At 32.6% G+C, this 124,991-nt stretch overlaps 1 protein-coding gene and 1 long non-coding RNA gene across 35 annotated transcripts; one reads left to right on the top strand and one right to left on the bottom strand.

Annotated features, from left to right (window-relative positions):
* The first annotated feature begins 24,042 nt into the window (after positions 1–24,042).
* On the top strand, positions 24,043–69,407 carry LOC143234129 (uncharacterized). 26 transcript variants are annotated; one of them, XR_013018829.1, is made up of 6 exons: positions 24,044–24,378; positions 38,577–38,776; positions 44,188–44,429; positions 55,186–58,279; positions 61,083–61,485; positions 62,289–63,880. XR_013018829.1 is itself a non-coding variant. In XM_076471828.1 (6 exons), exons 4-5 carry the CDS (start codon positions 60,767–60,769, stop codon positions 61,272–61,274), a joined length of 279 nt encoding a protein of 92 aa, XP_076327943.1. In that variant the 5' UTR covers positions 24,045–24,378; positions 38,577–38,776; positions 44,188–44,429; positions 55,186–60,766; the 3' UTR covers positions 61,275–61,314; positions 62,289–63,880. The 26 variants fall into 26 exon arrangements, 9 of the variants coding, with proteins under 9 accessions (XP_076327943.1, XP_076327456.1, XP_076327821.1 ...); XM_076471828.1 differs by having other exon boundaries at positions 24,045–24,378; positions 55,186–60,853; positions 61,083–61,314; XR_013018647.1 differs by having other exon boundaries at positions 24,048–24,378; positions 55,186–60,853.
* A 19,752-nt stretch (positions 69,408–89,159) lies between these two features.
* On the bottom strand, positions 89,160–124,643 carry LOC143233799 (uncharacterized). Of its 9 annotated transcripts, none has more exons than XR_013018365.1 (7): positions 124,042–124,643; positions 121,608–121,752; positions 103,564–103,808; positions 101,576–101,867; positions 100,841–101,123; positions 97,173–97,399; positions 89,160–90,907 (listed from the first exon to the last, which is right to left on the bottom strand). It is a non-coding gene; the product is annotated as an uncharacterized LOC143233799 (long non-coding RNA). The 9 variants fall into 9 exon arrangements; XR_013018384.1 differs by lacking the exon at positions 89,160–90,907 and adding an exon at positions 122,532–122,776 and having other exon boundaries at positions 96,080–97,399; positions 124,042–124,638; XR_013018470.1 differs by lacking the exon at positions 89,160–90,907 and adding an exon at positions 119,254–119,421 and having other exon boundaries at positions 96,080–97,399; positions 121,563–121,752; positions 124,042–124,638.
* Between the last annotated feature and the right edge of the window lie 348 nt (positions 124,644–124,991).

Raw genomic sequence — 124,991 nt, 5'->3', positions numbered from 1 at the left:
GTGTACATCACGCCATAATTGTGTTTTATTTGTTTTAAATGTAACCAATATTTCAACATTGTCACATGTGTACCTTCTACAGTGAATAAATGATTTATTGCTTCTAGTTTTACAATGTATAGAAGAATTGAATTAATAATCTTTATATACTTGTGTTTTTCACAAAATATCAATTATATCTAACGTGTTTCAGAATGTTAAAATAATCTCGTTTGATTATCCACAACACTTTGTTCTTTCATCTAAATAAACATGCCATAATTACTATTCGACAAAAAATATGTCCCGATAATACTTATGAAATAAAGTTAACAGAATATAGCATAAATCAATAAAATAAACTGCGTGTTTTATTTCTTATAGAAATATTAATGTTGGTGTCTGGATCCCAAAGTGTGCTTTCTGTGTATGTTAATATTGGTTACCAAGAAACTGGTATATTGTTCATCATTCTGAACCCCCTATTTACGTGAAGTAGTAATTGTTTATATGAAAAATGAAACTTTCATGAGTTGCTCCATGTGGATCCTTAGAACCTTCGATTTAAAACACTAACAATGTGATTTAAAACTAAAGATAGAACTTTAGTATTTCACACGAACCATTTGATGAAATTCCACTTTTTCTATGTAGAATTAGTGTACGTTATGTAGTGTGATAACCGACAGAATAAGTGTTTAGATAAAGGCAATGCAAGTGGTAGTTTAATTTCTTGTGCAGAATTTATTAACTTTGTCTGTTCTCTTTTGACGCCCCCTGATAGTACAGCGGTAAGTTTCCGGATTTACAACTCTATAATCAGTGGTTCAATTCCCCTCGCTGGGCTCAGCAGGCAGTCCGATGTGGCTTTGCTATAAGAAAACATACGTAAATCTTTCGATGTGTTTGTTTTCGTGTCTAGAACACTTATTACACATAAGATAAATTTGATAAGATTTCGATACTAACTCTAAGTGTTTCTTTATCACTCTTAAGAAATGTCTCTGTCAAATGGATTGAATATACGTGTAGAGTGCTTATTATTCAGATTGTTACACTTGAAGCAAGTGAGATACTATAAGAATACGTCAGATTACCATATTTTGTGTGAGTACCATTATCGTTCAAGAAGTATTCTACAGAATGTAGTATGAATAGTAATCTAACAACACTGTCATCATTGTACCAGCATTGTTCCTACTGTTGTGTTATACCTACTAATACAGTGACCTTTGTCACATCGTCTGTGTACATTACATGTTTAAACTGTCCTTATTTAACCCTTTAAGCAAAATCCAGTTCACAAAATATCAGAGAGAATAGATAGTGTTTAGGATTGTGAATCTATGTCCCAATAAAATGTAAAATACACTCGGATTATAAGAGATACGGTCAGATCCCAACAGTTCATTAGACATGTATTTTGTATTAACTAGATGCATTCACTCACCAATATTTGCTGTTCACTAGCTCTATTCACTCTAATATATACTTTATATTTACGAGCTAAATTCACTCCAATCTATATTTTCTATTGACTAGCTCCATTTACTCTAATCTATATTTTCTATTGACTAGCTGCTTTCACTCTAAGCTATATTTTCTATTGACTAGCTGCTTTCACTCTAAGCTATTTTTCTGTATATTTCCACACAGTTCATCTTCTACTTGTCACTCAAAGTCCAATCTGCTATCCTATATAAGAATACACGTTAGAAGTATTTTTATTGTAACTAGATTTGAACCTCCTGATTTGAAACATTTTTTTCATTTGTTATTTCGATACACACATTTTAACATCATTTGATTTCATCATAATGAAGTTATTACAGAAATTTCCTTTGCTTATTAATTTTACTGTTTTCTCATATGATTTCTTTTACATTATTGTATCCTGAAATGTGTTTACCAACTCATAATATTAAAATTACATAAACACCTCCTGCCATCTAGGTTGTTAAATTTATATTAAATGTCAAATATCTAGTGACAGAAGAATATTTACTTTTGCCAGTGATTGACTCGTCTTACTAGGATTTTTAATAGTTCATTATCTTATAAAAGTACTAACCCTATCACGTGTTCTTAAAAGTTTAACCTTGAGTTACTTACAAACATATGGTTTTTATTCCCAAAATAACATCATCCTTTTTATCCTAGTTTTATCTCTAACTATAAATTCACACGAATATCAGAACATAACGTATGATATTTATGAAGTACTGAAACACGTACGTGGAATGAATGGTCATTATTATATGAATTATTAAATAACGCTTCTTCATAAGAACTACAACTTAATGTATTCATCTTTCAGTAAAACTCTGATTTCACTCGGTACTCTCACAATAAATACTCCAATTAAGTTTACTACTGAAAATACGCTTTAGTAACACAAAATGTCTGATCATTATATTTTAATGAGTAGCAAAACGATTGAGGATTTCGAAGTGATTTACTGGATCAATCAAATGTGTAATAAATCTATTACCATATTTTTACAGATAGTCAGGTACTAATATTGAATTAATAACCTTGACTTTAATCGTTCATTAATGACCCAGGCGTTTGATTGAAACGGTCGAAAGAAACCAAATCACGTTAAAAAATCCTAAACATTGAAACTGGAGAATAGATCTGTAGTTACATCACCTAGAGCTACTGGTTGGAATTTTATGGACCAACAGAATTAAGTTCATATTATTATTTCTATTAAACTTTTCAACATTCAGAAATAATTAAATTTAATGTTTTAAACTTTAACCAGAAATTCGAAAAATCTTAAGTTCCTATGGTATTGTATTTTACGGTTTAACAAAATATTTATTAATTTTCTTTTCTCCCTGGAGGAACAATGGAGTCTCGTGACCAAATTAAACACGACAATAATTCCTGCAGTATTACATGTAAATATTATTCGTGAATACATGGTTTCTCCAACCAACTCAGCTAGTTCTCCGTTCAGTTTTCACGAATTTACTAACAAATTGGACAAAATATACAAGTAAAGATATAAACAAACATGCAGGAAAGTTATTATTGACACTTTGAACCTTGTTCCATCCTGTCAATAACGATAGTTGCGCTAGATTCCTCTTCAAAGTAGGCCTACAAACCCTCACTAAAGTCCCGTAGATGAGTCGAAATTGATTTTAGTGACTATACCTAAAATTTATGATCTGTAACTAGTAAATGTGTAATATACTAACTTGTATTGTATTCCATATTAAATTATCCTGTCTTGTAAGACCATTTTCTTCGTAACCCTTTTCCAAGTATTTTTCATAAATAAGCCTTGTATTTTACGACTATCCGTCATGACAAGCCACATTTTCGCTCGCTGGGTCCTTCCAATAAAGGCCTGTGTCATTGTTTTCAGACTACTCGATGTTCCAAATATTTACAAGCTAAGGATGTTATAAAGATCTATCCAATGTAATTATGACAAGGTGATTTCTATATATAAGTAATATCAAATAGATATAAAATAGTAACTACGTAGCCTGTGGTATGACAATGACTTCCAAACCTTGTCTGTGTTGTTCGACTCTGTACCTTGTAACTCTACATATTGGCAACTAACTGTTATTTAAATATTTGATCCCAAATTCCAATAACTATATATAATTCCCTCCGGTACAACCAAAATGGCGTTTTTTGTTTTTTTTCCTCTTGACGGTGTTAAATGTGTGGCGTCATGCACATAACATTTTTAGGATCCAGAAACTCGCTTAAAACACAGCTGCAACTCGTGCAAGGCCTAACTATGAACATTAGAACTAATTCTTTTTATTTTTGGACAAATAAGCAATGGGGAGAAAGATGAGCCAGTCATATCGTCGTATTTCATTTTATAATTATTCAAGGGGCATACATAATAAGCTATTCTGGGCTTTGGTAAGTCATAACGTATGTATGCGCGTGAACTCGTTGGTATGGTTTTTGTAAATTGGAAAGTAGTCACTTCTATTCCATGGCCCTAAGTGATTATTGTTAAAGAATAATGATGACAACCTGTGTGTGTGGGTGTTTTCTTATAGTATAGCCACATCAGCCTATCTGCTAGGCCCACCGAGGAGAATCGAACCCCTGATTTCAGCTTTGTGAGTCCGTAGTCTTACCGCTGTAGTAACGGGCAGCTTGATGGTAACGTATAATCTAAGAATGACATTAATATACTAGGCCTATTAATCTGTCGGTTGATTGTTGTTGTTTTTTTATGTGACAATCTCTTGGACAGAAAATAAGGTAGGCCTTGTTTCTGTAGACGTTTTTCTTTTCTTTGTATACCAATAAGTATAAAGGAGTGTTGATTACGGACTTGCAATATGGGAGCATTTGTAAGAAAAAAATACGTAAAACATTTTTATTTATGAGCTGCTCGATGAATGTTGAAACATGGTTAAAAACCCAAGTATTGGTGAGTTACGCGTAATTAAAAGTAAGACAGTGGAGCTACCTTGGAAAATAATGGGGTGTATTTTATTGGAAAATCGCGTTTCTCGTAAGAGTGGGTTAAGGTCTTTAGATATGGGGTATAGTGTACAATTTCGCGTAATAATTATGTTTCAAAATGATTTCGCGCATATCAGTGTTGTATGAGTTCAAGGACCTGCATTTTAAAAGAAATATTTACTTTCCCAAGCTAGAATGTGCTGAGATGATCATATTGCATGAAAAATATATGAAATACTCACACAATTTGGGACTATCGGACAGAAGCCCAAAACCATACCAACCAGATAGTGCGCGTACTGTTTGTAAGTTACCAGCTGCCGACGCTCCATTTAGCGTATTATTTCACTTAAATAATCATGAGATGAAATATGCAAATATTAGTGAAAAATATATGAAATACTCATACAATTTGGGACTATCGGACAGAAGCCCAAACCCATACCAACCAGATAGCGCGCGTATGTTTGTAAGTTACCAGCTGCCGACGCTCTATTTAGCTTATTATTTTACTTGAATAATAGTGAGATGAAATATGCAAATATTAGTGGCTTATTTTTCTCACCATTGCATATTTGTCCTGACAAACAAAAACACCAAAAATAAAGGAAAAAAAAAACTAGTCAGCACAGGAGATTGGCGTTCATCTTTCAGTACTCCTACAGGTCAACAAATAGAGATCCACCATCTCCTTCTTCCACACATCACCAATTTAATATTGCATGAATATTTCGTCTTATTCTTTATGTTATAACCGGGGTTTCAATACCCGTGGTGAGCACAGCCAAGATAGTTCATTGCATAGCTTTGTTGTTAATTCCAAACAAACAAGTCATCAGTAAGGTTTGGTTTTATGAGGGTGAGAAGTATTACCACCAGAAAGTTATCACAGGCCTTGATACGTGACATCTTCACCACCAGAAAGTTATCACAGGCCTTGATACGTGACATCTTCACCACCAGAAAGTTATCACAGGCCTTGATACGTGACATCTTCACCACCAGAAAGTTATCACAGGCCTTGATACGTGACATCTTCACCACCAGAAAGTTATCACAGGCCTTGATACGTGACATCTTCACCACCAGAAAGTTATCACAGGCCTTGATACGTGACATCTTCACCACCAGAAAGTTATCACAGGCCTTGATACGTGACATCTTCACCACCAGAAAGTTATCACAGGCCTTGATACGTGACATCTTCACCACCAGAAAGTTATCAGAGGCCTTGATACGTGACATCTTCACCACCAGAAAGATATCACAGGCCTTGATACGTGACATCTTCACTCTCTGTTATTTGTCAGTTTATTCTTTACAGTTAGTGTTCAGGTGTACTTACATTTTACAAAAAAAACAACACTTACATTGAATCTAGTTTTTAAAAAATGGCCTTCGCTCCGACAACATAAACGGGGGATGTTAAATTTGAGAGGGTTTAAAACTGGTTATTAAAACAAATTAATAATGTAGTAGTATCTACAAAAGTTTCATTATCTTTTACGGTAGTGTACAACGCGCAGCTCAAAAATATTGTGTTATCAATATGTCTAAATGAATAGAATTTTCTCTGAGGAGACCTGGCACCTCGTAGGCTGAACTTCTTATCCAGATGAAGATATAAAGTTTTATATCTCAAACCAGATCATTTTAACATTATTTTCTATAAAGGATATGAGATATAATATATATTTTTCTTTATAACAAATACATAGATGATATAACTTCAATTTTACTCACATTGTAAATCAAGAAGTAACACATTATTTTTTCGCTGGAGGGTAACGCACGTGTTGACAATATTTTGGTATTATATGATATAGTATATACACAGTGTAACCGATAAAGTGCTAATAGATTATTTATTAGAAATTTTTATGGAAGATTCTCAATAAATATTTCACGTCTTAAATCTGGATTTTACAGAAATGTTTTCGCTTCAGGGTTTACGATGAATCTTTCTAATATAAAAGTTTCGTGTCTGATGCTTTTACCTTTTACAGAAACTATATATCAGTCCTAAAGATTACTTCTGATATATGTGTTTCAACGTCTCAAAATAAATTGTAACTTTCATATGTACGATTAGCTTTCATATGCGAGTTATAATTATTCATTTATTTTATTAAATTGTAAACTAACTTCGTTTCAATATACTGAGAGGCTCTGATTACTCCATTGGATTTTTTAAAAATTCTGATATAAAATTTGTTTTTATTCTTACAACGCATATTTTTAGTCATACTGTGTGAACGACAGAATTATGAAATGTGGACTGATAAAGAATTGGGAGTATATCCGTCAGTTTATGTGCACAGTATTGTATATATTATATTTATTATCGTTGTCGAGATGCGTCGATAGGAAAAACTGACATTCAGATTTGGACCACATAAAGATGTTAACATATGTTTGTTTATGTTTTTGTTGCAAGTTGTTTTTCACATTAATACGTCCGTAATGGATATGTCTTTTTACGAAGATCAGATTGAAAAATATTTATTGTGAGAAAATAATAAGATATCAAAACGAAATATTTTGTGAACTACTCTATTTTCATGTTAAACCAATAATAGTTTAATATAATTAAACATAGATGTTTATTAAATGTTGAGACAATGTGTTCACCATACTCTGGCTACACTAACACTATCTTCAATAACATCGTCTGTAGGTCCTCTGGTATCGAACCATGATGTCTCCCCTCCCTCCCCAAGATAGTTGCTCCCCATGGTGACACTATGACATCATCGTCTCTAGCACATTAATAACGTTGTCACCCCTAAGGCAGCCAGTTAGTGTGTGTTGTTTGGTCTAACTACTAGTGTTATAAGACTTCGGGTTGACCGAAAGCCAGCCGTGAGATATTGTGGAACCTTACAAAGCACTGACGAAACATGCATGGGGTTAATACTTTGTTGTGCATACATGTGCCTTATACAAGAGAAGAACGTGGTATAAATGAGCTTTCCAACTGTGGTGTCAGAATTTCAATCCGTTTATGGCATAGAAACCAAATACCATATTCTGGTATAGATTGAGGACAGCTCAATCGTGTTCTACGAGGTTCGTGTTCACTGACTGACCAGGTCATGAACTTCATAAAGCAGTTTTAGTTTATTATACGGAAGACATCTAGAAATATTCGTGAACTGATTGAAGCTGGTAACAAATTGATACTCAATCTATTCAGCTTCAGGGTAGTAAAGGAAGGAGTTAGTACACTTCTAACTCTCTTCTAGTTAGTTCCACGCAGGAAAGATACGACTAGGTTAATATCCAAGTTTTCTTTAATGGTTCTAATTCAATGCTTAGTTACGTCACTACTGAATACATTGTTGGTTGTTAACACATACCACGTGGAACTGATAGAGTTGTTACTGAAATATTTAACATCACGAGCTTCATGAATGGATCTATACTCAAACTGTTGCTTCTCTGTTCTTAATAGAACAATTTATTAAATTTTGGTAAACGAACTTAGATGAAGGATGTATATTATATTTTAAAATAGTGTTGTTTTAAACGTGATTTGTTGAAACTTCATAATGTAAAATAACCATATATTTTGAAACAACGATAGATTTCGATTGAAAAACAAAAGTATTGTGGCAGTATTTCCAAAAATGGTTTCATATTAATTAGTTTTACAGTTTAATTAAATGTAAATACTGTTTATAATTGAATACCTAGTTCTACAAAAAAAGTGAGCATAACCAATTTCTTAGACACGTTTAACGAATGACACGGGGTAGAAAACAATCCTTACTAGTCGATCTACGAAATCCATAACCTGAATTTGTTTTAACAGGTCATGTGTGTGTGTTTCTTTTAGAAAAGCCACATCGATCTATCTGCTATGTCTACCGAGGGGAATCGAATCCCAAATTTTAGCGTTCTAAATCCGTAGACTTACCGCTGTCCCAGTGCGAGATGTTTTAACAAGTCCAGTTCCATTACCACTACAACTGGTTTCATTCCACAAAATTAGCTGGAATACAAAAATCAGCATAAGAACCGTAGCTTGTTCTTTACACAGATAACACCTTTGTTTCATATATATATATTAGAATTAGCATAAGAATATATTGATGTGGTATAATCTTTAACAGATAATGGTCCTGCATCTAATTATTAATATCAGATATGTACAATTGTGATTTGGTCTATTGTGAAAGGCGGTGATTAATGTACTCAACTCCTAATCTGATGGGTTACGGGTTCGAATTCCCCTCACACCAAACATGTTTGCCCTTTCAGTCGTGGGGGCGTTATAATGTGTCAGTTAATCCCACTATTCGTTGGTAAAAGAGTAGCCCAAGAGTTGGCGGTTGGTTATGATGACTAGGTGCCTTTCCTCTAGTCTTATACTGCTAAATTAGGGACAGCTAACGTAGATAGCCCTTGTGTAGCTTTGCGCGAAATTCAAAACACACCAAACCTACAAATGTCAGAAATAAAAACCATATAAATGATGATTAGTTTTCCTTGTCTCTTCACCTACAGACCGAGTTAAAGTCACATCTGTTTGTTTGAATTTTAATATTCAGTGTTAGCTTGTTTGTTAATAAATTTTATGCATAACTTTAGTGACTTTACCGATCCGATAAATGATTAAAATCATGTTTTATGTATGAAAATATATGTAATATACGTCAGCGTAGTCGTACGACCTGACACTAAATAATTAAATACAGACTGATAACACACTAAGTTGAAATATTTTGATAGATATGGTACCTAGTTGCATTATTTATTGTGTTCAACTATTTCTTACAATACTAGTAGGGTAAACTGAGCTAAATATCGCAGCTTTATCTGGATGGCTTGAGTTGTTTTACCAACCAATGAAATACCTATATATACATCTCTTTGCTTGCCTTGGTTCCTTCTCTGTTAATTTGTAGTTTCTATACCTCATGATACCATGAATATAATAAATGATAAAACAAGAATATAATTGTTTTATCCTAGTGATAAACAGATGATTAGTTAAAAAACAAAGCTAATGTAGTCCTCTAGAATTATAAGTTTGTTAAACATGTAGTTAATACAAGGTTAAGCAACAAATGTGTTAATATAACTCAGGTAATTTAGCTAGGTTTAGTGTAACACTATCAAATGCTTAGTTTGGCCAAGTGTTTATTTAACAATACCCTGTTTGCTGGTTAGTTTGATTTATGTAATTGGTTAATATAATTAAATGTTAACAAAGCCCAGTGACTTGGCTAGTTTAACTGAATGTTAAACTCAAGTTATTAGCTTAACTGATATTAACTGATGAAACTCGAAGATTTTGTTAATATACTTATTAACGAGAAGATAGAATAGTAAAAATATTCTAGATCAAGAAACTCAAAGTTAGTTCGTGTTAATTAATGAAATTCGTTGACTTTGTTACTTTTAGATAGTTTTGAAAATATATCTCGTGTGAATTATGAAGTATAATTTAATTTCAAAACAAGATAAAGTAAACAAGTATAAAATGGGAACATTCGTCTAACTATGACAGTAGGTGGCCTAAGCACATATATGTTACTAATCATCTTATAGATCAGCCGTATATATATAATATGTTTAACACTTTTTAATCCCGTACCTAGAAACTGAATACACAGAATCATATCGGTTTTTATTATTTGTGTTTTTATTTTATTTTTACATCTGATAACTAACTAATTTACTGATAACAAGTGTCATAATCGTACAAACTTGTATCGTGTAAGTGTATAAAAATTACGTATCACTTACATAAGAATCATTCTATATTGATCTATCCAATCTTGAATACAAGAAAGAGGTCCCTATATTTATAGACAGAAGATATTAATGGTTACTGTTTCATACTTCAGATGCTTTAGGCGTTTAAACCGTAACTTTCTTGCAAATAAATAAAAATCACTTATTTACAATGTGGTTATTATTACATAAGAAATGAAATTTATGTTTAAAATCCACTATCATAAATTAGTGCACTAAACATCTAAACCAAAATAATTATACACTTATCTAAAGACGTAGATAAGTACACGAATGTAATATTTTCAAGGTTAGAAAATTAAAGTATCTGTTTACACATCTGAATTGTATTTTAAGTAAAGAACAACAAATCGTACCTTCCAGTATAGTTCCCACATGTTACCAAACAACAAATTAGGTTTAGGTCCTGGAATTCCAAGCTTTAAAAATCTGTTGATATGTTTCCTTCTTCTTCTAATGTTTAGAAAATAAATAAAATCATATGTTACGATTCAATATATACTACTTCTGATTAGTGCTAAGTTAGGATAAAAATAGATTTGTAACAAACTGAGAAAACAAACCCTCAATTAAAGCATACATGAGGAATTTAACACAACTTTTTACCCAAAACTTAGAATTCAAAGTAAACAACACCGTTCACACAAATTATATGTGAAAAATTTAATACCATTATTCACCTGAACATGTATATGTAGAAGTTTAGAAGTTAACATCAGCTTTCATCCAAAGTATACCAGAAAAACTTTATAATATCCTTCGTCCAAAACATTCATCTGGAAGTAAAGAACATTCAACTGGAAGTAAAGAACATTCAACTGCTTTCATTCATTTCACATGTAAGGAAAATACAGGAATATGAAAATTTTTGTTTCAGGTATTCGTACAAAACTTATTGAAGACCGGACAAAAGGAGCCATGATGTAAATCAGGTTGATTAATATTCGTCTTGAGTACAAGGCGGAATATTATTGAGTGATGCGTCATCACTGGATGGTGTGGTTATACGAAACTTGAGGTTTCCACGTGAGTTTTCTTTGAAATCTGAACGAAAAGTAAGATTTTAAACAGCTTGCTTCTAATTGTTTACAATGAATCTGAATCATGGTTAAAATGTTCAACAAGGTTGGTTCTGAAACATATGTATTATTTGGTTAATAGATAAATAACTCATACATATGTATTATTTGGTTAATAGATCAATAACTCATACATATGTATTATCTGGTTAATAGATCAATAACTCATACATATGTATTATTTCGTTAATAGATCAATAACTCATACATATGTATTATTTCGTTAATAGATCAATAACTCATACATATGTATTATTTCGTTAATAGATAAATAACTCATACATATGTATTATTTGGTTAATAGATAAATAACTCATACATATGTATTATTTGGTTAATGGATCAATAACTCATACATACGTATTATTTGGTTAATGGATCAATAACTCATACATACGTATTATTTGGTTAATAGATCAATAACTCATACATATGTATTATTTGGTTAATGGATTAATAACTCATATTTATGTATTATTTGGTTAATGGATCAATAACTCGTACATATGTATTATTTGGTTAATGGATCAATAACTCATACATATGTATTATTTGGTTAATGGATCAATAACTCATACATATGTATTATTTGGTTAATAGATAAATAACTCATATTTATGTATTATTTGGTTAATGGATCAATAACTCATACATACGTATTATTTGGTTAATGGATCAATAACTCATACATATCTATTATTTGGTTAATGGATCAATAACTCATACATATGTATTATTTGGTTAATGGATCAATAACTCATACATACGTATTATTTGGTTAATGGATCAATAACTCATACATATGTATTATTTGGTTAATGGATCAATAACTCATACATACGTATTATTTGGTTAATGGATCAATAACTCATACATATGTATTATTTGGTTAATGGATCAATAACTCATACATATGTATTATTTGGTTAATGGATTAATAACTCATACATATGTATTATTTGGTTAATAGATAAATAACTCATACATATGTATTATTTGGTTAATAGATAAATAACTAATACATATGTATTATTTGGTTAATGGATCAATAACTCATACATATGTATTATTTGGTTAATGGATCAATAACTCATACATATGTATTATTTGGTTAATAGATAAATAACTCATATTTATGTATTATTTGGTTAATGGATCAATAACTCATACATACGTATTATTTGGTTAATGGATCAATAACTCATACATATGTATTATTTGGTTAATGGATCAATAACTCATACATATGTATTATTTGGTTAATAGATCAATAACTCATACATGTGTATTATTTGGTTAATGTATCAATGACTCATACATATGTATTATTTGGTTAATGGATCAATAACTCGTACATATGTATTATTTGGTTAATGGATCAATAACTCATACATATGTATTATTTGGTTAATGGATCAATAACTCATACATATGTATTATTTGGTTAATGGATCAATAACTCATACAATTTCTCTATAAAAGTTCATTATCTGTATTCTTTGACAGATTGTTGACTTGAAAACGAAAGGTGGAAGACTTTCAAAACGTTGTCCTCTACACTTGTGTCTCCACAACAGGCAGCTGCCTTCCAATCTACAAAGTTTCATCATCTTTAGTTAGTTCGACAAAATCCGCGAGAGTGGTACCTTTGATTAATTATAGTTGAGCAAGGGAAATCGGGAAAGTAACAACTTGTTCCTTTTGCCCTGTTAGTGGTCCTTTTTGTCTCATCTTTGTTATGATGTAACTGCTTGTGTTCAGCCAATATCTTCAATCATTTTCGATTTCTTTTCTCTTCCATGTTGTTTACCAGCATAAGAAAGAGAGGTTAGATGGGCAGAATGTGGTAAAGACTTATGGAAAGCTGCGATGGTTGTTGTAAGGTTGCCTTTAGAGAATTTGATATTCCGTACCTTTACACTGTGGAAACATTATAAAAGGCACCGAGAAAAAGGTAATATCTTGGTAATTTTCGAAATGTCTTTTAAGAAAAACAAGTAAATAAACGTGAGGACTACATTGTGAAAATGGATTATTGTGTTCATGGTCTCACAGCAGATGATGTAAGATTGATGGTCTACATTGTGAATATAGATTATTGTGTTCATGGTCTCAAAGCAGATGATGTAAGATTGATGGCCTACCAACTAGCTGAACGAAATCAACTGGATAAAAGGAACATTGAAATGTAATCATTCTATCAATATCCATTTTCCTGAATTGACTTAAATGACAAGGGTAACTGGTTTGTGCAAGCCAATAATTGAAAGCCAATAATAAAGCCAATAATTGGTGGTGAATGAGACAGATAATGCTGAAAGTCAAAAGGGATGAATGAAGCTTTGCTTAATCACCTACGATTATTACTGCATTCTTTGCAGTGAACAATCTGTTCAGCTTCCAAGACGACTGGAACCATGTAAAAAATACACACAATAGGCACGTAAACAAAACACTGCCTATGAGGGGATTGGGTAATTCAGCTGTGGCAAAGCTTGTAATTTGTGTTTACATTGATTACTTAAGCGGTAGTGTCCCTCTGCAAAATCATAATTAGAATTTGGTTACTTTCACCCACACAGTGGTTATTTTTGTCCGAATGACCAATTATTTTTCCCGAAGAGTTCTGAAAAGGAAATGTTATAGATACTGTTGTATTTTCTTTAAAACAGCTCGTTGAAGTTTTTGTACTCCTATTTTACAGGAAACTATCACATCTTTTCTTCTGTAGATGATTCTTAATCTCCAACTTTTCGAACTGCAAAATGTATTCAATGTTTTATCAAGTGGTTCCTTTAGTCCAGTTCTTCCCATACACAGGAACTATCTGCACCGGCTTTTTCTAGTTTTGAATTGATAGATCAGAGTGAAGACAGCTAAACAATAACCAGAAGTAATTCTTGGCTAATCTACTCAGATTCACGACTCCAAAGCGCGAAGAGTGATGTTTTTTGTGACAGCAGGATGTGTTCTTTCAGAACCACTGTCCAGAATGCCAACCTTGCAGTTCCCCTATCCAAGGGGGGACAGTATTATGATAACCATGGCAACTAACTTTTATACCGTGGGAGTAAAATGACTTTTTACATAAACGTTGTGATAAGTTAACACAATATGTAAATTTCAAACATTTTTGTTTTCGATAGAATATGTGTGTATATTGTAATAATATCATAACTTTATTAACTTGACAGTCCTGTAGTGGAGAATCACCCAGTATATATGTGTGAGTGTTTTGTTTATTGTTCATCTCGTATTATACATGCTTAAAAACTAAGTCAGTTTAACCAGGTGTTAGTAATATCTAGGTTTCATACTGGTATATTATTGCTTTAGTATCTAAAATGATTTCGTAGCTGTACAAGGACATTGAGATAAACACAGGGCAGAGTTTATGACCTGTTTCCTTTTTAGCGACTCTAGCACAAATATTAATCAATATTGTACGTTGTTTTGATTTTTTGTAATACACATTGAGACTGATGTTGTTCTATCCACGAGAGCTTGTTTTGATTTTCTGCAATACGTATTAAAGCTAATTCTAAACAATCCATTGGTAACTACTTTACGTATTAAAGCTAATTCTAAACAATCCATTGGTAACTACTTTACTGTTTTGTAATAGATGTTGAAATTAACCTAGAACAACACGTAAGAACCTACTTTTCTGTAATGCATGTTGAAATCAGCTAAATAACAATTCAGCTGCAGGGTTTGTTTTTAGGAATATTCCATTGACAAATAGCAACTTTTTGATAGGGGTTTACTTTTAGGATGATTCCATACAGAATCAAAACTTTCTTGATAGTGTTTGCTTTTAAGAAAAAGTTTTCACATAATTTGTTCTTGTAAGATGTATAAATAGTTAACTTTGAATGAAGTATTATGTGTTTTAAGTAAACAAGTTTCATTAAAAGAAGGAAAAAACTACATCAAGTAATATCACTAGCAGCTTTCACACAGAAGCTGTTTCACACTGCCAAACGTTAACAACATACAGAAGCTGTTTCACACTGCCAAACGTTAACAACATACAGAAGCTGTTTCACACTGCCAAACGTTAACAACATACAGAAGCTGTTTCACACTGCCAAACGTTAACAACATACAGAAGCTGTTTCACACTGTCAAACGTTAACAACATATAGAAGCTGTTTCACACTGCCAAACGTTAACAACATACAGAAGCTGTTTCACACTGTCAAACGTTAACAACATACAGAAGCTGTTTCACACTGTCAAACGTTAACAACATACAGAAGCTGTTTCACACTGCCAAACGTTAACAACATACAAAAGCTGTTTCACACTGCCAAACGTTAACAACATACAGAAGCTGTTTCACACTGCCAAACGTTAACAACATACAAAAGCTGTTTCACACTCCCAAACGTTAACAACATACAGAAGCTGTTTCACACTGCCAAACGTTAACAACATATAGAAGCTGTTTCACACTGCCAAACGTTAACAACATATAGAAGCTGTTTCACACTGTCATCAACAACATACAGAAACTGTTTCACACTGCCAAACGTTAACAACATACAGAAGCTGTTTCACACTGCCAAACATTAACAACATACAAAAGCTGTTTCACACTGCCAAACGTTAACAACATACAGAAGCTGTTTCACACTGTCAAACGTTAACAACATATAGAAGCTGTTTCACACTGCCAAACGTTAACAACATACAGAAGCTGTTTCACACTGTCAAACGTTAACAACATACAGAAGCTGTTTCACACTGTCAAACGTTAACAACATACAGAAGCTGTTTCACACTGCCAAACGTTAACAACATACAAAAGCTGTTTCACACTGCCAAACGTTAACAACATACAGAAGCTGTTTCACACTGCCAAACGTTAACAACATACAAAAGCTGTTTCACACTCCCAAACGTTAACAACATACAGAAGCTGTTTCACACTGCCAAACGTTAACAACATATAGAAGCTGTTTCGCACTGCCAAACGTTAACAACATATAGAAGCTGTTTCACACTGTCATCAACAACATACAGAAACTGTTTCACACTGCCAAACGTTAACAACATACAGAAGCTGTTTCACACTGCCAAACATTAACAACATACAAAAGCTGTTTCACACTGCCAAACGTTAACAACATACAGAAGCTGTTTCACACTGCCAAACGTTAACAACATACAAAAGCTGTTTCACACTGCCAAACGTTAACAACATACAAAAGCTGTTTCACATTGCCAAACGTTAACAACATACAGAAGCTGTTTCACACTGCCAAACGTTAACAACATACAGAAGCTGTTTCACACTGCCAAACGTTAACAACATATAGAAGCTGTTTCACACTGCCAAACGTTAACAACATATAGAAGCTGTTTCACACTGTCATCAACAACATACAGAAACTGTTTCACACTGCCATCAACAACATACAGAAGCTGTTTCACACTGCCAAACGTTAACAACATACAAAAGCTGTTTCACACTGCCAAACGTTAACAACATACAGAAGCTGTTTCACACTGCCAAACGTTAACAACATACAAAAGCTGCTTCACACTCCCAAACGTTAACAACATACAGAAGCTGTTTCACACTGCCAAACGTTAACAACATATAGAAGCTGTTTCACACTGCCAAACGTTAACAACATATAGAAGCTGTTTCACACTGTCATCAACAACATATAGAAGCTGTTTCACACTGTCATCAACAACATACAGAAGCTGTTTCACACTGCCAAACGTTAACAACATACAAAAGCTGTTTCACACTGCCAAACGTTAACAACATACAGAAGCTGTTTCACACTGCCAAACGTTAACAACATACAAAAGCTGTTTCACACTCCCAAACGTTAACAACATACAGAAGCTGTTTCACACTGCCAAACGTTAACAACATATAGAAGCTGTTTCACACTGCCAAACGTTAACAACATATAGAAGCTGTTTCACACTGTCATCAACAACATATAGAAGCTGTTTCACACTGTCATCAACAACATACAGAAGCTGTTTCACACTGCCAAACGTTAACAACATACAAAAGCTGTTTCACACTGCCAAACGTTAACAACATACAGAAGCTGTTTCACACTGTCAAACGTTAACAACATACAAAAGCTGTTTCACACTCCCAAACGTTAACAACATACAGAAGCTGTTTCACACTGCCAAACGTTAACAACATACAAAAGCTGTTTCACACTGCCAAACGTTAACAACATATAGAAGCTGTTTCACACTGTCATCAACAACATACAGAAACTGTTTCACACTGCCAAACGTTAACAACATACAGAAGCTGTTTCACACTGCCAAACGTTAACAACATACAAAAGCTGTTTCACACTGCCAAACGTTAACAACATACAGAAGCTGTTTCACACTGCCAAACGTTAACAACATACAAAAGCTGTTTCACACTGCCAAACGTTAACAACATACAAAAGCTGTTTCACACTGCCAAACGTTAACAACATACAGAAGCTGTTTCACACTGCCAAACGTTAACAACATACAGAAGCTGTTTCACACTGCCAAACGTTAACAACATACAGAAGCTGTTTCACACTGCTAAACGTTAACAACATATAGAAGCTGTTTCACACTGCCAAACGTTAACAACATATAGAAGCTGTTTCACACTGTCATCAACAACATACAGAAACTGTTTCACACTGCCAAACGTTAACAACATACAGAAGCTGTTTCACACTGCCAAACGTTAACAACATACAAAAGCTGTTTCACACTGCCAAACGTTAACAACATACAGAAGCTGTTTCACACTGCCAAACGTTAACAACATACAAAAGCTGTTTCACACTGCCAAACGTTAACAACATACAGAAGCTGTTTAACACCGCCAAACGTTAACAACATACAGAAGCTGTTTCACACCGCCAAACGTTAACAACATACAGAAGCTGTTTCACACTGCCAAACGTTAACAACATACAGAAGCTGTTTCACACTGTCAAACGTTAACAACATACAGAAGCTGTTTAACACCGCCAAACGTTAACAACATACAGAAGCTGTTTCACACTGCCAAACGTTAACAACATACAGAAGCTGTTTCACACTGCCAAACGTTAACAACATATAGAAGCTGTTTCACACTGCTAAACGTTAACAACATACAGAAGCTGTTTCACACTGTCAAACGTTAACAACATACAGAAGCTGTTTCACACTGCCAAACGTTAAAAATATTATTATATTCAGTGTGTAAACACTGGATACAAATTAAATAATACGTTAAAAAGGTTTCCATTTTTCTTTCATGTTAATTTAATTATTAAAACAATATACATATTATTAAACGAGTTTAAGACAGATAACTGCTGCTTCACGTCGAATGTATTGAGGATATTCCGCTACATTCCCACTTATTAATTTGTCTTTAACAAAATTAATATTACTATTTTATTCAGTTTCAAGATATAATTCACCAATACAATTTATAGTAAAATATTTTATATGTAATGAGAAACAACACAGAATAATTCGTGATGAGGAGAAACCCATTTGAAGTAACGAAGTATCTCAGGACGACTGGTGTGGGTATTTTACCAAAAGAGAACAACGTTTCGACCTTCTTAGGTCATCATCAGGTTAACGTTAATCCGTATCAGCCGTCCTGAGATACATATTTACAGCACATTATTATTTACAAATAAAACACGTTAAAGTATTTTCCATTAACGAATGGGATCCCATGTACAGATATTTTAATGTTTCTAGGTGTCTGTTTAGCAGATGTCTTTAACATATACAAAAATCTACTTGCACTAGCCAGACAGTGAAGAGTATGGAGAAATGGGTGATCGTTACTGTCCTGAACAACTAAGAACCTAAACAGTGAACTAACAGAAGAACTAAGTTTGTGGAATGACGTAATAATCATGTCTGAAAAGAAAACATGCACTTTAATTTTTATATAATGAACTGTGGCTTCTTTATCTGACTCTCTGAACAACTAATCCATACAATCGTCATTGTTTTCGATAGAAACAGACGAGTCGATCCGAGCGTTTGTTCTCGGTTTGACAAGGATTTTGAGGCCGTCCATTTCACAAAGTCAATCAAAATCTAGGTTTAAAAATAACCAATGAAAAATATTTTAAGAAACGTCAGCGATAATAGGTGCATGCAAGTCCCACAAGGTCGCTTTGATTAAGGACTGTGCGTGTGTTTCCACTTAGCAAAGCCACATTGGACTATCTGTTGAGTCCACCGAGGGAAAATGTGTGTGTATGTTTCAAGGACTGATACAAACCTAATTACTCATTAATTTTTCAATGCTTTTAAGGATTTAACCATTTAGAAGTAAGTTTCAATAAAATATATGCAACGACCTGGTTAAAAGAGACCATGCCCCCCACCACCACCACCACCAGCTGTACAGTTGTATGTCTGCCGCTGATGGGCAGGTCACAGATAGCCCATTGTGTAGCTTTATGCTTAATTTTAAACAAATAAACAAACAAAAATGGCCCTTGAAGGACCACCAGACGCCGTTTGTTTTGTTTTTAGATTATATTCCTATATTTCCCTGAAAACCCAAGATAGGACTTACACATCCATGTGTAGGGCAAAGAAGGATTACAGGATCTCACCCCTGGTTTCTAAAAACAACCTAAATTTCTACCATAATTTTAAGTTTCGTTAAAAAAGGCCAATTTGATCCTGGAGAAGGAAGATCCACCCTAGAGTTATAGGATATTGTATTTTTATGTTATACTAAATTCTTGAACATTTATTCTTATAACATTATAAACACTTACGTCTTGTTGGACATAACAGTAGTTTGTGGTTATGAAAGACTGACCACTCACACTTTCCTATAAATAAATTGATGTGCCAAAAGTAAGTATCTATATATTAATGTTCTATATATTTTGTATTGTGTTAAAACAACTCTGATATACTATTTCGTATAAGCTGGGCACAATCATTGATAGCATTTGCGCGATTGTTAAGAACGGAGGTAAACCGTTCAAATAGTGAAATAAAACAATTATGAAGTTCAAATAAACAAGAAAATAAACATTGAAGAAATTATTGTAGCCGTTATATTAAATAGTTTGATCATTTTACACAAAATTTGCATTCTTATTCATCTATACGTTTGTGAAACCGTTTTATAACTCAAATCGGAAATTACTGTAAATTCATTTCTTTACATTCAGGACAAAAAGTAAAAGATATCTGAAGTCAGATGTTTCCACAGAATCCTTCAAAAACTTAACTGAAACCACAAGAAGAAGTAATCTAACATTATTCAGTAAATGTTATGTCTTTAAGATTTTTTTATGAGTTAATATTGTTTAATTATTTCGTATATTAAAATAAATTGTTTTTTCTGTTGTTTAAGACTGATCACTGACTTCAACATGAGCAATAATTCTGTTGTCTATGGCCGTTCACTGACATACTTACATGGACATTGAACGTTTTTTTTTTGTATTTTTTGTTGCAATAAATATATTTCCATTAACGAATTTCTGATTGTGGTTGTCTTCGGTGTTTAGATCGTTTTGTCAAATTTTAGATATTTTATGCATTATATTTTACCATTAATTAGATACACGCTGTATTTTCGTTTTATCTTATCTAGATTATCTTCAAGATTTCATACGTACAGAATGCACTTTATGGCATTTTAAGTTTTCAGAATGAATTATTAAAAAAGGAACAAAAATCATCCTTTGAAAGTGTTTATTTATACATATAAATATTCCTGTATCCACAAGCAGTATCAATTTTTTCCTTTAAAAATGTTCAGGACTTAGTTTTTGCATTGTTGTCCTTACTGACTTTTAATACGTATATATTTTCTTAACGTATTATACTGAACGTATAAAATGCATTCATACAATCTTTCGTTTTCCATCATCTGACCTAACTTATCTGTTGTTATATTGAACAAAACTGTTATTGGAAATGACTTGTAAGGGACAAAAGATACACTTGAAATTCTTCCTCTCTACACACGTCTGATTTTCAACTTCATTAAGAAAAATGTGAAGAAACACGTTTTGTAATAATCTTTAGACACATTCGTTTTCCAATATATCAATAATTTTGTACGTTTAAACCATAACATTTAAATGTTATTTACACACTGTTGTTGTTGAACCTTATATTTCCTTGCATTTTCTCCGGTTATTAGTTACAGTTCCGTCCGCTAGACAGAAATTCGTGATTAATGAAAAAGTTGCTTACCTTATATTTTTTGTAAAACTAAAACAGCCATAAAAACTACAAAATACAAAATGTGAAACCGCAAACTTGGTGAAGATCCATCAGCACTGGGTAAAACAGTTACATGGTGTTAAGTATTATTTATTTCGGAAGTGTTTCCAATTTATTTTGTTACGCATATTAACGTATTACTATTTCAAATAACCTGATATCTGAATTTAGAAGTTAATTATATATTAATTTGTATAAAATGTATGATATTTGCCAACAAGATTGATACATACAATTTTATTTTTAATGCAAATAAATTTTAATATACAAAGAAAAAACAATATAATTTATAATAATGGTTATTACAAAATCATGGTTTATATGAAAGTTTTTCAAAAGTGCACATTATACTGAGTCTTCTATTTGTCTAGAACTGAACCTTTCATCGATGTTCACGGAGAGCAAATTAATTATTTGTTCATACAACTGTACACTTCTTTTGACGGCCAGCTAGTAAAACGGACTTATAATTTTTTTTCTAAAACTGTCCCACATACATTTATATGCAAAAACAGCTCGTTTGGGTTGAGAAAATATTTTACATAGAAGAGCGAACAACGTTTCGACCTTCTTCGGTCATCGTCAGGTTCATCGTCTTGTCCCACATACAGTTTAAACCCCTTATTCACCGACGACAATATCTAGTGTCCTCGTAGAAATACTAACATCCTAGGTTATTCATTGAAGTTGAATGGTTTGTAATGTTCGAAATCTATAAACGTTCTTAGTCGAATTCTGTAGTTTTCCGATTAATAAGGCGTGCAACTCGTAATCTGAGGGTCACGGGTTCACATCCCCGTCGCGCCAAATATGCTCGCCCTCCCAGTCGTGGGGGCGTTATAATGTGCGGTCAATCCCACTATTCGTTGGTAAAAGAGTCGCCCAAGAGTTGGCGGTGGGTGGTGATGACTAGCTGCCTTCCCTCTAGTCTTACACTGCTAAAATTAGGGACGGCTGGTACAGATAGCCCTCGAGTAGCTTTGTGCGAAATTCAAAACAAACCAAAGCGGTTAATAAGCGTTAATCACAATTGTAGCTTACGAGGCCCATAATACACTGACTGTAGCTGACCAATAATAAATATTCTATTGTCTGTCTACTTTTATATGAATCACAATGTTTTAAAACACGCTAGCGTTTTCGTAAAACAAATGTTGTTGATTTTTACTCTCAAGAATCTTCTACAAATTTCGAGAACAGTTGCGACTTGTGCGGTATATAGCCAACAATATACGTCATAGGCAAAATAGAAAATTATAATGAAATAAAGGTAGGTACTAAAATAAACGTGTAACGGTAAATCCTTTACAGTGTGCGAACAACAGATAATGCTACTATATTTATTTAGATTGTCACTAATATTCAAATCCATCTCAACGCTACAAAAAATCTTGTGCTTTGTCATTTTTACCTTGCAGAAACTTTGCTGGAAATTAACAAACAAAATTTAACTACAATGCGTATAAACTAGCATTTTGAATACAAAAGAGAATATAAAAATATAAAAATTTTGAATATAAAATTTTGTTTGTCACCTTGTTCGGCTCAACAGATGAATTCTGCTACTGAACAAAGGCTTCTCCTGAGCTGCAACATCTAGTGTACAAAAAATTAATTCACACTTGTGGTTTGAAGTCCCAGAAGAAAATTAATGATTTCTTTGTTTCGTAAGCTGAATCATTTATTTACTAACAGAAGCCATAAATCATGTTTTTTGTTACTTGTTCTTTGTTTAAATTGTTACTACATAAGAAACACCGCAAAATAATGCCAAGACGTAACACCAAAAAAGTTATGATAATAGTATTTTTATTGTTTTGGCCCGGCATGGCCAAGTGTGTTACGGCGTTCGACTCGTAATCCGAGGGTCACGGGTTCAAATTCCGGTCGCACCAAACATGCTCGCCCTTTCAGCCGTGGGGGCGTTATAATATAACGGTCAATCCCACTATTCGTTGGTAAAAGAGTAGCCCAAGAGTTGACGGTGGGTGGTGATGACTAGCTGCCTTCCCTCTAGTCCTGCACTGCTAAATTAGGGACGGCTAGCACATATGGCCCTCGAATAGCTTTGCGCGAAATTAAAAAAAAAACACAGACTTATTGTTCTTCTTGTTCTTTGTTGTTTTATTAAATTGATATCACACAAGAAATACTTCACAAAACAATTTGAGGAGGAACCTTCGCTCAAAGAAGAAATAGTAAAGGCTTGTCATAATAAATGAATGAAATATAAGTGGAAACTTTTGATACTTAAATTGTTCAAGCTAAAAAAACTGTAAAACACATTGAATATATCAATTTGAAGTTTACAAAATTATTCTAAGTTATGATACATTTTGGTGTCGGTCGTTTCTTGATTTGTTGAATCAGTTTTTATTATAAATTGTTGTCAATTGAATTTTTTTACACTGTTTTTTAGTAAGAGATATGCCATTACTAATTAAAGACAAGTTTTGTAACATTCTTATTATTGTGTTTTAATTAACAAAGTGATCACCTAGTGATAATTTCTAGCAATTTTTACGTCATATACTAAAAACCGCGTTCTTCTATAAACTCTTTAACCTTAGACTCATGCTTATGCGAATTTTGATAAATACTTAATTTAGGCTTAACAGTAGGATTGAACTGTGCTTTGAAATTTAATTGAAGAGTGAATTGGAGGTTGTTTAAATCCAAATTTTGTGTTGAGGTTAAATTATAAAATTTGTTACTCGTGGAAGATTGTAATGTTATGCAATTCATATATGTTATTTTCAAGTGAAAAATTAATGTAGTATGAGACTAAATACATTTTTTCAAATGATTGTAATTTTCGTTTAAATCTGCGATAACTTGAGTAACTGTAAGTAACTAGTATAATATTATACAGTAGCAGAAGTTTCTGTACTATTCAGTATATTATAAACAATTAAAAGTCGAAATAAAGTTATCATATTACGAGTAACGTGATTTTATGTATGTATTTAACTTATAATAATTAGATACTATGTCACTGTTAGGACTATTAAACTTTCATAGATTTAAGTTGCAACTGAATTTTTCTGAAAAAATTAAAGTTATTGCAGTAGTTTTTAGTCTTGTATTTGAATTTAATTATATAAACTAGTGCTTAGCTAGGTATTTAATTTTAAATATTGTGATAAATCATCTTAAAAGTTGCACTTTATATTGAAAGCCATTCTTACCTTACCTGCTTGGGATATTTTTTATAATTACATTTAACTTGGTAAAGTATATTGTGACTTTTAAAATATCTATGATAGAATGATGCATCAGGATTTGTTGAATTTATGGTATAGGTAAAACGATTAAAACTGGTTTTATTTGCCTTACTAGTAAGAAGCATTTCATATTAATAAAAGGTATTTTTACAGATTGAGAATTTGTGTAATGGGGCCTTGTACTGTTATATGTTGCTTTAGTAATATTGCTTTTGAATGTAAACAGTTTAGAAATTAATACTTTTAGTTAAATAATGGGATGATGTATAGAAGAGCTGATTCCACTGAGAATACTTAGTATGTACAATAGCAATAAGTAGTGTGTGAAAGAAGTTTTAATATTGAAAAGTGCAAATAGTAGTGTTGTGGAAAAAAATTATAATGTTTGTTGTTGTTAACCTGATATGCACAGGTGGAATGTCAGTATGCATGTTGTGACTTTTTTTATGAAGTGACATTCAGCATGATAGATATTTGATTTCAGTTATTCATGTTTACCATACACTGCTGATTCAGAAACAGTTCTTGATAGAGGATAATAAATAACAGATAATGGGACATGGATAAAAATTCTACTAACATTCTGAGGCTCTTAAGGTTATAGTATTGTTTTCCAACTGTACAATGGACAAAAGAATTTTTATTTTTTGTATGAGTATTATATTGCTCTACAGGTCAGACTGACATTTTCAATTCACAAACGAATTTGAAATGCCAATTCTTTAGTTACATTAATTTTATGTGTAGGACAGACTTGTATATTTTTCTGAAACTATCCCATTTATAGTTAAGGTTTGAAACCCCTGGTAACAATGAGGTTCCCAATTGATGATGTAGAATGGGGTAGTCATAAAACTATTTTAAGTTTATCTGTTGTTCATAAGTAAGATTTGTTAGAAGTTATTACATAATTCTGTTTGAGAACTACAAAAGTTATTGTGACTTTATAGAAACTGATCAGGCATAATTTTATTTTCTGCAATTTCTAAATATTGTAAAACGAGTCTCATTGAAATAGAGAAGTTATTCATGACATAATTAATGTATCAAGAAAGACTTGGAATATCTTACACTTTTCTATAAAGGACAAGACAGAAGAATTGTGTTAGCAGTTTAAAATATTCTCATCTTAATGAGCATATATGATACATTTCCAGTTCAAAATTAAAGGGGACCTAGTTAGATGTCAGAAGTTTGTTTGTGGTTTGGACAGTGTCTGAACATTAATATTTTGAGAGCAGTTGGTTTAATAATAGAAAAGCTAGAAACTGAGTTACTGTTGTTTTTTGTGGGTTGATAAGACGTGATGTTTGAGTTATTTAAAAATGTTCGGTGAAAGTGAAGTTAGTGTTTTGCTAGTTTTGTGTACTTGAGTGGCTTTTCTAGATAAAAACTATTCTATTAACTTACTTGTTCTTCTTTAATTGTTAATTAAATTACTTAAAATTTAACAAAATCATCAATACTATTCAGAAGGAAGTTTGAATCTTTATTCTGAAAAAAAACAAAACTGTTGGGAAACTTTTGAGCTACAACTCATTGAGTTGCAGATAGACATGCCAGAAATCTGTGGAACTAATAATACAGTGAATTACTCACCACTTGGTAAGCTTATTTGTTAAATAAAGTTGTACAAAAGGTTATACACATATTATGTATGATTGTTGACACTGTTTGGTCTAACATTTTTCTCGCCATGCATGTGTCGAACTGTCTGTGTAGATTAAAGTTTCAACCCACCAAAAACTAAAATTTAAGTGTTTGTACCATTTAACTTGTGGGTGAAGAACATGAGATGGTTCTTTGATATAGAACTTGTAAAGCATAATAACCATGGTTCTTCTGAGAAAAGTGTTATGATTACCAGGTCACTGTGTATTCCTCTTGAGGTGGATTCCTGTACCTGGTGAGAGGATTTCCCAGAGAAGTTTCTGTAATTTCAGCTTATCTCCTCTAGGATCTGAACATCCATCCATGTGTTTGTTGTGCGTGATGACCCATGAAGGGGAGGAAAGGATCCTGGTGGTTGAGGGGCCCAACCCAAATATGCCACTTTGGCCTTGAATTCCTGTAGGGTAGATGTTTCCCTTTTTTATTCAAAAGGAAGTAGAGGGGCTTCCAAGTCAGTAAGAAACTTGTGCTCTGGAGACATGGAAATATTTTCATCACAACACATTAAACTCCTCAATATGAAGAGCATTGGAGATATATCTATCGAGGTTACTTTCTGTGCTGCCCTGAATTCCTCAAGACGAATTATTGTTCAGAGGGACTTGAAGAACATTTCCAAATTGGACATCCTTGCTGGATTTTCCAACCAAAGCATTTCTGAGGTGTGCTGTTTTTCCACTCACAAAAATGAAATTATGCTGCTTACTAATTTTCTGATTTTGACATTTACATCACCACGTCCACCTGCCACAGTCAAAGCAGGTTATCTGAAGTGTAAGATATGGCCGTACATTCCCAACTCTCGCAGATGTTTCTAGTGTCAGTGGTTCTGTCACTCGAAGACATCATGATGTGGTCTTTGCAACCACCATAATGGTTCACACCCTTCTTACTCTTGATCTTGCTCTAAGTACATGAAGAAAGGTCCAATGTTTGCAAACTGTGAACAGTATCTCACCTGGAGGCTCAGAAATTTTCCCTCACTTCATCTTGGACATAACTGATGCACTCCATTCCATCTTCTTCTCTGGCCCCAAGATACAGAATAACTATTTGTTCACACCATCAATCACTGGAATCTTCATCTACAGACAAAGACCTGCCAACTCGACCCAGGGGAGGATCCATGGAGATTGATAGACATCCTTCCAATAAAGAAAAAATGTGGTCAAAATCAGAATGGTTCTCTACCCAATTCTCCTCCACCTAAATAAAAATGACTACAGTGTAAATGTTGAGGTTTTTGTTTCAATCTAGGTAACATTAAGGATTTGATTGATTCTTATCTTCCTATGTGTCTTACAATAAATGGTTGATGCCACCTACCTACATGCTGTGATAAAAGCTGGACCAGGCCAACTGGCCTTCTTTCATTACCTTCTTGGAACTTGATCCTGCCATCGTTTCTAAGCCATTGATAGATGACTGGATGGCAACAGTGACTGATTGACTATTGTCTTGGCAACTGTTTAATGTATTCCTAAAACCTAGACACATTTTCTATGGTACCCTCATCCATGGTGGAATTCTGCCTGCAATATGGCATGGAAAACTCAGAAACAGACATGAGATACCTATAAAAGGTATCCCACACTTTTAATCTGCTTTGCTTTTCAGTAAGCCTGTGCACATGTTTCACAAGTAAGATATCAAAGCCAGAAGGAATCTTGGATTAGATAAACAACTAGCATCTCTTCTACCACCAGTTCCAAAGTCATATGGGACAAGATTCAGAAGGTCAGTGGGCAGTATACTGCTGTTCCCATATGACCTTGCTCTCCGATCACCAGGAAGTTGCTGATGCTCGGAGCATCACCAATGCACTCTGCACAGACTGTTCTCATGCATCAGGACTTCTTCTTCATTCCCATCTTCTTAGCCATCAAGACTCGGACAGAATAGCCACCTCTTTCCTTTCAGGCTGATCATCTTTATGGCTATAATCACCCACTTATGCTGATGGAACTCAAGCTTGCTCTTCATTGGTCTGACAGCACATCGGTTAGACCTGATGATATTCACTACGAGATGCTGTGCTATCTTTCTCCTGCGTCTGTTGCTATTCTTCTGATTGTTCTTAACCGGACCTAGCAGAAGAATACTTAATATTTGGTGCCAGCTATTGTTCTCTCATTTTCTAATAAGCTTTGGAAGGTTCCCAAGATTCCTTCAAACTACTGTACAGTTGCTTTGATGAGCTGTCTCAGTATGATCATAGAGAGGATAGTTAATGCTCATCTTGTTTGGTACCTTAGAACAAATAACCTGCTCTCACCCACCCAATGTGGATTTTGACGACAGCACTTCACCTGATTCAACTTGAAGTATTAATCAGGGAAGCCTCTCTCAAGCAACAACATCTTGTTTCCATATTTTTTTACCTTGAGAAAGCATACAATATGACAAGGAAGTATGGCATTTTACAAGGCTTCATGTTTATTGTGTGGCCATGTACTCATTTTTATCAAACATATTTTAATGGACTGATGATTTCTAGTATCTATGGGTTTGACACTTTCACATTCTTTCCCACAGGACCTTGGAGTTCCTTCGGGCTGTGTCTTGAATGTCACATTTTTTAGTCTAAAGATTAATGCTATTAGTGAACAACTCCCTCCTACAGTTGCAAATGGACTCTATGTTGACAACTTCGACATATTGTGTCATTCGTTGAGCATGACATTTATTAAGCAGTAGCTATAGACTGTGGTTTTATCTCTTCTTTCTCTAAAATCATTTACATGATCTGCCATTAACAGGACATTCATTCCCATTCTGTTTTGGTGAAATTTTCTGTGGTCCCCAAGGCAAAGTTCTTGTGGTTTATAGTTGATCATAAGCTGACTTTAATTCCACTCATCAAGCACCTACACGTCAACTGTACAAGGGAGCTGAACATTCTCTCTCCTCCCACCTCTTGGGGAGTCTCAGTGTTTTATGCTAAAGGTCTTTTGTGCCCTTGTTTGATTGAAACTTTACTGTGGATCTTTGGTATATGGTTCTTTATAGGGGCTTTTTGCACTTCTCCATTCCACAGTTTGTACACAGTCTCATGAATCTCCCCCACATCTGCCATTTACAACTGTCTTTACTGTATGCTTCAAAACTTTGATCCTTACAACAGCCCCTTGGTATGGATTCCTGTACGTGGTGAAGGGACCTCCTAGGGAAGGTTTTGTTCTTTCAGTTTACCTCCTCTTGGATCTAAATATCCACCCATGTGTTTGCCATGCATGGTGATCCATCAATGGGAGGAAAGGATCCTGGTGGTTGAGGGGTCCAACCTTAACACACCACTTTGGCATTGAATTCCTGTAGACAGGCAGCCTTTGAGTTGACCCCCTTCGGTCAGTCAGCTGGTCCACTTGGGCTAGGGTCACCCAAGTACCAGTGTTGGATGTTTTCAGCAGGTGTTGTGGACATTGTATCTGATGCTGATGTTTGGGTATAATGCTCAAGAAACCCTGGCATTGCTGCAGTGTCCTTGTTTGACATTGTAATGCATCCCCTAGCAGGGCTCCATGGTGGGTGGGATCATTGAGCATCAAAATTTCCCTTTATTATTATGGATCCTCCAAATAAAAACTTAAATGAAATAGTGAAAAAACAGTCCATAGGTAAACAACCACGGCTTGAAGGTTCTAAGCAGCAATCTTCAACATCTGTAACACCTGTTGTACCTCATTTTCTTATCCTACATTCTCATTCAGACAAACCTTTAGGGCAAATGTTTCCTTTTTTCATTCAGAAGAGACCAGAGGGACTTACTACTTTGAATTCATCATGAGGAGTCACTGTTGAGAGGGATTTGAAGAACATACCCGAGTCATAGATTCTCGCTGGTTTCTCCACTCAGGAGTTTCTGCAGTGAGGCGTATCTCCACTCGCACAAATGGAATTACAATGCCGACCAATATCCTCATTCAGGCATTTACATCACCACGTTCACACCTGCCACCATCAAGGCAGGTTACTTAATTGCAGGATACAGCCATACATTCTAAACTCTCTCCGATGTTTCCAGTGTCAGCGGTTCGGTCACTCAAGGACATCATGTCATGGTTCCTTGACGTGTGCTTGTTGTGATAATAAGGACCATGATGACTACGAGTGTGAGAAGGACCCTCATTACATCAATTGCAATGGCTCTCACTTGTCCTAATTTCATTCATGCCGTAAATGGCTGGAAGAAGAGGTGCAGCATTTGAAAACAATTCATAACATTATTTATCCTGAGGCTTGAAAGTTGCTGTCCACCACTTCATTTCGGATGTATGCTGCTGCACTTCATTCCACAACTACAGTGGAAATGCAGACAGATCTCTCTGTGCTTCTCAGTCACTGGAATCCCCTTCCAACAGCAAAGACCTGCCTAATTGACCCAGGGCAGGATCCATGGAGATTGATAGACCTCCCTCAAATAAGGACAGTAAGGAAAAAAAAGGCATGGTCATAAACAGGATTTTCCACCCAGTTCGCCTACATGTAAATAAAAATGGCCACCTTGATACAATGGAACTGTCGAGGTTTATGTTGTAATGTGGATGACACCAAAACTGCTTGCTTCCTACCATCCTGTATATCTGTCTTTACAGGAAACATTTCTGAAACCTGCTGATATAGTCACCTTTTGGCAGTTTTCTGTGTACAGAAGTGACATGCCTTGCACCAGGCTATTGTCCTACCTTTCTTTAAGCCTGGGAGAGATCTCAAGATTTTTTCAAACTACTGTTCAGTTGCTTTGACGAGCTGTCTCTGTAAGACCTTAAAGAGGATGGTTAATGCTCGTCTTGTTTGGTTCCTCAAATCAAACCACCCAGTGTGGGTTCCAATGAGAGCACTCTACCGTGGACTACCTGATTCGACTTCAAACATCAATCAGAGAAGCCTTTCTCAAATGACAACATCTTGTATCAATATTCTTTGACATTGAAAAGGCTTGTGATACAACATTGAGGTATGACATTTTGCAAGACCTTTATATATATATATGGGTTATGTGGCTATTTGCCCATTTTTATTAAAAATTTCTAATTGAGAGGAGATTCCAAGTTCATGTGGGTTTGACACTTTCCCGTTCTTTTCTACAGGAACTTGGAGTTCCTCAAGGCTGTGTTCTGAGTGTCACACTTTTCAGTATAAAGATTAATGCCATTACTGAACAACTCCCTCTTACTGTTGCAAACGGGCTCCATGTCAATGACTTTCACATCTCGTCAGTTGTTGAACATGAGGTATATTGAGTGGCAGGTACAGAAGTGAACCACAGCAAACAGTTTTAACTTTTCTCTCTCTAAAACCATTTGCCTGCACTTTTGCCACCAATGAGGTATTCATCCTGATTCTGAACTCTGTATCAATGAAGTCGTGCTACCTGTGGTCCCTGAGATGAAGTTCTTGGGGCTTATCTTTGACCATAAGCTGACCTTTATACCCCACATTGAGTAGTTACGGGTCAAATGTACAAGAACACTGAATATCCTCCATGTCCTCTTTTTCACCACTTGGGGAGTGGATTGATGTTCTATGCTAAAGATATTACATGCTCTTATTTGATCAAAACTTAGCTATGGCTCTGCTGGGACCTTGGCCTTGAAGCTGCTGGACCCTGTTTATTATCAGGGGCTTTGGCTCTACACTGGAGCCTTCTGCACTTTTCCAGTTCAGAGCTTATACAGAGAGTCTCATAAACCTCCTTTATACCTCTGCCATTTGCAGCTGTCTTTACTGTATGCTTTCAAACTTTGTTCCTTACCAAAGCATCCCACTTGGGTTGTGTTTTCCTTCCTACGGTTGGCCGTGCTTTTTCAGAACAGACCATCTGCCATTGTTCCTTTTGGCCTTTGTGTCCAGGTGCAGTTGGATGAATTGGGTCTGTCCTTGGATGACATTGCTGTATTCACTGGTCAGCCCATCCCACCATAGCTTATTACAGTCCCCAAATGTGGCCTTTCTTTAAGTCGTCTGAGAAAAGCAGATACTCCTGATTGGAAATACTGTCTGTTATTTGCTGAACATCTTTTGAACCATCTTTCCATTCCTATTTATATAGATGGTTCGAAATCAGGTGACTCTGAACTCTGCCATGGTTTGTTGTGGTTCAGTGGTTGCACACAGAATCTCATCTACAGTTTGTGTTCACTGCTGAAATGTACACCATTTATTTTGCCCTGGATCACATAGAAGCTAAGCAGTACTCAAATTGTAGTATTTATACTGACTTGCTTAGTTCTATACTGGTCCTGGAATTTTATGTTCACTCTCACCCTGTTCTCACTGATATTCAAAACCAACTGGCCTATTTCTCTTTAACATCTACTTTTATCCAGTTTTTTTCTGGATACCAGGCTACGTTGGTATTTGAGGGAAAGGGCTCAGCAACACCACAGCTAAATCTCTGTTCTGGCACTATCACTGCTGTGCCTGTTCCATACATGGACTATAGTCCTGTATTCAAGGCCCAGCTCCATGCCAGTTGACAGCCAACTTGGAGTAAGCAAAGTGAAAACGAGCTTTTCCAAATAAAATCTTTTATTGGACTTTAGCCATCTTGCTTCCGTAAGGATCGGAAAGAAGAAGCTGTTCTAACTAGACTAAACATTGGCCTCAGTTTTTTAACTTGTCGTTTTCTTTTTCTGAGACTGACACACCAATGTGTTGTCTGTGTGACACTCAAGTCATAATAGCTCACATTTTACTGTCTTGCCATTATTATGATTCAACAATGGTACTATTTTAAATGTTTTGTCCCAAGATTTATCTGTAACATTAGACTGTTATTGGTGATGGTAACACTGTCCACTTTAGAAATGTTTTTTGTGTTTTATAGGCCATTAATCTTTTTAATGCTATTTTTTAAGTTGTTTTTTTTAATTTATATATTAGACTTTTTTCAATGTTCTTTTAAGAATCAAAGTACATCTATCTAGTTGGATTTGAAATTAGAAAATGGCCGTATCATCAAATGACTCAACCAAGACTGGAAAGGCCAACTTCAGGTGTCTTAGTCTGCTGTTTGAACTACCCGTTAGTCATCCTAGCAAGTTATAATAATTAAAATTTTGCTACAAGCCTTTTAAAACTTGTATTGTTTTACTTTCTAAAAACAGCCGTAATGTTAAGTAAGTTGAAACCAGGACTGGAAAGGCCAACTTCAGGTGTCTAAACGCTGCTGTTTGAACTACCCGTTAGTCATCCTGGCGAGTTATGATAATTACAGTTATGCTACAGAAAGTCCTTTACAACTTGTGTTGCTGTAGTTTTTCTCTTTCCACTGTAGATTAGATATAAAATTGGATTTAATGCTATTTGTTTTTAATTCAAAAATTCAACTTATTTTGTTTTATCTTAATTTCCTCTTATGAATTTTAATAATTTTACTTCAATTTTAACTTTTTACTGGGTGTTTGGCACAGGCAGTCTAGTTGCTTTGCACCATAAAACACCAAACCAACCAACCAACCTGGATCCTACCTCATACAGATAATATTCTGCTTTTAAGGCAATTAAACAAATTGCACCATGCTCGTATGAAGTATTTGGAGAAATGTTCAGTATACCAGTCTTGTTCCTAGATATACGTGTGAGAAATGTTCAGTATACCAGTCTTGTTCCTAGATATACATGTGAGAAATGTTCAGTATACCAGTCTTGTTCCTAGATATACATGTGAGAAATGTTCAGTATACCAGTCTTGTTCCTAGATATACGTGTGAGAAATGTTCAGTATACCAGTCTTGTTCCTAGATATACGTGCGAGAAATGTTCAGTATACCAGTCTTGTTCCTAGATATACATGTGTTCAGAACCAGTCTTGTTCAGTATGTTCAGTATACCAGTCTTGTTCCTAGATATACATGTGAGAAATGTTCAGTATACCAGTCTTGTTCCTAGATATACGTACGAGAAATGTTCAGTATACCAGTCTTGTTCCTAGAGATATACTGGTACACACACAACTAATTAAGTTCCATAGCTAACTAGCACGGACTAGTAAGCTGGCTAGCTAACACTAAGAGGTCCATTGGAGGGTGCACACAAAACACCTATTTATCTATCATTAGATCAGGACTGATGAAAATGCTAAGCTAAGCAATGCTTCTTCTTTCCACACACACATCCCCAAGCTTGTTCTGTTGCCAACAGCTTACCGTATAATGAAGCGCAGTCTCAAGCACTGACAGAGAATGTTGCATATGTCAACTAAGAGTTGAAATCAGTATATTCAGTAAGGATATTAACTGCTAGTTAGCAGTTCATTGTGTCTGTTAGTGCTTAATATTCAAGTGAAAATGCTAGCACAAAAAAACAAAAGTGCACACATTCATAGTTTGTTGAGAGTTATATAAGGTACTATATATATGGCTTCAACTTACACCGAAAACAAAAGTTTCTTTTTTGTTTAATATAAATACTGTAATGATATCAAGCAGCTTTGAAAATGGACCCCTGCAAAACTGATGTGATGGCAATACTCAGTGTCATACGAGCAATGGTCCAATTGATGTGAACTAATATTTAACCAGTTATGAACTAATTGTTATTACACTGTTTAAGTAGTATGAATAACCCTTGTTTTATACCATTTAATTTGATATAGCTTTACTTTTTTTGAACCATGAAGCATAATTTGGCATAAAGACAAAGTGAGCTTGCTAAGCTATCTAGTATATTAGCTGTGGGATATCAGCCTGTATTATTTTGCAACCCTTGAAACATGGACATATGCCAAGAAACTCCCAAACTTCAGTAAGTTCAGAGACTGCAAAGCTGAAATATGAAGCCAGGCATGAAAGAAAATTTTTGACATTTGGAAAAGAGGAGTTTCTTTGTGTCACTCGTATCATGCCCTGTTAGAAAAGTTTGGACAAGTAAGAAACATTACAGAAAAGTGCAATAACTTATAGGTACTATGTAGGATATTAATTCACAATTAATAATTACTGTTATGAATATTACAGAATTTTTTTTATCAATTTAGCAACTGTGCCAAATACTTCAAATATGTACCTATGATAAGCTTAGTCCAACCAAGATGTGTTGAATAATTATTTTTAAAACTAGTCATTTCTGAAATTATCCCCAACATCAAGCATTGCCAATACTTTTGTCCAATTGTTTAGATAATGGTTCCTCAAAAAAAATGTGAAACTTTCTGGATAGTTTTTAACAGCATTTCTAAAGCTGATAGCATTAGTCAAATTGATGTCATATGCAGAATCAACATTGACGTCAGTAATAATGAACCTGTTGGTATTCACATTAATTTGTGCAGAATCAACATTGACTTCAGTAACAATGAACCTGTTGGCATTCACATCACATTGTGCAGGATTAACATCCATGGTATTAATATAAACATTAACAACAAAGAGCAGAGAGGCCAAATTTTTCAGGAGAGTTGGAAAATCCACTTCAGATGTGTTGAATACAGGTGTAATTCAAATGGTATAATTTACCATGTATGTATGTAGGCCATAAAAAATAACCACTTCCATCACAGAATTCCTCAGTCTTCATATTTCCATAGGTAATAAAATGAAATTATTTTTAGAATGGTCTACGGAAGCATGATAGAAGTTGGTTTGGAGAATGCATGACTACACAATCAATATAGAAACACAAGATGCAGTGATAAAGTGTGTTAGTTGCAAAAAAGTTAAAAAAATGGATGGCAAATGTAGAAGAACTTGGTGGATTTTGATAATGCTATATGTTTGTGAAAGTAAGGTTTGGCATACAGGGGTGCCGAGTCTGATAAAACTAACTATGGAATTGTTAAAGCTGATATCAAACCCCCAGTTTCATACATATTTTTCTTCATGTGTCTCATAAATACTGCAGTTGGGTCTCGGGTTGAAGTCATGAAACTAGCTCATAATGTGCTTCTTAATGGTGAGGAAGGTGTTGACAACTTTTGGCATCATTTGTGATGGAGTTTGTGATTACATATTGGGTGCAATTAAGCTTGTGTGTAAAATGTGTCAGTGGTGCTGTTAAAATCTTTATCAAGATGAACTGGTGCTGTTAAAATCTTTATCAAGATGAACTGGTGCTGTTAAAATCTTTATCAAGATGAGCTGGTGCTGTTAAAATCTTTATCAGTATGACTTGGTGCTATGTGAAGTATGAAATTGTCATTGCCAAGAACTTTCTAGATTCATCAACTATTTTTGCAGCTTATTTCTGTCAGCAGTAATTAAGGACATTTGTCTGTCACCCTGCTTACAGTCTGTATGGTGACTACATGCACATCTGAAGAACTGTTTCCTGCCCAAAGGAAACTGAAATGTTACTTGCAACTTACCCTGTCACATTTTTTCATTAATTATTTTTCTTATCTTTCTACCATGAAAAATGATGTAAATGAATTTGATTTGTTAAAGTTATTAACAAATCTGATAGTTGCAGTACAGCTCAACAAAATGTTTTTAATAAAAGCATAATATATTTGCCCTAGTTTAGGCAGCATATAATGTATCTGTGCTTTGGTGGCATGAATCCCTTCCATCATATCGTGTCTGGGGTTCCCAGGTGAGGGGTTGTTTGTACCTGTGTTTTCTGCTTGCATTCCCAAATGTCAGCACATCTATTGTCTGGCAGTTAATTGAAGCTTGTGGGTGGGTCATCACTTTCTACTGGTAAAGGAAAAAGCTTGTGATGTAAAATCAGTTTTTTCTATTGACAACACCAATATTCTGTTGACTATAGTCACCTTATGTGGTGAAAGAATTGTTATAGATTTCAAAATTATGCAAATAACTGGGTTATGTAGGTTTCACCTTTAAATATATACTAGGCAAGAAGGAAAACATGCTTAATCTATGTGTTAGACTCAGTTTTATAATACAGTCATAGCAATGAATTGTATGACTTCAATCATTTCATAGTAGAATATATCAAAACTGTTAAGAAACTTGATTGATCTAAAAGTAGATAATTTCTACTGTATGTAAATAAATGTATTTTTTTCTTCTAAATCAAGTGATTTATTTGTCCAAGGTACATATAATTTTCAACAAGAGAAATAAATCACTGTGTGTGTGTTTGCAGCTGGTACTAAACATGAGGTAGTTTCCTTGTCTGTTTGAGACCCTAGAGGTTCAATTTCCTTTTCAGAATTTACCCATTTAAGTATGATGTAGCTTAGGTTTGTGTGGTGATACCAACAAACTGGAAAATAGTTTATAAACTGAAATTCTACTTTTTCCGCATTATGTGTGTATGAGGTAGAATTTGATATTTAATAATGTTAGTAATTTATTTTAATGGAAATAATGTGTTTTTACATATGGTTATATTTTGTATAGTATTAATTGTTTCACAATATCAGGGTAGGAAATTTGGCTTGAATTATTGAAAGGAAAAGATATTTGTAAACATTGAAATACCTGTTTTATTTGAAACTTTGCAAGGAAATATTTCAACATTTGATTTGTGGACTTCCAGTAAGAGTACAATAATTTCATAATTACTGATAAGTGAATTTCAGAAATTATCAAAATGACTGTTGTCTTCACTTGATGATTGTCGAGATGAGTGCAGAGTTTTGCTGAACCAAGTGTCAGTAGATGGAGCCACATCTCAAGAATAAATATGATCAATTAAAGTTTAATATTTGTGTTTTGAAGGCTCAAAACACTGTCTACCATATTTTGCTCAATGCAATAGTATCTGCATATTTAAACCTCAATTAGGTATAATAAATAGTATATTTGTTCTAATGTTGCATTGTTTTTAAATGTATTGTGCAAAATAATATATGGTAATAAATGTTAACTAGTAGTTCAACATTTATTGAATGTATGTTTTAACTTTTATTACATGTTGTAAAAATAATTACTGCTTTAGCAAAGTTTGGAAAATATATTTGTTGAAATTCATGAAGAGCTAAGTGTAGCTTGTTGATTGGCCAGTAAACAATCCCATGTTTAAATTAGATGTTTGTCATTGCCACAAGGTTAAGTAAAGATAATCTATTTCATTTCTAAATCTTAATGAAGTTATTTTGTTGGCATAGTTCCAAGTTTGTGTGACATGAAGTCTGTTTAAGTAACATAGGCCTAATGTACTATTACCTTCACCTGTGCATTTTATCATTCTTTGAAATATTTTTAAACAAATGTATGTTTGTTGTGTTTTATGGCAGTTCTTACTGACAAGCTTCACCATAGCCACCATGTTCTTCCTCCACAAAGTTTCTATACGAAGCATAACTTGACTTTGAAACTGCTAACTCTGGCAAACCAAGTTCTGTTTGGTAACACATTGGGATAGTCCAAGATGTTTATCTGAGCAAGTAGCCATTAATAAAATATAGTTATTTTCACCATGTTTCTACTGGCTCAGGTAAGATTTATGTAAGAATGGAATTTTTGAATCTAAAAAATAAGTTAGGAGGCAACTTCAAGGTAAATCATTTAATTACATTATTTTTTATGAATGGTGGTTAGGCTACTTACAGAAATAATGAATTGAAAGTTTGAAGTTTATTCTTTGCACTTGACCCTTCTGTACTTATAAAAAAAAATAAAATATAATCAAGTTACTCATATCTGAAATGTATTTTCAATTAATTATATCAAAATTAATAACTGATGCAGTAAATAACTGGTAATTGACAGTTATCTTAATGATATTTGAAAGTATAACTTAAAGTGAAGTATAGCAGAAATTAGAAGTCAGTTTTATACCATTAGTGGTAATTAAAATTAGAAGTAAGAGCAGAATGAACTAATTAAATGTAGTATGTCATAAAACTACATTTATAAAGGTTAGTTAATTCTGTTGAAATCTACAACTAAGATTGCTTCTAACTTGCCCTGATCAAAGTAGTTGTATGTATACTTGATTGAATACTCATCTTTGTACTATGTATCAGTTAAGAATTTTTTCAGGTGTGCTGGGCTTTGTAGAAAAGTTAGCCTCTCAGTTTAGAAACAATCCATACAGGTGTTTGTATTCACTTCACTTTTTAACTTTCATTTTTTCTAATTTGCATGTACTTTAAATAAAGCATATGATAAATATTGAAGTTTATGTGTAGCTGAATAAATATATACTTAAGAGTGAGCTAATGTGGATATTAAAATTGTTATATAACTGTTGTAATGGAAATAGATGTTTTTTGTTTTTTTTCAAGTTATGCATTTGCATAAACAGGTTTTATAAAAGTTTAATTTTTGTGTAGATTAGTCATTAATTTACCTTTTAATCTTCTTTTTCTCAAAAGAAAAATAATTTAAGGGATTGTATTGTATTCCTGGGAAATAAATATTTCATCTTCATAATCTTGGTAGTTTACCTTTGAACCTATCTAATAAGAGAGTATGATCCAAACTATTCTTCAATACAGCTCAAAAGTACTCAAAAGTTTACAGACTTACTGGCTTGTGATTCCAAAACAATTATCACCTTATTTAAAAATAGTAGTAATATAAACAACTCTTCAGTCCTCTGTCAGCCCAGCATGGCCAGGTGGTTAAGGCACTCAACTCGTAATCTGTGGGTTGCAGGTTTGGATTCCTGTCACACCAAACATGCTCGCCCTTTCAGCCATGGGGGCGTTATAATGTGATGGTCAATCCCATTATTTATTGGTAAAAGAGTAGCCCAAGAGTTGGTGGTGGGTGGTGATGACTAGCTACCTTCCCTCTGGTGTTACACTGCTAAATTAGGGATGGCTAGCCAGAGATAGCCCTAGTGTAGCTTTATGTGAAATCAAAAAAAAAATCCTCTGTCACCTGTCCACTCTGTTGATCTACCATTCATGTTATGTCAGCAGTCTAATGGACATGTCATTAAAACTGGATTAGTACAAGACATGTTGAATTAAACAGTTGATTTGGGGTCTGTGGTGCTGCTACCCTGTGATGATGTACATTACAATTTCTACCCTTTAAAATATGATTTACCAATCAAATCATTACCTATTGGTCTTGAGTATACTAGTATAAAAGTTTTATATCTACTCTCATCTAAAAACATCCTACTTGTTTAAATTACTTTTATTTATTATTTCTTAATTATGCTTTTATTTGTAAGCACATAAATGATACTACTCTTTAAATTTGTCTCTGTAAAAACATATTACTGTTGTATTCATTTGTTTAATTATTGGTTTACATCTTTAACCATTTTATGACATTCATTGTTATACACAAGTACAACTTTTGACTTGCTGGGAATGGAAAACTTGTACTTTTTTACTGCTGCATAAATGTCTTAAGTGTTTAGTTTTATTAGGAAAAAAAACAAAAGATAATATTGAGGACTCATGACATTGAGGGCAAATAGTGAAGTTAACTTAAATGGGTGATGCTGTGTACTTATTAGTTTTTCCACTTCAGATTGTTATTTAAAAATGTGCATTTACAAAATTTGAGGACAAATATGAATACCATTTGTTCATTGGAATTTATGACAATATTGTAAGATGTTATATTTAAATATTGGTCAGATTTCTAAAATTGAATATGCTTTCTTTATAGAATACTGGTACAGTAATTTTCAATGTAATTTAGGTATTTTGGAAAGTGTAGCCAAGCTCTGCTGTGCATAAGGTTTATTTTTGGTTATATACAGTGGAACCCATCTAAGAGGTCATTCAGTCACAGTCCCTAATTATGTACAGTGGAACCCCTCTAATCAGGCCAGTGTCTCAGTCCTGAAGGTGGCTGCTTTAGAGGGGTTCCACTGTATATAATTTTAAATGTAACTACTGTCACTGAGGAATAACATTCAGTGAAGTGGCTCTGTGGGTGAATGAAAACGAATAAAACAACAATAATAAACATATGCCTTTTATCACTTTAATTTATGTCACTAATGTATGTTAGTCTGTGTGAAAACCAATAAAACAACAATAATAAACATATGCCTTTTATCACTTTAATTTACGTCACTAATGTATGTTAGTCTGTGTGAAAACCAATAAAACAACAATGATAAACATATGCCTTTTATCACTTTAATTTACTTTAGTCTGTGTTTTATCACTTTAATTTACTTCACTAATGTATGTTAGTAGTCTGTGTGAAAATGAAAAAAAATGTATGTAAATTCAATGAAGAAATTTCCATTGCCCAAAATAGTAATTTTTACAGATTATTTTGGACATTATTAGTTGATGTATTAGCTAAAGACCATTGAGTTGAGTCGGGTATGTCATCCTGCCATGCATTACAATGGATTGAACATCCCATCCTGCTAGAGAAGCATCTGACATTTAAGAGAAGGTTTCAGGTTTGTGTAATTCTCTGATCATATCCTACATAGTGGTTCTGAGGGTGAATACTATACATATTTTGTATATTTCATTACTTATGAAACAAATGCACATGAAACTTTTGTTTTCTTGCATTTGACATCTTATACAACCAAAGCTGCTTTAGGACAAAAAGTGTTGAAAATGTTTTATTTTCTGATAAAAGAAAAAAATGTCCAATAAAAGAAATCTTAACGGGTTCAACACTTCGAGTTTTAAGTTTATGGAATTCAGCAAATAAAATCCATATTATAGCATCATATAAGTTACATGCACCAGTCTTCAGTTGTGATGAAGGGCATATTTTTATTAATGATATAGTTGTATATACGTAATATGAATTACATCCAAACAATCACGTTTTAATTTGTATTAAAATTTCTTCACGTTTTCCCATAAACTTTAATGTGAACTTGCATCAAGACTTATCAGATTTTACTGAGGTTTATTTTATAGTAAGCATCAGTTGTTCGACATCTGTATATAATATTCACCCCTTTTCAAACGTGGTTAATTTTACTTGTGTCTCTTGAGCTGCTAATTTAAAAATGACTAATAAACATTAACATTTTATCTTTACTTACATTCATAAGTAAAACTTGCACTAGATGTTTTTCAAACATTGCCATGATACCTTTGTAAACCACTTTTATAAAGAGCGAGTAATGTCACTGTAGTAGTTCTTTATTATAATGAAAAATCAAGTAAAGGAAAATTGTTTAATTTTTAGTAATTTAAACTTAAACCTTGTTTTTCTGTACGTGAAAGTCATTAAGTAGCTTTTTCATTCAACTTTGTTTTTGTTGTGTTTTTTATTTAAAACAGGAAATCTTCATTATATATAACCAGAAATAACAATTATAAATTCCAGTATAACAACCACATGAACAGCATGTATCTATTAAATCATTATATTAGAACTAAAATGCCTATTAATATACGTAAAGCTTTGCAAAATATAAAGTTGAGGAGTCAAATGGTCTGTTTAACTTGTCTTATGATTTAAAGTTATACTAATCAACTTTATGAGAACTTTTGAAGTCTAATTCGGTTTGATTAGCATCATAGAAATAAATTTTTGTCTTGTATTTTCATAACAGTTATACGTGAGGGTGTTGAACCATTCATATAAATTTATGAATGTTATCTGTTTACAAAATTACATCATAACTAGGTTAAGACATAACTTATCTGATAGTTGTTTTAAATATGTCGATAGCTTTACAAAAGCTGCTGAATTACTGTTACTTAAGGTTATAACAGTAATAGTGTTCATCTTGCAGTATGGTTTCAAACAAAAATGGAGATTGGTAAAGGGATGGCAGCAACAAGACGATACAGTCGTGATTCATATAATACTAAGATATCTTCAGCTACGATACAGTTGTGATTCATATAATACTAAGATATCTTCAGCTACGATACAGTCATGATTCATATAATACTAAGATATCTTCAGCTACGATACAGTCATGATTCATATAATACTAAGATATCTTCAGCTACGATACAGTCGTGATTCATATAATACTAAGATATCTTCAGCTAAAGGAACAGCAAAACTCAAGTTATGAACATTCACATGTATTCAAATGGACCTCCTCCCCATGAAGGAATGCCATATATTTCCTTTAAGTTAGACTTTATTTAGGATTAGGAAATAAAAACAATAAATTCACTGACAGTACATGGTTCATCTGAAATTACTTGCATATGATTTCAGTTTTCACCACGATATAGCCTAGTGGTCTGCGTGTCAAATGGACAATACAAGGGTCTTATGACCTACTTTGGATTCTGAGAATCTCGAAGGTGATTGTTACATTATAGATGAATATAGACACAAGGAAGATCTTAGTAATGAAAACTCTGCAAGAAGATTTCTAAACACACATGTGGAGAAATGTATAAAAGTACAATTTGTAATTAAGTACAAATTTCACCAAAGAAAGCATAAAGCTGTAAGTTACACTATATGTAGATTGCTGTGTGAGTTGTGACTTAACAGCTATGATTTTATATCACAGCTAGTTAATATAAACTGTTCTTATAAAAAATATTGTTGAAATGGATTACTTGAGTTTGTAATATTGTATAATAAGGTTGAAGTAGTTTTTCTGTGCTAAATAAGGTTGAATTTATTGTACTCTTTTGAATTCTTTATACCTTGTGTTTAGATACTCAATATTAGATACTATAAGGTATGACCTTTAATTAAATATGTTATGTAAAATAATTTCAAAATGTTGACTATCTGAAAGCCAAAAAAGTGTTGTGATCTGATTGTGATGTTAAGTTGAGTTTATCCAGGAAGCTTCAGATGTATATTGTGTGAAGAAGTTGATTCCTGTTACAAATTACATGTTTTAAATTATCCAAGTCATAAAGGAATTATATAACTTGGAAAGTATATATTCTCAATTATGAATTTATATATTCAGTTTAGTTGTCACAAATATTTTTTTTCAACTGAATAACTTTTTTTTAAATGCAGAAATGTTTCCAGATTTTGGCATGCAGAGTCATCCTATTGGACCATATGTAAACCCAAACATTACTTCTAGGTTCACATGCGATATCTGTGAAAAAGGTTTTGCACGAAAGGGAGACATGAAGCGTCACAAGATTATCCACTCCAGCATCAGGTTATGCTTCCCCTGCCACATCTGTCCCAAGATTTTCACTTGGAAGATTAGTTTGCAACGACACTTGAAATTTCAACACCAGAATCTTTGAGTTACTGTTTTTTCCATTTTCATTGTGAATAATCATTTTATTCTTGTAATCCACATTTATTTCTCACCAGTGGTATTCATTAGTATACCCTTGTGTAAATTAATTGAAACAAGACGGAAAATAATGTTTTTTCAATTCGTTTTTCGTTTTAATTCTAAGAATCCAAAAATTATTCACAAATTAATACATGATATGGCTGCCTTTGTTTTTTAGAAGATCATTAATCCGCTTTGGTATCGAGTCCACGAGTTGACTGTAATCTTTACTAATTTTTGGATCGCTGTACCACGCCTCAATTAGCTTATCTTTTCTAGTACAGTCTTTTCCCCGAAGCCTTTCTTTACAAATCGCCCAAAGATTTTCAATAGGATTTAAGTCCAGAGAGATTCCAGGCCAGTCCAGCACATTTATTCGCATTGTAGTTATAAAATTCTTCACGAGTTTCCATGTGTGGCACGGAGCCAGATCCATCTGGAAATTTCTTTTTCAATTCTGGAACGACTCTACTCTGCAAAACTTCGATGTACTGTGGTCCTCGCATCATACCTTCTATGATATGTAAGCCTCTGATGCCATAGTAGCTGAAAAAGCCCCAAAACATATTCAAGGGATGTTTTATGAACTGAGTGATGTGAGATTTGTGAACATGCAGACTTCTTTGACCCTGTACGAAGAAACGAGTCTCGTCACTAAATAACACCTTCCTCCATTGTTCTTGCATTCAATTCTTGTATTTCAGAACCCATTGATTCTATTTTTTCTTCATTGAGTTGGTAAGAAGTTTTTGACTGGTCTCCTTGCCCTTCTAATGCAATTTCAAATGACGTAATATTCCTCAAAATATTGTCATATATTCCAAAAATAGATCGACCATGCTGCAAAACACAGCTAATGACACCATCTGTGTGAAAAAATGAATTTTAAAGGAAATCAGTGGGTCCAGCAAGTCTACACCGGCCGCCATGCTGATAATATTGTAAAATGACCACTTGTTTCAATTAATTTGCACAAGGGTGTAAATGTATAAATATTTTAAGAACTAATAGCATCATTACTGCAAAATAATTCATGTCATTCAAACAGTTAAGATCAGTTTTTGTTACTCAAGTTAAAGAAAAAAATTAATCAAAGAATGGACTGAGATTGTTTTTTATTTTCTAAATTTTTCACCAAAACTACATAATTTTGATAATTGAATCACTATCATTTTGTCACTTTAAAAAAAAATTCTTTTTTGAGTAAAAAGTAAAATAATTAATAAGAAACGTATATTTTATAAACTGGAGTATCATTTTTAAAATTTAATTTCATAATTTTGAGCATGAAATAAAGCATTTAAAGTTGTAATTCTTTTACTTGTATATTTATTGTTATTCAACTGTTTGATACAATGATTTTCTTTTTATAAAGAAACTTGTCTTTACTTGATTCTACATATTTAAAAGTACACTGTGGGTAATATTTTGTCAAACTAAATGTTTCAATTAGTTTTAATAAAAATATAAAATATTTGTCTTCATCAATGTCATTCCTCTAGAAATATAGAACTGCATCTTTGAGTTGCATTAGTTTAGTTTGGTAAATTTGAGTAGGAATGGATTTAGGAGCAGAAATGATAGCAAGAATTATTTGAAATGCTTCAAATATCTGATCTCAAGTTGGTGAGCACTAGCAGTGAAAGATCTTTGAAAAATTAGTGACTTTTTTATCCTGAAGAGGCAGTCTGTTTGTGTGTGTGATACTTGACCAGTTTTATGAATTTCATTTATTAATTAAGTGGGACATAAATTGAAGCTGCAGTCATACCTGTTTTAATTTAAATCGAGTTGATCAGTTATTATGTCCTTTGGTACTAGATGATGCATCTTGCTCTTTATTAAAGTGTGTGTGTAGTTAAAAGCAAGAACAAGAACTAGTCAGTGTCTTGAAAAACAAGATAGAACATGCGAAAGAACATGTAGTAATTATAGTGTTAGAATAATGCAGTTTATTAACTCTTTCAAGCCTGTAGTTTTTCGTCCATTGTGCTTTAATTTTTTAGTTTTTCCTAGTTTTATTTATAATAACATTGTTTGGATAACTTTTCAGCCTCAGAGACATAAATGTCGCATGAGTTTTCATCCAGACACTTGTAGCACTTTCTCAGGTTTATGGAGTGAAACTGATTTTATTACTTCCTACCTTGGCACTAAGCAACTATTTCATTGACCAAACAATATTTGTTGTCTTTTGACAAGGACTACTGTCCTTGCTATTATTTTTTCATCTGCACAACAATTTATTCTTCTACTGGATATAAAGCAATTCAGAGTTATAACCACCAGTTTCTTTTATCCAATCTTTAGTACCGCACTTTCTATCTGTTAATAAGTTATAAAAGTCTATAATAATATAATTGTATTTCAGTGCAATTTTCTAGAAAAGTTATCTTGCACCTACAATTTAGTGTTTCAGTGTGCATTGTAGGAATATTCTGTTCTTATACAAGTTTTGTAAAGATTACAGAAATCTGCATCTGAGTGTAAAATAATGGCTTGTGATATTCACAGTTTATATGACAATCATGTGTGAAAAACAAAAGTGCTACTGTAAACATTAGAATTAGCCTAAATTGCAATGTAGATATTGTGTAAGTTGCATTTTATACATGAAAATTATTTTAATGAAAATCTAGTTGCTACATCTAGTACTTTTAACTGTACACTTGATCATAACAAGATGTAAATGAAAAACGTGTTTTGAGAAATGTTCACCTGGCACATCCATGTGTTGGGAACACGTGCTGACAATAAACCGAAATGATGGTGAATTTTTATACTGGACATATTAACAAAAACGTGCAAGTTTCTTCTAACTAGATGTAACTTTAAGACAAAGTTATGAAATGTGAGGTTTTATTAAAATCCTTGTTGATAAATGTAGGGTTAATTTTAATGACTCATTATGCTCTTATGATTGTCTTGCTGTACCATGAAATATGGATTCCAGATATTTCATGATGTTTGTTCAGTGTTTTACTGTATTGGCACAGTAATATGAATATTTCTTATTTTAAGAAGACCGTAATAAGTAATAACTTTTCACATCATTCTTCTGGAGTATCAAATTTAGTTGAGTATACATAGCTGTTTTTAACTGATGTAACCTTATGATAACAAGAACCTCTACAAGAGGTTAGTTTGTACAACATGTGCATTTAAAAATTAGCACACTGAAATAATTCACATGACTTTATAGATTCTAAAGAAGTTAGTGTCTAATAATACTTATGCCGTCACTGTTACTGAAGAAAGTAGCTTACATTAATACACACAATCACAACCTGTAAAACAAAGTAGCCTGTAGTAATGCCTATAACATCACAGTCTGTAAAACAAAGTAGCCTGTAGTAATGCCTATAACATCACAGTCTGTAAAACAAAGTACCCTGTAGTAATGCCTGTAATATCACAGTCTGTAAAACAAAGTACCCTGTAGTAATGCCTATAACATCACAGTCTGTAAAACAAAGTACCTTGTAGTAATGCCTGTAACATCACAGTCTGTAAAACAAAGTAGCCTGTAGTAATGCCTATAACATCACAGTCTGTAAAACAAAGTAGCCTGTAGTAATGCCTATAACATCACAGTCTGTAAAACAAAGTAGCCTGTAGTAATGCCTATAACATCACAGTCTGTAAAACAAAGTAGCGTGTAGTAATGCCTATAACATCACAGTCTGTAAAACAAAGTAGCCTGTAGTAATGCCTGTAACATCACAGTCTGTAAAACAAAGTAGCGTGTAGTAATGAATGTAATATCACAACCTGTAAAGGTTACAAAATAACTTTCTTTGAGATGTAGATATTCATTCACTATGCATCATATTTGGTCTGTTGGTTAGGATAATGGATTTGGAATCTTTGTGATGTCAGATCCCAACCTGTTGGTAAACTTGCTTACCCCATTCTAGCCATTGTATGATCTGAAGAAGAGTACTACCTCATCCTTCTTTAAATAAAAATATAAAAAAACCTGATGATTGTTCAACCTATTGTTTCATTCTGGCATATTGTGACAGTCAATCCCACTGGTTCTGAAAGAGAATTCCATAGAGTTAGAGGATAGTGTTAATGAACTTCCTCTTGTCTTTGTGGTGTATTTCAAAATTGTTTGATATTCAAATGTTAAATTCTTAACTATTGCACTTACTACTCAGTTTTTTTGTTTTTTTTTAAGTGTAAGCATGATCTCAAATTTCTTATTACTTCATTTACTTTATGTTAAGTAATGGCAAATATTACAGTTACCCATGATGGTCTATGTTCTATGAACTCTACAGATCTTTGTTTCATGCTGTATGTGAAATTTTGAAGTGTTAAATGTATGTGATTATTTCTAAAAATTTGCATTTATTGTCATAAATGTTTATGAATTTTAGAATTTAGTGAAACTAATATACGGTAATGAAACATTTTCTAAACTTCTGTGTTGTTTGAAGTTGATAATAAATGCTTTGAACAAACTCATAACTTTGAACTTTTCTTTTTTATAGATACAGAGTTTTTTTCGAAGGATATTTCTTATGAATTGTTTGAAACTTGTGGATATAGAACTGTTAGGTTCACGTGCGACATATGTAACAAAAGCGTTAGTAGAAGACGTGACCTTAAACGTCACAAGAAGATACACTCGGATGTTAGATCGTGTTTCTCGTGTCACATCTGTTCAAAAGTTTTCACCTGGAAGCATGGGTTACAGCAGCATATCAAGTCTTTTCATCAGAACTATTAATTGTTAATTGATTAAACATGAACAGGAAATAACTACTGGGTTAAATATACTGAGAACTTTCCTGGATGCTAATAGTGTTGTGATCACTTAATTACTGTTTTTGTATTAATTCTTGTTTTATTTTGAAATTTCTGAAGCATACTGGAGGGCTTTGAATATTTTGCCAATAGAGTTAGGAAAAATAAAACATTTACTCCATTTAAGAAAAGGTTTTTTGTTTTGTTTTTCTACCTATATTTGCTAAAAACATGTTAAATTTTGTTACCAGGTTAATGAGTAATGTAGGTTTGCTACTATGTATGCAGTAACATAATCAGTGAGAAGGCTGTCACTGTATCATATTCTGTAGATGGTATGCATGAGAAGACTGTCACTGTATGATATACCACAGATGGTATGCATGAGAAGGCTGTCACTGTATGATATACCACAGATGGTATGCAAGAGAAGGCTATCACTGTATGATATACTGTAGATGGTCTGCATGAGAAGACTGTCACTGTATGATATAACACAGATGGTCTGCATGAGAAGACTGTCACTGTATGATATACCACAGATGGTATGCATGAGAAGACTGTCACTATATGATATACCACAGATGGTATGCATGAGAAGACTGTCACTGTATGATATACCACAGATGGTATGCATGAGAAGACTGTCACTGTATGATATACCACAGATGGTATGCATGAGAAGACTGTCACTGTATGATATACCACAGATGGTATGCATGAGGAGACTGTCACTGTTTGATATACCACAGATGGTCTGCATGAGAAGACTGTCACTGTTTGATATACCACAGATGGTCTGCATGAGAAGACTGTCACTGTATAATATACCACAGATGGTATGCATGAGAAGGCTGTCACTGTATGATATACTGCAGATGGTCTGCATGAGAAGACTGTCACTGTATGATATACCACAGATGGTATGCATGAGGAGACTGTCACTATATGATATACCACAGATGGTATGCATGAGAAGACTGTCACTGTATGATATACCACAGATGGTATGCATGAGAAGACTGTCACTGTATGATATACCACAGATGGTATGCATGAGAAGACTGTCACTGTATGATAAACCACAGATGGTATGCATGAGAAGACTGTCACTGTATGATATACTGTAGATGGTCTGCATGAGAAGGCTGTCACTGTATGATATACTGCAGTTGGTCTGCATTTCTCCTGCCTGTCTTTAATTCATATTGGTGCCATGACACAGTAACTAGTCAGTGCCAATACAGGTTCAAAGATTAGTAAGAAAAATTAATTCCACACATCACACAGTGATAGCATTCTCGCTGACTGCTGTGTCTTATGATGATGGTACTGAATGGGTTAAGTACTGATAAGTTCTTGTGCTAGTGTATTTAGTTGATTATATGTGAACTGAAAGGATGTTACATACTTGAAATGTCGAAGAAAATTAAACTGTTAAATTTTTATTTTACATTTCTTGTGAAATATCGAGATTAAAAAACTTCATCCAGTTGAAACATGTTTCACAAATTGTATCTTTATGAACTCTATGTTTTTCCTTATTGTACTTTATTTATCATGGGCCATATGGGAATCAGATGTTAAAAATGAGTGCATTTTTGTGACATTATTACAGTATTAATTGAATTTATATATATATGCATCCAACTATCTGTTAATGATTTAAAGTCTTAAAGGACCTATACAACTAAAGGAATTGCACACATGAAGTGTCATTGCTATTTAAATGTGAATTATTCTTAAAGTTAATGTGTATTTCACAGCAAATATCTTTTAGTTGATGTTTTCCTGTGTACAGGACTTGAAATTAGAAGTGGGTTATTTGGCAGAATACCAGTGTTGTTTTTTTTGTTTGTTTTTTTGATTATCCAATCATGATTGAGTGTTCTAACCAGATGTTAACAACTGTTGGTCTTCAAAAAATACAAAATGGCTGCATGCACATTAGAAAACCACATGAAAATTGATGGTTAACCTTTTCTGGTAGCTTAATGCACTGCACAATCATGCATTTTTCAAGGAACTACTCAAGTTTAAAATTGGATGTAAAAACAGAACACTTGCATATTATTGTTATAATTCTATGTTATGAAGTATAATTATCACACATGTGATATAAAATGTTATTTTATTAAAATATATTAAGCCAAAAATATAACACTTGTTTGAAATTGATCACAGCTGACTAGTTACATTCAGTAAGGGCATGCAACTTTTGTTTGTCAAGTGGCTGATACTTTATAAGTAATGTTTTAAAAAAGTTGCTACTTGCCAGGAAATTTTAGTTTCAAATCCAAGTGTATGTCTTAAAACCAAAAGTACAGAGGAAATTCCAACTAAAAATGAAATTTTTTCTTGTTTTTAATGTGCCACGGTGAGAGGATTTGATTTTATGTTAATTAAGAGACTGAGAATGCTAGCATTTATGTGCAACAACTGTTTTGTAACCAGTTACTTTGTATCTGTTTGGTTTTGAAAAATAAATTTCATCAGACTGTAGTATGTAGTGTTCTGCATGTTAAAAATAATGTTAAAACATGGGTTAAATATCAGTACATTTTTGTTGATTTGCAAAATACATTTAAGCAGAATGGAATTTATGTTTGTTATCATGAAAACTCAAATTTCAAGGATAGTTTATTTTTTCCTGCATATATGAATTATTTCTAACAACACTACTGTATTGTGTGCAAGAAGTTTGACCCTAGTCAGAAACTTTTTGATTTCTACCATTATGATTGTTCACCTACTCATTACCCCTTTTCAAATAATTTTTGTGAGAAGCCAGTCTACTTCGATGCTGTTAAGTGCATCACAGCCAGCAAGTGGAACCAATATTTTCCCCAAATTTCAGCAACTTGCAAGGGAAAAATAAACTTTTGAATTGAATATGATAGATAACTGACTGGACAGTATGTATAGTATATAGACAGAAATAGACCTAGGTAAAGTTAATCTGATACTTGGTATGTTATAGAAACTAGAAGGAAAAGATAAAACTAAGTGTATGGGTTTTCCAATGAACCCATTAAAAAAGTTAAAAACTAACAATAAATACTGATGTCTTTAAAAGTATTAGGACTGAATTTATTAAGTCGCAAAAATATATCATAAATATGTACATTTATTTTTTACATTTATGTTAATTTTTCAAAAGCAGTTGGCAGATTTTCTGTTTAAACCTTAGATAAAATTTTACTTTTTTATCTTGAAATGAAATTTATGATTTAATCTCAGAATAAATAAGGATTGAATTGTTTTCAGACTTGCATGTTTTATCTTTCTTTATCTGTGCAGACTAACAACAATACATAAATTTAACATTTTTAAAGAATTTTATTGGTCATTATAACTTTTTAAATTTGTTCATATAAGATTCAGTGTCTGTGTGTCACTTAACTGCTTCTAAGCCACTAGTTGCACCAACTTCTAAATGATACCAAATGAATAGTCTCAGGTTTGCTGAATATAAAATTTTTCACTTCACTTCTTCAGGGATCAAAACCTTTTATAAGTAGTCCTTCAAAGTGAATCTCAAATTTGGTATTGATTTGCATTACAGTAAGTAGACCTACTAATTACCATTTTTGACTTGGTTAAAACAAAATTAAATTTACATTATGAAGGCAATGATTATTAACTTTTAAGTGTAAAACAGTAACTCCGGCATTTAATTTGCATAACAGCAGCCCTGTAGATTTGGGCTGTTGTCCACAGGTATGCTAGTGATTTCATATATTGCGTTTTTGAAACACAGTTGGTGAATATTAAAGTGTTGGTATGTTTTAACCTGACAGTTGGAAAATAATTTATTAAAAGTTTTTGGTATTTGAAGTCAATGACACTACATCATTTGCTGAAACATCCTGCAATTCCTAATTAGATTGTTGGGATGAACATTGTTTCAAATTGTTATTCCATCTGCAATTGTTAATAGTCTTGAGATGTAAAAATATCAAACTAGTGAGTCCATATGTAAGTGTTGCAGTTTCTAAAATATATTTCAGATTATAGTGAATCTATCTTCAGTTCATCCCATTTGTCAAATGTACAGTATTTTTGTCTATGGTGCATCCATTTACAAGTCTTGCTATTTCTCTTAAAATATATAAAATGTTATCAGATTTGCAATTTTTGATATGTGCTGAAATTGTTTTTTTGTTTTTATACAACCTCTGCTTGTGTTCTCAGGATGGATGGTATTTCAGTCTTCATGAAGATACTGTCTCTAGTGTAGTTGTAATGTTTGTTACTACATATATTAGGAGTAGTTCCTATAAACGTCCAATTGAACAATGTTCACAATTGCCTGTAATTCCAAAAAGCTGATATTTTTATATTAAAAATTCATAATAAAAGAATTGCAGTTTTGGGTTAGGTTATATTTAAAGATAGGCTGCTTAGCAATGTACCTGTCTGGTATTCAACCCATATTTAAGAGTTGCAGGCTGTAAAACCAATGTGCTAAATAAGTGAAGTTGGGTGCAATGTTCTCTAGTAGTGTATTAAAATAAAATACAAAATTATTATTAAACATTGTATTGGTACAATAATAAAAAACATCATTTTTGCTGAATTTACAGTAATGTACGATTAAAAATTGTATGTTTTTCATGTAGCTTTATATTTATAGAAATGTGGATCTGTTTAATTGAATGCCTAAAATAATTTACCAACTTTTATAATACCAGTGAATTTTAAAACTACAAGAAAATTTAAGTGATTTCTGAAAGTTGAAAACTATATTTTTATTTGATTTATACTTATGTACCTATATTTGAAGTTATTGTGTGATTAAATGTGTAAAGCATTTACCAAAGAATATAATGGGCTAACTTGTATTTTAAGTGTTTCAAGCATGAATTGTTTGTGTATGTAAATTCATATATATTTAAATTTCATACACTTTACGCTTATGAAATGCTGCCACTCAGGTACATATTGTAGTAAAATTGTTTGATATGCAAGTGAAACTTTACAGTTGATGCTTGTCAGGAAAGTGTGCACAGCTATTTCACGTAAACTTATTTTGGGCATGGTCTTTAATGCTTGGCAAGCTGTCAGTGGGTCCTGAATTCAAACTCAGTAACAGAACATGCTCACTCTTTCAACCATGAGGTTATTATAATGTGATGGTCAGCCCCACTTTTTGTCAGTAAAGGAATATCCAAAAGTTGTTGGTATTGAGTAGCTGCCTTCCCTCTGGTCTCTGACTTCAAAACAAGGGATGGCTAACACGGATAACCCTTGAATAGCTTTGCATGAAATTGAAACGCATATAAATGAATTTACCCATATACATAGATGTTGTGAGGGCCTCAATGTTAATTTTTTTTCTTATGATGGTGAACATGTTATTAAAAGATGTCATCTGTGACACATTTGTAATCAAGTTAGAAAACAATGGATACCACATGGAGAATCTGTATTACTTCAAATGTCCAGACCAAGAGTTCTTTAATTATCAACTGTTTAATTTCCTGGTGCAGTTACAAGCTTGCCTGATTGTTGTTGTTAGTTTTTCTTCTTACCGTGTTATTGGTTCTTCTGTGCTGTTATAAAATAACTTTTTTTTTCATTAACTGGCCTTTGTGCTGTAGAAACTCCTTTGTTTTTAACTAACTGGCCTCAATCTGATGTCACATTTAGGTCTGGTTTCTCAGTTTTCATTAACTGCTCTGTTTTTTTTGCATTGTAACAGATTGGGCTATTTCTTTGTGCTGCAACATACTATATATTACTGATTGATGGCTTGTTATAATTATGCTAATTGGTTTGTTTCTCATATATTATGGACTTTTCTACTTACTGTGTGTAATCTCTTCACCTACATTTTTTTGAATAATGAAAGCAGCTGGTCTGTGTTGTTAAAATTTAATAAAAAACTAAATACCTTACTGTTTTTTTACTAATTGTACCTCACATAGAAATGTCTAATATGTGACATTTTTCCCTATCTTTAGGGAATATGGGATATCCTTTGACTTATACTACATTCCCAAGGAAAATTGCAGAGGTAAAAAGAGACAAAAAGAAAAAACCAAAATGTCCATTGTGCCAACGTGAGTTTTTCAATAACCAGTCATTAAGAAGACATATGGAGTTGCACAGTGGGAAGACCTATGAATGTGACATCTGCCATGCTGTGTTCACACACATTACAGTGTTGTACAATCATCGGAGAACAAATCATGACACTAGCTTCCGTTGTCAAGTTTGTGACAAAGCTTTCATGCGAGAGAGAGCATGGAGAAAACACATGATAACTCATCATTCATATAAAATTTGAAATGTATTTATTTCTTCTAGAATTTTATATCATATACAATTACAACTAAATCTTTTTAAATGTTTTTGTTTATTAATAAATTCTAATATTTAGCCATTTTTAAGCAATTGCGTTTGTATACATAATTATATGAAATAAATGTATTCTATAGTTGTACGGAGTTATTGTTTATCATGAACCTTGGTAATTAACTACCCACAACTTTCCTTTAGCATTAAAAAAACTTGTTTCTGGAAGAAAACTAGAAGCAGACTTCTGCTAGAATAGAACCTTGTACACCACTTCCTCACCTCACAAGTTAAACCAGTGGAATGTTTTAAAATACAGCATGATATGTAACATGCATTAGTTTTCAAATCTATTACACTATATAACAATATGTTTACTTGTTTCTGAGCAGAAACTTTTATTTCACAATTACTTTTGCCTAAAAGTAAATGGAAAAGACCTATTTTTCTCTTCAAACTGCTTTTGTGACCTGGGAGCATATGACAAAAACATGGTGGGAGACTATATTTAGGGACTGATAAGTGAAATTGATTTACATTACAGTCACAAATCTCGAGAAACTACTCACTTCTAAACATTTTTGTATAACTTTAAATATATGTAAATCTTGATTTATGTGTTGTTTTATTCAGATCTTATGGAAATGAAAATGTGCAAATTTGCCATTTTTACATAGAAAATATGTTAATTTCTAAATTCCATTGTCCAGGTCACAAAAGCAAAGTTTGAAGGGAGTAATGGCCATTTTCTATACTTTTACAACATAAGCAATTAAGAAATAACACATACACTTCAGGAGAAAAAACTTGTTACATAGTGTTATTGCTTGTTTTCAAAACTAAATATTCAAGTTCTTTTGAACTGGCCTGGCATGGCCAAGTGTGTAAGGCGTACGACTCGTAATCCGAGGGTCGCGGGTTTGCGCCCGAGTCTCGCTAAACATGCTCGTCCTCCCAGCCGTGGGGACGTATAATGTGACGGTCAATCCCACTATTCATTGGTAAAAGAGTTGGTGGTGGTTGGTGATGACTAGCTGCCTTCCCTCTAGTCTTACACTGCTAAATTAGGGATGGCTAGCACAGATATCCCTCGAGTAGCTTTGTGCGAAATTCCAATCAAACAAACAAATCTTTTGAACTACATATGAGAATTTGAGTATACTCAACATTGGTTGTTTATGAAAAGGTCTTGTAAGAATAACAGAGGTAAAAATAATTTTGTAATGTTGAGTTTTTAAGACAAAATATTTACAAAGTGAAGTGACACCTATCATAATCATCGTAAAAGTGTACAGTAATGAAATAACAAGTCATGACTATAAATTTTAATGCTAAGTTTTAGAAATATGCTGCATAAAGTAATTTGTTTTTAAATGTCATGTTTTTAAAGGATTGTTTTGACATGTTTACACTTTTGCAGTTTTGATTTTTTGTTGTTTTATCTTTGAAAATAGGTTTAAAATCCAGGAACATAATAGTCTTAATGTTTCAACTATGTATTTTATGCAGTTTTTAATAAACTTAATTTTAAAATGATTCAATGAAAGTTTGATTTTAAAGCTTAAATGTAGTGCATTAGTTTATATTAATTTAATTTAACTAGAGATTCGGACTTTCATTCTGTTATATCTGGTTGTGAAGCTGTTATATTACCCCACACGTTACAATTTGTTTATTTTTGTCCATCTGTCACGATCTTATAGGTAGGATATCTCATGATTGGATGGGTGGATATTTAGCAAACCTATGCAACTGGAAATGTACAAATTTCTCAACTGATTATTATTTGTTGTTTGTGGTCAAAGTGAGAAATGAATATTTTTTAAACCCAACTTTTGCTTGTTTCTTTCTCATTTGTTTTAACTGAACATATAAAGTACTATGTCTGCCTATTGTAAATTTCAGTATTTTATTTACTTGCTTGAGATGGTGTTTTGCTTGCCCAGTACATTCTGAAACATGCACCTAATGCATGAAAAAATAGTTATTTGTTTCAGGTATGGCATATAAAAAACAGCTGATAATAATGAAACTCCAGAGTCTATGGTAAACGAGAAACAAAATAGAGTGGAAATCTAGGAATTATAAAATAGGAAGTGGTAATAGTGTAGAAATTAATCTGTGCTCCCAAGTTCTACTGGTTCACTGTGCCATGAAATGATGGGTTTATAGATATCAAATAAGTATACATATTGAACTGGTTGCTCTGTATAAATTTCTTAAAGTAAGTTTAACTTATGTGAACTGAACTGAGATATTTGTTATTGATCACAGTTTTTATCTTGTGGGAAATATAGAAAAATCAAAATCGTCATAGTTTGTAAGAGATGGTTTAATTCTTAGTGTTGCAATCCTTATTTCTGTGTTGTTTACCACTAAAAACTAATATTGTACCAGAACATTTGAAAAGAGTATTGGATTTTTATAAAATGTTTTATACAGTTGAATACTTTTTAGTGTGCATATTTTTATTAATGATACATTTGTCTAGCAGTATTACTAGAAGGTGGAATAATTATGTATACAATTTTGTTACAGTGATTTAAATTATCTAAGGTAATTATGAATGAAAGCTTTTTAGGCCTAACAGTATCATTAATGCCATCTTTCTGATTGGAGATTTATGTTTTTCCTTCTTTTCTAGGCCCAGCATGGCCAAGTGGTTAAGGTGCTCGACACACAGTCCGAGGATTGTGAATTCAAATCCCCGTCACACCAAACGTGCTTGCCCTTTCAGCTGTGGGGGCATTATAAGTCAAGGTCAATCCCACTATTCGTTGGTAAAAGAGTAGCCCAAGAGTTGGCAGTGGGTGGTGATGACTAGTTGCCTTCCCTCTAGTCTTACACTTCTAAATTAGGACAGCTAGTGCAGATAGCCCTCATGTAACTCTTGTGTGGAATTCAAAACAAACCAAACAAACAAGTCTTGTTTTCTTTTAATCATACCCTCACAGGTTTTGTTGTCAATCTTTCAAAAAAAAAAATTATATTTCAGTTTTTGTTTGCCATAATTCGTCACCCAGCAATCAGTTATAATGCTGAATTAAAGACATTCTGAAAATTAAATTGTTACAGATGAAAAATGGATCATATACATTGTTGGAAGAGAAAAAACTTAAGTACTAATTCATGGCATAAAAAAGATACTTTACCAAGTGTATGGTTTCTGATGTTGAAGAATAGGTCTTCTCAATAGTGATTCATGACAGACAAAATATATAACTTGCCTAGTTCTAATGTTGTATTCACTCGTTGTTGAATCTGTGGACTTACAGTGCTAAACATTGGGTTTTGATAACAGTGGTGGGCACAGCACAAATAGCCCACTGTGTGTAGCTTTCTGCTTAACTACAAACCATTCTTAAAGGAAAGGCCATTTGCTTAGTGATTTCTGGTGGGTAAAGGATGGGTCTTCACAATTTGATAAAGTTTGATGAGGATAAATGGGCATTAGTTTTGGTTTAACAAAAATTTGGAATGGTTATACATACAAAAACATAATGAATTTAATAAATGTAATATGAGAAAAACATCCATTATCAAGCATAATTTTAATCAGTGTTGTTAGGTCTAAAAATAAGTTGTTTTGTTGTATTAGTGCAACAAAAACAGTGAATTTTTTGACAAGTTTTGTAGAATATTCCAAAACCCCAATTCTCCTTATGATCCAATAAAAAAATTATTTTGTTTGGAGAAGATTAGCATTGAATTGCATCCTTATAGAGAATTTTTGTAAGTGCAGTAGAGGTTTTGTTGACAAGCATCTTATTTTAGTATTTGGGCTTAGATAACCTAAGTATGTAATGCAATATTTAATAATATAATTGATTAATATTCTACACATACTCAAGTTAGGTAAAGAAAATAATTGGTTTTTGACCATCAAAGTCAGAAGTTGTCACTGACTCAAAATTCATGCATTTGTTTATCAGTAGCTGATTGAAGCACAATTTGTAGAAAGATTTGTTTGACATTTGGTTTCACACGATATAAATTAGTTATTTATTATTCGAGCAACATATTAAAGAGGTTCATTAAAAAAAATGTTTTCAAAAATTAAGTTCATAGCTTGCGTATTCTTTCACTTGGCCGAAACTAAGGTCGTCTTCAAAATAATGCATTAAATTTCAGTTTCCCCTAAACTGTGTTTTAGGGAACCTATTACTGCAATTTTTTAGCAACAGAATGTTACACACACACATTAAAGACGAAATCTTATCCTGCCCACTATATGTGTAATGAATTCACTAAATTTATTTTGCTTATTTAGGTAAAAATTCAAGCCCTCCTTACAGGTAGAGGAAGTTCACCACCAGAATACAATTGAGTATGTAGTTTTTATTTGTAAAAACTATAATTGGATTTCTTGAAGCCTTTAAGCGAAGTGTTATTTATCGTAGTTGCCCATAGAAACAATAACCCAAAACTAAACAAAATGTGATCGAGTCAGATAAAACATTTGGATACAGAATAACTAAAACATGTAAAACTGTTTTAGCTTGATTATCTGTAGGAATGCTAAAATTTTCTTTCTTTTTTTTTTTTTTGCTTTATTATCTAATTTTATTCTTGTTGACTTGGTTGTTTGTATTGTTTCATAGTCATATTTTATAAATAAAACTTGAAAACACTAATCTTAATTTTTATTTCTTATGATTTAATTTATAAGATTGTACTGTTGTGCATTTGCTATCTGAATACAAGAAATTTATTTTCAATTTGTTTGTTTTTCATTCTTTAAGACAGTTCATACCATGCTCCAGATACAATTTTTGTTCTGTTATAGGTATCATTATTGGAAAGTTTTACCTTCATAGGTCTTTTTTTGCCTTAACTATATAATGTAACATCGTAGAGAAACAGAGTTGATTAAGGCCAAGTCATACCATCAGTAGGTACATAGAAGTATTTTGGATAATGTGCAATGTGTAACTTAATATTCAACATATTCTGGTCTTTTGTCAATTGATTTTAATAATGTCTAAACCATCTTATTGAAAATTAGTGAATTGAAGCTAGTTAACTATATCAAAAACAACTGGAAAAAGGAAAAAATGTATGTCGTTAAGAACTTAACACTCCTACGAAAAGTGGGGCCTAATAGGCCCCAGAGCAACTTGAAAGGTTATTAATATTAGGCTAATAATTTTGTATTTAAATGAAATTGCCATTTAAATCCATTAATGAATGGATTAACGAGATTCCCACTGTCCCTATCTACTATCTAGCGAAACCACAGCCAGGGAAATGAGCTTGGAGAAATCAAGACCAGAAACGTCTTTTCGTAGGAGTGTTAAAGTATTTGTCACCTTGCAGATTAATTACTTGTTGGTTGTAAGTAAGTACATTCTTATAAATGTATTTTATTATTATGTTGTATATATTATGGCAATTTTAATACATTTAGTGCTATTATATTTTGTGTTATTGTTCTTAGAGTTGAAGATAAAAGTATTTTTTCAGCAAAATGTTTCATGTATTTCTCACACTTATAAATTAATCACTATAATTCAACTTAATGTTTTTCAAATCTGTGAATCAGGTGAATGTAATTCTATTTTAGGTGGACGAAGATTTCGCTGGGAAGTTATGGCTGTCTTTACTGAACATGGCAAACGATACATGTGCCCAGATTGCCAGGGCACATTTTGTTCAACACATTCTCTCCGGAACCATCACTTGTATCAGCACCGAGCTGAACGAAAGTTTCAGTGCACCCACTGTGGGAAAGCATACACAAGAAATGCAGATTTGAAAGCACATGAAAAATCATGCTCAAACAAAGATTAAAACAAGTAAACTTAGTGATCAACTTGGCCAGTACTTTATAAAGTGGCAAAAATAAAAGGACACATTGGTGGTGGATGAAGATGACTAGTGTAATTCCAAGTTGAATAAAAGTGGGGCTTAACACCTAATATATCTTAAATTTATATACCCTTTCTTGTTTTCATCACTGAAAACAGGTACATTTTAAACAAAGGTTTATGTAGTGTTCATGTGCTTTGTATTAAAATATTTTATTTAATGGCTACAGAAGTGCATGTTCTTGTTTCTAAACATGTTAAAAACTGTAATGTACTGTGGTTTTTACTTTTATATTTGGATAATAAAAGCATGTCCAGCTTAATTGTTTATTTCATAATGTGACCATCTGTCCCACTGTTCTTTGCTAAAGAGTATTTTAAGAGTTGACATTGGGTGATGTAAACTAATTGCCTCCCCTCTTGTCTGTGTCACTTCAAAATTAGGGTTGGCTAGTGAGATAGCCCTTTAGTATCTGAGTAGAAGTCATCAAAGAATCAACAAACTAAGGATGTGATTAATATTTTAGAGCAATCATCGTGAAAAGTATCAGTTAAATACGAGAGAAATTTATAACTGGTTGCATGATAGAATACCAGTCTAAACTTAATAACTTATTACTTGTATAAGTATCTCCTTCGTAGCTGGAAACAAAAACTTCATAATTATTTTGAAAGGAAGTATTTATTCAGTCTTTAAAAAAGAACTTTCATTCATTGTTGATGATTAATAAGTGGATTATTTATTATTATTTATTCCATTGTTGTTGTTTCAAAGTTTTTTGTGTGTGTTACAGAAAGTAAACATAATATTAAATTTAGTAATTAATGTTATAAAAGTCTAAAGTTATGATTTGTCCTAAACTTTGGGCAGTTTATGTGTGCAGTGCCCTTTTGCTTTGCAAACTGTACTTCAAAGAAAAAGTTTTGTTTTGTGATTTAATAACTGTAAAACTATTTTTCAGGTAATAAACTTATTGACTGGAAATCCTTTGCTATTTCAACTCCAGAAGGTGAACGTTTCCTGTGCCCAATATGCTGCAAAGTGTTCAGGAACAGAGACTCTGCTCGTACACATCATTTCTTCATGCATCGGGATATTAAGCACATTTGTCCACGTTGTGGAAGGGAATTTAAAAGAAAACAGCATCTTAAGGAACATGAAAATTCATGTAAAAGGAAAATGTTAATGTAAAACCAGAATGAACAAATATATTGTTTCATTGCTGATATTCTGACCACCCCTGGTTATTTTTCGTTCAGCATTGATGAACGGAATCATAAATTAACCTAAATACCTATTCAGTATCTACATTCATTTATTAGTTATTAATCATCATTTTTATATGCTTTATGTTGGAATGACTTATGAGATTAATTCATGTTTAATTATAAGAATACAGATGTAAAAAGTTACATTGGTTTGTCAGAATAAAACATTACAAAATTGCATATCATACTCCTGTTAGCTTTGTCAATTTTCTTAAATATGAACAGATATGAAAAAATTCCATTAGTTTTTAGAATAAAATGTCGCAAAATTCATTGCTCTTTTTTGTGTTTTATCTTTCTTTGTATTTCTAGTCACCTATACTAGAAACGTTCTTTAAAACAAAAACCTTTGATATTTGCATTCCAGAGTTTTAATGTTGAATTTATTTCAGAACATTTCTGAAAGCTTAATTTTTCTATTAACTTGAAACTGTTGCAGCTGTTCTGTAACTATTTTTTATTAAAGTGTGGAATGGAGTACAGAAATTGATAACTGTCAAAAACTTTATTAGTTAAACAGGAATTGGTATAACATGATAGTGAACTATTTTGTGGAAAATAATATATGAAAGCTTAAATCATTTTCTAGTAGCAATAGTGTTGTGTAAAAAGGTTTTTTTTCCAGAGTCATCTATTCTCCATCTCCACTCAGTTCTTAAAACTAAAGTTACTTCCATAAATGAATGCATTATTAACTAATTTGTAAACTATGAACAAAATACACATCACCAATATAATAGGCCTAACTGTATTTAATTAGTTTGCTGGCCCACGCTATGCTTGATTGTTCAGCCTTAAATGGTAAAAATTGTAGTAATTCAAGGAATGTGTTAGGCCTCCACTTTACAGATTTTATTTTTAATTTTACTTATTGTAAAAATAAAGTAAATCTGTACATGCCAAAAATTCCACATTATTTCCTGTTTTAGTTCTGTTGAAGAATATTTGCAGTGTTGTTTCTTAAGGACTTTCAGGTTAGGTACAACACATTTTCTTGTAGTAAAAATTGATTCAGCCTCTTTATTTTTTTGCATTTTATTTCATACTTACATATTTTGTAGTTTTTTAAAAGTGATATTGTAGGATATTGTATAAATGTGTTTGATGTTTGTGTATACAGGTTTAAAATGGCTTCAGAGAATGTTGAACATTATGTAAATTGTATAAACAATTGAAGTAATATTTTTTTTTACCTGTGTGTTGGTTAAGGTTTCTTGTTATATTACAGTACAGTTTTGTACATATGTATTTTGTATGAAATAAATTTTGTTATGGGCCAGGAAAAGGGGGACTTAGTTCTTTAAAAAGTGAGACAACCACACAGAAAAAAGTCCTTGTCATGTGGCTTGAAGTTAAATAAAATATCACTTGACCTATAAATACAATAAATTTAAAACTGATTTAATTTGAAAAAGCAAGTAAACTGTCACTATATCATTTTAAGATGAAACGCATGATGGATACCATGATGATCCTAAGTTGCCCAAAACTTTGCAATCTTGTTATGGGAATGATCTAAAATGCTACAGCAGTATACATTGGAGATAAAGAAAATAAATGTTACAGTCTCACATTGGTATTAAAATAATCAGTTGGATCACAGTCTGATTGTGAGGTATACACGTATATAATGTTACACTAAAGTTTGGCATGTAAAAGTATATTAACATTATCATATGACCTTCATCTTCTGAAATGAATTTCAAATTTATTCTCACATTGCTTGATTTATGAAAAAGTGTTTTGTCAATTAAATTCTTGTGGATTTGGAGTTTAAAAATTACTGAAGCATTTTTAAGTGTTTTTGAGGTTTTTTTTAATCAGTGTTAAGAATCAAACACTTAACCCTAACCATTGTAATTTTACAGTTATTCAATTCTGTAAATAATCAGTAATATCTAACATTTAAAGTGTGAATAAGATATTTTTGTTAAGTTTTATAGGGGGAGTAATGATACTACTAAGGTCCAGTTTTAGAAGGAAACAGAAAAAAAACTAGTAATTTACTATTTTTCTTTTTTTGTCTGTTTTTTAGGTGCAATTTTACCACTGAGTGACTTTGATGGTGAAGAAGTAGAAAGGTCATTCTGTTGCAAAATGTGTGGAAAGATTTTCTGGAACAAAAGTGGGCTGGCTACACACACAAGTTATGTTCATAGAGCAGTAAAGAAGTTCCTGTGTGCTTTGTGCCACAAGGGCTTCAAACGAACACATGAGCTAAGACGACATATAATTTCATGCAGACAGAGAGTGTATCATAATAAAAACTTAAAAAATTAAATGTTTAGATCTTCAGTGTGAAATAATTTTAAGGTAAAAAGACACTTGTTTAAAATACCTTTTCTACAGTGAACATCATTGTTATCTTGTTTCATTTACTGTCTTTAAAGTTATGAACATCTTCACTGTTATGTTTTATTTACTGTCTTTAAAGCTATGAACATCTTCACTGTTATGTTTTATTTACTGTCTTTAAAGCTAAACATCTTCACTGTTATCGTGTTTTATTTACTGTCTTTAAAGCTATGAACATCTTCACTGTTATCGTGTTTTATTTACCGTCTTTAAAGCTATGAACATCTTCACTGTTATGTTTTATTTACTGTCTTTAAAGCTATGAACATCTTCACTGTTATGTTTTATTTACTGTCTTTAAAGCTAAACGTCTTCACTGTTATTGTGTTTTATTTACTGTCTTTAAAGCTATGAACATCTTCACTGTTATGTTTTATTTACTGTCTTTAAAGCTATGAACATCTTCATTGTTATCGTGTTTTATTTACTGTCTTTAAAGATTCAAACTTTATGCACTAATAGTTTTGTGAGCATTTTTTTTATTAGTTTTATCGGATTTTCCATTTTTATACATAAACTATACCTTTACTGTGATTAATTATTTTATATTATTTGTAAGTAGTGTAGGCCTCTATAGAAATAATTTGAACATTCTTGATTGTTTTTATCAAAACCTTGTGTAAACTGTGGTTTTTACACAATAGAATTTTTAAATATTTACTTCAATTTATTTCTCACTTCTGCCGTTAGATAGATGTGACCTGTATTGTGTGTATGGTTAAGTAGAGTATCTGAGGCTGACTAATTTAAAACAGTATGATCCACATGATTCAAGAGTTTGGTTTTAACTCTGTCAAAAAATTATTTGTTCAGCTGCGGTGTTTCTACTTTATGGACTAATAATGCAATGTTTTGTAACAAATGTGAAGTGAGTTTGTGAAGTTTGCTTTCTTTAGTGATGTTTTTCTATAGAAATTACTTGTTGGTTAATATAGCACAATTTGTAAAATTAGTTTGTCAACAAAAGAAGCTGACAATAAATTTAGTTTTTTATGAATTTTTTTCCCTTTAAAAATACTAAACATTTAGAGATATGTGTAAAAATTGTCATGACATCTTTACTATTTACCTAATTATTTGTTTTATTGCATTTCCTGCATCTCAAGAAAACAGGTTTTTAATTAATTACCTAAATTAAGTAAAATTAATTTTACTACTGTTCTCATCTGTTAGTTTTTGCATCACAAATATTTTATTATTTTGTCTCCAAAGCTTATGTTTGGTAACACACAATACCTCAGTACTGACTCTATGTTAGTAGATATTGTTGATCAAGGGTAGTGTTTTATTATTACCTTAAAATTGTCAAGGAAATAAAAATAAAGAGAACCTTGCTCATTATAGCTGTGTGATTTACTGAATATGTTTTCATTGTGATACTGAGTATTGCAAGGCCCTACAGTGATTTGATAGCAATTAAAAATACATAGAAAATTTCCAGAAAAAGACACATTTTCCTATGTATAACATACCTGTGAACCTTTAGCCAAACAATTTTTAAACTACTGTGAAGACACATAAACTGGGTTTCTTTTCAAAATACTTACAGTGCACTTATATTTGTACATAACATAAAATACTTTTATGGTTTCAAGAGAGTTAAAATACTAAATGTTATTGTAAGATTACGTTCTTTGGTGTAGAATTAAACTTGCAACATATGCAGAGGAAGATTTTCATTTTTGAAAAACAAATAGAAAACCAATGATATTCCTTCAGTCTACACTGAAGTTTCCTTTTTGTAAGAGAACTGTTACAAGCCATTTGAGGATTTTGATGTATGTTCTTGGTTACTCTACATATGGGTTTCTATATTCCATTTGCCAGGCATTGAAATATGAAGTCTGCCGTTCATAGTGAACATGACGTAAAGTGGAATTAATTTTAATTTTTCTCCATATTGTATTCATTAAATATAATTTGCAGGTTTTGGAGAAACCCTCACTATCATATTTTCATAACTTCAATATAAGTGTACTTATTTTTATGTGTAGTAATTTACTGTTCTCTAGATGGGTGGTACATGGCAACTAGAAATCACCAAAGAAAAGTACCTCTTTTCTTAATTGCATTTGAAGAACTGAAACTGCCTGTGGTCAAGAAGTTCCTGCTATCAGATTTTAAAATGTACACCTCTAACTTCACTATAAGTGTACAGATTTTTTACATGTAATGGTTTACTGTTCTTTAGGTAGGTGGCATGTGGCTACTAGGAACCATGGAAGCATGAGAAAATATGCTTGGAAAACAATGACTGTTAACACTGATGGTGGCATTCGTTACCAGTGTCCAGATTGTTACAAGCTCTTCATCTCTAACAAAACACTACAACATCACCATTTTTTTCAGCACCAGCACCACAAGGCTTTCAAATGTTTGGGTTGTGGGAAGGACTTTACTAGAAAGTCTAATCTTGTCAGACATGCAACTGTCACTACCTGTGGGTAAGGTTTTTAATTTTGTTTCATTGACCTAATAATTAAAGTGCACATGAACAAAGTTTCAAAGGTTATCTTATGTTTTTGTTTTGTCTTTACTTTTTCCTTTCTTGGGCTTGAATGTATTCCTCTTTGTTTTGTTCTTACTTTAATAACATTTCCACTGGTAGGCAAGTAAACTAAATATTTCTTTTATGTGATAAGTTCTTTTTATAGATTGGACTTTGTATGTAGGTAGATAAGTATTAGTCTCCATTAGCTAAAAACACATCATGATATTCTCTTCTAATCATTATTTTATTTGGTGACTTTGTATGTAGGTAGATAAGTATTAGTCTCCATTAGCTAAAAACACATCATGATATTCTCTTCTAATCATTATTTTATTTGGTGACTTTGTATGTAGGTAGATAAGTATTAGTCTTCATTAGTTAAAAACACATCATGATATTCTCTTCTAATCATTATTTTATTTGGTGACTTTGTATGTAGGTAGATAAATATTAGTCTCCATTGGCTAAAAACACATCATGATATTCTCTTCTGATCATTATTTTATTTGGTGACTTTGTATGTAGGTAGATAAGTATTAGTCTCCATTAGCTAAAAACACATCATGATATTCTCTTCTGATCATTATTTTATTTGGTGACTTTGTATGTAGGTAGATAAGTGTTAGTCTCCATTAGCTAAAAACACATCATGATATTCTTGTCTAATCATTATTTTATTTGGTGACTTCATAGCAACCAGTAATTTGAAACTTAACTTGTGAATGGATAATTGTAATACTTTGCAATATTTCTTGTGGTTCCTTCAAATAAAACTAGAAAATAGATCTCCTACGATAATTTACAACTTACTTAATGTTGTATTGAAATCATTGTTTCTTGTAGTTATCATCTGTTACTTCAGTAAATTTGTAATAATCTTCAAACTTTTATGTTTTTTGTTTTTTTTCTAAGGACAAGTCAGAATTTGGATGTTCTACTACAAGACAACTGAAACCCTACTGCTGTGGAAACTGAATGAGCAATTTGTGGAAACCATTGCTTACTCTTTATGGCTTTTTCACAAACACACATACAAAATATAATATAATATAATATGCTTCCACAACTGTTGACTTTTGAAGAATACAAACTATCATCATATAAATTCCATAACTGAGTAAACTTTGGAAACACACTATACATAGATTTATTCCATTTGAGAGATATCTAACTGCATTTTTGTATTTGTTGCATTCAGAGAGTATAAATAATCATACATTCATTATTTCTAACATCAACCACCTGTAGAGGCTTATTTTGTTTTATCTTGTTATTCCTGTGATTGTGAATATAATTTTTTAATCTTTCATAATAAAAGCATGCTTTTTGGTTACACCAACTCTAGGTTATCCTCGTTACCAGTGGTCTAGACTTGCCGTGGAAACTTCAGATGGATTGAGGTACCTTTGCCCTGAATGTCTGAAAACCTTTCGATCCCCTGATTCAGTTAGAATGCACCATATGTACTCCCACAGGTCCATCAGGAGCTTTGAATGTCAGCGATGTCGCAAAATTTTCAAAAGAAACAGTGATTTGAAAACTCACAATCGGAAACGCTGCAAAGACTGATTTTATCTCTGAAGACTTACAGTTGGAAGCGTTATAAGGACTGATTTACCTCTGAAGACTTATGTTTACAAATGCTGCAAGGACTTGCTTATATCTCTCAAGGTTTTCCAATGACTAATTTTTATTTTGGCCCCTACTTGACCTGTGAACTTCTTGGAGACTCATGAAATGTTTTGTGGTTCCTCTTTTTTTGCTTCTGTTCTATCCTAAATATGTAAATACTAGAGATATACAGGACATCTATAGAATTGCCAATTTATCTGCATTTGTGATAGACAAAATACATTGTCACAAGGCAGTTTTATAGGTTATTGACAAAATCATTTGGCAATATTAAGTATCACTGGTATGGTTTTGTACATTCTGTTATAAATAAAGGTATACATTCCAAACACACAGTTTCTGTTCAGTAGTTCCTTTTGAAATACAATTAGTTGATACAGTATTACAGAACATACTAGATGTTCTTGAGAGCTATGCCCAACATGATTGAAATAATATTTAAACTTGTGTATAATAGATAATGAAATATTGAATCATATAGTGTAACTTTTTTTAATTAAATGTGCCATGTATTTACAAGAAATTAAAGTTTTAAGATGTGTGAGCTATCCATTCTATGCATTATTGGCACATGTTTGCAGCATATGGAAAATGTATAATATATTATCTATAAAAGTATAATTAATTTCATGTCAGTGTTTCTACCATTATTGAATTTTTTTAACCAACAGATTACAAATTATTTATATTGGTGGCAGTGTTTGTTGGTCTGACATAGTGAAATAATTAATATTACTAAGAGTAAAGTAAAAATAAAATGGAAAAATAACTACAAGACATTACATTAAAATTAATGCAAAAATTCAAATGTTTAAATAGAAAGAAAGGAAAAACAAACTTCTAGTCCCAATTGTAAGTTAAAATAAGCTTGCTAATATGAAATAAAACTTAAATAAGAAAAACCTTAGAACTCTGGCAGTTCTTAAGTTCTAGAAGCCCTTTAATTGGTCTAATGTACAAATATACACAGGTTTACAAAAAGCAAGGGCTGTGTACGGTTCCATTTTGCAAACACCACACTCATTGCTGTCTTTCGAGACCAATGAACACGGCAGCTACTAACTACTATATCACTAGCCAACATGAAAGACAACCATCTTACTTACAATATTATGAGCTGTTTTTCTCACACAAAAAAATCATATCACAGCCAATGAGTGAACTCATTTTATGCACTGGAGAAAGGAACCATTCAATTTGATAAAGTTATTCCCTGCATCCAAACTGAGAACTCTGAAAAACATTGATAAAAGTAGAATGTATAAGTTTATATGGCAAGGAGTTAATATGGTCAACTTCTGTACAACGAGACCATGCTCCTGCAGTTCTATTATCAAACATCCCTTCTGAACGTTTAAAATTTATACTTGTCCACTGAAATAGTGAACTTTCTAGCATACAATTAGTGTTTTATACAGGCTACAACTAGAAGCAATTATTTTTTTGTCATAGAATACATGCATTTCATAGCCATGAGCATTTTACAAGTTTGTACATTCTACTCCATTCTGAAACTGCAATAACAGCTCTGATTCCACTATTCCTGGTTTTCAGTATCTAACAAAAAATCAGTCTTATCATGGATATATCAATATTAAGGCTTCTTTTAAACTGTGCTTTAGGAATTGGAATATTGTTTGCATTCCCCTTTTTATCTGAAAAGAATCTCAACTTTAGTGAGAACCAAAATTAATGTTGCAATCTTGGAGAAGTGGGGCTATAAAATATCATAACCAAGGAACTGTAGACTTCTTACTTTACCACAGGTTGAGGCTAATCTCGCACTGCTGCTGTTTCGGCAAAATCCATGGAGATAACCATCTCTATCCATAATATTATCAGAAAAAATTGCCCTTTGCTTTTCTCTGACTTTAGTTTCAGAATACCACTTTCAAGTTTGTGGTTGCAGACTCAACCAGTTTGCAAGACAAAAGTGTTGTCAACATAGTCCATGTGTTTCTCCTGTTATAGCCTTAGTATAAGCTTTTATTATCCTATGAAACTGGTGAATGCACTACAGAGGCCAAAGCTTCACTATTCCTCTGAATGATAACTGCTTGAGTTGATACTGCTTGCTGTCTAGAAAGGGAACAGTTTATTTCCTTTCTGGTCTCTTTTACTGCATTACCCAGTACAAACACATTAAACCATTGAACACTTGTGCACAGGGGAACAGTGTTACTTCCTCTCCCACATACACTCATGCATGCAGTGTACTGTTCTCAGGATTGGTCTGACTCTCCAATAGAACATCAGTTCATTGGTTGCACAAACAAAGCTGACCAGAAACTGCAGTACATTCATCCTAATGATGCCAGTGCTAGGAAGAACCTGAGTCAATCTTAGAATGGGTTTGCTTAATAACAGACAGTTGAACAGGATATTTAATATGAAGTAGTATTTAATAACTGATTTTATAAAAGAAACATTGGACACAATGTAAAATACAGTTTAAAAACTTATTTATTCATGATCACAAACACCGTGGAACAGTCACTGCTACTGGGTTAGGTATCTTCAGGTGAAAATCATATTATAAACTGTTTAAACTCAACATTCTTGTCTTTGCAGGTAGTATCAGAGGGAGTAGCAATACCTACGTGACTGGTTGTTCTCACTCATGCACAGAGGAGGCTACAACCTGGATACATCATGCGAACTTCCATTGGACTCTGTTGAACAATGTACATCATTACAACCTTACATAGAACAAGTATCTTCAGAGAATGCAAAGGAACAAAAACATTTAGAAGAACATCAGTTTACTAACTTTCTTGGTTATTGTTTGTGTGAAAGCGATACATACACCAAAATAACTAAAAAATCAAAAACAAATACTACATTGATACAAGGTAAAAATGTGTGATATAGATATATGTCATGCTAGAAATGAGGTAAATGATGACTACCTCCCTTCTGTGATTGATTTCATTTAGACAGATTTTGAGGTTTGCTTCTCCATTTATGTGTTACATCCACTTACAATAAAATTACTATCCACTGTTCAGTGTACATGTGACATTGAGTGTTCTGTAAATAAAGATTGGCTTTTCACTTTGTCACACCATCCAGTTTCTTTCTTGTTTTAATGTAGTCTGAACTGAAATTAAGATTTACTATGTGGAATATTTTCTGAAAGATTTTCATGTTATCTCTAAGAGCTACTTCAAAGATTTATGTACGAATACCTGAAGTATTTCCACTGATGACTGCTTATGATGTACCTAATATAAATTGCAAAGCTTATGAATGCAAAATAATATTGAGCTCCAAAAACAAGTATAATTACTTTGATTTCTGTGGCAACTGATCAGCAATCCAAATAATAAGCCTGATCAACTGAGATAGTAAGGTGAATAATAATGAAAGTAAAACAGGATATTGGTCAGAACAATACATTGTATGATGACAAAATGTACTGTACAGGGTGGACCGTAAGTCCTTACCGATCTATATATCTTGTGTACCTGTGTGCTGTCTCTCATTCTCGGTGCATAATATTATGCGACGCCATGTTCTGTGAGACATTTTTCTCAACATAGCAGGGGTTATTGTACCAAATGCTGCGATAACAGCTGCCTTCAACTCATCATTAGTATTATAACGTTGTTATAATAACATATGGATGGGTAGGAACTTACAGTTGACATTCCAATGAATTATTGAAACAAATCTATTACTTGGAATAATACCATAATAAAATTAAAAAAAAACTTCTAAGCAATGTATGTAGCAATAAATACCATTAATAACAAAAGCTTTGTGAAGATGAACAAAACTGCAGTGATACAAAATATTTTGAGCATGCATTGAAATTTAAATTTATATATAATTTGTCATTACCAAATTGATATTGAAATACTACAGAAATATTAGTTGACAAGCACCGAGTTCAGGTCACTGACAGTTTCCCAAAATTAAACACAACACATGGTGAAGAATGGTATATGTTTTACAGATAATGTTTGGATTGAAAACACCATTACTGCGAATGCAAATACTTTCATCTTTGTTGTATAATACTGGCATTTAAGAGCTTTTAATATACAGCTCACAGAAAAGTTTGCATATTACATATAATCTTGTCTCTAGGACAAAATAACTCCAATTTCATCTTCAGTGGTAACTCAATGATAACCTGACAATCATAACATAACATTTTGGAACAACAGCTATTTTATTTCTCTGAAGTAAATAAAAATAATTTTAAAAATAAATAATCTTAAAGTCAGTACTCATCTTTCATATATCTGTCAAGCTTTTTATTAAATTCACTTAAATTTACTGCCTCTACAATATCTGAAGGCAACCCATTCCAAAGGCCACTTACTTTGTTAGGAAAATGAAATTGTCTTAGCTGTAGATGACTCTAACCCTGACATAATGTATATATTTGTCACACTATTCTCACTGTTAATTATGAAGAAATGAAGCAACAACACTATCAATTCTTCTTAGAATCTCTTAAGAGAAAACAGTTTGAGAGGTTTTAACTTCTTATATGACAATCCCACCATTCTTTTTACTCTTCTGTCAACCTTTTCCAAATATTCAATGTCTTTCCTAGTGTAAAGAGTCCAAGACTGAAAACAATATTCCAAGTGTTGTCTAACCAGTGACAACAATGTGTCAATGTGCAATAAAATTATAATTTCTATTCAATATTTCTGTAGATACAATCTAAATTCCTATTGATCTTACTACTAGCAATAGTACACAGCTTGGATGGCCTAAGAGATTACACCAATATCCCTTTCCTTTATAACACACCCATTCAAATTATAATAACTCACATGCAATATCTTGCATCTGTTTTAATTAAAACCCATCTGTCATTTATTTTCCCAACTCACTAAATGATCTAAATTTTTTTCATAAATCAGCAGCATCTTCATCATCACCAGCAACATCCAAGAACTTAAGAACATCAACAAGTTTAAGTAATTCCTTAATCTATGTCATTAGTGTAAATCAAAAAGAGCAAAAACCCAAAGACTGAGTCTTGAGATACCTCACTTATAGTATTAATCTAGTTTGACTGAACTCCATTTGTAATAATCTTCTACATATTTTTATATCCAGTCATCCTTCTATTCAATTTGCTAATTTGTCCCCCATACCTCTAGAGATAATATTTTACAAGCTTATTATGTGGCATCTTGTCAAATGCTTTCTATAAATCCAGATATGCTGAATCTACACTCTTACTTTCATCTATATAAATAGTAACCTTTTCACAGAATGTCATAAGAGTTGTAAGGCAAGAATTCTCCTTAGTAAAACTATGTTGGCTATCCAGTAAAATTCTGAAATTTGTTAAATGATTATGTAAAGCATCTTCTAACAAACTTTTCCCACAACTGATTTAAGGCTAAAGAGTCTATTATTACTTGGACAGTTTTTATAACCTCCCTTGGAAAGAGGAGTTACACTAGGTAACTTCAAATCCTCTGGTACCTACCCACTGTTCAAGTACTGAACAAAATTGCAGTAATTGATTCACATGTTCAATATTCAACCTCTTTTAAAACCCTTTGAGAATTACTATCTGCCCTAGAATTTTTATTGTTTTTTAAACTTCCCAATTTTTTCTTCACCTAATCAGAATTAATGCAGTCATCTTTTTTCCATTTATCAACTGTTCAAGATATGTAATACTGCTTAAATCATCATTAGTAAGATCTAAAGAAAAAGCAAAATGTAATTACTTAGCCATATCATAATCATGAGGTACTAGTCTTCTTTTATTATCCGTTAAGAGTCCTATCTTCATCTTAACAGTTTACCCCCAAATATGCTTTTCAAAATCCTTGCTGTTAATTTATGTTTTCAGCTGCATTTGTTTTATACATCCTGATTTCCTATTTTACCAGCTTTCTTCATCATCTAAATCTCCTGTCATTTTAAATTTCTTATGCTTTTCTTTATTTCTTAAACATAATTGTGAGCCAATCTGTTTATTTTACTTGTAGCTGTCCTTTTCTTTCTGTAAGGAATGTTTACACTGAATATTGAAAAATTCATCTTTAAAATTTTTCCACATTTGATCAGTAGTGCCTCCAAATAACTCAACAATGCAACTCACAAGATATTTCTTTTCACAACTATTCAAAATTTGTTTTTGAAATGCGTAACAAATATTCCTGATGCAGCAAAACATCAAACCTAATACAGTAATGATCACTGCACCCAGATGTTCTCCAATTTCCACCATCTTAGTCATTTCTGTATTTAAAATTAACAATAAATCTAAAATAACGTTTCTAATAGGTTACTAGTTAATTGGTGAAGAAATTCATCCTGAACAGTTTCCAGAAACCTTTCCTCCTTATGATTTGACTCGAGATCTGAAATTAAAATAACTCATTGTTAATATCATTGTGAAGTTTTCACTAATTTCATCACTATCATTTGGTGGTCTGTAACAAATTCACAATAAAAGCATTTTTCTTTATGTCCACTAACAGAAACCTAAATGGATTCAAATTCCTTGCTATTGTCTTTGATATCCTCAGTTTCAACAGGATGTAACTCATATTTTAGCTGTGAAGCCACTCAACCCCCTCTTTAATACTCAACCCCCATTAAATAGCGTGTAACCTTCAATTATCAAAATCTTGTTTCATTTATTCCAGTTATATCAAAACCAGTGCTTTAAATTCATCTATTTCATTTCTTATACTTCTAGCATTACAATAGTAACAATTAAGCCTTATAATTGCTTCCATACTCATTTCTTATGCTAAACCTTTTTCTGCCACTTATTCTTTTTGCCTTTAGTTTCCCCTGTCCTCACCAGTGTCCTAGTTGAAGACCTCCCTTACAGGGGAGTTAATAACAGCTTTAAGAAACAAGCCAGACCCTTACCCTACTTTGATGCAAACCATCTCTTCAGAAAAAAATCCCTCTTACGTTAGACTGATCCTACAAGTCAATCTGATCAACCTTCTTTTCATCTCCATCCTTCTCTGACACTTTTATTTTCATTCCCCCCAAGTAGTTCTTCACCTGCAGAAGCAAAGAGCTGAAATGTATGTACATAAATTCAGACTGGCAGCAGCACAATACCAAAGACCTGCTACTCAGCACATACAGTTTGTACTAAAATTTTTATTAAGGTAGAATAAACCTTCTACTATATTATTAATTTTGTTTAGAATGTTTGTTCTGTTTTCCCAAGGTTTGGTGAAGAAACAGATAAGGCATTTATGAAATATTTAGTTTGAGTTTCAAGTTTAAAAAATTATGAATACATTCTGTAATAACTCTTTAGGTTATCTTTTTTACATAAAAGTGTTGATGAAGATGTATGTTTGGAAAGCCATATTTATATAAGATTATTACCTAATATGTGTTTGACTTCTTTTCTCGTTTGTTCTAAGTTATTTGACTTAAGCCTGTAGGTATGATGTTAATAGATCTTGCATTACCCACATCTACTTTATGTTGCATAATACTAGTTCAACCTGGAATATCAGGGAACAAGTGATCATGTTTGTGAATATGTTCTTTTAGTTGCTGTAGTTCTTCAGAACATAAGACCATCTGCACGTTGCTGTTATTGTCCCTCTTGTGTACTCTTTTAGCATGTTTAATATAACACAACTGTTTACTCTTTGGTGATCTGGCATTTGTACAACATAAGCAAGATCATTAATTTGTTGTTCAGTTATATACATACCATAATACTTGTAATGGTGAATAAATAATGGGTTACAAGTCTAACACCTTGTCAGGATCTCTTTTGGACCATACCAGATTTTAATGCCTTCTTGTGAGATTTTCAGGCTATTTGTTGTTAATTCTATTCTCTTATATAATTGTGATTTGAAATGTCTAGCATATGTATGATTGCTTCCTCTCTATTCAGCCACTTTTCTTTTAGGAGCTTGAGGGAACTCCAAACAGAGTGACCAAATACCATTTCAAATGGATTCCTGGACCACTTCACAAACAACAAATAGTAACAAGGGAGCACTATCATCCCAATCTGTTTTATTCAATAAGCTCTCATGTATTTCAATGTTCAGTGGAATTTCTCTAAAGCTCCCTGGGGCTGGGGTTCATAAGAAACTAGATTCAGGATCTGGCTGAATACATTTTGGCAGACCCACAAGCATGACAAACTTCACAAATGCCTTGGGGATATTCCAAGCTGTGATAGTTCTCAGTGATATTGGTTCAGGGAAACGAGTAGATGAACACATGGTAGTCAACAAAAACAGATTTTAGACCAACTTTTATGTAATACAGTCAATAATCACATGATTCAAAGGTTCCTCAAACCTGGAAGTGGGTTTTAATGGTGTTTTTTTGGATCATCTGATTAGGTTTTCCAATCTTTTTACATGTGGGACAGGTCTTGCAGTACTGAGCATCTAGTCTCATTTTAGGCCAGTAAAAACACCACCTAATCTGATTAAGTTAGGACAAGTGAGCAAGGATGATAATTACAAGTTAGATAATGATCTCCTAAAGCCTAGCCAGAGTTTTCCATGCCTGTTAGTTCCAAAACCTGATGGTAGTGTTATATTTCATACATATTTTATAAAAGCAGATTCTATAACTAATATGTTTTTTTTTTCTCTAATTCTAGTACAGATGGTTGCATTAATAAGGTTAGTAGTGCAAAGTTTCTCATCAAGTGTGATTTACTGAAAGGGTTTTGGCAATTTCCTTTGCCTGACAGATCAAAGAATCAAATCCAGTTTTGATGACTCCTGAATTCAATAAACCTTTCAAGCTAGTTGTTGGTGCTAGTAATTTTGGTGCCAGGGTAGTGTCATTGCTAGAACATGAGACAATTAATCTGATATGTAATAACATGTTGAACATGAGACAATTAATCTGATATGTAATAACATGTTGAAAATGTTTTACAAGCATTAAAAGACTTATTCCACCAGAGTTTAACTGATATTTGGACGTTTTTAGCCAGCAATATTTTATACTACCTAATTACAGAAATTACCCCACGTTACAGACCAGACATTTTTAGCCTAGCTGATGATTTACTTTTAGCTGGTAACATGCATGTCAACAAGACTTTTGATCTGAATATTATGTCATTATAAATTATATTTTTGAACTTTGTATTTAAAAAGTTTGAGAATTAAAAGAAGAAAAATACATTCAGTCCTTGTTAGCTTTCTCTTTGTGCACTCACACGTAACAGTTAAACACTCACAGGGATGTGTCTTTTATTGGAAGATAAACAGTAAGTTTTTATGTTTGAATAGCTTGTTTCCTAGACAATATGTATGTTACCATGACAGGGATAATTGTTTATCCATGTAGAATCATGCAAAGAAAGAGAGCTAAGCAACACTGATGAGCCACTTATTAAATAATCAATTTTCAATAAAGGAATACATATAGTCTGTATAGGAGTATGTAGTTATGACTATAGGTACATATAACTGAAAGTATTCATTTAAAAATTGATATAAAAATATCACCTAGTAAAACCAATTAATATGAAAAGTTAGCATTTTCTTTACCTGAAAATGTATTTACAATTATACCTACATACACTGAACAGCATGATTCCTTCCTGCATCTGCTTATAAGACTTTCACGGCCACTAGCTTTGAGTTACTTCCCACCTAAAAATAAGAGTTAATGTGGAGTGTGCTAATACATGACAATAATTGCACAACGCCAATAGAGAGATATTACTTTCCTGCATAGTAGCTTTATATAAGAAAGCACTAGAATTAACTTATTCTTAGATGAGGCAAGAAAAAGTGCACTAAAAATGGAAAGGTAGTTGGGAAAGTTATTTAACAGAAATACATTTTTGGGCAAGGAAAATATTAACTTCCACAATGATACTTCACTTTATGCAAAGAACAACCACAATCCCATTGTAATGTTGGAGAAACTGGTACAAAAATTAAATAAGCTCCCTTCAGAAATCACCAAATGGGAAAGTCTTAGAGAGTATGACACCCATTGGCAAAAGCTCCGCAGAGGCATATTAGTGGGATAATACATCTTGTCTCAGCCAGGGTACACTTTCTGCCAGAAAAGAAAGGCAAAAGAGCCCTCTTTGTTACATGGATATGCAGAATTTCGGCATGACTAACCAAGCACTAGTTACATGGATATGTAGAATTTCGGCATGACTAACCAAGCACTAGCACACTGGCAATCAGTGAGTCAACAAATTTAGTGTAAGGATGCAATTATAACACACGGTTTGTGTCTCACCTTAACTCAATTTGACAAAGACTTGTCACTGTTCTTTTGTAGAGAGCACATTAGTTGTTTGAGAGGCTACCTTCCTAACACACACAGTGTCACTACTATCTTACTTCTCACCATGTTATGCTGTACATAACCAGTGAAGAACTCTCCAAAGTCCACCATCATAGCAGCTATGAACTATGAACCAGCAAGTGCAAAATCCATCCCTTTTTCCAGTAGAGCATTGGGGTCATTGGATGCCCCCAAAGTACTTTACTGATAACAGTGTAATGAGTAACTGCAAAACCCTATTTTTAAAAGTTAGCAAGCTCAAACCAAAGGAGTGGAAAATGGTAAAGCCAGGATGGATGGGTTGAATATATTTCATTACCACTGCTCATGTTGGTTATGGAAAACAAGCATAACCAGAAAGGCAACACCTTGTGAGATACTGTATTAGTGAATAAAATTATGAAGATAATGTATTCACTCTTCCCAAAGACAGTAAGCAGACTTAAGAATAGTGATCAAAGGGAATTGAAATCCTGCATAAGGTAAAACAGCCAGAGGATGAAGGTAGTGTAAAATGAATGTGTGTACAGTTGTCCTCATGAAGGATTTCGGGATAATGATAGTGAGACAGGTGACAAAACTTGTGAACATCAATATCTGAAGAATTACACCAATCAAAAAACTTGGTAGACCCAAACTTTAATTAAAGGTAGAAGAGGTCTCTGAATGAAGAGGGGCCCCAAGTTAGAAGAAAATGATGTCAGAAACCCCTTAAAAGGAGAAACATGCTAATTAACACCAGACAAGCCAAAATGGACACAGCAACTGACCTGGGTCCAAAGGAGCATATTAAAATTAACAGAAGAGAGACAGGAAATTTAAGGAAAAAAACTCATTTGAGGTAGAGAAGTATGGTGAGAGAAAGTGTAGAAAGCATAGATGGCATATGAAAGCTGACAATCCATGGTCAAACAACTACATGAAAAAGTCAAAAGTTAGGCTACCATAGACTAGATTAGCAGTTAGACTAAGGTACAAAAATCCACCAATTCTATTGATAAGTGAAGAGCTAAAGGTTAACGAAAATGGGATAAGGTAAAGCTACACAGCCAAAGAGATCAGCCCTGCAGACAAGGGAACATAAAACTCCCACACTTGAAGATCAAAGGAACACACTCTTGGGCAAAAGAGAAATAGGTGGTTTGAATGACAGTAGAAATGGGTCAGACAAAGAGGGGTCCCAGATGCCAACTGGCAACACAGACAAAACAAAGATTATGATGTCAAAAAGGTGCCATTAACAGAACAAGACGTGAAGAGGGTAGACATACATAAAAGTTATTGCCAGTCCTGGTTGAAGGCATTGATTACCTAGGCTGAAGGATGAAGAACTGTAGATCAGGAAATGGTGTTGAGAAGAGTGATAAAGGCATCAAAGAGAGTCATGTCAAACCTTGATTAAACCCAAAAACAAACCTAAGGGTGAAAAACATCACTATGTAGATAGAATCCTGTCCAGCAAAGAAGTGCTCTGCTACCAGATTCACAGCCCCCTTGGCACATGACAAGTCATGAGAAGAACCCAATGGGAATGAGTTCAAAGTAGCAGGTTAAATGTGTTAAAGCAAACAGTCATTCTCAAGGTGGCTGGTATGGGTATTAGCACTTAAATTTAAATAAAGTACAGAACAACCTTTCGATCTTCTTAGGTCATTCTCAGGTTAACTTGTCATGATGAGTTCTGGAACAAGTATCCCTGGCAGTTGATATAAGATGCAATTATGATATTATCAGAGTGGATAAAAACTACCTGGTCTATGAGAAGAGAGAGAGAGATGAGAATATGCCCAATAGATAACAAAAGGTTTGAATTAATGTGAAAAGAATGCCCCTCCAGAGATCATATACATTAAGTCATCACACAGAGATGTGCTGCAGCGTGACAGAGAAGCATCTGCATAAATAATTCTTTGTTTTTAAATTTTGTGCAAAGCTACACGAAGGCAATCAGCTCTAGCCATCTCTAATTTGACAGACTAGAGAAAAGGCAGCTAGTCATCACCACCCACCACCAACTCTTAGGCTACTCATTTACCAATGGATAATGATATTGACATCACATTAGAATGCCACCATGGCTGAAAGGACAAGAGTATTTGACAGGATGGGAATTCAAACCCTTGACTCTCAGACTGCAAGTCGAGCACTTCAACTACCTGGCCATGGCAGGTTTAGTGTAAATAATAAGTGCAAATCTTGGTGGCAACACATTTTAGTGTTTGTAACATAAAGTGGTGAAAACTGAACCCTACTAAGATGGTAGTTGATGAACACTCTCAAGTAAATCAAACACTGGGTAGGCATGAGAAAAAGACTTGGAAAGTTTCACAAGCCAGCCTCCTCCAGAAGAATGTGAAAGAAGGAATCCTTTCAAAAAGGGGCAAGGAGATGTCAGTCATCCATGTAATAATGAAACTTCAACCCAAGTCTGTGAACATGGTAAGTAAATGTTCCAGTGACATGACTGAAGAACAATGGAACAATAAGATTATGTTCCTCTGGGTGAAATGAAGAAAATGTTTAGACAAAACAGAATATGTAAAAAGATGCCCAAATAATAAACTTTGGTCATCAACAGTCCAGATGAAAAGAACCACCAGAGAGGAATGAAACCTTTCATACAGAACTCAGGGATAATTAGTGAATCATTTATGGCATTCCATTATATTCCAAGTTTTTCAAGAATTAAGAAAAACGTGCATGTCATAAAAACTCCATCTATGGCAATAAGAAATAATATTGTGAATGCATAAGAGGTTTTATAACATTTGACCAAGGAAGGAAAATTATGTTTGATAACTACCAAAGAAAAGATCAAAAATGAACATTAGAAGGATAAAGAAAACTATTCAAAGACAGTGCAATTGGAAATGTGCTCCACTAGGTGTGAATTTACATATTCAAAGCAAAGTAATGTGAACTCAAAGTAAAAGAAGTGAATTAGTAACAAACTGGAAAAACCAGAACAACTCAACATCAATCATGAATGCATCAGAATGGTAATGAAGAAACTTGGTGTAAACCAGAACCATGTCATGAGGTACAAATGTATCAGATGACCTAAGAAATTTGAAACGTTGTTCTCTGCTTTATTTCAGTAAACGTTTTCATACCTATACCAGCTGTCTTGAGATACAATTTTACTTAAAGTGGGTTTCTTGTCATCACACGTCATGAGGTATTGTTAATGTTCACAGTGTTTTCACCTAGTCTTAACTCTATATGATACAATTACATGAAAAGGAAACACAAAGCCACAATAATCGAAGTTAAAGTTTTAGAGTGGCTGGTGTATCTGTGTTAAAGAACTTCATATTAAAGATACCTATACAGGATGCACAGACACTTATAATTGTAAGCCCCCCTATTTAAATACCTACTGAATAACGAAGATTGGGTCAAGTGTACTGGAGTACAATATATTTACAACTTCCAGAACCTCGTAGATATCTGCTGTGATATTCAGAATGACTATGCGAAATATGCTTGAAAGGGTTAGAGAATTGTGAAACATTAGGTAAACTGACAGAACTAGTGTGTAAAAGTTGGAGAATTTCATATTTCCTGAACACAGACATTTGTCAGATAACAATTACTATTACCTGTTACTGCATGAACATTACCTTATATGAAGGAATCAGCTACAGTAACTGACAGATATTTCAGTTGTTTTGGAATAATTTTTAATTTCTTAATATTACTGGAAAGGATTGTCATGATGGTCTTCAAGTAGCTGCATTTTTTACATATTTCTTAAATGTTAGATTAGCAAGCTGTTACATATATGATTGACATTTAAACTTTAGTTGATACCTAATGCTATTAGATATCAACATGGAGAGAAATCATGGTGAAAACAAAGGCAACATGGCAATATTCTGGAATGTACAAAGACATTCTAGAGGATCAAGATATTACTTTGAAGAAAAAGATAATGTATCATTGTGTACCATAAGATTGGTACTAACAAAATGAGATAAACCACAAAAAAATAATGTATCATTGTGTACCACAAGATTGGTACTAACAAAATGAGATAAACCACAAAAATATAATGTATCATTGTGTACCATAAGATTGGTACTAACAAAATGAGATAAACCACAAAAAGATAATGTATCATTGTGTACCATAAGATTGGTACTAACAAAATGAGATAAACCACAAAAAGATAATGTATCATTGTGTACCATAAGATTGGTACTAACAAAATGAGATAAACCACAAAAAGATAATGTATCATTGTGTACCACAAGATTGGTACTAACAAAATGAGATAAACCACAAAAAGATAATGTATCATTGTGTACCAACAAAATGAAATAAACCACAAAAAATATTATGTATCATTGTGTACCACAAGATTGGTACTAACAAAATGAGATAAACCACAAAAGGATAAAGAAAACTATTCAAAGACAGTGCAATTGGAAATGTGCTCCACTAGGTGTGAATTTACATATTCAAAGCAAAGTAATGTGAACTCAAAGTAAAAGAAGTGAATTAGTAACAAACTGGAAAACCAGAACAACTCAAGCATCAATCATGAATGCATCAGAATGGTAATGAAGAAACTTGGTGTAAACCAGAACCATGTCATGAGGTACAAATGTATCAGATGACCTAAGAAATTTGAAACGTTGTTCTCTGCTTTATTTCAGTAAACGTTTTCATACCTATACCAGCTGTCTTGAGATACAATTTTACTTAAAGTGGGTTTCTTGTCATCACACCGTCATGAGGTATTGTTAATGTTCACAGTGTTTTCACCTAGTCTTAACTCTATATGATACAATTACATGAAAAAAACACAAAGCCACAATAATCGAGTTAAAGTTTTAGAGTGGCTGGTGTATCTGTGTTAAGAGAACTTCATATTAAAGATACCTATACAGGATGCACAGACACTTATAATTGTAAGCCCCTATTTAAATACCTACTGAATAACGAAGATTGGGTCAAGTGTACTGGAGTACAATATATTTACAACTTCCAGAACCATCGTAGATATCTGCTGTGATATTCAGAATGACTATCTTGAAAATATGCTTGAAAGGGTTAGAGAATTGTGAAACATTAGGTAAACTGACAGAACTAGTGTGTTGTAAAGTTGGAGAATTTCATATTTCCTGAACACAGACATTTGTCAGATAACAATTACTATTACCTGCTACTGCATGAGACATTACCTTATATGAAGGAATCAGTTACAGTAACTGACAGATATTTCAGTTGTTTTGGAATTATTTTAATTTCTTAATATTACTAGAAAGGATTGTCATGATGGTCTTCAAGTAGCTGCATTTTTTACATATTTCTTAAATGTTAGATTAGCAAGCTGTTACATATATGATTGACATTTAAACTTTAGTTGATACCTAATGCTATTAGATATCAACATGGAGAAAATCATGGTGAAAACAAAGGCAATGGCAATATTCTGGAATGTACAAAGACATTCTAGAGGATCAAGATATTACTGAAGAAAAAAAGATAATGTATCATTATTGTACCATAAGATTGGTACTAACAAAATGAGATAAACCACAAAAGATAATGCATATCATTGTTGTACCACAAGATTAGTACTAACAAAGAATGAGATAAACCACAAAAGATAATGTATCATTGTACCATAAGATTGGTACTAACAAAATGAGATAAATACAAAAAGATAGTATTCATTGTACCATAAGATTGGTACTAACAAAATAAGATAAACCACAAAAAGATAATGTATAATGTATAACAAAAATGAGATAAACCACAAAAGATATTAATCATTGTTATTTCCATAAGATTGGTACTAACAAAATGAGATAAACCACAAAAAAGATAATGTATCATTGTGTACATAAGATTGGTACTAACAAAATGAGATAAACAAAAGATATGTATCATTGTGTACCATAAGATTGGTACTAACAAAATGAGATAAACCACAAAAAGATAATGTATCATTGTGTACCATAAGATTGGTACTAACAAAATGAGATAAACCACAAAAAGATAATGTATAATGTATCATAAGATTGGTACTAACAAAGTTGAGATAAAACAAAAGATAATGTAAGATTAGTACCACAAAAAAGATTGTATCATATGTACCATAAGATTGGTAACACAAAAGATAATGTATCATTAATGAGAAACCACAGAAAGATAACAAGATTGGTATAACAAAGAGATAAACCACAAAAAGATAATGTATCATTGTGTACCAAAACAAAATGAAATAAACCACAAAAAATATGTATGTATCATTGTGTACCATAAGATTGGTACTAACAAAATGAGATAAACCACAAAAGAACTACACAAATATACATATGATAATACTACAAGAGATAAACCAAAAAAGGATGAAGAAATGACAGAACTAATAAAATAGATGTAGCAAAATAACATTCCAAAGAACTTAATGGAAATGGGCAGGGTATGTAAGAAAGATATGTGGGACATTAGGAACAATGGAATGGTAACCTAGGATAAGGAAAAAATCTGAGAGAAATGAAGAAATGATAAAAAAGGAGATGCAGGTACAATATATATTGTTGTAAGAAGGAGTCAGAAGGAGATGCAGGTACAATATATTGTTGTAAGCAGGAGTCAAAAGGAGATAAGCAGGTATAATATGGTGTTGTAAGCAGGACTCAGGAGATACAGGTACAATATATTGTAAGCAGGAGTCAGAAGGAGATGCAGATAATGTACATTATACTGTTGTAAGCAGGAGTCAGAAGGAGATGCAGGTACAATATACTGTTGTAAGCAGGAGTCAGAAGAAGATGCAGGTACAATATATTGTTGTAAGCAGGAGTCAGAAGGAGATGCAGGTACAATATATTGTTGTAAGCAGGAGTCAGAAGAAGATGCAGGTACAATATATAATAACGTAAGCAGGAGCCAGAAGGAGATGCAGGTACAATATATTATGATTGTAAGCAGGATGAAATCAGAAGGAGATGAAGATGTACAATATATTGTTGTAAGCAGGGCAGGAGTCAGAAGGAGATGCAGGTACAATACAGTGTATCAGGAGGTGCAGGTACAATATATTGTTGTAAGCAGGAGTCAGAAGGAGATGCAGGTACAATATAGTGTAAGCAGGAGAGTCAGAATGGAGATGCAGGTACAATATATTGTTGTAAGCAGGAGTCAGGAGATACAGGTACAATATAGTGTAAGCAGGAGTCAGAAGGAGATGCAGGTACAATATAGTGTTGTAAGCAGGAGTCAGAAGGAGATGCAGGTACAATATATAGTGTAAGCAGGAGTCAGAAAGATGCAAGGTACAATATATTGTTATAAGCAGGAGTCAAAAGGAGATGCAGGTACAATATATTGTAAGCAGGAGTCAGAAGGAGATGCAGGTGCAATATATTGTAAGCAGGAGTCAGAAGGAGATGCAGGTACAATATATTGTTGTAAGCAGGAGTCAGAAGGAGATGCAGGTACAATATATGTTGTAAGCAGGAGTCAGGAGATACAGGTACAATATATTGTAAGCAGGAGTCAGAAGGAGATGCAGGTACAATATACTGTTGTAAGCAGGAGTCAGAAGAGATGCAGGTACAATATATTGTTGTAAGCAGGAGTCAGAAGGAGATGCAGGTACAATATATTGTTGTAAGCAGGAGTCAGAAGAAGATGCAGGTACAATATAGCGTAAGCAGGAGCCAGAAGGAGATGCAGGTACAATATATTGTTGTAAGCAGGAGTCAGGGGATACAGGTACAATATAGTGTAAGCAGGAGTCAGAAGGAGATGCAGGTACAATATAATGTAAGCAGGAGTCAGAAAGACAGATGCAGGTACAATATAGTGTAAGCAGGAGTCAGGAGATGCAGGTACAATATATTGTTGTAAGCAGGAGTCAGAAGGAATGCAGGTACAATATATTGTTGTAAGCAGGAGTCAGAAGGAGATGAAGGTACAATATATTATTGTAAGCAGGAGTCAGAAGGAGATGCAGGTACAATATAGTGTAAGCAGGAGTCAGGAGATGCAGGTACAATATATTGTTGTAAGCAGGAGTCAGAAGGAGATGCAGGTACAATATAGTGTAAGCAGGAGTCAGGAGAGTGCAGGTACAATATATTGTTGTAAGCAGGAGTCAGAAGGAGATGCAGGTACAATATATTGTAAGCAGAGAGTCAGGAGATACAGGTACAATATTGTAAGCAGGAGTCAGAAGGAGATGCAGGTACAATATAGTGTTGTAAGCAGGAGTCAGAAGGAGATGCAGGTACAATATATTTATTTGTAAGCAGGAGTCAAAAGGAGATGCAGGTACAATATATTGTAAGCAGGAGTCAGAAGGAGATGCAGGTGCAATATATTGTAAGCAGGAGTCAGAAGGAGATGCAGGTACAATATATTGTTGTAAGCAGAGTCAGAAGGAGATGCAGGTACAATATATTGTTTGTATGCAGGAGTCAGAAGGAGATGCAGGTACAATATATTGTTGTAGGCAGGAGTCAGAAGGAGATGCAGGTACAATATATTGTTGTAGCAGGAGTCAGAAGGAGATGCAGGTACAATATATTGTTGTAAGCAGGAGTCAGAAGGAGATGAAGGTACAATATATTGTTGTAAGCAGGAGTCAGAAGGAGATGCAGGTACAATATATTGTTGTAGCAGGAGTCAGGAGATGCAGGTACAATATAGTGTATGTAGCAGAGTCAGAAGGAGATGCAGGTACAATATATTGTTGTAAGCAGGAGTCAGGAGATACAGGTACAATATAGTGTATGCAGGAGTCAGAAGGAGATGCAGGTACAATATAGTGTAAGCAGGAGTCAGAAGGAGATGCAGGTACAATATAGTGTTGTAAGCAGGAGTCAGAAGGAGAGATGTAGGTACAATATAGTGTTGTAAGCAGGAGTCAGAAGGAGATGCAGGTACAATATATTGTAAGCAGGAGTCAAAAGGAGATGCAGGTACAATATATTGTAAGCAGGAGTCAGAAGGAGATGCAGGTACAATATATTGTTGTAAGCAGGAGTCAGAAGGAGATGCAGGTGCAATATATTGTAAGCAGGAGTCAGAAGGAGATGCAGGTACAATATATTGTTGTAAGCTAGCGAAGTCAGAAGGAGATGCAGGTACAATATATTGTTGTAAACAGGAGTCAGAAGGAGATGCAGGTACAATATATTGTTGTAAGCAGGAGTCAGATGAACATGGTATGCTAGGATAGAAAATACTGGACCTGTCTGATAGCTACATCCAACGAGAAATGACCACAGTTTAGAAAGGTAATGCTGTTTTCAGGTACATTATCTTTTCATAATATATCAATTAGTGTACAGTGAGTATTATGAGTGAGGATATATAATCTCAATGACGAAATACAATTATACTTTGTCATTTTATTGTGTCATTAGTTAATATTATGAATAATGCCCTGAATTTCATTTTAGTCTCTTCTGACTGTTTTGAATTCACTAAAATTATATCTAATGACACATGATAATGATAATTGAAAGTTATTGTTTGATATACATGTGATAACGTTACTGTCTTTATATTGTTTGATATACATGTGATAACATTACTGTCTGTTGAAAGGGTGGGGGCCAACAAAATACCTGCTCAGAAGGGGAGAATGCCATATAAAGGTTTGGATGCCACTTGGCTAGTGTGTAAGAACAGTGGCTATAGTGAGTCATACACTCAAATCATCAGTGTTTAAATCCAATATAATAATTCATTCTGAGGATATAAGAACTCACTTCCTTGTATCTACTGTAGTCATGAGATTCAAATATTAAATCAGTATGGACTGCAGTTCATTTAATAATATACTACAGAACACAGAACAATCATCTGTCAATGTGCATATTTATTGCTCTCAAACCTATAAAAAATACACCAAGTAAATAATTTTGGCACATGTGCAAAAAAGGTGTATGAATACATCAAATTCCATAACTAGAAAAATGGTAAAACAAGTGGTGATTTTAAGACCTATATATAAATAAGATACTTTACATATTTTGCATATAACACCAAGATTCATAACAACACGTGACCAATGCAGCAAAACACAACTTCAAGTTACTTAGTCTATTAACACATTCGGGTACTGGGTACATTCTTTCAATACATTTGTACATTACCAAAGAATGTTAGTTATAACTTTAACAAGAAACATAATTCAATACTGAGTGATATTACATTGTTCCTTTGTTTATTTGTTTTGAATTTTGTGCAAAGCTACACGAGGACTATCTGCACTAGCCATCCCTAATTTAGTGGTGTAAGACTAGAAGGCAGCTAGTCATCACTACCCACCACCAACTCTTGGGCTACTCTTTTACCAATGAATAGTGACATTGACCATAACATTATAATATCCCCATGGCTGAAAGGGTGAGCATGTGTGGTGTGACTGGGACTTAAACCTGCAACCATCAGATAATAAATTAATGACACTTTGTGTTCCTGTTATTTCTTCTAATAAATTTATTTGTTCTTTAATTTCTCTTTCAATTTGTTTTCAACAAATTTACAGGGAACAAAATTCAGATACCCCAGAGTATATTTATTTTTTAGTCAATATTAACTTCTTATTATGAGTAGTTTTTTCAAACTATATAAAAATAATTTTTAGTTTCTTACAACACTTCTGTCCAGTCTAAAATCTTTGTTACTATGCTTCATAAGTTTGTGCCAACAAAAGAAGTTGAGTTTTTTTGTTTTTTTTACTATCACTGATTTGGTACTAGTAAAAAAAATCATTCTTAATATCACACTATGATTAATGTTTTTGTATTGTCATACATATTATTGTTTTTTTTTTAGTTTAAGGTTTTAAGACTATTTTAATTTGAGCTAATTTTCACTGTTACCCATTCTAATGGTTAAAATTATCCATTATGTAGACAGTTAATATTTTGTAATCACTACTGCTGTTCATTTCTGTATCAAAAGCATAATTTCATTAGTAACATTCCAATACCAGAACATATATTTCAGTCAGAGTTTTAAAATCACAGTACTAAATCAAAAGTTAAGTTTCATAGGTTGTTTAATCATTCTACATCAGAGGTTGAAGTGTCATATTTTGCTTTCAACATTTTCCTGTTCTAGACCAACAATTAAAGTGTCATAGTTTTCATTAAACATTCCTCAGTTCTTGATTAGGTTAGGAAATCATACTATGGATTAGCTGCTGTCCACTTTTACATCACAAGAACTTTAGTTTGTAGTAATTAACACCTAACTTGAGAAACTAAAGTATAATAATATAAAAGCATCAGTTTTCTGGTTTCAATCAGAAGTTAAGTTGTTGTAGTATGAACTTATCACACAGGTCAATTGGTCAGAGGTTAAATCAAGTTATTCTCCATTTAGTTCCTGACCATATGCCAGACTTAGAATAGATTCAGGTATATCATGGCCATGAGCCACTCTGCGGTGATTGATAAGGCTTCCTGTGCGCTGGTAAACCTGTCCACAACTTCGGACAACGTAAGCTCTTCCTTGAACTGTGTTTGAAGCGTCGATGTCGGCTTAATCCTGATGTGTGAGCAAACACTGCTTGGCATATGTCACATGTAAGTTTACCTAATAGTTTTAGAAAAACGAGTTCAGCAGTTTACTTGAAAACTAACTGTATAAATACTTAAAATTAACATTTCAATAATAATGTTTAACATTAAAGTTGTAATTTAAACATGTAATACCCTACACAATTAACATTTTTCTTTTACAAAATATGAACAAGTAATACATGAGACAAAAAAAAAACGTTAAATATTAAAAGAATTAATCAATCTTCAAATTGTTTTTCAGTTAACAAGGAAAAAGGTTAACTTTCAATAAAATAAATATTGAATACCAGTATGTTACTGATAACCAAATGTAAAGCCACAAATTAAATCAAATAAAGATCAAAACTTCACTCAACAACTGTATTTATACCATCTGTTTGAAAAGCATGTATCCAAACCTAGTGACCAGGTTTGAAACTTTTACTGATTCTTTCAATTTCCCTGTATATTCATGAATATGTAATAAACAAATAGCAAAAATAATAATTTCTACTGATTGAACATATAAGTATCTAGAGAAATGATCTATATATACACTGAACTAGTAAACACACTTTCTTTTTTGTGTGTTATATGCTTTGATAAATATATAGGTATGCCACATTAAAATAGCAAAAAATGACTTTTAGAAGTAGGAAATATACATTTTTACAGTAGCTTTATCAATATGCAACTATAACGGTCTTAACAACTGCAATGATATGAGACAGCCTGATGAATTACTTAATAACAAACTTTGATTACACAACTATAACGGTCTTAACAACTGCAATGATATGAGACAGCCTGATGAATTACTTAATAACACTTTGATTACACAACTATAAGTCTTAACAACTGCAATGATATGAGACAGCCTGATGAATTACTTAATAACAAACTTTGATTACACAATTATAACAGTCTTAACAACTGCAATGATATGAGACAGCCTGATGAATTACTTAATAACAAACTTTGATTACACAACTATAACGGTCTTAACAACTGCAATGATATGAGACAGCCTGATGAATTACTTAATAACAAACTTTGATTACACAATTATAACGGTCTTAACAACTGCAATGATATGAGACAGCCTGATGAATTACTTAATAACAAACTTTGATTACAACCTTTATTTTATTTTATAATGACAGTGTGGAGAAACATTACAAGGTCATTGTACCACACAGAATATAACTGATACTGTCAATTATATATCAATGAATTTGACTGACTAAAGTTGTTACTTTAAATATTCTACTTCAGCACATACAGTTTTAGTTGGTGAATAAAATCTGTTTTTAAAGCTTGAACTTCAACAATAGTTTTCATTGAAACTAATAATGATGATATCAAACTAGACAGCTAAGTTATAGTCTAAAATAAAAACAATGTAAGAAGGAAACATACTTTCTGTAAGTTAGGATTGTTTACAAATTTCAACTAAGTTATGAATTTAGTTTGAAGGTGAAATTTGCATGTTAAAACCTCTGGACAAAATTTTAAGCCAATTTAAAACTTCTCAAATGTTGTATATTATATATGTACAGCATCACACATGTATATATTAGTTACATTTCTTTAAAATAATGTTTCTTCCATGTTTACTTATTAAACCAACAGACTAAGTGGAAATTTAAAAACAAAGATCAGAAATACTACATGAGTATATATCTTAATAAACCTAAGGTATATAACATACTTCAAAAGATAAATTACAAAAATAGAAACATACAAAATAAGTTCCTATCATTTCCAAACCAACAAAATTGAAAACAAATTTTCAAGAAACATTCTGTTTACTTCCCATCCATACAAAACTGTTACAATTATCACACATAAGTACGAAAGTTCATTACGATAATATAATAACTGACTGGCAAACAATGTGTAAGCATAAGGAACAATTTTATTGATGGTGGAACAGACTACATGTTTCAACAGAACACTGGTATGTCTGTAAAAAGTCTAAGGTTCCTTCAAAACATGTGGTATGTTTCATCATCAATACATTTCTTTCTTATAACTAGTTTGCTAAACTATTATTATTCACTTATTTATCACAAGAAAGCTTTGTTAAAATAATTAAGTTTTTATTAGGGGCTGTAGTCCCAAACATCCAGACCCAGGGAACCTATATTGGCTCCCAAATTCTAGAATTTATAGAAAAGAATCCCAGAGAACTTTATTACTGTATCAATCCTTTCTACTCTAGAGGTGTTTCACTGATACTGTTTTTCTCTCTCTAAAGAGGCAATAACCAAAATTCATGAACATTTGTACAAACTTACAAAACATTATCTAATTTGACTTTTAAAAAGGTTTATATATTCATTTAGTATACCTATAAATTTTTAGGTTGTCAATTTTTCAAAACTGTTTCAAGACAAAGTCAATACTTTAAACAATAGTTTATACCATAAAGTTCACACAGTTCTAACAACATAATTCAGAGATTTGTGTTCTTTAAGCAAACTGCTTAACCCTTTGGCGCAGTTGGGGACCGCAGTCGACTTGAAGGTTCAGCACAGCAGGTGATCTTCATCAACAAGATGTAAACAACAGACCCTCGTGGCTAATTATCATAATCACACAGGCCTGTAGACCCACTTGAGGCTAGAACCACGTGTATTCATTGTTTACTTGGGATTCCCAGCAGGTATTTAAACTGGAGGTCACGTGATTTCTTTGTTTTCTAGCCTGTTTAGATCATACTGTTTATTTTTTTAGAAGGCGCCTTCCTTGCATATTCTGTTGATACTTGCGATGTTGTTACAATGCCAAAAGGAAAAGCTTATACCACTAAAGAAGTAATCGATATTATTTGTAACGATAAAGAGAGTGACAAAGAGTTTGAGCCAGGTGATAATGAAAGCTTACTTGTAACGGATGAGAGTGATAAGGAAGACATTCGTGGCCTGGAATCTGCCCCCCCCCCTTTAGGTAAGGACATGGTGTAGTTAGGGTCATATATCTTATTGCATAAACTGACTGACCAAGTCTAGTTCTTGTTAACAGATATATAACATATTGTGCAGACTGCAAGAGCAACGGTGAAAAGCCGGTATCTCCATGACTATTCAGAGATCAGATTATTCAACATCTGCTGGAGGGACATGTCAGCAAAGCCAAACGAAAAGGAAGACCAAGTACTGATAAAGGTCAGTGCTTGGTGGAAAGACATGGTATTGGACAATATGAAGACAAAAAACACAAACCTGATTGTACTGTTTGCAGCAATAGATACACAGCTGGATGGAAAAGAAAGCAGACTAATTATTTCTGCAAACAGTGCAATCTCCCCATGTGCTTTTTACCATGCCATGAGATATATCATAACCACAAAGACTATTGACGGGCTGCTGTATACAATTTATAATAAATTATTGTGCTTTACATGGCACTTCTTCATTGTGTATTAGGGTGTCTTCCTTTATTCCTGTTATTCTGATGTATTGAATTTAACACATATAGTATTAGGTACAATCACTGAACGTTCCAGGGACTTTTGAGTTATTGCCAAGATATCATGCTTTTAGTACTGATACCATAATTAGCTGAAGTGTCAAACATATATATTTAGCACCATGCCAAACATTACAATTTTTATTCAGTGCCAAAAGGGTTAAAAATCATTTTGTTAATACTCCCACATTTAAACAGATTTTTAAACAATTAAAAGTTTGTAGAAATGTACCTTTACTTACTTACTGTTGAAATGTACCTTTAGTTACTTACACTATGAATAACTCTTGCTGAATGGTGGTAATACAGAAGCAAATATGTGTGTGTGTTTTTTATAGTAAAGCCACATTGAGCTATCTGCGAGTCCACCAAAAGGAACTGAACCCCTGATTTTAGCATTGTAAATCCATAGACTTACTACTGTACCAGCAGAGGACAGAAGCAAATGCAAAAGAAATCCAATTCAAGCATTCATAAAGTAGCATTTTTAACACTAGTTATTCATACTTGTGTATGGAAGCACATTGTACTAATGTTATAGTAAAGTGACAAACAATGACTTATAAACATAACAAAGAGCTTTTATTTTGGAAAATGTACTATACATTTCAACTGAAAAAGACAGACATTTTCTGTGATACGTTTCCATCAATAAAACCACTTCATAATTCTTATATGTCATAGTTTTGTAATTTACTAAAGTTATTCCTGTCAATGTTCAGTTTCACCAAGTTTCTATGTTTATGTTAAGTTTTAATTATTCAAACTAGATTATGAATGCAGGTAATTTAATTACTTTTGATTAAAAAACAACAAGAATGTAAATATATAAAAGGTTTAGGGACCCAGCTGGAATATAGGGATTTGAACCACTAGAATCCTGAAGTCCCAGAATTCAAAACAAAACTTGGGATTACAACCTCTGGTTTCTATCATATAACAAACTGAAATTATCAATCAGTTAACCCACTTCCTTTTCTTTTAACTATTTTAGTAAGACAATCAACTGACTTTAACATTGTTCAACTTGTACAGTTAACTACAGATAAGCAACAAATGTAAGAATTCATATAAAAGTGATATATGTACTCAGCACTTCAAGTATTCTACATAGATTCTTATGACTGTCAGATTCATTACTATTTATATACTACTCTAATAAATACCTATTGATCAAACCCATCACATAAGTATACTTTATACAATTCAGTTAAACTGAGGAACATGCTGTAACACTTGAAAACTTTTCACTTAAGACTTACCTGTTATAAATGTTGGATGGAAGTTAAAAATGCTAACACTGAGATACTGTGATTACCAAATAAAGTTGCAAAATATTTATAGGGAAGTGTATCAAATAAATAACTTTAAATACTATTGTAATGTTTAAGTGAAAACTACCACTGACTACACTGTTTATGTTGTAACATATCCTAAACTACTGTTAACACTAATTTTTGTTCCAAGAATCTCATATGCACATAATAACCTGTTATCCCCACCTCAACCACTAAAGGTTATATTAACTGAAGGTTATTTGAAGCTCCTGGTTCATGTTTGATTATTAAGCTATTAAACCAACAGCATTAATAATATAAACATCCCAACTCAAGTTATGTTTTCAAACTCCAAAGAATGTATATTAACTAGTATCTCAAATGACTTGATGACAAGTTATCTCTAAACAATCAAATTCATGAATATTGAAAAATGTGGTACACTGTAATTTTAAAGGTTTTTAAATAATTATAAATAAACCTACAAATATGAAAAAGCCCCAAAAACTGTTTCAACCTAGTAAGTTCTTTCTGACTTTAAAATTAACTGCTAAATTAAGTTTGACTACATTAATGTACTCCTGATGCAAAAACAATAAATAAAATCAGCCAACAAAATTTAAATTATGGCTTATGACCATTTTGAGTTTTATATAAACATGTCATTTTACAATGGCTTACAAACATTGTACAAGTTTTAGTATTTGTGTGTTTGTTAATTTACACTCTAAATGATTGCATATAAACAAACATTATTCTTACAAATTATTTTCCACCTTGCGATAGGAAAGTACTTTATGAAGAGAAGCTGAAGTCTTCATACTGGCATATTCATGTTTGGACATGCTAATATGACTAATAATCATTCTTACAATTAAACTAGTTTGGAACAAGTTTGTTAGCACATTAATTCACATACAGGTTCACTTCAAAAATGTTGTATTCTGTTTTTACACAACAAAATATATTGTACACACATCGACTGTAAGGTATATGGTATATGGGTAAGGTATATGGTAATTACTAACAAGAGAGTAAACAAAACAGAATGCATAATAATATGTGAAACACACAATATCCAGCACTGACAAGGCTTTTTGTCCAATACTACATCTTTTCAATCATTAAGGTTCTTTTACTTCAAAATTCCATTTAGCCATGTAAAACACAGGTTGCTTCACTGTAATATTACATCAACAAACCCCAAGACAAGATTCTACTGTTACACTTACCTCACTCTTTAATATTATGAACATTAAACTTAACTGTTAAAACATTAGACAACTATAAATGAACTGATACCATATGTAAAATGTTTCTAGTACAAATCACAGTGAACTTATCAAACATCATAATCCTGTCAGGCATTTTCTTGCAGAGAAAGGTTTATAGTAAAAGAAACTTTTCACAAGACATTACTTGTACTGTGTGTATTTCTTAAAGAAAGCATCACCCTGACATCCAGTCCAAATCTGAGATAACTATACCACACACACGCTTAAAATCTAATTTCATATACTTGAGGCATCTCAGCCAACAATTCCTTGCCATTTACGGATAAAATACTGGCCAGAAGAAACTTGGCTGGTCAGATTGATTGGACATGTCATGTTTATCCCTCCTGTGTTTGGTCACTACGTCTGGTCGACTGAAAGACTTTTCACACAATCCACAGGCGTAGGTCAGCTTGTTCTTATGCTTGAAACGTCTATGTCTGCTCAAAGCCTGGGACATTGTGAACACGGCCAGACATTCCTTACACTGAAACTTTTTCCCTGCAAAATCAAAAATACTACAACATTTTTTAATCAGAACTTTTATTACTCATAGTACCTAAAATTTGTTAGATTTACAACTGTAGCTATCTGAGTTACCCTTTGGGTTTCCTTTACAAACCTCAAGTGACAACAAAGAAGACATGAATTACACTCTTCTTTCACAACAGACTAAAATTATAGAAGAGAAAAAGTGACTGTTCAAGCATCCACATAAACTGCTATTACATGCCTTGGATTATAGTAATTGATGTTCCACTTTACATGTAAAACTGAATTTCTTGAGTAACAAGATGCACATAGTGATCATGAACTGTACTTTTGTGTTTACTTTTGTAAGCATCAGTTACAATTCTGTTAAAATAAAATTTCTAAAATATGTTTCCATGTTAAGTCATGAAAATTTTCTATTAAAAACAATATGTCTAATGGTTCCCACATTGAATAAAAACAATTAATTAAATAATTAATTAGTGGAAATATTCTTGTCACAATTAAGTTAAACATAAAACTTCAATCATTCTCCAAAATCAAATGATTTTTACATAACCACAAAATTCATGAACTGACCTAGTCCTTACTCAGTACTGGACACAGACAAATTATAATAAGATATTAAACACGAGATAATACAATCCTACTGGAGAATCACGAGACTGGAACAGGTAACATCCAAAGAAAATTAAGGCTGAGATTAGTACACATTTCATGTGTTTCTTCACCAAATGTGGCTACATAACAGGTTGCTCGAAAACAGTGTACACCATTTCTTCACTTATTTTTGTGAATATTTTTAATTAGGTAGAAACAAATTTCTCACAATGAATCCTCTCAACACAAAGTTTATAATAATTTTCTTTTTCAACTTTCTTTTAAAACAGGCTAGAAGATTGTGAATACAAGCATAAATTTATAACATTGTATTAATAATGTTACAAAACCCACACTTGACTTGTTCTTCACATTTATTAACATATTTAACATGTTGTCAATATAAAGTGTCAACATCTAGTCGTTTTCCACATCATATAAAAATAATTTAAAGCTTATTTATGTGGAAATTAAAAATATATATAAATTTTTTACTCTAAAAACTGTACTTTTTCAAAACATTTTACTTTCTAATAAATTTTTATTAGAGTAAGAAACACTGTATTTCTTTAAAATCAAGAAATTTTGGTTGAAATATTCAAGTATTTAAGATCAAATAAAGCATAAGCACTTACAAATAACAATATTTCAAACAGAACAACCAGTACAAACATCTGGTATTTAAAAGTACATATAAGAAGGTGAAAATAAACACTTTAAATAGCTACATTTAACTTTACATTAACTGGATATAAAAGTTGTTCAAATTTCTTTCATTTTCACACACCATTTTTTGATTTGGAACAGCTATAAAAACTTATATGGGTTTATTCTTCCTAAAAATATACTTTAAAAACAAATTATACACTTCCATTGTGAAATGAATTTTTAAATGTATATTCCAGAATAACTTTATTTTACTGAAATGATTTAAACTTCATATATTACAGAAGTATTCTAATTACAACAATAATTTTGTAATGTAGTTTTATCAATGCATTTTCACATTATCTGCTCCATTCCTACAATTCAAGTTTTATATTGAAGCATAAGATTCATACATAAGCGTGCTCTATTACTCACTCTAAAACATTTATGTTCTGAAAATTAACGTTTAAATACAATTACATTAACAAATATTTAAAACCACATCTAACAAAATAACTTTCAACTTCTAACAATTATAGGCACATTTTCTGCTTTTTTGAACTTGGGAGGTAATGTGCTTATTTTGTAATAGTTGTTCCATAAATGAGTCTCCTCACACAGTCTATAAGTTATGTTCTTAACTTCATAACAGTTTTTCTATGGATGAATCTCCTCACACAGTCTATAAGTTATGTACTTAACTTCACAACCACCATGAGTAAATTCCCTCACACACAATATAAAGTTTAGATTTGTCTTCTCAAGGATGTAAATTTGAAATCTGAAAATTCTTTTCTGATGAATTTCAGAATCAATATTTTAAAAATAAAGCATGTAATTCTGCTAAAATGTGGAAAACTCACATACTCTGTCAACTTTATGATATGTTTACTCAATCAATTTCAACCAGAAACTTAAGGCTTTACTCAGAACTCAGCGAGTTCTTATTAGAACAAACACTATTCCAACTGAAATCTGGACTGTGCATCCCTTTTACAGAACCACAGATGGTACCACAATAAAGTGTATGAATCAACACACTTCATGACAGATATTTAAGTCGCCACCCAAACTATTTGTACCCAAGTAATACTGAAATGTACATTGCACTTGACAAAATCACCATTAACAGGTTATACACATCTTTATAAGTAAATTCTCTATCTTATCAAAGGTTTATCAAAATACTAATATTTTATACACTAAACAAATAGTATCTAATATGCAAATGAAAATTATAACTGTCTACTTAACATTCAAAACAATGTCTCAAATCAACTGCCAATGTTTGTTTTTCATTCACCACATGAAGAAATTAATGTATAACTACTACTTCCAATTAATAACAATATTATTTTAATTTATTATTAAGTATGCATGAAGACATTATTAGGTGTCAAACCTCAGTCCAATACGTAACACACAAATTGATTTACTTTAAAGTAAATTTAAATTTTTTTTTCTAGACAAGAAAATTATTCATTTACTTTCATACTATAATTTCATTGTAATTATTGTTGATTCTGAACATGTATATCACTGTTTAATATCAGAATATTCTAATATCAAATAGTTAAGAACATTAACTCTAAAGAAGCTTCAAAAGCTTGTTGGTTTAAATAAAAATATATTTATCTGAAGTGTACAGGTCATTTTTTAAAACTTTTATCAAACTGTTGATTCTGCATGAATAAAGACATTTAAAAGTAAACTAGTTTTCTAATCTAATATTTGGGTATCTAATTATCATTATATATCACAAATATTGTAATCAGTTTCCATATTGTTAAAATTATGGTGGTTACAGTGACTTAAATAATACTCCAAAGCTGGTGAAATAAGGAGGAAACATTTCAGACTAAAAGATGCTTCCTATAGTTTACTGTACTCTTATTGCTCACAAATATTTTATTTCATGACATTTGAAAATAATAGTAACCTCAATAATTTTTACATTTTTGGTTAAAATACTGAAGAATATATTAGAATCATAATCAGCGATGACGAGAAAACCCATTTGTAGAGAAAAATATGCGTGTAAAAACAGCTCCTCTGCATAAAAATATTTTCTTGACCCAAACCAGCCATTTTTACATATATATATTAGAATCATAATTTTAGATGAGTCATTCTAGTTAAAGAACAGCAGTCAGTGATTCTCAGGAAAATCTGAGTCAGACGTCAAAAACACATAAAAATTACCACAAAATCTGGTCATAGATCTCGCATAGTTAATAATTAGAATGTCATAAGACATTGAAGTCTTTGCAAGATCTTTAATGTGATCATTTTTTGGCCAATGAAGAGATATAAGATGGATGAACTGTCCTCATGTGGTATAATAAATCATCAGGCCGACGATAAGATTTCCCACACAGCACACAAATTTTCCGTGGAGCTCCATCATGCTTATAACGCTTGTGTCGATTCAAACCCGATGTAAAAGCAAATTCTGCTTGGCAAATTGAGCACCGATATTTCCCTCCTATGACAAAGAGAGAAACAAAATATGCAAATAAACCACATAAAACAGACAGGATTAAGAACTAATGGTTATTACTTGGTTTTCTGAAGTACTCATTAATAAGTGTACTTGATTAAAACACTTCTTAGTTGTTTTTTAATTTCAGTTACAAAACAGGCTTTACAACTTTTTAGTAATTGCCAAAAACTGTTAACTTAAACAGTTGATAAGTGTTACATGTCTATTTCATAGAGTATATGCTATAAGCAGGCTACAAGCATTTTTAGAAACATTTTTATTTTCAAACATACAATACATATATTAGATAATTTTTGTAATTTTAAAGCTAAATCTGTTTTTATTTTTTAACACACTTTTAACATGATTTCATGTGCAAAAAAAGAAAGAAAAAAGGAATTATAAGAACAAGTATTCTTCGTATGTTACAGTTATTTAAAAAAAAAAATTGATACTTGTTAGCATGGTTTCTAGACGCCCTGGATCTGAGTTCATTAACCACAATCAAAAAGACATTTTTTGTTTTTTGGCTCTGCAAGTGGGAAATTATTTTGATTTAGCCTTATACATGTATGAATAGTGAGTTGTCTTCAAGTGAGTTGACAAGTGGTCAGGACGAAGAAAGGACTTTCCACACAGTAAACAAGCTCTTCTAGGAGCACCTTCGTGCTTATATAAACTTGTGTCTGTACAAACCAGATGCAAAAGCATATTCTGCTAGGCAAACGGAACACTTATATTTTCTACCTATAAGAAAGGTAATGGAAATCAATACAATAGAAAAAATAAAAAATTTTTACCAAATTAAATTCATTGAAAACACATTTTGGAATGTAGATAAAGGTTTTTCAAATAAATTACAAATTTTTAAAAGTAAAACATCATAAAAATTTGTAATATCATCAGTTATACTGTAAAAAAAATTATTCTTAATAGAATTAACAAGACTCATCTTTAATTGTTGTTGAATTAAAAGCTCAAATATGGAATAATTTTACGTGTCATCACAGAGGATTTGATGTCGTAATTCTAACATCACAGAGGATTTGATGTCCTAATTCTATCATCAAATTATGCTTTATTTCTACTTGCTATACACTGCAATATTAAAAACAAAGAAATACTTTAATGGAAAGTAACTTGTAATCCATATGATGCATTAAAAACAAAGGTTCCTGTTGGTTTGTTCTGCCACTGAAGGTCACCAGTTGACAATGAGTGTTTGATGCATATAATATATACAGTCTGATAATGTTCATAAGATGTAAATACACTTTGAATAAAATTTAATTTTATAAATATACAAATATATGAAATTAACCTAACAGTTTTGTGGCCATTTTCAAAACTTATCCAATGTTAAAATTCTATTCATCTATATCATCTTAAAAGAAGAAAGTTCAGACTGAAATTTTTTGAATGCGACAGAAAATTCTCACAACTAAGTATTGTCACCCTGCAGAACTTTATTAGTCTTTGTGCTCAATAATACAAAATGTTTAAAACATCACTTAATATTACATAAAGGTGTTGTTTTATCATTTTAAAACTTGACAAGGAATGTGAATATTCTGTGAGATCAAACTTTTTTTTTTATAGCAAAGCAGATCAATAATTATGCAAAATAAAAATATTAATTACAGTTGTATAGTTGAATTTAAAGAAATATAATCAAATTTATTGATTCTTTTAATAATGACTAAACGACTGATAAAGTTTGTGAATAATTAAATGACTAAACGACTGATAAAGTTTGTGAATAATTATGTCTTCTAATATTAGTAATTCTGTTTTAATCAGTGAAACACGTAATTACATTTCATTCTAAACATGTTAATAGCTGAAATATGCCACTTATAAATATCTTCTAAGTACGTATAATGTTAGGTTGGGAATGTAACTCTGAAGACATAAAAGAACTATTAAAGTATTCAGAGTACATTTTTAGTACTTAGTATTTTGTTAGCAAACTTAAAAGATTGATAAAAATAATCTAAAGTATGTCCCACAATTCTTTGCATCCCCTTACTTATTATAACTCATTATCATGTAACTTACTACATTAAATTCACGCTCACCTATGGTCCTACAATATTTTTATATTATAGTAAACACTCTACACTGCTGAAGTAGAAATTATATGAATGATCAGCCCCATCTGAAAAATAACACTCTAGCAACCTCTGAAATAACTTGACATTATGATTTTAACACACATCACAATCAGATTGTTTCTATTAGATTATGTGTTGACTGGAGTAAAGGCAGAATCTCATCTTTTTTAAGGTAATTAGTTCACAGCATCATTGAACACAAAAGAAACTATAAAATAACTTATTTCAGTGTATGTACTCCTTACTCTTATTATTACAACTAGCAGTGGCACACATAGGATATTTACTTCCCACATTAAAAGCAGTGGTAATCACAAGGTTAACACTACATCATAATTTGATACCCGTTTCCTCTATCATTTATATTTTTTCCTTCGAAAGGGATTATTTGGTGACCGATGAGAAAATATTCTGTGTTTGAGCCTCTGGTGACGCAACAGACTGTCTCTCCAAGTAAAGTTCTTCCCACACAAATGACAATATTCCAGTTGACGGGTGCCAGTGTGGCCACTCATGTGCCTGTTGAAGCTCCACTTGGACCATAACTGCTTGCCGCAGACAGAACAAACAAACCCTGTCAAAATTAATGTCATGTGAGATAATATAACAAGAACTCTTAGCTGTACATACTGATACACTTTTCTGAATGACCATTAATATTTTAGTTCTTACTAAGTAATGGGAAGGAAAAAATGAAAGCTTTAAAAAACACAGCCCTCAAAATAAGTTAACCAATCTGAAAGTTCACATACAAAGGCGGAAAATACAGGAACTTAAAGCTATCTGCACATCTGTGATTTGAATATTTATTTCAGAGTAAAACTGTTGTTTATTATAAACTGTTAAACATCTACATATTACAGGAAAGTGATATTAATCAGCATATTGCATGTTTGTTATTTCCATTAATACAATAATTTTTGTAACTCAGTAATGTAGAGAAGTAACATCTACATTTCAATCAAACAACTAGAGAATTAAAATAAACACACAATAACAAAGATAAATCAGACTACAAGGTATAACATCAGTAACACTGTCTTGTATAAACAGTACCCTTATTGTTTACAAGTTTGTAAAGACACTGATCTAATATTCATGGCATCAGTGAGATGCTATATCTCAAATAATTTAGGGAATAATGCATAACTCTAAGAAAACACTTTACAAAATAAATAACACAATCAATTTTGAAACTGAGGCACTACATATGTCATATATAACCATTTATGAGCACATTTTAACTTCAATACTGTTTACCCAAAGTATAAATAATCACCAAATATAAACAATCTTTAAAAACTTTAAATTACTTATTGATTATCAGGTGTACAACAACTAGCTGAAGGTTCGTATTGGTCCACAGTGGTTGTCACTGCAGTTCTTCAAGTAACGAAGCCTATTCTTCATAAACAAACACAGAAATAGCAGAACGAATAACAAAAAATAAAATGATGCAAACTTAAGTTCTTCAGACATTCACACTTGAACACAATGGTAACTGGATTAATAATTCTGTTGTTTCCAATGACAACACTGTAAACAACACGAACAGCCATCACAGTGAAGAGGAAACTTCAGTGTAATTACTAGCAAAAAAAACTAGTTTTGAAAAGCTTGCTGGTGATCCAGATGCTCTGCATGAGACTATCACTGATACTGAACACAAGTATACTGTTTCCAACTTTGAACAATTATTATCAGTGAATTATGAATTGAAAACCTTGGATTGCTGCAATAATTCAAATGTGGTGCTCGATTAAAGAAGTCTGAAGTTACACAAGCTTCAGAAAGCCAAATATGACAGTTAAAACAACCATTATTGTTTGTAAGTAGTGTAGGAATCTTCTTCTTAATTCTTACAAAAGTTTGAAGATAACTTTAATGTGACTTGTATCAGCCTATTTTTGAAAAATGACATTAATAAATATTCAGAAACCTATAAAACAGATGACATAATTGTAGTCTTGTTCAAAAAGAAATAAATTATACTTTGTTATAAAACATTATCCAAACTTTACTTCATAACCAATGTTTCTCCTTATATTGTAAAATGTTCAAGTTACTCTGAATTAAAAAAATATATTTATGACAGGTTTTCATTTGCAATGAACATCACTACAGTAAGATGTCTCTGCAAATGTTAATGAAAAAATACTGCAAGTTTTCATTTGCAATGAACTGGGTGCAGTATTGTAACATCATATCGTTGATACATGCATTAAGCTATGCAATGGCTACCTGTACTAGCTATCCCTAATTTTGAACTGACAAACTAGGGGAGAGCAGCTAGTTGATAGCACCCATCTACATCTCTTGAACTGACAAACTGAAAGGAGAGCAGCTAGTTGATAACACCCATCTAATTTTGAACTAACAAACTAGAGGGAGAGCAGCTAGTTGATAGCACCCATATACATCTCTTGAACTGACAAACTAGAGGGAGAGCAGCTAGTTGATAGCACCCATCTACATCTCTTGAACTGACAAACTGAAGGGAGAGCAGCTAGTTGATAACACCCATCTAATTTTGAACAAACAAACTAGAGGGAGAGCAGCTAGTTGATAGCACCCATATACATCTCTTGAACTGACAAACTAGAGGGAGAGCAGCTAGTTGATAGCACCCATCTACATCTCTTGAACTGACAAACTGAATGGAGAGCAGCTAGTTGATAACACCCATCTAATTTTGAACTAACAAACTAGAGGGCTAGAGCAGCTATACATCTCTTGATAGCACCCATATATAGCATCTCTTGAACTGACAAACTAGAGGGAGAGCAGCTAGTTGATAGCACCCATCTACATCTCTTGAACTTCTCTAATCAATTATTGAGACCTGACCATGATGTGTTTCTGCTGTAGCATTACAGAAACCATGAAACTTCAGGTATACGGTCGTAAATACTGACCAGTAGGCTATATTCAACTAAGTATCAAGAGAATGTACCACCTGCTTTAAGTTCAGCCACAAATGAAATGTGAGAATATGAATTAAAATCAAATCTGTCACTTGTGTTTTACTCAATATCTGATCTATGACTTTACATATTAATTCTTATATTTTGACTGTTTTCTGTTGTCATAGAAAAATACTTGTACAATATATCAAAACAACAAGTAATATTAAACTTTTTGTTTACATATAATTGAATCACATATGTAACAAAATCAACAAAAGGAAACTATGTTACCAGTCCCAAAATAAAATATGTTTACATGTTTTTCAAAATTTTTAGATATATGTTTGTTTTATTTGATAAAACAATAAACAGAAAATATTCAAAATGAATATGATATGAATTATATTACTTTCAACTCTTCTCTCTATAACTTAACTATGTGTTTAGTCACATACAATACAAATAGGTTATTAAATCTTAACTAAAGGCAAGGGTTACACGAGATATTACTTTCAAATCTAAACCTAATAAGGACAGAATTACAAGCAATAAATACATTTAACAGAAATTATTTGTTTTAATAACAACGAATAACCTGAAACTAAAAAAATTTTATTAGCCATGAAAGTCCCTTCAAAACAGTGAAACTGTTAAGACATTCATCATGTTCTTTTTTCAAGAAACATGACAATAAAGAAAAAAGTTAGTTCATTTCAAAATAATTACATAAACCACATTTCACAGCATACGTAACATAACTGTTAAGGTCTGCTGATAATATTCAGAATGAAAAAACGAAATCTGAAAACATTATACTTAGGCAGTCTTAGTGTGATTTTTTTTTGATAAACATGTCATATTAATTAGAAAAATAATCCCAAGCAAAAACATTTCAAAATAAAAAAAAACTGACATCATAAAATGATAGGAATATGTTTTAAAAAGAAAAATCCATTTCCTTAAAATCAATGCTGTTATGTATTTTTCTCCAGTGCTTTTCTACATAACCCTGTGATTTAAAAAACTTGAAACACAGATCACATTTAAATAATTTTCTAGAATGCACCGTCTTTTCATGTCTTCTACAATTACTGTAGTCTGAAAACATTCGACTGCAGATCCGACAACAAAAAGATCCACCCTTTTTGCTAAGCTTGCCAAGGTACTTGCTACTGTCTCTTCCAGGAACAAAAGGAGACACCTGCGTAACTGAAATTGTTTTTCACTGAATTACATACATTGCTATGTTCACAAATCTGTATGGAAAATAATGGTAAACAGTTCAACACTATTATTATTATTTGCAGCAAACTACAACCACAAGCTATAAATACTAACTACTGAACAACACACAATTTTTAAAAGCAAATTTCAGTTAATACAATTGTAAACTAAGTACCTTGAATCAATTCGACCAAATAATGTTCATAACATTCAGCTGGAATCACACAGTTTGTACATAATGTATCTAATATTTACTTTTCTCCTTACATTTATTGAAGCGTATAAGCTCAGCAAAAATTATTAGAAGTCTCTGTTAATAAAATATATTTAAAAATAATCTACAATTATTAAGCATAATTGTTAACAAAACATTATAAGAAATGCACTTAATGATACACAAATGCAAGTATCTTTATCTGTACAATTACTTAATGATACACAAATACAACTATCTCTATCTGTACAATTACTTAATGATACACAAATACAAGTATCTTTATCTGTACAAATACTTAATGATACACAAATACAAGTATCTTTATCTGTACAATTACTTAATGATACACAAATACAAGTATCTTTATCTGTACAAATACTTAATGATACACAAATACAAGTATCTTTATCTGTACAATTACTTAATGATACACAAATACAAGTATCTTTATCTGTACAATTACTTAATGATACACAAATACAAGTATCTTTATCTGTATCTTTACTTAATGATACACAAATACAAGTATCTTTATCTGTATCTTTACTTAATGATACACAAATACAAGTATCTTTATTTGTATAATTACCTAATGATACACAAATACAAGTATCTTTATCTGTATAATTACTCAATGATACACAAATACAAGTATCTTTATCTGTATAATTACTTAATGATACACAAATACAAATATCTTTATCTGTATAATTACTCAATGATACACAAATACAAGTATCTTTATCTGTACAATTACTTAATGATACAAAAATACAAGTATCTTTATCTGTATCTTTACTTAATGATACACAAATACAAATATCTTTATCTGTATAATTGCTCAATGATACACAAATACAAATATCTTTATCTGTATAATTACTTAATGATACACAAATACAAATATCTTTATCTGTATAATTACTTAATGATACACAAATACAAATATCTTTATCTGTATAATTACTCAATGATACACAAATACAAGTATCTTTATCTGTACAATTACTTAATGATACACAAATACAAGTATCTTTATCTGTACAATTACTTAATGATACACAAATACAAGTATCTATCTGTATAATTACGTTACAAACTTAACAATAATAATAAAATATTCTTATTCAATAGACAATAAATTTTTCTCAGCAGATGAGTTTTCAAGAAAAGATGAAAGCATGAAGTGAAGAGATTACACTTTATTTCAGAACACTGTCAACTTTATTTTTTAACACAAGTTACAGTACAGTAAACATAATATCTGCTCTTTTTTTTAAAGATTAAAAGAAACTAAGTTAAAAACAATTAAAAATTATTTATTATTTAGCTTGGATTAAAAAATGTATTAAACATTCTAAAAGTTATTCAAAAACTTAACATATTCCTTAACTAAAACGTATTTCCAACAGATACCATCATACACAGACAGTTCAGATATTTTCCTTTTGAAGTTGCACTTTGTGCCCAAGAAACTCATCCCACCAACTTTGTGAAAACTACCAAATGACATTGAGGTGAAATACATAAATTTGCACTACTGCATGATGACATAGCATGTAGCAAAACCCTCCACCAACATTAATGTAACACCTCATTATGCAAATACTTTCTCTACACACAATGTGCAGAATCATCATTGTTTTTTGACAAGCAACCAATAAGAGTGCACCTGGAAAGTGAAGAGAAGGAATGGGAGTATATATCGAAGTGAAGATCTACTGGAAATACATTTTGAGAAAAGTATTAACCTTCCAATACATCACTCATCTCCATACACAAATAGCTAGAATTTCACATTGGCAAGGTGAAAGGACCATTGCAAAATTGGTCTAGATGAGTTCCCTTTGGTAAGAATCCAAAGAAGCCCATGGAGTGTGACATCTTATTGGAAGGGCTTCACAGGCACACTCCCCAAGAGAGCCAACATCTCTTCTCATCCAGGGTAAAGAATAAAAAAGGTAAAAAGACTTGAACTGAGTTGCAAAGATGGGTAGAATAGGTATAGGACTATCCAAACACTCACAGAAGTTGTTGGATGGCCAATACATAATATGAATAGCAAAGTGGGTCTCACTTAGACTGTACCTAATGTGCACATCACCTCCTCAACCTTCAGTTAGAACCAGCAGTGAGATAAGGATACTTGTGATAAGTATATGTGCATAACTCCTTTAACATCAGACCCCATACCAGTCATAGGAGGAAGGCACCTTATTGGACACAAGAAGCACAGATACTTAAATAACTACTCAACCATCATATTATACAGGTCCCCTTTCCTGCTGCAGGAGTAGGGTGTGTAAATGATACATCACAGTTGAATATATCTACTCCACCACTGGATATTCAGGGATCCTCTCATTGCAGTAGTACTAGATATAACAACTAGAGACACAGAGGGCTGAATATAGTGACGTGTTTAAAATCCATTTTAAGATTATGATGTGTCCATTTGGAATGGATGATCTGCACTACACTCTAAAAACACCCCTTCTCTACTTCTCACTGCAGAAGGAAACATGGCCAGTATTTAGGTCCCAATCAGTTGGGGTTCTCCATGGGACACCTCCCTAGCAGATGACAGCTGGTAAGTAGTAAGGGTCTCTCATGCTCCACTCAAAGGGAAGAATGAATTTGCATCTGGAAGACTGAGAGAACATGCCCAAATTCCCATCAAGCACCTGCTAAAACATCCTTTGCTGAATACAACACTAGTTAGAAAAGTAGGCAGATGCACAACTTTAGTGCTGGTTTTATCCATGATAGTCCATGGAATGAGTACAATCTGGATAAGACTGTTGAATATTATATAGTATTACCCTGAGCAAGACTCCAGTAGTTTTTGTGGAACACCCCACCTCACAGTGGGCACTGACTGAGCCAGAACAAATGTTATGAGCAATTTATGTTATGCCAACTCAAAGTAGGTTTTGGGTAATATACTTACCTATCCCCTGTGAAGTGACATTAGCCACCAAGTAGGATCCCAAACTAGAATGAGAATGAAGAAGTAAATGCATAATGTCAGGAAAACACACAGTCTCAACAAGTGTGGACCTTTCTTCTTCAGGGACAAACTGGGAAGAAGTAAATGAATACTATCAAGTATTACAGGTGCAAGGTCAAATGAAGAATGGGTATTGATGAATGTCTAATTGCTACTAGAAACAAGACAGCCAAATGGTGAAGATAATGCGAGACAAATGCCACCCAGAGAAAACTCCTCAAGAAGTTGATGGGGAGCTGCAAGAGATTGTATCAGAAGACGAATATGGCAAAAGAAGATATGAAGTGGTCATCAACTATCTACATACAAGAAATAGTAAAAAATATTTGGATAAGTTGGAGAATCCATCTAGAAAATGTACTCTAATAGATAAGAAATCCAAAGGAATGAAACAATTGTGCTGAGAATCCCTAGAGGAGAAAGAAAAATAAACAGCCCTGATCAGATATTGGAGTCCATCCTGAGCATAATATCCAAAAATAAGGGAGAAGGAAGGAAGAATGGGAGAAAAAGTGAGATAACCTCCCGAGTATACAAAGCATTAAGAAAGAAGAAACAGTTGGGGCAAAGAAGTACATCCAAGTGATAGAAATTAATCCAGATGAATTTGTTAGGTCAGAAATCATAATAATGAAGTTTAAAAGAGTGAGGAACTTGAAGGGCAGAGTCACAGATGAACTCATGCCCTAGGCACCGAGCAAGCAAGAAATGCTCTCTTCTATCATGCTGTTTAAGATGCCAGAACCTGTCATGCCAGTTACCCCATCAGGCTCTCTGGCAATCATCAATGGACTACTGCCTAACCATACACTGCTACAAGCAAATAGCCACGTTCATCACCCAAGCCTAGCTGGGCACAACTATCAACCTGTCGAGGAATCGAATCCTTTGTCATGGAGGAATTCTTATCCAGCCCTCTACACCCATTAATCAAGTATTTTTATGTCAACCATGAAGCACTGTATTTAACATCAGTTGTCCTCCCCTCCCCCAAATTTTCTGTTAGCCTTTTCTTTGTGTTCCTTGGGGTGTCCACCCAAGCATTGTACCCAACAAAATTAAACAGTCCATTAAAAGTCAGACCCAAACCAAGTTACATGCAGTACATCATATACTCTATAAACATACCAAACTGCCCACCTATTACATCAAGATAGTGACAACATCAAAGCATAGTCCTGACCCCATTTTCCACAACAGGTATTACTACCACATCCCTCATTTCAATGCCGAACACCCACGTCTCCGCTCCAGCCACCTGCAGCCATATAAAACTTCCAGACGATACAGGCAACCTATGGACAACTTTCAGCGTTCAAGAACCAATTTAACACTTAATCCAGATCCAATCAGAAAAAAAACACCCAAACATTCTCATCCAGTTCTACATCAACACCCTTAGCCTCCATTACAAGCAACATGTCTGGACTTACTGATCCCAAGAAGAGACATGAAAAATCTTTCCAGACCACAACTTTAATTTCAGGTACTACAACCTCATGCCAGACACAAACATGTAATCTAAGACTACAAATGCATCAGTTCAGACAGACTTCAAGATTACAAACACTCAGAAGTTACAAATCAGTCCAGACCACCAAAGAACAACACATTCAAGGAGTACAACCAGAGAACTCACGTTCACCCTCACTACTTCTATGCATCTTGGAACCCAAACCCACACTGAATTTCCTCGATGGTATACAAGCAAAGCAAAGTTTTTCATCCAAACCTACAAGAAACCAGCTTCTTCTACTGTTCTGCCTAAAGCCTCTCATGTTATTGTTTTTTCTTTCCTTTTCCATATGTTTTAATCCTTTATGTATTATTAACCTATATAGTTTCTTTCCCTACAGCTACTCCCGAGCATGGATTATTCGGCACCCAGGCCGTGAAAGAGAGTTTTCTCAGGGTACTCCCATTTCTCCCCCATACCTAAATCCAAGACATTGGATCTTTAGATATCTGCCAATGCAACATCCTTGCCCGACCCTAAATTATGTCATTTGAATTTATATTTTGTCCAGTATGCTGGCAACATGCTTCTTCTTTGCCATCAAAAGGCTAAAAACCTGTCATGAGAGTTGTACAAGGATGTTCCCCACCCAGTGAAGGAATGGTGGAGAACAGGAGAAGTTGGGCTTTAGTGGAGGTAAAGGAACACCAATGGCTGTGTTTGAGCAGTCCAGCCTCCAGGCAAAATCCTCCAGGAGATGGGTAGGAAGGAGGACCCTTGAGGGCAGTGGATTCCTGAACAGGTACTATTAGTCATGTAGAGCCCTCTAGCTGGGATGAATATAAAGACAGCCAAGTGGAATGAGAGGTTTCAGATAAGCCAGTCCTCAAAAGAGAGAATCTACTATGAAGATGGTGAAGGAAAAGACTTAAGTATTTGTTTGTTTGTTTGGAATTAAGCACAAAACTACACAATGGGCTATTTGTGTTCTGCCCACCATGAGTACTGAAATCTAACTTCTAGCATTGTAAGTCTATGATCTTACCACTGTACTACTGGAGGGGGCATACTTACATGACTAAACTTACTTGGTCTAGTCTGGAAGGATAAGGTAAAACACAACAAAGGAAAAATATGAAAAGTGTCTAGAGGTGAATAAGACACTGAGTCAAGGTAGAAAAGAGTTGGTACTGTTCCTTTTCTGAAAGAGCCATCCCAAGTGAGCAGTTCTGTGAAGTAAAATGTGGTCTGACCTGTGACTTCTGCTCAAGAAGGGGAGAGGAGAAGCCTGTCAACCATATAAAATTGTATTTGTAGTCCCAAGACCATGTAAATGAGGAGTGAAAACCCACATAGTGTGAATCAAATATATGGAGCTACAGCTATTCTGAATGGAAGGACATGAAACTGATAAACAAGGTTCAATGAGCATGAAGTACAGTCATGAGGCAGGAGTGCTATAGAAACAAAGAAAAATGCATCCAATTAACCTGTCTTGGTCATTCATAGGGCTGGTTGAAAATACCAGTGAACAGAGAACTAATACTGCTTTTGAAAATAAGGAATAACCAAAATATGAGCAATGGAAGATAGGTAAAGGTATAAAGTCCAGTTTCTCTAACAGAAAAAAAAAGATGGAAGAATAATAACCCAGAAAAGGGTGAAGAACTAGCTCTACATATTGTATCTCTAATAAATTCAAAATCACCTCATCCAAATGCTGAAGGTAGACTGGAACTATAAAGGAATAAATTGTTATGATTGGGAGATAAAGGGAATTGGGAGAAGAGCAGAAAGCTGGACCATGGTTCAAGATAACAGATGACCCATCTAACTGAAGCAAAATGAATCTAAATGTAAACATATTAGAATAGATGTAGTTTATTCTGTTCAACTAAATTTTAAATTGAAAATCCTATTTTGGAAATGATGAGGCAAGAATGGAGGAAACATAGATCCTGCCACACATTGGACAATGGCTGTAACAATCTCAACAGGTAAGTAACTGCCACACACTGGACGATGGCTGTAACGACCTCAACAGGTAAATAACTGCCACACACTGGACGATGGCTGTAACGACCTCAACAGGTAAATAACTGCCACACACTGGACGATGGCTGTAAAGATAAAGGGAATTGGGAGAAGAGCAGAAAGCTGGACCATGGTTCAAGATAACCGATGACCCATCTGACTGAAGCAAAATGAATCTAAATATAAACATATTAGAATAGATGTAGTTTATTCTGTTCAACTAAATTTTAAATTGAAAATCCTATTTTGGAAATGATGAGGCAAGAATGGAGGAAACATAGATCCTGCCACACTGTAACTTGGTAAATGATGGGTAAATGACTGCCACACATTGGACGATGGCTGTAACTATCTCAACAGGTAAATGACTGCCACACACTGGACGATGGCTGTAATGATCTCAACAGGTAAATAACTGCCACACATTGGACGATGACTGTAATGATCTCAACAGGTAAATAACTTCCTCATTTCTTTGTAATTGTGAGTGATGTTTGTACTCACTTCAGCAATATAAAAGTTCATGTTTAATTGTAAATTCAAACTTATAGGTTAAAAACACAAAGTTAAAGTACTTCAAGTCTCAGCAAAAATAAACATATCTTTGCATGACTGTGCAGAGGAAAAGAATGAGGTTTCTTGTATGGGAATGTAGATGGAGTATTCACAAAAGTAGGTGTGTCGCACTCTTATTGGTGGAGAATTTTACTGTAAAATAGGTCTTGCACAGTAGAACAAAATCACATATTTCACGATTTTAGGTGGAAGTTTTCACAAGGCTAGTGGCATGCTAGTTCTTTAGGCAGAAAGCTCAACTTAACATCAAATCTAGTTTTAAATGTTAAAAAAACTGTCACTCAAATACTAGTCTTTTTGTTTCATTCATAATCTTCTCTCAGGATTTAAAAAAAATCATTCCTTGAGGGTCCTCACAACCTGAAGAAGGTTCAATTTTAGTTCAATTTCTGCAACAGAACCACTCTTTAAGCAATCCACATCTTTATCAAAATGTTCCAGGAGAAGCATTGTCCTTTCTCGGCATCGACGACTATCTACATGAAATTTATTATTATTTCTGAGGCTCTGGGCTACTTGATCCCACAAGTTATGGCTACCTCTTCCAATCTGATTCTTTTGAAAAGGATTAATTCTTAAGACTTCTTCTAAAAGTATAATGTCATGCCATGATGAAAATCGAAACTGTCTCTTCCGTGATTTTTTACTGCCCAATACAGGTTCTGAATGAACAAAAACAAACATTAAATCTATAATCAAAAGATTTATTTGATAATCATTCATACTTTACTAGAACTATTTTAGACAAAGTGAATTTTATTTTTCTTTGTATTTATTATAAGTAATATTTAGTCAATCACTAATAATTTTGGAATTTTCTTACAGAAATTAAATAAATGCATCACATTGAATACAATGGCATATAATGCAGTGATATCTGCTTTTATTCATTTATTTTGAAATAGTCAAGTGATTATATATATATATATATATATATATATATATATATATATACCACAAATATTAAAATGTAAACAAATGTGTTTATGGTTCATTTATGTCATATCTCCATCAAATTGTGTTTTTTTATTTCTCAACTAGGAATTATAAGTTGGACTAATTTTCAAATATATAATCACAAGAAACAAACAGGGAAGAACTTGGTTCAATGGAGCACTTGATACAAACAATGATCCACCAAGAAAACCATGTTCATGTGCATTTTCTTTAAATCCACAGGAATTATGATAAGAGAATACATCAAATTATGTCACGTATGATGAGAGAGTACATCAATAGCAATGAGAAAATTTAATATTTGTATCATTATTTTAACTGAATCATTTCAAACAGACGACAGAGTCATAATATTTGTATCATTATTTTAACTGAATCATTTCAAACAGACGACAGAGTCATAATATTTGTGTCATTATTTTCACTGAATCATTTCAAACAGACGACAGAGTTATAATATTTGTGTCATTATTTTCACTGAATCATTTCAAACAGACGACGGAGTCATAATATTTGTGTCATTATTTTCACTGAATCATTTCAAACAGACGACAGAGTCATGATATTTGTGTCATTATTTTAACTGAATCATTTCAAACAGACGGCAGAGTCATGATATTTGTGTCATTATTTTAACTGAATCATTTCAAACAGACGACGGAGTCATAATATTTGTGTCATTATTTTCACTGAATCATTTCAAACAGACGACAGAGTCATGATATTTGTGTCATTATTTTAACTGAATCATTTCAAACAGACGGCAGAGTCATGATATTTGTGTCATTATTTTAACTGAATCATTTCAAACAGACGAGTCATAATATTTGTGTCATTATTGTAACTGAATCATTTCAAACAGACAACAGAGTCATAATATTTGTGTCATTATTGTAACTGAATCATTTCAAACAGACGACAGAGTCATAATATTTGTGTCATTATTTTAACTGAATCATTTCAAACAGACGACAGTCATAATATTTGTGTCATTATTTTAACTGAATCATTTCAAACAGACGACAGTCATAATATTTGTGTCATTATTTTAACTGAATCATTTCAAACAGACGACAGAGTCATAATATTTGTGTCATTATTTTAACTGAATCATTTCAAACAGACGACAGAGTCATAATATTTGTGTCATTATTTTAACTGAATCATTTCAAACAGACGACAGAGTCATAATATTTGTGTCATTATTTTAACTGAATCATTTCAAACAGACGACAGAGTCATAATATTTGTGTCATTATTTTAACTGAATCATTTCAAACAGAATCATTTCAAACAGACGACAGAGTCACTGATTAACAGAGTTAGTTTCTACTTCTAAAATATTTTGTGCCATTATTATTCAATCTAAAAACTGATAGTATCTTTATTTATTTAATACAAGTTGTGAGAATATTCCATCAACTATAAAATAACCTCAATTCTGTACTGCTGGAATAAAATCTATTTTACATTTCTAACACTCAACATTTAAGAAAATTACTAACAGAATGTTTCAGCTGCATGTTTTGTTGAATTTATCTTATAAATCATGTGTTTAAGAACATGTGACAACAATTTCAGCTGATCCAATACAAATGTAAATTTCATGAAATGTATGCTGTTGACAATTAGTGCCAACTTTATCATCTTCCACCCAAAATATACAGTATAATTATTACTTGTTTACATGCATATTTCATGTATCACATTTGAAAGAAATACAAACTAACTAATGTCAAGAAACAGAGCTTCAAATGAAACTTATTTTGACAAAATTACAAACACAATCTAATCATACAGTACTTCTTCCAATGTTTTTAAAACACATTCTAATAAGTGTGTTGACAAAACATTGACACTAAACAGGTTGGAAATGCACTCAATACTTCTTTAACAGGGATATGGAATTCAAGACATGTTTTTGTTTTTCACACTGTTCTGTTGTTAATAAAACACTGGGTAGATTCCTAAGGAGGGAGGCAAGTTCCAAAAAATTCTTAACATCAAAAGTCTAGCACAAATGCACACAAAAATTTAAAAATAAATGCCTTTAAACCAAATCTATTTACAAAAATAACCCTTTAATTTACAAACTCTGTTACACACAGTAACAAACATATTGAAGTTAATGGAACAAAATCACTATATTAATTTTTCTGTGACAGAAGTCCAGAAAGGTTTGGTTTTAATGTTTGTAAATATTGGCTAGAACTGGTGAAACTTGGTAAATACATAGCATGGGCATTCTCCAAATATGTAACATCAGCCAACTCATTCATCAAAGACTCTTTTAATTTCAAGTCTAATCTAAATCAACTTAATCATAAAGCCTTAATGGCCAGTTTCGATGTTATATCCCTCTTTACAGAAGTTCCAACCACTGAAGCCTGCAAGATAGCCTTAGAACTCTATATCCGAGACCCTAACCCAACTATAGACATTCCCAGTAACCAATTAGCAACCCTCATAGAATTCACCACGATAAAGACAAACTTCATGTTCAACAACCAAAACTATATACAAACAAATGGCCTAAGCATGGGCAACCCAGTATCACCAGTTCTAGCCAATATTTTTATGACAGAAGTTGAAACACAAGCAATTAACACAGCATTACATCCACCACTATACTGGTACAGATATGTAGATGACACAGTTGCAGGATTCAAATCTACAGAACACATACTTAATTTTTTCAATCACATTAACTCTATACATCCCAACATTAACTTCACATGTGAACAGGAAGAAAGCAATCAAATATCATTTCTTAACCTCAAAATTACAAGAACCGACACACAATTCAAAACAGAAATCCACCAAAAAATCATCCATACTGGACTATACATTCCTTGGGACTCAGCACATGAAACAAAACAAAAACTCAACATACTAAGAAACCAAATAAACACAGCCATAAAACTATGCTCACCAGATAAAATTAACGATGAATTAGACAAAATAAAACAATAATTTATCAAGATCAATAAGTTTCCTCCACAAACCGTAGAAAACATTATACGCACACACCTAGACAGAAAGCAAAATCAACCAACAAAAGTAAATATATCTCACGAATCAAAAATCACGAAACCATATACTGCTGTATACCATATATTCCTGACATCAGCAAACAAATAACCAACATTTGGCAAAAACTAGTAACAAAATATGACATTCCAGTTAATACCAAATTTATTCAAAAACCAGGCACAAAACTGAGGTCTATACTATGTAAAAACTACACTGACAAACACCACACCAACATTATTTACAAAATACAATGTGATAACTGCCACGACTTCTATATTGGAGAAACAAGTAGAAAATGGAAACCAGATTCAAAGAACAGAAAAAGTCACCTTCACATGTTTTCGAACACCGCAAGTCAAATAAACAAAACATAACCATAGAAAACACTCAAATACTAAATAAAGAAACAAACGCAAAATTAAAGAAGCCTTACTTATACAACAACTTAAGCCCAAAATACACCAATATAAAGGAACGCCTTTATACCTATATTAATATAATAAAATAAATAAAATTATATATTCAAACATCTAACACCGCCCTCTACATTCCGACACTCAGTTACACAACCCCTTTCAAACATGTGGTCAGCTTCCGGTCAGTTACCTCTTTCTTTGTGAACCTGATGATGACCGAAGAAGGTCAAAAAGTTGTTCGCTCTTCTACGTAAAATATTTTCTCAACCCAAACGAGCCGTTTTTGCACATAAATTTCTCAACAAGTGGGTTTCTCGACATCACTGAGAAATAAACATTGTTCATAGCTGAAGATGTTCTGCAGTTAACAAACAAAATACTTTTTTTATTAAATAAATATACATTCCTGGATTATAATCTGGATAATTTCACCTCCATCTACATTTCCAGTATATTTCATATATCTATATGAAGTAATTAATATGGTTATGGAAGTTATATAAACATGTTGAGATCAAACACACACAGTGTTTTAAAGTAATTTATTACATAAAACAAACAACTTTCAGTTTACAGCAATTTTGTCACTAAAATAATATGTAAAACTGCATTGAAAAAACTACAACATTAACCTCAGAAATGGTACAATAAAACAGTTTGATCCTTAGCTCTACATCCCAAAGAAAGTTTTGGACAAAATTCCATAAAAAAGATTCTTCTCTCAGTGAAAAGAAAATTTGAAGGTTTTAGATTCTCAACAACAGCTTCCTTTATCATTAACTCTTACCAGTATTTAGATTCTCAACAACAGCTTCCTTTATCATTAACTCTTACCAGTATAAGCTGAAGAGATTCTTCAAGACACATTAAATGGAATTAGAACACTACAAACCAAAAACATAACCTAATTTGCTGCTTGATAAATAAACAAATTCTATAATGTAAAATGTATATCCAACAAACAATGAGAACACTGATAATAAATGGAGTGTAATTTTTATCTGTTTACAGGAGTGTGATTGCAAGCCTCTTAGTCAAATTTCATTAAAATTTATTTCTCAAATGTAAGTTGTAGAAGCAACAAAACTAGCGTTTTTAGCTATAAATAACATTACACAACTCCATGTTGCAAACAAAACATATTTCGTGTATCTAGATGTAAAATAAAATGTCTAGGTTTAAATTGAATTATGCAACTTCTATACTGAACTCTATCCAGCTCTCAGAAAACATTTTTTGTTCAAGGTTAACAAAATACAGGTTTTTATAGACCATTAAAAAAAAAAAAGTGCACTATCAAAATATAGGCTTAAAGAGTGAAATGTGAGACTCAAATTATGAGTGATTGAAGAGTTGATGCTCAAAAGCAAAAGAAAACAATCAAAAGTTCACACAAACATATCTTTTTAAAAATTATATCAATATCTGTACCATAAATTACAAGTTAATTTACTTTCACTAACTATTTCTGTTCTGGATAAAAAATTCTGTATGGATAGTTAAAAGTTACAAGTATTTTGTTAGAAATAAACACCAAAACATTTTTGTGTATCATAAGTAAAACAGTTGTTACTGTGCATCACAAAGTTCATATAGAATACAAGTCTGAAAAGTTTAATTATTAGTTAAAATGGAATGATACTGAAATCAAATATCCAAGACTATCTCATTGTCGATATAATACACAGTGATAAATATTTCAGTTTCCAAAGTCAAACCTCTCTTTTCTAATGTTAATATAATAGATTTTAATATGTTCCCTGCAAAAAAACATTAATTTTATTTGTATAGATCACAATTTAATGTAAACATAGTATAGCAGTAAGGGTGTGAATTATTTGAATAAAGCTGAATGCACTTGTCTCAGAGCACTAGTGTAAGCTGAAAGTTACAGGTTCAAGCCTTTATGTTTATTACAATCTTAATTTTATATAGTGGTAGAAAATCATCTGTCATTCAGTTCCTAATGAACAGATGGTAAATCATCTAATCATATGTTTGGCTTGAAAGATGACTAAGCGGTGCTGTGTATGTGTAGATCTCTTATTGTTAATACACGTGTTGTCAAACATGGAGGTGTTTAGTGAACATGAAGCTATAAAGTATTAATGTATAACCAAGGTAGGGAAACATTAACTGATGATTGTTATTGTAACACATTCAAATCTTGATAGCTTAGTAAGTAGAGCATTTCTCCCAGAGGACCAAGTCAAAGATTCTAGGTTGAACCCTACTCAGAGCAGTTTTCTTATCTTGATTAATTATAATGGGTTATTTGCATGAAGTGATAACTATTCTGTGGAAGTGACAAGAACAATAACTTTGATTAAAGATTTTTCTCAAAAATATCAAAGATATATTTATGAAGATAACCATAAAATTGTCCTAATATTGGATAGGACACTGAAAAACAAATTCCAATGTAATATGCATAAATATCTTAATTACTTTGCAATGCACTTGACAATTAATAGTTAGTTGATACTAAGTAATTCTTACCTGGTCAGAAAACCACCAATAATTGTAGCAATGTATGTTACTTACTGTACAATATACCAGTTGAGAGGTTCTTAATGTTAACTTTAGTGGAGCTCCAAGAGTTTTCTATTCTGGTCTTTGTTGGTTAGTAAGATCAACAACTATTTGGGTGAAAATTCAATTCTTCCAAACACTCATTTACAAGAAATACCTGTAAAAAATATAAGTATTTTAGTAAGTAGATAAATTATAATAACACATCTAACTAAAGCCGTAAGACTTATCTTGTACAATGTAGTTAAGAACATGTCTTCATTTTTACTATTCTTGGATCACTACCACAAAATTAGAACAATTCTTTTGCATAACCAAAACTACAAAAAGAATCAAGAACAGAGATATATTCATCTCTGACATCTAAGATATCTTCAGTAAAAGTAAACACAGTGACGACTAGAACTGATGATTTGTGAACTTTTTGTTATCAATCAATTATTCTCAAATGGAATTTTTTATCCTCCCATTTCAACATTTGTTTTTTAAAAAGATATTTTCAAACTAGTCTTTGTTTCATGTGATAGAAATATTCAGGTACAACAACTCAGGATTGTGTTCGTTATGTAATCCTATACTAACACGTATTACACATGAAATACAATACAAAGTTTGAAACAAGTTGAAAATATCATTAACACTTGTCATCGAGTTTCTTTGTACATATTTTCACAAGTAATTCTTTATTTGAACTGTCCTCAAATTTCACTTTAAAAAACTAGAAAGGATTCTTGTCACAGTGTGTGATAGACAATACACAATTCAGTGAAAACATGGTAGCAACTCAAAGTGGATCACACCAACAATATCCCACTAAACATCCAACAAGTTTTTCTTAGGGTGGAGGTCCATTTTGGGCAGTTTACATGCAGTGAGCCATTGTCTGCAGTACTTACATTTTTATAAAATATCCATTTTTCATCTCCAGTCACTAACCTGTACAAAAAAGGTGAGTTACATTCATGGAAGTGCAGAGAAGTACAAATGTCCATTCTTGCTCTGAGGTTGGCTTCTGTCTAATCACCCATTTTCCAATTTTGACACCTTTCCAAGCTGTTGCAGATCACGGTGAACTGTTGAATGGGTTGAATTAAGCTGCTATGCTAGTTCTTCAACTGTTACAGCACAATCTTCATCACAAGCAGCCAGCAGCAAGTCATCGTTAAACTCAACAGGATGACCTGAATGTGGTGCATCATTTAAGCTGTAATCACCTGATCTAAACTTCTGAAACCACCTTCAATATTTTCTTTCATTTAGAGACTCCACAACATAAACACCTTGAATGTATTGCATAGTATCTACTGCACTTTTAAACTCATAAAGCATTATATACCTAATGTGGTCTCAGACACATCCATCTCCATAAGTTTATTTAATTAATGACTTGAAAAAATGGAGTTGGGTTAGTTTCTTTTATTTATCTGAACATTTTTATACACGTCCTACTGCATATTTTAGTCATTAAAGCCTTCTACAAAGACAGATATCGTGAGACACTTTCTGTATTAAAATTTCAAACATTACTTATGTGATGACCTGATACATGTCTCACATAACTTGCAAGATACTGAGATGTAGTTTTTGCACTCCAGACACCACTGCTTATTAGAGAAATTTATCATTATTATTGAAATTTCAGATACAAATTTGTTCTGTATATTTACTGTTAGAGACATAACTGGGTGAAATACCCTTTCTCCATGCCTTCTCACCTAATTGTATTAATTTAACCAAGATGTGAAAGTTCACATTGTAGTACGCTTTCATTGTTAAGGCATCAGGCCTATATCCTCAACAGTTCATGTGACCTTCCATATTCTTGCTTTACCTTGTAACATATTTCCTTGCATTTTAACACAATCCAGTTTAACTAAAAACAAAATCAATGCCATTAGACATTTACTATTTTACAAAAGTTTGAACTACTATTACTTTACAGTATTAATACTAAGTCTCACAGTTACATATCTGTCTTAGTTTTACTCGTGTAAGCCAATAACACTACAACAGTATAAAACTCAGTTACAGAAGTAAGAAAAAAACACACTCATATTTTCAAATGATTAAACTGGGGTTAGAATTAGAGGTTATGTAAATAACTTCTATCAACTGTCACTGAGTTGGACTATGATGTGTACTGAATAACAACATGAATGATTAACAATACAGAAGGTTATCCAGTAACTGTTCAAAAATACACTTTATAATTTTAAATTTTTCATAAAGTAAAATAATTTGATTTATTAAAACTCAATACAAACAAAAACAAAAGTTTTGATAAGAAGCTTGCTAATTAAAATCTTTACATCTTACCGATGGTATTTCTGATTAAGTGTTAAGCCTACGCCAATTTTTAAAATTTTAATGCACATCTTGCATGCAGTTATGTATTATACCTGAATCTTGCACTATTACTGTTTAGACGTAATACTAATAAGCTTACCAATTGTCACTACTGAATCATGATATTATGGAAACAAGTAGGTTAAGGACTAAAAGTCATTGGAAGAAACAAAAACAAGAAATCCTATAATTCGAGCGTTTTCGAAAAGTTGACGGCAAACTATTGATGAACGGTCAAAAGCGCTCGGGATACAGTTTCTTATTTCTAAGTTGTAATATTCGTTGTGACACACTGACGTTCAATTTCCTTTCAAAATTTTATAAAACTTCTAACGTTAGTGCCAAAACTAAACATCTTTTACACTTACACTGAGCACATAAATTAAAGTTCTACAGTAACCTAGACATTTTAAGATCAATATTAATGTTTTAAATAAAAATAGAAAGTCTGTTCCTAAATTTTAATTATTATAAATATGCGTGCGTATATCCAATAAACATATATATGGGCTTAACAAAATTGATACACCGGGAGAGAAACTCTTCAAACTTGAGTGAAGTTCCTTGGACCCTTAATTTATAAATACTACAAAAATAAATAAAATTTTAAAAATTGCCATTCAGTATAGACTGAAAAACTTTTTGTTTGTTTTGTTTTGGAATTTCGCACAAAGCCACTCGAGGGCTATCTGTGCTAGCCGTCCCTAATTTAGCAGTGTAAGACTAGAGGGAAGGCATCAAAGTACATCGATATTAGTTTCATCTCAACAAATGAAAAAACAAATAAAAACTAACTTTCCCTGTAATTAGATAAAAATTAGGGCTGCACTTTTCAAGTCCCTTCTTATTTTGGTTTTAACAGTCGTTTAGTTCTGTTTTAATGTTTATGTCCAAAGGGGAAAAGATTCAAACAAACCTATGTACTTGAAAATGTCGCATATGCATTCACAACGAGTTTCTACGTTTTTGTGATATGATTGCATTTATTCTAAATTTATCTTTAATGTTTATATTTATTACGGATTTCTTTTCTTTCTCAGCAAAAAAAAA

The sequence above is a fragment of the Tachypleus tridentatus genome, chromosome 1, assembly GCF_004210375.1.
Source record: "Tachypleus tridentatus isolate NWPU-2018 chromosome 1, ASM421037v1, whole genome shotgun sequence".
Taxonomy (NCBI): Eukaryota; Metazoa; Arthropoda; class Merostomata; order Xiphosura; family Limulidae; genus Tachypleus; species Tachypleus tridentatus.
The sequence above is the reverse complement of the archived record's forward strand: the minus strand, read 5'-3'. Positions and strand labels throughout refer to the sequence as shown.

What these genes read in the sequence shown, in the direction of transcription:
- LOC143234129 (XM_076471341.1), top strand. Translation starts at nt 60,767, where the DNA reads ATGAGCTTGGAGAAATCAAGACCAGAAACGTCTTTTCGTAGGAGTGTT. An exon ending in TAATTACTTGTTGGTTGTAA is followed by an intron (nt 60,858 to 61,082) that starts GTAAGTACATTC and finishes ATTCTATTTTAG; the next exon opens with GTGGACGAAGATTTCGCTGG.